Raw genomic sequence first — 142,626 nt, forward strand, 5'->3', positions numbered from 1 at the left:
TCCAGAGCTATCTAGAGTCCATAATGTGTTTCATGTGTTCATGTTACGCAAGTACAACACGAACCCCTTACACATCCTGTCCCACGAGCCCCTTTCACTCAATGAAGATCTATCCTATTATGAGGTACCAGTGGACATTGTAGACTGAAAGAGCAGAGTATCCCGCAACAGAGAAATTTTCTTTATCAAGATCCTATGACAGAATCACACACAGAAAGAGATCACATGATAGTTAGAATAAGACTTCAGGGCTCAATACACCAAACTATTTGACTAAGTGAGAGGGTGATAAATATGAGTGACCAAATTTTTTCTTAAGGGGGAGAGAGTTGTAATGCTCGGGGCTTAAATTTAGCCCGAGATCAATTTTTATATTTATAAAAATAATTAAAAATATTATTTTAATTATTTTTTATTAAATTATTTGAAAAAAATAGGTTATGAAAAAACTTGAAAGTAATTTTGGGAAATAGTGGTGAAATTTTGAGTTTGGGGGATATTTTTAAAAGAAAAATTAGAAGCAGGGGGTCAAAATATAAAAAAGAGAAATTCGGCCACGTAAGACGACCCAGTCAGTAGTCACGGTGAACTAAAGCACACTACGTGGCAAAACATGTTGACATCGGTGCCACGCGGGAGGCCACGCAAGTGATCCGCATGCCCAATAATCTGATAGCCCAAATTCAATCTCGCGCGCGTGAACGACTCAGATGCATTCCCTCCTTAGGTGCAATTGAACGGATGAGATTAATTGCGATGAATGGTCCAGATTTGCCCATGCAATCGACCTAAACAGGCAATGATCAGACGACTCTCCTCGCTCCACGTCGACGTGAATGGACGGCCTAAATCGACGTAGGATAAATATATAAACATCGCGTTGCAGGGGAACCCTAACCCTAACCGCACCTGCCCTCGCCACAGAAGAAGGACCAACCACTAGAGAAGGAGATCGACCCCCGGCCGCCGCTGCACCAGAGCCACCACCGACTATCAAAAAAGGTGAAATTCTCCCTTACCAACTCGAAACTCGATTATTAGTCTCCACGTGGCCATATCGAAGCAAAAGCGACAGCGGGTGAGCCAAAAAACACAGGTAAAGTCTGACAGAGCCGTCGCAGTCGAAACTCTAAAAACCCTCCAATGAGCCCCTTCTTGTTTCCTGTTTCATGCAATTTTCTGACCATTGTGTTCATCATCCTTTTCTGTCCAAGTTAGCCGAAGAAGAAGTCCTAGTCGCGAAGATGAACCGATGGAGTCGCCGCACTAGGAGACCCCTCCGCCAGTAGGTTCAGTTTTTTGTGATTTTCTGGCCAATCGAAGCCCCCTAACATGTTTTTCATAGTAATACGTGTAAAATCGATCAAAATCGGCTAAAATCAGCCAGATCGAGGTGAACCGCCGCTGTGGGCGGCAAAGCCAGCGCCGCGCCGCCGTGCTAGAACCCTAAAACTGGCCAGAAAAGATTTTCAACATCGATTTTAGATTTTTAAGGTATTTTTAGGAACATGGCGAGTATTTTGAATTCCTGCAAGAAAAATTCAAGAAACTCAAGATCTGTTAAGAGACGTAATAGATAGCATGACATTTCAAAAAATCGATCCGGATAAAGATCCCTTGCTCTTTTCTCATTTACGGTAAATTGAGGATTAATAATCGATAATAATGTGTTTTGTAAAAAATTAGAAAAATCCTAAAAATATTACATATCACTAGGGGAGAGGGAACCGATTAGTTCACATATTCTGATTTCCTGTTTATTTTCTTATACTGCATATTTGCTTACTATTATACTGTGCATAACTGAATTGATAGTTTTTATTATCTCTTAGATTATTTGGTTATTTGGTTCCTCCTGCATTGTTTATTTGATATTCTGATTATTTGATTATTTGGCTATACTAAACTGTATCGCTTGTTTAAGTGCTTTGAATTAATCTGTGAATATAAAATGAGATGTTGGTATACTTTAGTAGTTGTTTGGATGATGAGAATCTAAATAAATAAAAGCTCATTGGGCATCCTCAGAAATGGTGGACGGACCTAGTACATGAGCAATCCTACCGTGGATATTATCTCAGTCGAACGAGACTGAGAAGTCCCATATCGGATGAGTTTTAGAAGATATGGTTCACTTTCATATCGGACGAGTATCGAGATGATAGTGTTTTTAGTGCTCATTATCAAACGGGATATGGGAATGATCGAGTTAATTGTCAAATCTTGGTACTGGGTTCACAAGTAAAGAAATATCTCTATGGACTTTTAGGGGTCCTAATAAGTAGGGTAAAAAGGAAGGATTGCTAATCTTATGCATGAAATTAAAATGTAATTTGGTTAATTATCTTCATAGGTTAATTTTGAAAAAAATTGTACAGTAAGTATCGAATAAAAAGTCTTAAAGTTAAATGTATTTACTTGTAGTAAGGGTTCCATTAATTGTATCTGATTTTTACCAATCTTCGATTTTCCGTATCATTAATTAGTGTGATATTCTTACTAGGCTATTGTAGCTCACCATTTCATTAACCATTTCAGATCAAAAAGATCAAGATTCAAATCCCGATCAGTAAGAAAGTTGTGAGTAATTCACATCTCAGACTCTTTTCAAGGGATAGTGAAGGTTGTCATATGATAATTATTTATTCGTTTTCTTTAATTATCGTTTGTCTTTTACGAATCACGTAGAATGAATATTTTTGTAACTCTATTAGACAATTTAATTTAATGTGTAAGGAATATTAACCATAACATTATTGTTCACTTCAACATTTAAATTATAAATTCATTTCCTTTAAGGTTTCGGGCCTCTATACAATTGGTCTTTCAAAAATTCTCTCATCATTTACCTTTTAACAATTTGAAATTGAAACTTTTCATGAAGTGTTTATAAATAGAGCAAACATTATATTATGTTAATACACTTATTCATTATCAAAAAAATAATAATAATAACAATAATTTTTAAAACTATGACTAAAATCTAAAGATTGTATAAATAAAATTAAAGAGATTTAATCTCATATCTCCTTATCCAATGAAACAACAAAATAAGGAATTTGGTAAGGACTTAGATTAAAAAATGAAGGAATCCATTGCCTTTTTTTTTTCCCCCCCATAATATGTGAGCTAATAAAAAAGAAAGGTTTAAAGTAAAAGCGTTTTTCTCTAAGTTAGGATTTGGCCAAGCTAAAGAACAAGGTAAATAACATGATCCTAAACTTATCACATTAGTTTGATGTGTAAAGATTTCCATTAAATATTAAAACCTACTCTATCTTTGATAAGATCAAATTATATAATATATATATATATAGTTAAATACGAATTCATTAAATTTTAGAGTTAACTGAATAATCAAAACTTAAAAATTTTAAATTTATATGATAAACGACAGAAAAATATTAAATACAAAAGATTATGAAAATAGATATCTAAAACATTCATTGTTTGTAATAATTTTGGAGATGAAAATTTCCTTTTTTTGGGTTTAAATAATTAGTGAATAGTAGGAAGAAAATATTTTATGAGAAAAAAAAACTCATCAAAAGTGGATTTTGGTTTAGTGGGAAGGGGTATTTTAGTAATTTGACAGCGTGTCTATTAAAGCCGCTCGTGAGCTCCAGCTGTAGGCAGCATGACACAAGGTGACTTCACCCAAACGAAACCAGGCCGCAAAACTCTTAAATTACAAATTTAACCCCCGGTTCCTGCAACTACAACGAAAATGACATTTCTACAATATCAATTTAATTTATAAATCAATTTTTAATACAATATTATATGTAATTATTTATAAATCAGTTTTTACTTACAAGCTAACTATTTTCTTATAGTTGGGGAAAAGCCCCTTGGGAACGGCATCTGAGGTTATTCCCATGGAGAAAGGCGGAAGAGAACAAAGGCTTTATTTTTTTCTTTTTCCAAAAAAAAACAAAAAAAAAAAATGCCCTTTTGCATAGACCCATTATAATATATATATATTATACATAGACTGTGTGTATATGTGTGTGCGTAAGTAAAGTGGTAAAAAAGTGTGGAAGGAAAAGGAGGTTGAGTGTGGTTTACGCCAAAATGGTCGTCGTCCACATGTACCCATTACTATAAAGAAGGCAGACTTTCTCCTCTGGAACAACCCACCCAAATCCCAATTCTCCATGTTGGAATTCAGTTTCATGGAAGGTCTGTATTGAGATGGAGAAGCTTAATTTTGTTAAGAATGGAGTGGTGAGACTCCCTCCTGGTTTCCGCTTCCATCCAACTGACCAAGAGCTTCTTCTTGACTACTTGAAGCGCAAGGTGTTTTCCTGCCCTTTACCTGCCTCCATCATTCCTGAGCTTGATGTTTGCAAGGCTGATCCCTGGGATTTACCAGGTTCTTCAACTTTTCTATTTTTTGAATTTTTGAATTTTTGAAATTTTGAATTTCAAAATTGAAAATTGGTTTAATCAATCAGGTGATTGGGAAGAAGAGAGGTACTTCTTCAGCAGACGAGAGGCCAAATACCCAAATGGGAAGAGATCGAACAGAGCAACGGGGTCTGGTTATTGGAAGGCAACGGGAATTGACAAACAGATTGTGAGTGCTTCGGGAAAGCACGTTGTGGGATTGAAGAAAACCCTAGTTTTTTACAGAGGGAAACCCCCTCATGGCTCCAGAACTGATTGGATCATGCACGAGTATCGCCTTCATTCCTCTGTTTCCAACCAGGTACGGAAAAACCCTAAATTAAAATCAAACAAATCATAATCAACTTGAATTAAAATTTTCTCTTTTGGGGAGTTTGCAGATGAGAAAGGAGAAGTGGGTGGTTTGCCGCATATTTTTGAAGAAGCGAGGTACCAAAAATCAAAATCCTGTTTTCTATGATTTCTTGAGGAGTGATTCTTCGTCTTCCTCAGGCTCAAGTGGAATCACACAAGTCTCTTGTAATGAATCAGATGATCATGAAGAAAGTAGCAAAAGTAATTTTAATTCCTTCTAATTATTTATTAGTCTCTCTCACATTTCTCCCCAAACACACCCAGCTTTTACTTTTTCTGGAAGTAATACATAATGATCAAATTAAATTTTAATTGTATTTAAAATCTATTAGTTATGTCCAAGGGGGGAATTTTCGTGATATTTGGTTAGATTATCCAAAGCATCTTATACCATATCCATACAACACAAATTTAACCATATGTTTTAATTTTTATATGTAGACTTGTAAAAGTGCCTGTGTATTACTAGTCTCTCCTTTTTCGAAAACAAGAAGAAATTATATATTTATAACGGGTAAGAGATTAGCAGCTAATGAGTTGTTAAGCAAAGAAATTAGCATCTCACTGCACGAACAGTAGACGTGGGGGTCATGCAAGAGACAGGACCCATTTGTAGTTGACTAACCCAACAAGAAATTAAATAAGAAACAAAGTTATTAAAAATGATAAATGGTGATGATTTGTTAGGACTAAATTACTTATTAGTAGAAAATAGTAAAACAAAACTTGCAAGTTATTCAGGCATTGTCTCATCACATAATTTGGTGATGTGGTTTTTAAAGAGTGGATGTCAGCCTCTCACAATAGACGACGGCACGCAATTTAGTATGTCTAATCCATTCCATCAGTAGCTAATATTTTAACATTTGATTTAAAACAATATACATACATATATGCCGACCAGACCAGAGTTACTTGTGGAAGTGGTTTAGAATCGGCTAAAAAGGCTGTTTGAGTTCTTCACGTCACCACCCTCTCTCTGACATAAAAAAGGAAGGAGAAGGGTTAAAGATTGAGTTGTGGTTTGCTGACTCGGGCTTCAAATTGTCAATCACGTGGGCAGCCCGTCATGGGAGACCACAACTTTTCTACTTATTATCAAGGTCAATCAGTTTGTCCGACACCGCCAGGTGCAATATTGTCATTTCAGAAAGTAAGGACCTCGCTGACAGGAAATCGACAATTTATTTAATCAAATAGTGTTGACTACTTCCACACAAACAAAAGAAAAGCTAACCACTTTCAGTCTTTCAATATCCCTACTTGCTTCCACAAATTTAATTTTAAAGATTGCTTAGTATCTCTGCAACAAAGACATCTCCAATAATAACTCTCTAACCTCCTTATATTTGTATTTTCTCAATCTACCCTACCAAATATTTATGCTTATGGGACCACTCCCCATCCTCGACAACCCACCAAAATTCCCTCCAACAATTTCACAAGTTTAATACACAAACTCTCATCTTCAACAACATGTAAGTACATTTCCAACTAAGGGGGGTCAATGCTTTTTCCAGAGCCAGCTAGTTATATATGAATAAAAAGCATAATTATGATAGGGTGGTGAAGATTTACCTTAGTTACAGGCAAAAGACACCACAAGGCAGCAGCAGCAGCTGCTCCTCCTCCGTCATGAAGAAGTTTCTTCATTGTCAAAACCTGTCTTCTAGCCAATTGGAAGGTAGCAGGAAACAGTTCTCTACATTGATTTTAATTGCTTTTGTGCCCACAACTCAATCCAATCCCCCTCCCTTTTCTTTCTCTTCCGAATAAATCTGGACCACTTCAACTTACAACAAGATTCAATGTTATCTTTCTCCATAGGGACCATCTGAAAGTGATTTCTCCTTCCAAGAAAAACCATAAGATTCCATCAATCTTAAAAGAGACCCTAACAGTGAAAATCTTCCAATATACATAAACTAAAACTCCCAGCCAGACATCAAAACCTTTGTTCAATCAAACGCATGAAAGCATTGAAGAAAAATAAATCAATCAATCAAATATCTGAAAACAAACTTTCCGTTATTGTGGAAGTTCATGGATTTACCCCCAACTCTCAGAACAAATAAGAACTAAAACTTATGTAGCCAGAATAACATAGTGCCTTATTCCCTGTTCTTTTTTAAAGAAAAATTATAATAATAACATATACATACATATAGGCACCAAGGGGTTTAACCCGTACAACTCTTTCCCAGAACAAATAAAAACTAAAACTTATGTAGCCAGAATAACATAGTGCTTCTTTCCCTGTTCTTTTTGAAAGAAAGATTATAATAATATATATATATATATATATAGGCACCGAGCAGTATATCCCGTATGACTCTTTCCCACTTAAATCTAGATTTCCCAAAAATAAGTACTTTCAACTTTTTTCTCTCTTTTTTTTTACCTTTATCCCTTACAGGAAGTTCTGGTAAGGCTAACATTAGAAATTAGCAACATGCTTGTTTGGAGACAATTCTGGATGCTTAATAAGAAATAGAAAGATACACAGATAAATAAACCCAAGTTTTAAGAATGGTTCAAGAATCACGTAATTGGAAGAAAAACTATTAGAAGAGTCTCATCCACAAGCTAAAATTCCTATCAAAAGAACTGAACTTAAAGAATACAATAATTACAGTTCATTTGATGACGTGAATTTACTATGGAGTTCAGAGGCCCAACCATGCCAAAAATGAGAGACACTAACAATCTTAATTATGAGCATCAATGCGATAGCCATTTATCACAGCCAACATAATTCTAATATAAGGTTGCAACAAAATTTGTCTTGGCAATATTTAGCCAGATTCATCAAAATACTCCTTTCAGGCTTGTCTAATATATCCTTACTAATTTTGTTGCGTAGCTTGGCTACTCGTACTTTCTCCATCACCAACTCCACCAGGCCCAGCTCTTGATGTTTTTGAAGGTGGTGGTTCCGCACATGCCCTTAGGACAGCCTCATTCTGCAGGAAAGAGCCCAAGTCCATAACTCGAAATATTTGCAAATTAGGAGATAATTTTAAGACAGTTAGCAAATCAAAGACACAAACCCTGTAGAAGCCTACTGGCACATGAACATCCACACTCTACTATCCACACTCTACAAGTATTATGGCACAAGAACTAATGCAAACTCTAGCAATCACACAAACGAACACTAATGGTCAAGTAGAAATTGACCATGTAAATCTAATAGACATTAGCAATGAGGCAAAGCAACAGAAGCATCTTTCATTATTCACAGTGCTGCCAACTTTCATTTTGGACAAACTCTTTCCCTGTTCTTCCTGTGTTGTAGGCAGGGTAAGCATTGATATTGAAACATGGAAGGTGTAGGAAAATAAACAAAAACTGTTTTCAGAAGAAAAGCATAAAAAAGAATTTGACAGAGAATCATAGCTAATCTCATATTTCATGAAAAAAAAAATAGATGCATGTAAAGGCTATTGTTTCAGAATACAATCAGTAGAACCATAAGACTAAAGATATTATTATTCACATGGAAAATTGGAAAATAACACATCAAGAACAGAGTTAAGAGTTTGTACAAGGATAATGGTGCTGAAAGAAGCAGAAATTCATAAAAGGACCCCAAATTACACGAGAAAAATTGTATCATAAAAATTATAGCTGTCAAATGGAAAAATTAATTCAAAATTTTCATTATGAATTCCTATCAAAAGCTGAAAGCCAATGTTATATGCATTGCTACTAATGCATATATTCAAAAAAAAGTGCGCGAGCATGTCCAAATCTTATGAATGAGGCACTTGTTAAACTGTATTTCTTTTTCTAAAAGAAAAAAATATTCTTGGAGAGGAGTAGTACAAAAAGGGAGGACACAATGACATTAGTCTCCTACATATGCAAAATAGAACACAGAATCAAAGATCCTTCAATTAAAAAAGCAACTCATCTGTTTGTGAAGAAGATAAGGATCGACACACTGCTACCCCTCGACCCCATTCCCACCCCCACCCAACAAGGTAAAAATAAGAACAATACAAGTTTTGGCTCAAAATGAAGCAAAAAACAGTATTCTGCGGCAAAAAGCTGGGTTGGTTGAAAATGATCCTTGAAAATTCTAGCAGTACGCTCCAACCTGTAACCCAGAAAACAGCCCTCCTGCATAACACTTTATGCTCCTTGATCCTTCTAAAAACATGTGAATTGGTATAAACAGCTATGTCAAGATGTTCGGGAACAAATCCAACATACACCAAGAATACCAAAAGAGTTCCATTGGTAGCTTTATGCCACACCTTAGAAATGAAACAGGAGACAATTAGTCTGAGAACTCGAGTAATACACCAAATAAAGCATTTGGAGACAGAAACTCCATTAGGTATGCCGTTTGCATTCTTATAGGAAATTATTAAGGTTATTTCAGTCAAGGACAACAATCCAGTTGAACATTCTGACTTTAGAGGAGCTTCCTCCTCCAAAGGGTACTAACAGAGTCCATAACTCTTTCTCTTTCTGAGGAACAGTAGAGGACATACCTCCCCTTGGTGTTACAAGTAAAAAATTCTAAACATGATTTGGTATAGACACCTGAAGAAATCTGGCAACAACATATGAAGAAATCAAGGAGATTAAGAAAGAAACCAAATCCAAGCTTTTCGGCCATTAATGTTCCTGAAAATAAGAAAAAAAAGAACATATTTCAAGCAATTTAGCTCTCTAACTAATTCACAGATGAAAATATAGGGGCATTATGACATAGAACAAGCTTATAGATGTGAGGTAAGTGATGAGGGGGGAAGAAAAAGATTCTCCCAACAAATTCTTCCTCCAAAAAGAAAACAGGACCCATCGCTCACCTTTGGGCAAAGTAAAGGATCAAAGGAAGCATATATCTGAGAAATGGATTAACGAGGGCTTCATGGAACTTTAGCTTCGCAAGCATTCTTACGCATCATAAAAACATTTGGAGATAAAGCTCAATTAGGTTGGCATCTGCATGTTTGTAGCTTTTCATTTCTTTTTTTTTAGAGCTTCTAGCAAATTATTTAGGTTAATTCAGTTAAGGACAGCAGTCAAAATTACAATCTCACTTATAGGGGGAGCTTTGCCGTCTAAAAGAACTAGTGGAGACCGTATATCATTTTTTTTTTACAAGGAACAGAGAAGGCCATGCCCTGACTAGTGAGCATAAGGATTCCGTGGACATATAAAAAGTGGGCCTAACTCTGGGGATGTGGTAACACATCTAAGAAACTATTCCACCGAACACATTCGGGGTTACAAATAAAAGTATTCCAAACAGAATTCCAAATGTACACTACATTAAAGGAGTCCTCACCTTTGAGAAAGAACTAGTGGAGGCTGTATCTCTTTCTTTTTTCTCAAGGAACAGAATATGCCATATCTCAAATTCATAGGGTTACAAGTAAAAAATTCTCAGCAGAACTTACAACCATAGACATCTAAGGAACCTATGGTTCACATGCGACAATCCAGTCTAGAAACAACATATGAAGAGAACCAAGGAGATTAGGCAAAGAAACCAGATCTAAGGCTACTCTGTCAATTAGGTTCCCAAGAAAAACACAAACCAAGAAATATATAATTAATTAAGTAAAATATGGGGCATTATGATGTAGACAAAGTCTATAGATCAGCGGTAAATGATGAGAAAAATAAAAGATTCTTCCAACTATTTGTTCCTCCAAACAAGGAAACAGGACTCTTTAGAATCATGTTATGCTCCGGTCTAGTGTACAGCCCATTCTAGGGGACGGTTGCAATCCGGGTAACTGATCTAGTTATTGGTCTAGAGACTAGATAATCTAGGAAGGGATTAGATAGTCCAGGAGCTTTTTCCGGTCATACCTATTTTGACAAGAGGCTAAAGGCTAGTAGAGAAACCTAAAACCTCAGAGTTTAGAAAGAAACTCTTAACTTTGGATAGAAAAAATTTCTGCTTGCTTCATTTACTTCCTTAATAGTTTGTATATCAACAGTTACAACCTGAAAATGACTTGTCAAAGTGCGGACCCAACCTTTAAATAAACTGAAAAGGACTAGCACCAAAATTACACACTAAACAGAGAAATTAACTACTAATATAAGCTAAGGACAACCAGAGAACCAAAATAAAACTGAAATAAACAGATTTGATATCGATCTCTTTTGGTCCAATCAACTTCTTCCCATGAGAGTAGGATTTGTATATTTGATCAGTAAATGAGAACATTTCTGACTGTTTCTAACTTATCATTTTGAGAACCATTTTGCTATATGAGACATAACATCACCAATCCCCCTTCCCAAAACAAAAGCACTTGTTTCAAGTGCAAAAGATGGAAAGCAAGCTGCCATTAATAAGATAGGCTCCCAAGAAGCATTGCAGGTGATAGCCCTTCACAATGCTCAAGAACTTCACCTGAATTTATGAGTCCTTCAAAGTGCACTAGGACTTCTACCTGAAATTTATAAGCCCAATGCTGCCAAAGAATAAGGATAAACAGTAGGAGAGTTGGTAGGATGAGCCACAAACTTCTTCAGAAGGAAACATGAAAAACTTGCTGCAACTTACAGTTCGGAGGCAATACAAATAATAAGCAGGATACCTCACATGTCATAGCACCAAAAGATTGAAACAAAATCCTTGCAACAATCCTCATGAGTGACAAGCTCCTTACTTTTATTTCTACACGGACTAAGGTTAAAAAGATTAAAAAATGCTCCCAACCTTCCTCCACTTTAATTGTTCGGTTGTGTTTAACTAATGCCAAGAAAAAAATTGTGGAACCTATCATCTATGAACAAGAACTCATTCTCTTCAATATTCCACATATTTAAAACTTTTTCCATCAGAGGCTTATAAGTGTGAATTTGGTGAAAAGAATACACAGATAAGAAAAGCAGGTCCACAATACTTAGGAATCATTCTAATCTGTCAAAAATCAGTTTGGGAAAAGGTGAAGAGTTTAAACCCAAAATTTTAGTGGAACAAGTCAAACAAGGTTGATTTAATTAAATCTCACTCCCTGCCACGCGCGCATGAGGCTCACCATTGGCTTCCAATCACTAGAATTTGTAGCCCAGCATGGTCTATCGAAGTAGCACCAATTAATCCTCTTTACAACAAGTTATGAGTACTTTGGTGGTGAACCCTAGAGGGGGTAAAAGGTTGTTTAAATTCACATGGGTGTTCTTCAACTATGCCAATATGGTGCAGCTTGATAACTACCAAAATTGGCTGCTTTGAACAAGCCGATCAAAGCGAAGGTTATTATAGTGCTTGAAATCCTCACAAGTTAAAATAGATTGGTCTCTTTCAAGTTTCCGATACCATAATTGGGCAATGCCCTCCAAAACGAACCGAAAGGCCTCTTTTACTCCTTTAGAGTTTGTTGGTGGGGAAAGAAGCGATTACAACTACTAATGCACCCGAAGAATCATCAAATCCATCAAACAAAGGAAAATCGATTTTGGAGAATCTTGGAACGTACCAGTTTGGCATGTTTTCATCAGTCCCAATACTGTTGACATTCTTGTATCCCCGATGCTCACGAGTCACACTACCCTTAGCAAGTTCATGTTCTTCAACTCTCGGCCAAATATATTCTTGGTAAGTTCCTTCAACTGCTCTTGCCATAACTCCTTGCCTCAATCTGAAGTTGGCTTATCCTCCTAATATAACCTGATGTAAACACTAAGGGCTTGGATTATGCAAGAAACTAATCAAGCCTAGGAGGTCACAGTTTGATCTATTTAAATGAGATAAAAGATCCAATTCAAGCCAAACAAAGTCCATATAGAGACAAGTTTACGAAGAGTCCACTTCAAGGTGCACTTGGGATTTATGGACGGAGTATCACTAAATCATGGGCCAATAAATTCAAGGAAAACTTTCAAGTCTATGTTAAAGGATGAATCCATGAAGAAGAGAAGCTTGCGCCAAAGGTGGAAGCCCATAAAAGGAAAAGAAAAGAAAGCCCAATAATCCAAGGACGTAATGGTACTTACATCTCAATCCAAGTAGAAGAGAGAAATAAGCAAGAAAGGGAAATGAATTTTTCCATAAAGAAAATTTTCTCTAAGACGTAAAAAGGGAAAATTCCAATGGGATTTTCTTTCCTAATCTCGCAAGAAATCTTTCCCCTTAATAGGGAGAATCGACCAAGAGAGAAAATTGCTCATAAACTACAACCTATCTTGAAGAGAAAAACTCCTTAAAAGTTAAATCCTACCGAAAAGAAAACACTTGAGAAAGAGGAAAATATATTGCCAGAATCTCATCCCATAAATCTTCCACAATTAATTAAGATCTTCCTTATTCTAAAAGATTTGCTACAACAGGAGATTATATTTAACTTATTTGGGTTGTAATTATCTTAATCTTATTATTTTCTTATTCTACTTTACATTTAATTTCTTATGTAATTTTTACTATTAATTAGGAGATTCTTTTTCTTATAATTCACATGGTTTACAATTATAAGTAGATTTTTAATTCGTGGTTGTAATCATTCAAGTTTCAATCAATAAAATTACAAAATTTATTTTCAACTACTAAGATAACTTCAATTTTCTCGTTGAACAAAGAATTGGATCAACTTATCAAGGTATTTTTATGGTATTTTTCTAATTCTTTTATTTTTTCCTTTACCTTAATTCCTGTCTTTTAATTGAAAGTGGGTTGAGTAAGGAGGTTTTATTAGAATTTAAGTCTTTGATGCTTTATGAGTATTGTGTGAGTTCTTGATTACACTATTGATCTTGGGTTACGCATCATAACCAAGGGAAAGCCTCAAAAAGTTGCTGAAAAGTGTGGAAATCACCCATAATATCTACCTATGGTACCAATTTGTTAAGGCACCACAAAGATTATCGAGTCACGGGTCTAGATATTGGATAATCTAGGAGGTGGTTAGATAGTTTGGAGGCTTTTCTTCCTACCTATTTTGATGGTAGGTTACGGGCCCATGACGGAGAAACCCCAAGATATTAAAGTCCCAAAAGGAACTATTACTTTTGATTGATAAATTTGTGTATTTATTTCACTACTGGAAATAACTATATAAACTGAAAAGAATTAGTCCCAAACTAATAGGAAAAAAAGAAAATAGCTACTAGTCTAAAACAAGGAACTATATATACTTCTTCCAACAAAATTTGTAGAATTGACCAATACATTTTACCACGTTGACTGTTTCCAACTCATAACATTTTGCTGTTGAGACTCATAACATGCACTAATCACACTATTAAGACTTTTTTTATGAATAAAGAAATTAGAGACAGCTAGAGGAGAAAAGAAGCAAAGAATTAGAATCCCATTGCAGGTAAGTAGGAAACATCCTTTAAAACCATGAGCCTTAGTGACAGGGCAACAAAGAAGGCCAATCTATGCCACAGAAAAGATGGTTGGTCAATTCGGTCCTTGAAAATCCTCACATGCTACTCCAACAACAACATAGTTGGCCAATTCAATCCTTGAAAATCTTAGCATGCTACTCCAGAACAACATCCATAGACTAGCAAAAATAGCCCCTCCCCATAAGAAGCTTCCTTCTTCTTCCCGCCTTCCTTAAAGAGGAGTAGAAAAGAAATACTCAATGGAAGGGGGAGCACCCAAGAATAACCAAAAGTATACAAAAGGATAGAGAAAAGCCAAGCCACGTCAAAATGCAAAAGAGACGAGCATTAGGATTTTTGCCACCTTAAAGCACATCACTTACATCTGGAGAAAGGGCATGGATAGGTTGCATATTTGCAATAGAGAATTAGTGTTGGGCCTATTCAAAACAACCGTCCACATGAAAGCCTTAATCTTAGAAGGAACTTTTTCCTTCAGAAAAACATTTTTTTAAAATAAAAATGTAAGGTATATACATATATAAACCAGGTACCAAAGGAGGAGGTACCACCCACTTACAAAAAAATTTACAAACATGTTAGTATATCAATGACATTTCCAAAATTCACATAACTAATAATGTCATGATTTAATAGTATTACCCAAAATAACGTATCCACCTATCTTTTAATCTATTCATACTACTCTCAGCACTGTCAAAAACTCTGCCATTTCTCACCTTCCATATGACCCAAAAAACAGTTAATGGAATCAAGTTAGAAATTTTATTTTTTACAAATAAACCATCCATGCCCAAATTTCCTCTCTAACAGATCCAACAATTACCCACTCAATCCCCAACCATAAATCCTACACCAGATCCTGCGAGCAGTCGGACACCACAAAAGGAGATGACCAGCTTGAAGACAACATATGCAGCCATTTACCAGGATCATTCCTCTAATTTTCAGTTTATCAAGTGTCAAAATTCGCTCCCAGCAAGTTTCCCAAGCAAAGAAAGCAATACCCGGGGGGGTGGGAGCTTCTGTTTTCCAGATTTGTTTCGCCGGGAAATTAACCCTAACCTCGCCATTCTTTCCGCACAGAAATTAGTTGTATGACTGGACAGAGAAAAAAAAACCATTATTCCCAAATTTCTGCACAGAAATGGCCTTCGGAAAAACGTTAGAGGGAGTTTCATTGAGCGTGGAGGGAGTAAGTGTAAGATGAGAAGAAAGAGGGTTGCAAGAGAATAGATTAGAAGACTCCAAAGACAAAACTCTACGATCCAGATTTGAAGAGACTCAAACGGGATAGAAACTTTAACAATCGTACATTGGAAGAGATGATTTCATTGTCCATTACACTATTAATATCAACGCCTGCTAACTAATAGAGTTCTTATATTTGAGAAAGACTGGCACATGGGAAAACATTCCAGGGGCGCAGTCCTCCAAATCTGACTGAGGAGGACAAAGGATAATTTCGCCACTAAGGGGCATAGCAGAGAGAAGCTGGGAATAAATTGTCCTATAATTTCTTCCATAAATAGTTTCTTCTTAATTGCTGACTCTTAATTCTTAAAAACGAAGGCAAACAAATTATAGTAAGGTTGTAAGCATGAATGCCTGCTCTTGATGACAGCAAAGCCATTACATGAAGTGCTTGGTTTAAGCCATGTTTAGATCCTCAAATAGATTTTGCTAAATTTATGGATAGATTCCAGATACAACAAATTTCCAGGTTCTCCAAAACCTTGCAATTGTTTATCAAAAACATCTCAATTCTGAAGTTTCAACAACATTGCCCAAGCAAAGCTAGAATCAATATTAAACTGGTCAATTCTTATTCCAACCAAAAAAAAAATACACTAAACAGGTCAATTCATTTGAAGCTAAAATGAAGAAAAACAAGAAACCTTGCCAATCAAAATGTAGCAGAGCTGAATCTATGTGTTTTGGATTACTACCAGAAGAGAAAAAGAAAAAAAAAAACACCAACAACAACAGAATATCTGGAAAAAGAGGGAATAGAATATGCTGATAACTAAATCCAGCAGACAACCAGTTGATGCATACCACTATTTTTTCACATGTTAACTGAGAGTACAGTATTACTTAAGCAGATGTTCTATAAACAGAGAATTAGATGAAATAACGACTCGTTAAAATAAGGTAATAATCTTTCCATCTCAGAGAGATGATTTTTTCTTCAAGCCAGTCTGATTGAAACTATGTATGACGTTTCATTCAATATGAACTTATCTGAAACAAATTTTCAATATTGTTTTTGGGCATATAACAACTGGCTTCACATTCTTAACTAAACCTCTAAAAAGGAACAGAAAATGAGACTTGAAACCTCTACCTTATTTATAATACCTACCACTAAGTTGGCTAAAATAAAAATCATCAACAAATTATACATATCAACACGGGATATTGCACAGCATAGTTCATACGGGCAGATATATTCAGCAAGCATTTCACATAATCACGACCAGAACATTAGCATGCAATTTATATATAGTAATAAGAAGTCAAGAAGCGAAACATGGAAACTATAAAGACAACTTAACTGAAAACAATAATAAATTGTACAGTTAGAGTATCGAAGTAACACTAAGCAAGCATTATAGTTAAACACAACAGCCAAAGAATAGCTGCATACAAGAAGGAAACTAGAAATTAACCGAGGAATGCTTGTAAGAGAGAAAAAGAAACGGCGAAAATTAGGAGAAACCCTAGGGAGACAATAAGGACCTGCCAAACGCGGAGGAGACGCTTCTTGGCATTGGCTTTACGGGTTGAGGTTAGCTTTATTCTCTTCCAAACAAGACCACCGGAGTCATGCTTCTTCACTATCTCCATCACGCGCGAGCCCCAAAACGCTCCTACTCCTGCCATCTCCGGTTTCCGTCTCTCTCAAAGTTGTGTTCTTTCCCTGTAATCAGTCGAACAGAGCGTGATACTGATTTTCAGATGGCTTGAGCTTTAAGTGCAGGCCTAAACCCATTACATAATAAGACCGTTTCTGCAGTCACACCAATTTTTTCCGTTACAATTTATTTTGTAATTTTTTTGGTTATAATTTAAGTTCTATAATTTTTCATTTCTTAAAAATAAAATAAAATTAATTAAGCAATATTTACATAATTTACAAACAATTTAAAAAATAATAATTTTAATAAATAAATAAATAATAATAATAAATGTTCATTCTTTTAACTTTTTTGAAATGTTTAAACATAATTTAATCAATTTTAACTTTTTTTATTATCATGATTTCACTTAATGATAAATTATTGTGAACTATTTAAATGATGTATAACGGTAAATAATTATGATGAAAATAAGTTCAATCAAAACTCTCACCACGTTAATAAAATAATATTTTTACACATCCTTCTTAGATCCATGATAAAATTAAATTTTTTTAATTTATATTTAAATTATAATTCAATTTGTATAAAATACACTTAGAATTTGACTTTGTTATCATCTATATCATTCAATAATAATTTTTTTTGACTAAATAATATAGTATTAATTTTATTTATATTGTTGTTTATTTTTAGAGGACTAATGAAAATTAATATATTGTAATTGTGCAGTTATCATCTTATAAATATATGGTAGTTTAAAGTATAACTGTTTTATTATTTTTAAAAGAATAAACAAATTTAGACTTATTATGCTTAAAATTTCAAGAGCTTAGCCCATAAGCTACTTTCTTCTTTGTTTTCTAGTTAATATTTTCCTGTTGAAAAAACGCGCATGTATAAAAGTTGAAATTTGCAATAATAAATTGTCGGACATAATTTTTATTTAAAATAAAAAGTTAAATTGACTATTATAAAAATATTATTTTTGTATTACCATACCAGCAGTAGTATTTATACTTTTACTACTAATATTATAAAAATATTTTACCAACATTACTATTATTTTCTTTTTAATTTTTATCATTTTACATCTCTTTCCATTTTGACTTAATTAAATAACGTATATATATATATACACACACACATTATGTTCCAAGAAAGTTGCTAACTTTGTTTAATTGCAGCAATTTTGAGCGACTCTTGGACCGTCTCAAAGTGGCATCTTTCACTTTTCCCCTTCTTTGGCCCAAGTCTCTGTTGAAATGACCATCATACCCCCCCCCCCCCCTCCCAATGCCATCGCAAATCATTTTAATTATTTTAATTTATTACATAAGTTAAAAAAAAAAAAAGGAAGGTAAAAAGCATAATCAGAAGTTTTATACTTGATGAAAGTGAAAAGCTAATTGTGGGATGTAATTTTTTTTTTTTCTTGGAAATGGATATTTCAGTTTAATTTAATCTATTTAAAAATATTTTAATTGTTTTTCAATAAAACCATTTTATTTTAATAAATTTGTTTTTACAAAATTTAATCTTATTATTTTATAATTTTAATTTGTTTTATTTAAAATCTCAATCCCTATAAAATCACACCCAATAAACTTTATGGTAAAGAATTAAATTACTGATGATTTGGGTGACGTGGTATTATGCATAATAATTAAGGTGTCCTTTTAACCGTTCAAAATTCTTGAAGAAAATAATAAAAATTATTAAAAAAGGAGAAAAGATTGAAGAAGAATCGAAAAGAGCTTTTTATAATTGAAGAGTTGTCGGACCGTTCCGTTCCTCGTCGCCCAAATTCTCCGCCTACCGTCGTCGATCAGATTCCGGCTTAAAAAGCTTCTGTTAATTTCGACGAAGAAAGGTTTGTGGTTTTCTTCAGCTGGATCTATTTCACGCTTCATTCGATATTGTATTTATCGAAGCCTTAAGATTTTTTTTTTTTTTTTTTATCTCATTTCGTCAAGTTTAGCGTCATGTAACCCGTACCTAATTCCCAATTTCTGCAGTGTTTTAGAGTGTTTGGTTTTACGATAGAAGGTATAAATCTGTTATGATTACTGAGTTAACTGAATATTCGTATGCTTAATTTGTTTGCATATATTCATTTCATGTTCTATATGTTTCGTGATATTCTTAATCATCGTGGCTCTTTTGTGGTGAATTTTATCAGTTTCTCGAGTGAAGAAGAAAGGGAACGATGTTGGGAATTGTAAAGCAAAAAGTAGGTCTTGGAGTCTTTCCTCTTGTGTTATTCCTTTTCTGTTACATGTTCTTGTAAATCTGGTCGATTACGTCGTCTGCTTTGATGATTTTTGGGATTTATTATCTGAAAAAGTATTATCTATTCTTCAGATGTTGGGGCAGTCCGTAGCGAAGATTCGTCCTGCAGTATCTGCACTAAGAAGTTACTCATCTGCTGCTAAACAGGTGACTTCTGTTACTTATTGCTTTAACTTGCTGATGTCAATACCTGTCAAAAACTGCTCGCATCAGTTATTATTTCATCTCTAGTTTTGTACTCTTTCTTTTCTCCATTGTGTGGATACTTGGAATTCTTTGAAGGCCTGCAATGTCATTAGTTCCTGGTTGGTCGTAATTTGCTTTCTCCTTTTCTGTTTGCTTTTCGTGACATATGCTGAGTTTATCTTTAGAAATTTGTTTTTAAGCATTTTTCTAGTTGGAAAATTGAAATTATTTTAAATTTAAAATTTTTATTTTCTGTTTTGATTTTATGAGAAAATGGGAAGACCTCTTTTTAGACGATCCCGTAATGGAAGGTCTAGAAAAGAATTTCTGAGAAAAAAACTGTTTTTCCTTTTTATCAAACAGTGCGGTGAAACTGCCCGCACTGTACACACAGATTAAAGTAGCAATTTTAGAGAAAGAAATAACACATAATTTAACAGATTATACGTAAGAATTTTTTTGTGTGTGTGTGTGTTTTCAAGCTGTATCTGGACTCAAAATCAATATTTGCAAGGCTTGAATTGGTACTCGATTGGAGAAGGGAGAAATGCAGACCTCCTTGCTGATATTTTGGGGTGTAAAATGGCTTCTATACCCATAAAACTATTGGGTCTACTTCTTGGTGAAAAATCCAAAGATGTCTCAGTTTGGAATCTAATTATGAACAGATTTGAATCTAGCCTTGTGGGCTGGAGGAGGAGTTACCTTTCAAAAGGTGGAAGACTTACACTTACAAAAAGAACCACTGTGAATCTAACAATTTATTACTTGTCACTTTTACCGATTCTAGTGAGTGTAGTGAAGCGATTGGGTCCTATTGAGAAAGCTTTCTGTGGGGGCATCGGGTGAGGAAAAAAGATTCCACTGGTAGCATGGGAGGTCTCGAGATCAATTCATTTGATGAGTTGAAAAAAGCATTACAAGGATGATGAATGATAAATTTGAACAGAAAGTAAAGATTGATATTCTAAAAGACCAAGATACCTGTTTGGGGTGTGTTTGTGAAAGAAAATATCATGGGCAGGGAGGATTTTCAGGAGTAAGTTGGATGATTGGTTCAGGCTGAAGAGTTAGTTTTTTGTCAGAGGAATTGTGTGAGGATGGAATTCTTGAACAACATTTTCCCATAAATTTCTCCCTAGCAAGGGATAAAGAGGCAACAGTGGCAGAATCTTTCTCAAATGGGTAATGGTGCTTGGGACGTGGAATTGATCAGAAACCTTAATGATTGAGAAGTAAATAAATACATTAACTTATTCCAGTATCTGTCCGAGCAGGAAATGCCAAAGGAAGCGTTGGATGAGCCATTTTGAAAACTCAATTCGAAAGGGGCTTTTACAGTAAAATCCTACTCTGTACCTGGTGAAGAACAAAATAATGAAGGAGAATTTCCCATGGAAACTGATTTAGAAAATAAATCCTTCATCTAGAGTGGCTTTTTTTTGCATTGGGAGCAACAAGAGGTTGCATGTTAAATTTGGATAATCTCATCAGAAGAGGAATAATTTGGAAGATTTGCTATTTATATAAGAATGATGAGTAGACTGGAAACCATCTTCTTCTATGGTGCTCTTTTGCTTCTTGTCTTTAGTTTATAGCATATAGTCTCATGGGGGTTAATTGGGTAATGGCTGGTTCTATTAGAGAGAAGATTTGGGCTTGAAGAGGTATCCATGGGGATAAGTGCTTCAAGAAGAACCTAAAGTCTTATCTCTTTTTTCTACTTTATGAGTTATTTTGATGGAAAGAAATAGAAAAACTTTTGAGGGTGTAGAGTTTTCTTTTGATAGGATCAATGATGTTTGACTCCAGACTCTAGGTTTTCTGATAAAGGGTTATCCTTTTTATTCTTTTGGGAATTTGGGAAACTTGATAGATATTTTGATAGATTTATAAAGACCTGCATACGGGTTATGCCCTTGGTATTTTATATATATAATACTACTTTTTCTTTTAAAAGAAACCTGTTTCAACAATCTACCTAGACCATTCACAAAATTTTTCACTGTTGATGAGCTGCCTTTTACAACTAATATTTTTCAATTTAGAGAGTGGAAGGAAAAAATCCAATTTTATGAGAATGCTATAATAAAGAACGGCCATAAGCCGAAAAGTACTGTACTGTAATGCGAACTACTTGGGAACAGTCAATTCTTGCATACAAACTGAATATATTTTTTTTACTTCTCCAAAAAGGAGAAGAATTTCCTTCAACCAAACTGTCTGTAAGTTTGCTAACACTGTATTTTTATCTCTTTATATCATTGTAAGAAGGATAGGTACCATTTAAGGTTTAAGCTATACCATTTCTTTGTTATATGAGTATTTTACTATGCATTTCTGTTTCTCATACCTGCTTAGAGAGATGCCTTATTTTTTAGAAGCATTAACTTTGAATTTTGATCTGTTTTTGCATAGATGACTGTGAGAGAGGCATTGAACTCTGCACTTGATGAAGAAATGTCTGCTGATCCTAAAGTATTTTTGATGGGCGAAGAGGTGATGGAAGTTGAATGATAATTCTCCTTGTAACCTAGTTCTTTGGTATTTCTCTTATGTGTGTTTCATGTCTTTCTAATTGCAGGTTGGGGAATATCAAGGTGCATACAAGGTCAGATTTCTTTTTTGGTTGTGCTGGGACACAATTTTCTCAGCTCTATATTTGAAGCTACTTTTTCACATTTGTCTTAAAAATTGGTTTATTTTGTGCAGATATCCAAAGGGCTCTTGGAGAAATATGGTCCTGAAAGAGTTCTTGACACGCCTATTACTGAGGTCAATATTTGACTTGTCTATTTTTCTCTCTCTTTCTTTCTTTCTTTTTTTGTGATAATTTTCATGGGTAATTGACTTGCGCAAGTTACTAATGATTCTTTGCACCCACCATTTACTCTCGTTAGCACGTGTAAAGCTGAAATCTGACCAGAATTATATAATTATTCTTTGGCTTTTTTATGGTGATTATTTTTGTTTCACTGCCATATGCTTTTTATTTTTTCACAGGCTGGTTTTACTGGCATTGGAGTTGGCGCTGCTTATCATGGCCTCAAGCCTGTTGTAGAGTTTATGACTTTTAACTTCTCTATGCAGGTAGATAATACTTTACTGGATGTGTCTTGTTCTAATTCAAAGACTAAATCTAAATGATTTGGAATCTAATTTTCTGCTGATGTTGTTGTGATGATTGTGAAGTTGGTATTTAAATCGTAGTGAATGTATCAGCATATGGCCCAAGATGCTGAGTTGGGATAATTAATTCATTTAGTCAGCCTCTAATTTGTTGATAATGAATTTGTTGAACGAGTAGACAACTTTACATCAGCTTTATATAAATAATGTGTCCTTTTGGATTAACTCTTCATTGCTGCCAAAAACAATTACTAATAGGAGATCAATTCCCTTGAAATTTTTGCTGAAAAAAAATTTTTGATTTAGAAAATGGTTGGGAAGATTTGTAAATGCCTTATAATGCTTCTGAGGCCGATGTGAATTTCCATAGATGTTGAGTTCTTCTAACAAAGAATGCTTGTATTCATAGTCGTCACTAATTAATTGAATTTCTTGTTAAGTATTATAGAGTTTATGTTGAGTAAAATTAATGTATTATCGTAATGAGATTTTTTGTTTTCTAAAAGCATCTTATTTGGAATAAATATGTGGAGTACATCGGTATTATCTAGCTGATGTATATAGAGTAACCTTTTGCATGCAAACAGTTAGGAGGGAGTTTAGAGGATGGGTCTATTCTCTTACAGTTAGAGCTTGCAAGACCAGTATAGTCTTCTATAGATGAAGGGAGTTTACAAGGCTGATATAGTCTCCTGCGATAGGAGGGAGTTTCAAGATCATGTGGCCGGTTTTATAGGTTAGCAAACAAGCAGATTGCATTAATCTCATAGATTCCTTCGACTAGTGGGCTATGGTGGTGCAACTGCAGGGCCATGGTGTATCAAAATTGAGGGAGTTCCTTTCCTTATTAGGACTCCTCCTCATCCCTAGTGAACATACTTTTTCATAGATAAAACCTGCTGAGGATAATACCTTAGAACTGGCCAAAACTCAATACTATCAACTCACCGACTAAATGTAAATCATGACCGTTGATGGTCACCTCATATACCACTGCATGGGGAGGACATTGGTCTCTTAAGTTCCCCCAACTAGCAGTTATCTCGAGATAGAAAGGAGTCATAACATCTCCCACACTGAGCAGAGTAGAGGCTCTTACAAAGTGAAACATCTCTTTGGGAATTGGATCCTCTCAGAATTCTGCAGCGATTGATACAATTAATACGTGTTAATACAATTTAGGTTTGAAGATATATCTCATATGTATCAATTCTGGCATTTTATGCAGGCAATTGATCATATTATAAACTCTGCTGCAAAATCAAACTATATGTCTGCTGGGCAAATTTCGGTGCCTATTGTTTTCAGAGGACCTAATGGTGCTGCTGCTGGAGTTGGTGCCCAGCACTCTCAGGTATGGTTCTCATGAACCATGATATGTGTTTCTGATATCATTGTGCAGTAACCTCCTGAAATTAGTTTGATCCTGGATTCATCTTGGAGAAACCTTGTGTCTATTTGAGTTACTTCTGTTTTTTATAGTATCTAGAGGCATAGTCAGACCTTAGTAAGTGAAAATACAGATATTTAGTGAAATTCTCTGGCTCCGATATAGTGTTATGCAGCATGGTATGGCTCTTGCCCTGGGCTGAAAGTACTGGCCCCATACTCTTCTGAAGATGCTCGTGGACTGCTAAAAGCTGCTATAAGGGACCCTGATCCTGTTGTTTTTCTTGAAAATGAGTTAATGTAAGTAGTCTAGTCTGGGAGAATGCAATGTAGTAAAATATTTTGCACGATCTTTTATGCTGTAGTTCTAACGTTAACTTTTCTGCTTCAGATATGGTGAATCATTCCCTGTTTCTGCTGAGGCTCTTGATTCTAGTTTTTGCCTTCCAATAGGGAAAGCTAAGGTAATGACCCTGAATTCTTGCAAGATTAGTGTTGACACGAATGGTGATTGTTTGTGCTGATATTTCTGCCGTCCTGTTTTTTTCTTTTATTTTTATTCAACTATTTAGCATTTGCATAACATACAAGTTTGCGTTTTGGGTATGTACTTTGAACAGATTGAGAAAGAAGGAAAAGATGTGACAATAACTGCTTTCTCAAAAATGGTGGGCCTTTCTTTGAAGGTCTGTATCTTCATAGTAGTTCTTTTTAGTCTTTTATGTAACAGTAAAATTGATGTAGCATAGTGGAACTGAGTTTTGGAAGAGACAAATGAAAAGATCATCAAATCCACAATCATAGGGATTGGCGGCAGTCACAAATACAGATTGCCACAACTGAAATCATATGATTATTATATTCAATGAGTGTACCGATTGATTTTTATTAATAAGTGGTCTGTTAATAATAATGAACTACCCAATTTTATAGTGTCTTATGCAACCTAATATAACTAGAATACTTGAATAGGAAATAATAACAAGATAAGACTTCTAATCATATAAGAAATAAAATTCCTGAAATAATAACCCATATCTTTATAGTGTGTCTTGGGGTTGATTTGTCTACTTAGGGATTTGGGAATAACAATCTAGATATTACAGATAAGGTTTCTTATACATTATATTTAAGAGGAGTTTGATTGTAGCACACAACCGGAAAATCAAGAAAATCTGGAAACATTCCAAGTAGTTTATTAAATAACTGAATTCTTTTCCAAGAAATGAAATGACAAAGATAGCTCCTCCACTATCCACACATTCTCGCGTGTTCCTGGACCATTCGGAATTACTTGCAATCCTCATGGCAATCATAAAGTGGAGGCATTATCTTGCAGGGAGTGAGTTCATCATCAAGATAAAGCAGGGAGTGAGTTCATCATCAAAACCAACCAACAAAGCATTAAATACCTCTTAAGCAAGAAGTCCAAGCATTTATGTAGGTCAAGGGCATTGTAAAATTGATTGGGGCTCAATTACAAGATTGCATACAAAAAGGAAATGGAAAATGAAGTCGCAGTTGCCTTGTCCAGAAGAAATCTGCATGGAAGGGAATTGTGCATGTCTGTCTCAGCAGTTGTTCCTATTTGGATCCAGGAAATTCAACAATCCTACCAAGGGGATGAAATGGCTCAGAACATCCTATGCTGACCTGATGATGGATCCTCCTCGCAAAGTTCCTTTCAAATGCTAGCAAGGAGTACTGAGGGATAAGGGGCGCCTGTTTGTAGAGGAGAGAACACAACTGGGAGAGGAGCTACTTAAACACCACCACTACTCGCCCTTAGGAGGGGATTCGGGAGTAAGGAGCACATGCAAAAAGTTAAAACAAAGATTCTACTGGCCTAAGATGAAGCACCAGGTAGAAGAATGGATAAGAAAGTGCGAACTATGTTAAAGGTGCAAAGGGGAAATATAGCTTACGTAGGATTGCTTCAACCTCTCAATATTCCTAGCCAGGCTTGCACTGATATATCAATGGATTTCATATAGCGCTTACTAAAGTCAGAAGGCAAGGATACCATTCTAGTTATGGTATATTGATTTACCAAGTATGGCCACTTACTGGCTTTGTCACATCCCTTCACTGCTCAAAACATCACATGAATTTTTCTGGATCAGGTCTATAAGCTCCACAAGATGTCAAGGTGCATTATCGTTGACAGAGATAAGGTCTTTACAAGTCAGGTCTGGCAAGAATTGATGAAGATGATGGGAACTAGACTCCACTACAGCTTAGCGTACCACCTGGAAACTGATGGGCAAATGGAGAGGGCCAACCAATATATTGAAGGTTATCTATGATGGATGACTTCCAAGAAGCCGAAGGCATGGTCAAATGGCTAGGGTTTTTAGAGTAGTGGTATAACAACTCCTATTAATTGAGCTTAAAAATGCCACCTTTCATGGCCTTATATGGGTACCCCCCTCCACTAGTCATTGAGAGCAAAAGTAGAGGCACCAGGATGGCTAAGCTTGAGGAATGGCTAGAAGAAAGGCAAGTAATGAATCGAATGGTTAGGGAACAACTCATGGACTTGCAGAACCGCATGAAGTTCTTTAAGGATAAAAAGAGGACCGAGAGACAATTTGAGAAAGGGATTGCGTGCTATTAAAATTGCAGTCCTATCTCCAGTCCGGTATCGCAATCTGAAAATGTTTGAAACTGGCACCTAAATTTTATGGGCCTTTTCAGGTGATACAGAAAATCGGGACAGTACCTTACAAGCTGAAGCTGCCTCAAAATGCTAGGATCCACAATGCACTCCACGTGTCCCAATTAAAGAAATATGAAGGAGACGACAACCTTGAATACAGCTTCCTGCCATTCATGGATTCAGATGGACAAGTTAAGATAGAGCCAAAAAAACTCTGCAAAAACGGGTCATTACCCGCAAGAGTAATGCTGTCATGAACAGTGGTCTGTCCTGCTGCCAATGATTGGCACTACAGATATGCAAGCAGGAATTCAGGAAGAATCAAGGAAAAATCTAGTTATTTCCTCATACTTTATTATTCTTCCCCTTTTCTCTCTTCTCCCGACCTCCCTTCTCTTCCCTCTAGCTTTCTTCTGGCCCACAGCTAAACCCTAATAAGCCTAGAGCCTGACAAACTGGTCTGAAATGGTCAAGAACTGGTTTGGAGTCAACTGAACTGGGTTAAGCAAACTCGATGTGGTCAAGTCAGTTTGGATTGGTCAACTTCAGAAGGTTTACGTGCACATAAGATCCATGGGTTGTCTTGTGATGACCGTCAAATGTTGGGATTCCATCTAACAATTTGTTTGGTCATGCTGGTTTTGGTATGGGTATTGAATGTTGTGGATGTGTCATGAGAAGGCAAGTTTTTATAAGTTAATGATGATTCGAGAGTTTGGGGGTTGCGTGTGGCTGATTTTGGCAATATTTGAAGCTGCAGCTCATTGGGGCATTGGCTAACCGTCTTTAGTGGAGATGATAGTGGCAATATCATCCACCTCTTGGCTGCAGCTGGATTTAGGAAAAAGTTCAATGACGTTGGCTAGGTTTTTGTGACTTTCCTCTCTAGTACGATTTTGCTAGGGTTTTTCTTCTCAGAACGTTTATTGGGATTTTATGGTATGTAAATTGGGGAGAACAGAAAGTTTGTTATGAGGAACATTAAAGGTAGCTCTGAGGCCAACTTGATAGGTATGCGGAATAGGGGTTTGAAAGATTAAAAAAAAAAGGATAAATTGAATCCACTATCAAAGGAATTGACAGAAACTACAATTACATGGCTGTTACGTGTCTATTTACATGAATATCCCATAGTAGTAAAATACATCCACTCCAGAAAATTTCTATTCTACATAAAATATCAGTCTCTCAATCTATGATTTCATTATTTTTTACAGGCAGCTGAAATACTTGCAAAAGAAGGAATCAGTGCTGAGGTAAACTTACAAGCAGAGGTGCTGGTCCTCAAGTTCATCTTTTGGTTACAATTTCAATAATTGATTTTATAAATATAGGTTATAAATTTGCGCTCAATAAGGCCACTTGATAGGGCCACTATCAATGCCTCGGTCAGGAAAACTAACAGACTGGTAACAGTTGAAGAGGGCTTTCCGCAGCATGGTGTTGGTGCTGAAATCTGGTATATCTTCTGTCCTGCAAGATATTAATTAAGTTCTGTGTGTTTATTCTAGAAACCTTCTTTACCTGTATGTTTTGCTTCTTTCTGCGAATAGTGCATCTGTTGTTGAGGATAGCTTTGGGTATCTCGATGCGCCTGTTGAGAGGATTGCTGGAGCTGATGTTCCAATGCCATATGCAGCCAATCTTGAGAGAATGGCTGTCCCTCAGGTGTGTTATCTACCGAAGTTAATTTACATGCATGCTAATCCGCTATGTGGATGAAGAGTGCATCTAATCCATCTGGGGTTGTGCTAGTTGAGGTTTGAAATTGTTGCTGTATGCAGTTGCCTAGTTTTGGCAGGAAGCCAAAACCCAATAATTGTACACTTATTACTTGCTTCTTGGTTAACTGGTTTCCCAGATTGAAGATATTGTCCGAGCGGCAAAGAGAGCATGTTACAGATCTATGCCAATGGCTGCAGCTGCATAATTGTACTGATCATCCAGGTTGCTATGATTTCTGACTGTTTATCTTTTGCTGATTCTTTTTTTGGTTTGCACTGTCAATTTTGACTTATGTTATCTTCTATGTGAAAAAAAATAATGAAACTTTCAGGTGTCATAGACTCACTGTACAATTCTTTTCCCCTTTCAACATGTTTGGGCAATTTGCAAGAGGAGCCACTGACTAAATAATTGAGATATGGCAATGGCGGAATCTTTTTTGTGGCTGCATTTCGTTACGTGAATTTGGCGATCAAGCAAGCAATTGCCTGCTCAACTGAAAAGTTTTTTTGGATCTATTATATATTTATAATAATGTGCTATTGCCTCAAGAATTTTTCTTCTAAAAGGCATGACATGAATAATGTACCATGGATAAGGCAGGAATGGGTGTGCTGCAGTCGCTACTCTTTCTGTTTAAGTCAGTCATCCACACGTTTAAATGAAATTTGGATCAAACACATTTTTATGTCGAAAGATTTCTTCCCGCAAGATAATCATTGATTGTGTTAATGTCAATTGCCCAAGATAGTGAGATGCAAGTACTTGTCTTTGTTTATGAAATTGTTGGGATGAGAAACTCCTATTTGCTACAACCAACTAGGCTACACAACAACGCATATATATTCTCTCACTCTTTACTTATCAGTTATGGGCGTTTAGAATCTGAATTGAACTGAAAATTGGGTTGAATTAGGTCCCACTGAATAGAAGAAATTGTAGAGGATCAAGTTATGTTTGGGTTTGTGTTCGGTTTCATATGAGAATATTGAAAGTTTTAACCTTTAATCTGGTTTAGTTTCAGTAAGGACTAAATAAATTGAAATTTTATAGAAAATATAAAAAATATCAGTTGTAGTTTGGTGTTGAATGTGTTTTTAGTTTGTTTTATTAAATTACATTAATTGTAAATTGATGTTGATTGAAGTTTTAGTTTGTTTTGTTAATGTTTCTGATATGCATTTGATGGGCGAATATATTCTTGAAATACAATCCACAATGTAATTAATATTATCCATGATGTATGGTTTCCTATCAGCATCCATTCTCAACTTTGCCTCAGATCCATTTTCCTTGAACTACTCCTGTAGCCTCACCATATTGTACTTTCAATGGAATTGATCTATTGAACGAACTTCATCGACATGATGAGTCTACTATTGTCAAACCTAGAAACCAGTCTAGTCTCATCCACAACTAATATAAACTTATTGATGGCAACCTCCACCATCTTCTTTTGTAGAAAAATGCCGACATGAACCTTGATAGGGTCAAGAAAGGATCACCTTGTTGGCGCCATCAATTGCGAGGTCAACATGCGGATGTTTATCAAGGACAAAAAAAGGGATTATGAGAGTGCGAGTGTGTTTCTTAGTGTATATCAAAATAAAGATACCTAACATAAAGAAAAAAACTATTGATCTTGTCAACGAAAAAATACAACAATAGAAACAGTGTTAAAACCGAGTATCATTTCAAATTTGATAAACTCCATTGTATTATATCGGTAATAAGTCTACTGAAGTTATTTTAAGAGAGAGGAATGACCTTGATTTTGGTGAAAGAGATTTGTAAGGGTATTTGGTAGGAAAAAACTCAGAGATAATAGATTATGAGTTTAGGATAAGATGAGATGAAGATGCATTATGATGGAGGAAGGAAAGCGAAGGGAGAGAGTGGAGGGATAAAGAAGCCTACGTTGTTTATGACATACATGAGATGGAAGAAGAATAGATAAAAGAATTACGAATTGAGTTGGGTGATGTAAAAAAAAGTTAATAGGTTTGTTGAGATGGAGTCCACATGGGCATCGATGTGGACGCTATGTCAGTAAATTTGAACGAATATAATATAATTTATCCATATTTTTTGTTGAGTTAACCAATTCAAATATTTTTAGAGAAAGTTAATATATACAAAAAATTTTAAAATTTTTGTGAAAAAAATATATATACATTTTAAAAAAATTGAATTTTTTTTAATATAATTCACGGAGTATTTTAATATTTTAATCTAATTCTTGTAAAGATCTAACTTGATGTAGTTTATAATTATAATAAAATGCATAACAACTTTCATTTTTATTTTGGAATAAATTATTCACTTTGGTTTTAATTAGTCAACACTTGCCTAAAAAAGTCAACAGTCAATTATGTTGTTAACGAACAAATTATTAAAAGGTTTGTACCCATTCAACGAGAATTCATTTGCTTACATATACTTTTTCTATTTTTTTTAAATATTAAAATTATAAATTTTTAAGACTTATTTTGGATTAATAATTGTACGGAAATACAAAAAATTATGATAAGTACAGTTTGGTAATTGTATTTATTTATATATATATATATGTATATATATTTTCAGTTTTAATATTCATGTACTAGCAATTAATTAAATTATATTTAATTTTTTATTTTTATCATTACAAAGAATAATATTATATAGGCACACACAAATCTATTTACAAAAGATACAGGGAAGCCACTGGTTTCTTAGTTCATCCATACAATCTGATTTATTTTTCGTTAATGGATGATTGAAATTGTAGTTTTATGTTGTTATATAAACATTAATTATAATAATATGAAATAACTTTTAAATGAGTAGAATATAAACATTATAGATACAATTTGATAGTGAATAAAGTATTAAATAGTAATGGGAAGAAGAGAAGGGCAGAGCCCAGGAACCCAAGAAGAGACATTTTAACAATTTTCTTATTCTCTCCCTAAATGGTTAATTTCTCTTTGCTGCTGTCTCTCGCCTCTCCTCTCCTCTCCTCACGTAACAGCACAGATTTATTGTTGCAGAAGAAGAAGAAGAAGAAGAAGAAGACGACGACGACCATGACGATAAACAGATCATTATTTCGTTGATTAGTTTCAGCTTTCTCCCTTATTATTCGAATTCAATTGAATCGGCACGGTTCCAACTCGCATGAATACAGGCGGTTTTCTTTGATTTATTTCACTCTTTTTATATCTCTCCTTCTCCTTTGTTCCAAACCTACGAGAAAGCAAGAGTACATAACCATGAAGACTTCTCTGAGAAGATTGCGAGGTGCAATTCACAGGCATGGTGGTGGTGATGCTAAAAGCCGAAGGGATCTTCGACCTCTCGCTCAATTAGACGAGCTTGCTAAGGCCTCTCAGGTACTTCTCTTTATTTCTATCTCAAATAAAAGGGAATTTTTTTTTTTACTTCTTTCCATTTCCTGTTATTTTTGTCGAGTAAACATTTTCTGATGATTTTCATTTCCTTACGAGGCGTCAATGGTGAATTATTTGTGAATTTTTGGATTTTAACTCCGGGGAAAAAAAAATTCTTTTTATACTTAAAAGAACTTTAACTTTAGATGCTGAAACTTTTTTGGAGTTTGTTGTGGATCTGGAACTTATGCCGTTTGTGATAATTACTTATTTGATTACTTAAACTTTTTCGGACGAATGCTCGATTATTTATTAACTTGTTAAATTGGATGCCTTTTTTGGGTTATATAGAATAAAGCTTATTTGGCAATATTTTTAATTAGTTATATATATCAGTAGAGAAATAGTTTAAATGATGCCTTGATTTGAGTCATTTCCATTCAGAATTATTTGGCATTGATTCTAGTTCGTGTTAACAACTTGGCATCCATGCTTTGTGTATTCTTTCTAGAGATTATAGTGACATTAACCAGAGCTTACTACACACTTATATGCATGCTTTGATACCATACTTGTCTTTTTCGTTTCGCAGGATATGCAGGATATGAGGGACTGTTATGATAGTCTACTTTCTGCAGCCGCAGCTACTGCAAACAGTGCCTATGGTAGACTTGTTTTTTTTTTTTTCCTAAAGTTTCCTTTTAGATTCAGTTTTTATAATCTCTAAACAATACTTGCAGAGGAAAATGACTGAATTGGATTCTTAAGCCATGATTTGAAGAGCATGGTTATTTTGTCAATTTCCCTTATTAATGTCTAGAAATGAAGCCTGTTTGTCTCGTGTCTTTTACTACAAAAGTACATATTTACCTGCAGAATTCTCAGAGTCATTGCGGGAAATGGGTGCTTGTCTTCTTGAGAAAACTGCATTGAATGATGATGAGGAAAGTGGTGAGTACATGAGAATTTTTATGATGCTTTTAGAGAGTATTTGTAATTGCTGAAAGAAACATGCTTAAAGCAGTATAAAATTTTAAGTTACTTAAAGCAAGTAAATTCTTATTTAAGAAAAGGTACTTGTTTCATAAAATGTTCATCGCCAAAAGTTAGTAATTATTTTTTATGATAACTAATAAAAATAAATATTTATCACAAATATATGTATAGATATATACTGTTAATTTTAAAATGAAATAGAGAAAGTAATTTAGTAAATTAGTTACATTAAAAAAATAAAAACCTAATAAGCAGTCTGTTTATCAAGTAACTTGTTACTTCCGAAAAGAAAAACACCAAATAAGTATTCTCAAGCTCTCTAAAATCACCACCAAGCTTGAGTAGCAGGTAAGTTTTTTTTTTTGGAGCTTATAGGAATGAGATTTCTTTTTTGAAATATTACAAAAATGAGATTCTGTTATCAAATTGTGGATGAAATTATGTTTCTGTCTCTACGTGTCTTGTCAATAAATTTTTCTCTTGCCATGTAAGTTGTGTATTGATTTCAATACAGCATTCTTTACGGATTTCAATTAAAAGTTATTTTTTGTCAACTTGTTCAATCTTTAACAACTATTTGAGTCTACCAACTAAAGAATTGACTTTTTTATGTTTCCATTTTTGGCCTTTTCCGCATGCACTTAAGCTGTTCCACAGGACTCCTATATTTCAGCCATCTTTTGACTCGTTTATTTAGCATATAGTTTAGATGGTTCTGGAAAGATCCCTTTATCCATTACTGATGGTGATACAAACTGCCAGTTCACACTTTTAGCCAGTAGTCTTTAAAGTGCTATGTAACTATATTCTAATGGATACAAGGATCATCGGCATGCACCAATTCTAAAAGAGTTAGTTGATCCATGCGTACATTCTGTAGGAATATGTTACACTTTTACGTTATTCTATTCCATGATAAGTTTCAGGAATGGTCCAATAATTTTATTGCTTTGCAGGTAAAGTTTTACTAATGTTGGGAAAAGCACAGTTTGAACTCCAGAAATTTGTTGACAGCTACGTGAGTTACTATTCTATTGTGCAAATGGAAATGGGATTTTGTATCATGTTTTTGTTTTGCTTTAGTAATACATGGTTATAAATTTTTCAGCGCTCTCACATATTCCAGACAATCACAAGTCCCTCAGAGTCTCTTCTTAATGAACTTCGAACAGTTGAGGTCTGTTCATGTCAGCTCTTTATTAATTAGCTATTTAGCTTTTAGCAATTGCTATTGCTTCATTGATTATTTAGAACACTTGTGCCTTTCAGATTATTATTTGTTTATGCTTGCTTTGGTTAATCGTACAAACGTGCTGCAATTCAATTTGTTTGTTTGAACCAAACTGTTATGCACCTTTTTGCTGTTTACTAGATAGGGGTCGTAATTGTGCATTTTACTATTGCAAAATGCCTTAGTGACACTTGAGCTTAAACAGTAATGACGGGAAAGATAGCTTGTGCTTTCTGCAAGAATAGGCATGCAGAATAAAAGAAGAATTATCGAGGAATTGAAATACAGAAGATAAGAAATAGAGATAGCATGATACAAGTGATTCATAGTATGAGGTAATATTTATAAAATATTCAATGATCCTTCTAGAAATTTATTCACTAGATCATACATGAGGTTATTTGAATCCATAACAGAAGCAGTTTGTAGTGGTTTCAGGTATCTTAGGTTTTACTAGTCAAGGAAATTGTGGAGATTTCTTCACTAGACCAATGATAAAACACAAGAGGAATTTGTAACCTTTCATTGCATTTTGAAGCCTCCTGCATTTTCAAGTCTCCCGCAGACATCTTATTGATCTGCAATGTAGGATCTTATCTCCAAGATCCTATGTAAAATAATACTTAGCACCAAGATCTAAGTGGAATAAACATGGATCATGTCAGTATGATTCAGACTTTCACGCTAGGGTGACTTCTTCGAGAAAATTATAGATCTATGAGAATAAAATCTCTTAAAGGTTACATATACATGCTTTAATACTAGTTTCTACATTTCTTCCCCTTCCCCTCCTTCGCCCCCGAGCCCCAAATATATTTACATAGTAGCCCATTGTAGAAATTAAAAAACAGCTCAAATATTTTCTCATGAATGATGTGATCTACGAATTTCTCTTCTTCAAAAAGGAAATGTTCTTTTCCACTAGAAATGATCGTTCCTTTTTACTGAGCAATCAACTTTTCATTTGAGAGAGGAATTCAGTAGATCAATTGGCTTTCAAGTGGCTTTGGGGGAGTTTGCTCCCCTTTCTATAAGATTAGAGATCATTAATTCCAAAGCCTCTTATTTTTTTATTTAAGGGATACCTTCTTTTTATAACTTTAGGGGCCTTACGGATATTTTGACTATCATATAACCCACTTTTTTAATATATGGGTCTTCTAAAAGAAGAAAAATCTTTTTCATTTAATAAAAAAGGAAGAAAAATCTTTTGTATGCAGGTGGCACATGCTTGGTGCCTTATTTATAATATTCTAGTCTTTCTTCTCCAGAAAAAGAGAAGAAAAATCCACTAGATTAATGGCTATATTACTGCTGTTTTTCATGTTTGTTGTCTCCATTCTCATCCATAGTTTTGTCATTGAATATGACAACCATCTAGAGGAACATCCAAATTTTGGACATTGGCATTTTTTGTTTTTTTGTTCTTGAACTAAAAATAATATCAATTCACAGGCACCAGGAGAGTGCAAACCCATGTACAAAATCTTTACATGTCAAACAAAATATTGATAAGGTCCCCAAGATCCTCAAAAGAATAATGAAGATGACCTAATAAAAAAGTCCTAAAGTCTGGAACCAAGTTTCTTGAGTCTATCGAAATTAATTTCTAAATTCTCAAAAATTCTCATATTTCTTTCCTTCAAAATTACTCAGAAGTTTGCCAAAAGGAATAAGGCTTACGAAGTTCTTGTCACTATGAATCTCCCTCCATGCCCATATCTCATCCCTCAGAGATCCAGCCATCATCCAATATATTCGCAAACGATTGTAAGCTAGAGTCCACAATCTGTAAGCAAACGGACACCACAAAAGGATGTGGCAGCATTATTCTACATCCCTTTTGCACAAAATAACAACCATTAATTAGAATTATGCCCTCCTAACTAATTCATCCAAAGTTAAAATGCATTCTCTTGCTGTGTCCCAGGCAAAGAAAGCCACTATAGGCAGAGCTTTAACCTTCCAGGTTTGTTTCAAGGGAAAATGCATGCACATCTCATCTCTCTTGGCCTAGTGTAATAGAAGGATTTTAACAGAGAATATCCCACTAGCATTGAGTCTCCAACTAGGGTAATCCTTGGCCCCTAGGAAATTCACTTGGAGAGTGCAAAAAGAAGAGCCTCATACTCGTTGATCTCCGAATTATGAAGGTTTTTGTGATCTCCACCAGCGACAATCCGTTACTTGGCAAATCATTAAAGGACTCTTGGACCATGGCCACTTTGTGACGACCTATAGCAATGTACTTGGGGAAATTTTAACTTGAGCATTCCACCATCTAACCACATATCATGCCACAAAGTCACTCTCTTACTAAACCACTTGAGCCATCTAAGCCACGTAATACAGTTTTAGAACTCCTCATCAAACAAATTTTCTTCCACAATCCTATACCAAGAGGCCAAATAGGAGACCTTGACCAGCCTTTCCCCTCTGTGCCAAAATTAGCTCTTACCGTTCTCGTCCAAAAGCTGTCTTGCTCTTTTATAAATATCTACAGCCATTTCTTTTGAAGAGCCTCGTTAGCATAAACCAAATACCTCAACCCTAGGCCATCATATTGAATTGGATGTTTAACCACATTCGAAGCCACAAGATGGTATCTCATTCTCACTTTAGAGTCGCCCCATAAGAACCTGCATTGGATTGTTTTTAGCTTTTTGGACATGCTCACATACGTTGTCATCAAAGGCATATGGTAAATTAAGATGTTGACCGTGCTGCTTTTAATAAGAATTAGACTTCCACCTTTGGAGAGCAAATTAGTCTTCCATCTATAGGCAGTTAAGATTCAACCCTGCAACTATGGAATCCCAAATTATGACATCCTTATACTTCATCCCCATAGGCAAACCCAGAATGTTAGCTAGTATTTGGGAAAGGGATCTTTAACAAATGTGATCGTCAAACAAATAAGGTTGAATAAGTGTATAGAGAACTACTTGCGGTGCATGACTTCTAAGAAGCCAAGCACTTAAGTCAAAATGGATGTCTCTTGCAGAATGGTGGTATAACACCTATCATTCAAGTCTCAGATGCCACCCTTCATAGCCCTTCATGGGTACCCACATCCACTGTTTATGGAGAAAAGGGATTGAACTGCACCCCTTTTCAAGTATGGAAGACTGGCTAAAGGAGAAAAAAATGTATGAATAGAATCCTAAGGGAGCAATTACTTGAGTCTCAAAATAGAATGTGGCAATTTGCAGATGCTAAAAGAACAGAGAGGATATTTGCAGAAATAGATAGGGTGTTATTAAAACTACAGCCCTACCATCAATCTTCCATAGGTGCCTTAAAATTGGCACCCAAGTACTACGGTCCCTTTAAGGTGGAAAAGAAGGTGGAGGCGGTAGCCTACCTATTGAAGTTACCCCCAGATTCAAGGGTACATCCAGTTTTCCATGTATGTAAGCTCAAGAAATATGAAGGGAACTCAATCACCATCAATATCAAGTTACCTACTAGCCTCATAAAGAGCCATCCAAAGAACATTAGAGACTTTCGACTTATTAACCTCATTGGGTGCATTTACAAATTACTCTCAAAGGTTCTGGCCAAAAGATTATCTACAGTCATTCATAAGATAGTTGGTGACTCACAGAATGCCTTTGTTTATGGTTGACAAATTACATATGTTATTCTTATCGTCAATGAAACGGTGGATGATGTCATCAGGAACAACAAACAAGGTACTTTGTGTAAACTTGATATTGAGAAAGCTTTTGATCATGTAAGTTGGGACTTCATTGATTATATGTTTGAAAGATGTGGTTTCGGTACAAAATGGAAAGGTTGGATTAGAACATGTATTACCACCACTAGCTTTGCAATCATTGTGAATTGGGGCCCTTCAAATTTCTTCACTGCCTCGAGAGGTCTAAGACAAGATGACGCTCTATCTCCTCTCCTTTTCATTATTGTTATGGAGACTTTGAACAAATTACTGGAAAGGGCCAAAGAGCTTAAACTACTACAAAGGATCTCTATGGGACACAGGGGTAATAACACAGAATTAACACATCTATTTTTTGCGGATGACGCTCTTATTTTCTGTCAACTCGACATCTGACATCTGCTCCCTGATTTTCTTGAAATTCACTTTATTATGTTTTCAAACGATTTTAGGTCTCAAAATCAATCTTCACGAATCTAAATTGGTGGCGATGAGATCGCAATCTGGTGAATCCCTGGAATAGGTTGTAAGTTGTAAAGTTTCTCAATTACCCATCACGTATCTAGGCACTCTACTTGGGGCCAAATATAAGGACAAAAAATACGGGGATTCGATCATAGATATGTTTCAAAGTCGACTTGTCAACTGGAAGAGGAAATTCTCATTGAAGGGAGGACATCTAATTCTCATTAAAAGCACCCACCCTATCTTATCTCCCTATATATCTCTTTTCGGTGTTCAACATTCCAACTAGCATTGCTAACATTCTAGAATCCATTCAGTACAACTTTCTCTGGGGAGTTGATGATAATAACAATAGGAAAATCCACCTTATTAATTGGAAAGAAATAAAGAAACCTATTAAAGAGGATGGTTTGGGTTTGAGATCTATAACTACACTCAACAAGACCCTTCTTGGGAAATAGATTTGGTGATTTTGGAACGAAAGTAGCAGCCTCTAGAAATCAATCATATTTTGCAAATGGTTCAATGATGACTATCACGATCAATGTAGAATTAAAAACAGCACATTTGGCTCATGTTGGAAGAATATTTGAAAGCTAAACAATATCATTCTACATAATTCTATTTGGATTATTGGGAAGGGCAACAAAATCAGATTTTGGTCAGATGTATGGCACGACGATGCTGCTTTCCAAATAAGATTCCCTCTTATTTATGCTATTGTCAAGGACAAAAACATTTTGGTTAAGGATGTTATGGTTCTTGACAGTCCGGGCCTTTGGCAGGCATCTGTTTCCAGAAACTTACAAGATTGGGAGTTAGAGAAATATTTATCTTTGTCACAAGAGAAATATTTATCTTTGTCACAAACTTTGTCTTCTACTCAAGTTTATGACAAGGAGGACAATCTAAAATGGCTACTCTCTAAAAATGGTACTGTTACTATCAGATCTCTCTACAACCTTTTGGCGGGGAATCTTAATTAGAACATTAGCTTTCCCTCCAAATTAATATGGAAATTGGGTGCAACTCCAAGAATTTCGTTTTTTACTTGGGAAGCCGTAAAAAGTCGCATTCGTACCCTTGATAACTTAATGAAAAGAGGTTTTATGATTGCAAATAGATGTTTCCTTTGTAAAAACAATTTTGAAACCTGCAATCACCTGCTTTTAGGCTGTTCGGTTTCACAGCACCTATGGAACACTATTATTATCTTATGGGACTATCTTGGGTCATGAACAACAACATTTATGCAGAACTCCTAGCATGGGAAGGCATCAGCAGCAAGAAGAAAATGTTAAGATTAATCCCACTCACCATTATGTGGGTCCTTTGGAAGGGAAAAAACAATTGTGCTTTTGAAGAAATAGAACAAGATTTTAACAAAATCATTGATTGTTGGTTTCACTATTTTGGTTCCATTATTTTGGGATATAATATCGATTGTTTCGATGATCTTGGGTTTGTTATCAATAGTTTAATCTATTTGTAAATACATTTTAAATGGGTTGTGTCCCCTTAGCACTCTTACATCAATACGATTCTGTGCTTTTATTTCAAAAAAAAAATATCAAATTACCTACTAGGGATTCTCAAGGTCATATTATAATTTGAGCCTGAGCAAATATTATATAAGAGAAGCATAATTTGCATAGATAAGACTGTTGAACAAGCCTTAGCCCAGTGGAAGAATATGGGACCAGAAGAGACAACATGCAAGGACTGGGAATTTCTGAAAGGTCAGTTTCCACATTTGAACTTAGAGGACAAGGTTATTGGGAAGGGAGAGTTGTCAAGAACCGAGCCTTGCACAGGTGAAATTGTAATGTTTACCATTATATGCATTATGTAATTTTTTCCCTTTTGCTAGTTTCGGTTAGAAATAACTGTTTTTGAAATTATTAGATAGGACAGACTAGAATACCAGCTGTCAATATACTCCTGACCGTACCATGCTGGTACTAGTATAAATATTGTACCCAATGATGGAATGAGTATATCAGAAAAATCTAGAAAACTTTATTTTTTTCCCCTCTATTCTTCTATTCTCTCTTCTTTTCACCCTACCTTCTACTTTCTGCTAAACAATAGCTACAGAGGGCCTCTTTTAGCCACCTCATGAGTCATGGTCTGACAAATTCTCGATGTATTGAGCAGGATATTGTTTAAGGTGGCGGATAGGGACATGGTGAGAGGCATAGGGGCAAGGAAAGAAAGGGTAGACGTTTCACATTTACAATTTGCTAATAATACAATCTTGCTCCTATGACTTGATAACAAGTCCCTTGGAAATGAGCTCATACTCTTCCAAGTGTTTGAAAACATTTTCAGGCACGAGTAAATTTGTATAAGAGTGGGCTTATTGGTGTTAATGTCAATAGGATACTCTAAGTTAGCGTGGCATACTGTCTACTTCGGTGTGGCTTCATGGGGAAACCCAAGAGGAGGAGAAGCCTTTTGGGAAGGGGTGGAGGAAAGGTGACTAGATGAATGGAAAGTTGAAAAGAAGGATTGTTTCTCATTAGGTGGGAGGATTACTTTCATTCATGCTTGTTTATTTAGCATTTCATTTACCATTTTGTTTTTGTCCAGAATCCCTTGTGGGTTGCTAACAGCTTAAAGGGTCATATGTGTAGATTTTTACAGTTGGTGAGTGAGGAAAACAGTGACCATCTTGTTAGTTGGGAGGTAAATCCAAGAGTTAAGGGGATTAGGTACTGAGAATTCCATCTCTTTATACACAGTCTCATCTGCTCGTATATTGTGACACAGCTTGGAAGTTTTGGACTAAATTGGTCAATTTATTCGGTCTGCAACGGGCTACTCCACCAAATGTGGACTGTCTCCTCTGTTATTCTGTTTGGCGTGATAACATGTGGAAGGATGCAAAGCCTCTCTAGCAAGGGGCTCTATTTGCTGGCTTATGGGTTTTTATGGATATCTAGGAACCACTGGATTTTTAATGAATACTGCACATCATTTCAGGAGCTGTGGTAAAGGGCACATCATTTCAGGAGCTGTAGTAACCGCACGGAAACTTTTGGAGCACTAGTATCTCTTCACTTCAAAATTGGGAAGCTATTTTAAATATCTCATATGTTGGAATCAATTTGTATTGATTTTTATTTTGGATTTCATGATTATTTGAGGATGATCCCTTATCCTCCTGTTTTGCAGTGTATTATTTATCTTTCTTTCTAATTAATCTTCTCCTATTATCCAAAAAAATATTTCATGGATTTTCATTTTGTCCTTGGATTAAATTTATTTTAGTGGTGTTCTGCTCAAAAGATGATGCACCCAAATTTCTAGGTCTAAGGATTCCTTAGGATAATGTTAAATAAGCTATTGTTCGTAATAATTAAAATAGTTACTCTATTCCTCTCAAACTGTAGATTCTTTATCATTGTTCTGATCTTTGCAAGCATAATTCATCAATGATTTTTTCTCTGCATGATAGATGAGCGTCCTGGACAGTTTATTTTTCCTGTGATGTCCCTATTAGCGTTTTAAGTTTTCAAGTAGTAAAACTGTGATTTCAGCAATTCTCCCAAGTGACTGTCTTATTGCATTTAATTGTTGATGCAGGAGATGAAGCGACAATGTGATGAGAAAAGGTTCAGTTTTTATTTTCTTTTGTGCAATCCCCTCCTACCTCCAAACCTCAAAGAATAAAAAATAATTGCAAAATTTAACTTTTCGTGTTTCTTGAAGAAGAAAATTACTAGATATAGTTTTTCTCATTTTTGTACATAATACAGAGATGTGTACGAGTACATGGTAATGAGACAGAGAGAAAAAGGGAGGTCAAAAGACGGGAAAGGAGAGAGCTTTTCTATCCAGCAGTTACAAGAAGCTCATAATGAGTATGATGAAGAGGCAACTTTATTTGTTTTTCGTCTGAAATCTCTGAAGCAAGGACAGTCCCGAAGTCTTCTGACACAGGCAGCTCGGCACCATGCAGCTCAGGTTCTTTATCGTTGCGCTTACTTTTATGATTTTCCTTCCTGTTGTATAATTTTTAGTTTACCTTCTTCACATGTATAAGCAGTTGTGCTTCTTCAAGAAGGCTCTTAAATCTCTTGAAGCAATAGAGCCGCATGTGAAGTTCGTCACTGAACAGCAGCATATAGATTACCAATTCAGTGGACTTGAGGATGAGGATGGGGATGATGGCAATGAAAATGATGATGATGATGATGAATTATCTGATGTATTTGATGATGGGGAACTAAGTTTTGACTATGGGCAGAATGACCATGAACAAGATGGTTTTTCTACAGCACGGAATTCTATGGAGGTGATGATTTAGAGAATTTCACTTTTGGTTTACAAAAAGTTGATTACTGATTCTTTTCCTTGTAATTCTTTGATGTTAAGATGCTCTTTTGTTATCTTTTTTGTTTGGAGTAAATTTTGCTTAAGGAAGCATTGGATAAGCAGAACTGGACAAAACAAAATTCTTTAATTTTCTTAAGTTAACCTATTTCTAGAACTGAACTGTATAATTTGCTTCTAGAATGGAGCAACTTTTATTCCCTTGGACACTTTACTTTGTCACACAGTATAACTTTGGTCCTGTTCCACCTATCCACTTCCATCTGCAACTTCTTTGCTACTTAACTCTCATCTCCAATAGCTTACAAGGAAGAAGTCTATCAACAAAAAATTTTTGGTAAAGAAGAATTAGAAATCTAACAGCAAATGAAGAATAGCTGAATGCAAGTTGGATATGGAACCTCATTGAGAAACAACTCTTTTTTGTTGATCAATTTCTAATTATCTGACTAAATGCTTGGAACAAATCTAGGCTTTTTGTAGTATTTCCAGATTTACATTTAGTTAAACTAGAATACAATCGAAATCCTCCTTAAAATAATAAAAATTAATGATATCACCTAGCAAAGTGGGAGGATGTAAAGTTACCAGTTGAACAAGGGGGTTTGGGCTTAAAATCTCTTGTTGAGATGAACGTGGCTTTGCAAGGTAAATGGATATAGAGGTATATGAAGGAGGAGAACAGATTATGAAAGAGTGTTATTGAACCCGTTGGCGGAGGATTGATGATGGAGGGGCTAGGAAAGACCACGTTGCATGAGGATTATGGAGGAAAATTCAGATGGATCGGCCAAAATTTCTGGATTGCGTTAGCTGGAAGTTAGGTAGGGATTGGATGAGTGGGTGGATGGGGAAAGTCTTAAGAGGCAGTTCCTGAGGATCTTTGACATTGCACAATTGAAAAGTATCGTTATTGAGAACGCATACAGAGAAGGTAATGGTAAGAGGGAGTGGATTGTGAATGTGAATAGGAATCTGAATGACTGGAAAATTGAAGAATATGAAGCACTTCTACTGCTATTATCTACAATGCATGTTAATTAAAACAGGGACCAGATTGTGTGGAAGCTGAAACAAAATAGGGAGTTCATTGTTAAGTCTTATTATTATTATATGGTGGGAAGAGAGTCAAACAGGGTTGCCAATTTCTCGGCTTATCAGATTTGGAAAGGGAATACGCCTCCAATTGTTGCTTTCTTTGCCTGGGAGGCAGGTCGAGAACGCATATTGGCGATTGACAAGCTGATAACGAGAGGCAAAATTATGGTGAATGTGTGTTACTTGAGCAAAAAAGCTGCAGAATCTTATAATCATGTTCTTCTTTGGTGCCTAATAGCATATGAACTGTGGTCAATGATCTACAGCCTGTTAGGGATTAATTGGATTATAGCGGGAACGGTGGAAGATGAGATTTGGGCTTGGGAAGGATTATGTAAAAAGAGGAAATTTGTAAAGCTTATTCTGCTAACTATTTTTTGGGTTTTATGGAAAGAAGGAATAGTGGGGTTTTTTTAGGGTATTGAGGATAAGATGTTTAAGATTAGGAATAGATGGTTTCATTATTTTGACTCATTAATGTTAGATCATGACAATTATAGGGTGGAGGATTTTGAGAACATCATTGATATAATGACACAATTTTAAATTTTTTTGTAAATGAGTGGTACCTCTTTAATACCTTATGAATATACAATTTAAACTTTTTATTTCAAAAAAAGATAATAATAATAAAAATTAATATCTTATGGAATTCTACATGAAGTCAATTTTTATCATCTTCTAATTAAATTTACATTTTGTTCTAGTTAAACTAAGTTAGGATTTGTAAATGAGTTCCACAGAATTTCTCGGGTCATTCCAAACATAGTGTAATTTCTCTGTTAGATGTGCAAGGGATCAGATACTGAAAGAAGCAGATACTGACTGCTGAATATTTCTTGCAGAATATTATTTTGTCTGCCATGACATAGTGAGCATATTGTTGTTCATATTTAACTTATTCAAGTATCGTATGTGACATGATGTTGATGCAGTTGGATCAATCAGACCTTACATTCCCAGTAATTGCAAAAGCAGAGGCTCCGAAGGTGAATAACCTGCCTTCTCAACAATTTATTTTTTGACAGTTATAATCTACAGATTACAAATTTTTCTAATATGCACACATGTATACATGGGCGTGCACACACAAATGGATTTAATGTTTTAGACTATTAACCTGATCAGCTCCATTTTTCCATGTTTCTGGATAAGTTACAGTACATTTCATTAACAATCCCCATATGCTTGATGTAATAACCAGCAAAATAGTTTCAAAATTATGATACAGGTTAATCAGGTTTTTCAGAATCAGATTCAAATATATTGTTTATTCATGGATTTTAATGGTACAATATGCATTGAATCCCCTATTAAATGCCTGACTGAACTCAAATACAGGATGTTTTTTGTTCCCAATTGGTTATTGGATTGAATTCCTTTGGAAAGGCATTCATCTCCCCATATATAGAACATGATATATGTACCTGAATGCAGTTTTCAAACTTGAAGGCTTTACAGTATTCTTTTCTTCTTTTAAAGGTTATTTGAACACCAGTTATTTCCTGCGTAGTTTAATTCTTGAGGTAATGAAAATATTCAATGATCTTTTGTTTGTTTTTGAGCTTTATTTTCACATGTTTGCAGGAAATTCTAGATAGAAGATGCAGGAAATCCTTTTCATGTAAGGGGGAAATTAGGGCAAGCAGCCAATCAGCTCCTCTTTTTGTTGAAAGCAAAGATGATCCTGCTGGAAAACTTATGCAGACACGGTCATCATTGACACGAAGGTTCAACACCTATGTATTGCCAACACCTGTTGATACAAAGAGTTCAAATGCTACAGTATCCAGTAGCATGGAGCCTAATGCTACAAAGACAAGTTTAGGGTTAGGTGGGGTTACACACAATTTGTGGCATTCATTGCCATTGACACCAAAGAAATATGAACAGACACTGGGAGATGAAAAGATATCAAGATCTGGTGGGATAAATACACTGTCGGTGCTGAGAGAGAGTAACAATAATGCTGCTTCTGCTCAATTCCCTCCTCCTTTGGCTGATGGGCTTTTATATTCACAGGTTGATCCACTTGCTGCTTCTGATTCCAAGAAGATCAAAAGACAATCCTTCTCTGGTCCATTGAGTAATCAATGGTCTAACAAACCTGTTTCATTGGAACCTCCATTGCTGTACTCTGGACCTATTTTGAGAAGTCCGATGCCTCAAATGATATCATCATCTCTGAAACTATCATCATCTCCAAAACTCTTATCGTCTCCAAAAGTATCTCCAAGTGCCTCCCCTACATTTTTGTCCTCACCGAAAATAAGTGAACTTCATGAACTTCCTAGACCACCAGCCAGTTCTGTCTATAAATCTTCGAGGGTTTTAGGTTTGATGGGTCATTCAGGGCCCCTTCTGTCCAGAAGTAAAGTGATTTCTGCTACTAGTAAATCAGTAGTTTCAAACTCAGCCTCCCCACTGCCAAAACCTCCTCAGGCAATTACTCGTAGCTTCTCCATACCCTCAAGCAGTCATAAAGTAACAGCGATAACCGTGACCAAGCCAGTTGACTCTTGTCGGAACTCAGAGATTGCTGAAGATGTAGCCTCACCTCCTCTAACACCAATTTCTTTATCTAACCAATCATCATCAACTGGCCCTGATCCTATTCAGGCTGTTGAAATGAAAGGTAATTCAGGCAAGATGACTGACTAAATTTTGAGTTGTTTTCTCTTGAAAATTGAATGTGTTACTGTTGCTTATTATACCCAAGGCATATATAGTCACTATCATATCTTAAGTAAATGCAGTATTACACCTTAATAAATGCTTAGTTTTTTTGTTAGGTTCAATATACATGTAAAAAACATAAGAAACTCATAGTTCCTCTCATCTATGGTAGTTATGATTTCATTTTGGCGATATCGTATTCTTCTGTTTCTAATTAATGATGCATTTGATGAACACAGGTGTGGACTAAATTTTTTCTTTGTCATGATAATTCTTTTCTAACTTAGCCATCAAAGCTCGTGGGTTGAATCTCTCAACATTTCTGACAGGTGCATGTGTAAATATCCTGTTTATTTTTGTTTATGAGTGTCTGTGTTAATCAACTCGTTGTTCTGATGGGGCACTCAAGGTAAATCAAATAGTGATTTGTACATGTGCTTCATTTATTTGGGGAGTTTTGTTTGTTATGCAAGAAATTAATAGCCAGTTCCATATTTCCTCATGAGAAATGCTTTCTCTTCCAGAAGTAGGTGTATTAGGATTAATTTATCGTTAGTATATTTATACATTTAATTCAAAATGCAAACCCAAGTAGGAACGAGAATTGATAGAATTAAGATAATAGTTGTGATTTATAATAGTATTCTAGTCCATCATTCAATTCATAATTTGATTTGTTAAGAAAAAAATCCATCATCGCAGAATTTAATATAATGAGAAGAATTGTGAGTTTATGATAAATGATGATCTATTCCTGCATATTAAGTGATTGAAGTCAAGGATTAGAACGAGAATAGAATAGGATTTGAATAATACCAACTGTTGAACTGCTTCTGGTTCAATTTGCATTTTGTTCTAGTTAAATTTGCATCATTCTTATATGTCAAAACTAATATGAAGAGTAGAAGTAAAATTAGGTGGGAATGAAATTAAATTAAAGGAGAGATCCGTAACATGTTGAATTGGAACATGTTATATGTCTGGTGGCCTCAGTTTCATCCATTAGCCCCCCTTGAATCCTCAAAGGTGGGACTGTAGTTCCTACTTTAATTCATAGGTATTGAATCTCCATCTACATGTCCAAACTAATGTAGGGGTTAGAGGTAGGAATTACATGGGAATTTTTAAGAATTGAATCAAAAGGAAACTTACTGTTTTACTTACAATATATTAGTTTGATTTATCTTGCGGCTCCCAAATGCAGATACAAGTCTGCGTCATGTATTAGGTGCTCGAATGACCTGTGAGCAGCGGCCAGTGGAAATCACATAACCTTGTGCTCTGGTTTGGATTTTTGGTTTGAGTTTTCAATAGATTTTTAATCCTATCTTTTCTTAACCATCTGATCTCGGTACAAATGAAGATCATATTTCAAATTTGATGTTATCAACTGAAGTACAAGTTGTTACCATGTTGGATAGAACTTACCTTTTAAACTGGATCCTAAAATCTTAAGTTCCCATCAAATAATTTTAGTTGTAGGAAAGAGAATCATTTCTAAAAGTTCTCTAATGAACACCAACGGTAATTGGTAAGAGATGTGTGGCTGTAATACTGTGCTGAGCAACATTGGCAGAGATCTATTAGGATTCAAGACCCTTGTTGCTTGATATTAGGTGCAAGTATCCATTATGGTTGGTAGAATTAGATGTCTCTAACTCGAGAAATATTTATCGTTAAAGATACGAGGATTGGGTCAATAAGAGTCCAAATTGGTTTTGGATACTTAATGTATATTTGAAAAAGAAATAACACGACTAATATAAGCCCACAGGAAATAAAGAGGATATAACAAAGTACGGTCTGGAAGACATGGATTCACATTGCAGTGAAAATGAAATATGTGTTTTGAGTATTCACTATTAAAAAAATGAAATTTAGACATTTAAAAACCAGTTCTTTAAAAAAAAAAAAAATTCTTTTTAACTCCTTAACTATATAATTGTCTTCATGTTATAATAGATGCTACCTTTTAGTTCTAGACCATCAAGTGTCAAACATGCATGTCATGTGTTGGACACAGATACCACGTACACCAATATTATGTCGCATCTAATGCAAGAATGACACTAAAATTAGTGAGCGTAAGCAAAATGGTCCAGAATGGAAACCCAATACATATTGAGCTCAATTTGTTCAATGGTTTCTGTCAACGTTTCTTCTCTGGATTGTGGTGTTTGTAATATAGGCAATAAGCCAAGGAATTATCGGCTTAGTGCTTTAATTTTAGTGACCATGCAGTTTGGTTCAAGATCCATGATTTGGGCACGTACCTTGTGTATATCTGGGAATTAACTTTTTCCATCAGGAGGCAACTTAGAAGCTAAGAGCTAAGGAATCAATACATGCTTTAACCGTGTCGTCTGAAGAGTATTTCGGTCTGTTATTAGAAGGTTCGGCCACTTCCAGAGAGGTGGTTATCTTTCCTTCAATCTGACTGTCTTTCCTCTCTAGGTTCAGTATTAATCACCTTCAGTTCCCAAACTGCCAGGTTCATCATTATTTGGTAAATCACCATTACTTGATATTTCAGTCTCCTTTTAATTGAGCATCAGCAACCGAGTCTTTATTCTCTCCCAATTTTTGTAGGACTAGTCTTTACTCTCCTTGAGTGACGAGTTGTAAGATTCGTTACTTCTGTGGAAGGACTAGTTTTTGCTTTTCTGAGATTTACGACATTTTTGGTCCTGACATTCATTTAGTAACAAGCTCTAAATTATACTATTGCTGTTGTTATTACTACGTCAAAAGAGTAGACGTCTTATCCTACGACAAGAATAGGGGAGTTATGTATAGAAACTATGAGGGAAAAGAGAAATATTCCATTATCTGACATGGTGTCCCTGTAAATAAGTACTTTTCTTCAATATTTGCTTCTTACGGATGTAAGTACAACCATCCCTACTGTGGATAGGAATTGAATGAAGCAAATGATTCTGCTTCTGGTTCAAAATTATCTAAAGCCAACAGCCATAAATCGGTGTTGTAATTATCTTTTCACTTTTGATGTATAATTGAATCAATTTATTTGATGTATAATCTAATAAATTTGTGTTATATTTGAATTTCTATTTGACAATAAAAAAAAAAAAAATTGTAAAATTACTTTAAATAAATGTGAAACTAACTTAGAATTAAAATAATATGTTCATTCAAAATTTCATGCATTTATATTTTTGTTCTATAGATTTAAACTTACGTATTTCTACATTCCATGCAAAGAGATTGAAGAGGAGCCTCTGGAATTTGATATATTAACTTTCAGTGAAATTCGTCATCAGGCAACGAGCACGTGAACCCATGAAAAGCTTTTCTCCTTCCAGATATCAGCGCAACAGTGGACATCCTGAACTTCCGATGGTTTTCATATGTACATCGGAAATGTTACCTATCCATTTTTACTACCGCCATGAAAGCATGAAGCAGAAGAGATTTATTAGCTGTATGTTACATTAAAAAAAAAAAAAAAAGATTCAGATGGCTGAATTATACAACATTGTGATAATAATTTGTCCACTCAAATGGGAACATTCGTTCTAGTTGCTAAGCACTTCTATAACAATATTAGTAAACTTTAGTTGTAAACCCCTCTATCCCTTATCCCTTAGCCCTTACCCCTTATCCCGTAACCCTTATCTTTCCCCCTCCACATAAAGAGTCGATATATGGATTCTTTTGGCATCTGTTCGTGCTTTGTTTCATTTACAGTCTCCTCCTATGTCGTACCTCACAAATCCCATCAGCTCCGGTCCTTCCAGTCTCAGGTTATTCATGAAACTGTACCAAACACAACCAGCAAACAAAACAAAATGAAAAACCAACTTAAACGCTTTCTTGTTGCATAGAGCCTTTTTTACTCAGCCTCTCACCTTTCTTCTGTAAACTTAGACAGAGCACCCGAGGTGGGAATTGTGCCACACAAATCGTTGTTCGACACATCACTGTACATACCCAGATATTCACATTAAAAAATATGAAGAAAAATAAAATATTACAATGACAAAATCTATATTATTAGTTATAAGTACCAACTTAGAGGTTAAAAAGAATTTTTAAGTACTAATTTTTTACTTCAAATTATAACCCAACACTTTCTGACACTAGGGCTTATTTGGTGTTAGTTCCAGTTTATTGTAACCCCATCCAAAATATAATTATAGAAGGAGGAAGGATGGTTTAATATAGGGAAATCGTACTTACAGGATCTTGAGATTCTCAAGTTTGGTAAGTTCTCTTGGTATTCTTCCTGTCAGCTTGTTACCATTCAGCCTTCTGCATACAAAGTAAAGTGAGCAACCAAGTAAAACAAACTTGTCAACTTCAATTTGCTTCCTCACGTAAGATGACATAATTGACAGAGTGGTTTTGCAGAATCCAAAATGCTTAAAACAACATGCTCACAGGAATTTTAGGTTGGAGAGTCTGGCGAGTGAGGAAGGTATAGGACCAGTTAGGTTATTATGATAAAGATCCAAGCTCACAAGACTTTTCAGTCCTCCAAGTTCCTCTGGTATGCCACCCACCAAGTTGTTCATGTAGAGTTCCCTGCAATCACAGTAAACACTGACTAGTTAAATGTTTATGTCTTATCCCACGAAAAAGATAAAAACAAATGCTTATGTCTCATCAAATCATACACATCTTTTACACCAAGACCAACGTACTCCACAATGTCATGGCTTGACTGGTAAGGTAGATGCCCACTGAATTTTAATGACTGCATGTAGTATATGGTAATTTCAAATTTTGTTGACGAGCGATGCTGGTATTCCCTATGCAATTTACAGTGCTGCTACCTTTTTCTTTGTACTACTTATTTTAGGACAAGAAAGATTATTTCCTCAATCATCTATCTCCTTCAAATTATAAAAAACCTTGTAGTTATTCCCTTTGTTAGTCAATGCTTATATTAAGGAATGAAATATCAAAGAATGAAATTTTACAGTGAACAAATAGTGAAATATCTATAGTAGTTTATATACTTATTAAACAATTTCTCCAAACATTATATATCTTGAGTTAAAGTCTAACATATATGAAAGTCAATTTTATAAACAAACTGTTCTTGACCGTGCCAATTGAACCATTGACTAATACTTGACTTTTTCCCTGCCCATCTATTATATATAATCACTGCTTAGTTCAATGATTGGTAGGTACTTTCTTTTACAAGAACTTGGGAATTCATATTGGACTATATTCTTGTTTTGATGTACTTTCCTTATGTTACTATTGATGTATATATAATATCAAATGTAAAAATTTATTAAAAAATAAAAAATATCTTCAATGCTATTTTAAAAAATCTCATTTATTCTCCTTATTTATACTTGTATTATTACTACTTTTATAATCCAGATATGCTGTTTATTTTTTTAACTTAATGTTATTGAGCTAATTGATAAAACTTAGTAAAGAAACATAAAATTTAATTTTATTTATTAAGTTCTATTTAGATCTTTATAATTTATAAAAATTAATGTCAAACAATAAATTTAATTAAAAAAAATTAACGTTCTTATGTTCATAAACGGTCTAAATTTGTTTTTGCTTGCTATTATAGCATAAAAAATATACCATATGAGTTACTTCATGTCAATAGTAGATACAGATATACATATGCATACATTTATGTTCATATTATTTTTAATAGTACCATAAGTAATTCAAAAATGATTGATTTTTTTTTTTTTTTAATTTTTGAAAAGTGGAAATTTTGTTTTTCAAATATACATGTTCCAAGGAGTCTCTACCCTTATCTTAAGTATTAGAAGAAGGAAAATGGCAATAAATTAATTTAAATAAATCAAAACTTACATATACTGAAGACGCTCAAGCTTCCCCAACTCGGGAACCAAACTGCCCGACAGATTTGCGTTTCCAAGGTCTCTGTACGTATAAACCTCAGTAATTATCAATTCCTTCAATAAAATAGCTGTTAATTTCCCCAAAATAAAAACAAAAAATAATCAAGATTTTCCCAATTTCAATTTCGAAAACATAATTCGTCTGGTTATTTATTACTTGATGTTCAAAGAGAAAGTTGAGCGAAAGAAAAGGTTAAACGAACATTTCGAAGATCAAGGAGAAACAAATTCCTCATTCCCCTTCACCTTATAATTTCTATGGAATTAATTCAAAAATCCGCTCATTTCAATTCAAAATATTGAAAATTTGATCTGAAATAAGAAAAATTAAATTTGAGCTCAGGAAATAAGTAAAAAAATTGAAACAGTGCGCTCAAACTCCATCCATCATTCCAAACTAGCTAACTCTTTCTAGGACGAATATTCACTTAAAGAGTGAAGTTAGAATTCGATATTGCAAATTTAAAAAATGGAAAACAGAGATTGTTCCCAATATAGAAGCAAGCATCATTTCGGTTTGTTGTATTCGGATCGAAGGATTCGAGAGATGCAAAGCGCACAACAGTGGAGGAATTAAAAAAGTTGCAATTAATTTTTTGCTGGAAAGAAAGCGCATAATGAAGCCGACACCCGCGAATTCGTTTATTGTTGTTCGGGTCAAGTAAAATAAAATTTTAAGAGCGAGAGTGGATTTCGTTTTACAGAAAATGGATTTTCATCAAACAAGAAACAAGAGGGATTCCAAGGAAAAGGATCCGGATCCAGAAAGGAAGAGGAGGAAGACTTACAATCTAGTAACGCGATTATCATTGTCGCATGTAACGTGAAACCAAGTGCAAGGATCCACCAAGGTCGGATCCCAGCTCACCAGCACATTCTCCGGGTCCTTCATGGCTCTTCTCAGTGCATACAAAGCAGCTCCTGTTCATTCGCCGCCAGTCACAAAAACAACGCTTATACGAAACGAAAAGTAGATTGAATAGGACATGAATCAAAATCTGTACCTTCGGTATTAGCATATGAAGGAGGTAATAAATCAGTTGAAAGAAGAAGAGCGAGAAGAAGAAGAAGAAGAAGAGGAGGAGGATGGATCATGTTGATTACTAACCCAAGCCCTCGAGAAGGATGGATCATGTCGATTATAGAGCCCTTGAGGGAGAAGAAGGAAGGTGTGGTGAAGGAATCAAATTTTTTGGTGCGGGAATTTATAGAGCCCATAAACGCAATATATATATATATATATATATTATAAAAGCATGAGGGGGGAGGGGGGACGGGGCAGGTGGAGTGAATGGTTTAGTTGTTTTCAATGGAAGAAGTGAATTTCCAAATATACCCTCGTTCATTTATTTTATTTTATTTTTACTGTCTTCCATTTTCTTATTGTGGTCCATGCCAATATTATTCCCTTCATCCACTGCACGATGACAAACACCAATACCAAGGATTTTTTTTTTTTTTTTTTTTTTTTATAATTTTAAGCATATTCTGTAAAAATAATAATTAAAAGTATAAAATAATAAATTTTTACGATAAATATTAGAATCTAAGTTTTAATTAATTAATTAATTAATTATATATATATAAGGTGACAAAAATTCATATTGTTTTGACCCACTAATTAAGATATATATATTTTCATTAGTATGGGATCAAATTAGCATCAATTTACATAATGTAAATAATGTTAACCATTCATCCGAGTATTAAATAATTAAATTTAAGCAATATTTTAACATTAATTTGAATTCTGATCTAACCTAGCCGAACTTCATCTTTAATCAGATAGACACATTTTAAATTTAATTAATCATTTTAATTAGACTTTAAGATTACACCAAACACAACACACACAGCTCTTAATCTCTCAGCCTAGAAGAAAAATCCATAGGAAAAAAAATATGAGACATTATAAATCAGTGATATTTTTCATAATAAATGTTAGATTAAATCCATCTCTCATGGTGAGAGTAATGAATCTTTAACCATAACTTATATAAAATGTACAGTACAGTAATGTTAGAAGATGGAAAATAAATAAATAAATAAATAAAGATGTTCAATGAAATGACAATGCTTTTATCACGATAATAAAACAAAAGGTGTGTTTTGAGTAGTGAAATTTTATTTTTATTTTTTAAAATTAAAAAATAAAAAAGTCAAAAAGTCGTTTTCAGTTTTGAATAAATTGAAATTGAAATTGACCAACGATAATCCTAACGATGCTTTTGATTTTAATTTTAAAGAAAAGGTTTCAAGTATGAATAGGAACCCCACTTTTAGTTGTAATTATTGGTGGGTCGGTCCATCCCCCAAGTCGTCAACATCTTGAAAGAATTCCAAATGCAGAGGGTAGCATCTTGAATATTTTATTAAACTAATAATTAATAATTTGATAATTACTCAAACTTTTCAATTTTAAATTTACATATTTTCAACACATCACAATTATGAATGGCTCGAATAAAAAGTTATAAAAGGCATTTCAGATTTAAATAATTTTTTTAAAATATGTTGGTTCTTTGACAACCCCCCCCCCCCCCCCCCCCCCCCTCTCTTTTATAATTTTCATCTCACATTTCTCATGCTTTAATTCAATTCATAACCAAAAACTCTACTCGTGATGTAAAACCGTTTAAATGTTGGTTTCTTCACAACCCGTATATAATTATTTTAAACACGCCTAGATCATCCTTCTCTCCTTCAAGCTTTCTCTACCGCACCGAAAAATAATAAGGTTTAGGGAAGGCAAGAGAAAGAGCCTACTAGTAAAATCTAAATTAATCACCGGAAGAAATATTTACAACACAAGAAACAATCTCCCCGAGAAAATGACAAACTACCTTAATCATTGGGAGCAGCTTCACTAGCCTTCACAAATCGACCCTTCACTCGTTTCCTGGTCTCAGCCCTCGCCTTCCTCGACTCATATCTGATGTGTTTATCATATCTGTTCACACCACCATTTCATAAAAACGTAATAAGTAACATTATTTTACGAAAGACCAAGCTTGCAGATACATTGATAGTAAACTGAAGACCTTCGTGTTTTCTTCTTCTCCTTGTATCGTTGCATTGCGTTGCCTCTGTTTTGTGCAAGCAACTCTAGATCAGCCATGGTTGCTGAAACTCTAGTTCCGTTACCTTTCACAAAACTAGATCCTTCTGCAAAGTGGATTTCTTTAGAGCAACTAGGGGTTTTATTTTTACCAATAGCTGAACCATTTGCCACTGGAAGGTTATTGCTCTCAGATGTTGCTGGCCCCTGACTGGTAGTTTGCTGAGTTGTCTTATTCTGCATGCCCAAACTAAACTGATCAATCATTCAGTAAGCCCTCTGGTATCAAGGCTTATGAAGAAAAGGCCAAACATACTCCACATGTTACGGTTTATATAAAACATATTAATTAACTATTTCAGTTACAGACTAAAACACAGTCCCAAAGTATGAGAACATTCAGATACAAGTTTACCACATCATCTTGTAGCTCAAAATGTTATTTTGTTTCTACAATCAATGAATGGTTTGGATCCAGCAGCTCCTGCATCTAAATAGTAGACTACATCTCTTTCAACACATCTAGATCAGGAAGTGATTTCACATTACTGAAAACTTGAATCAACAAAGTAAAACAGAAGCAATCCTTGAACTTCCCTCAACCCCAACAACCCTTCCCCACCCCCACAAAAAAAAAAAAAAAAAAGGCACAGGCAGAAATAAATGATAAATAGATGCATCTGTCACGAAGTAAACATTACACTTAAAAAAAGAAATGTATCACATCAAATAAATGAGATCAATAAGCACTAAAACTATCTTCACTCAGTGTTACCATAAAATTCATAACCTTTTCATTTCAGATGAAATTTTCTTTAATACATAATAATGATAATTATAACTAACCAATAATGACAACTTACACTAAATGATGCCATGTCTTCATGTGTGATAGAGCAGTTCATCTGGTAGATATCTCCCAACATTTTTGCACTTGTTAAAGACGTTTGTGTCAAAAGTTCACTGAAGTTCTTGATCATAAATCCTGCATCAGTTGTTCCATATGCATCTTCTAATTGGTTAGAATTGTGATCTCTTGATTGCCCCAAATGGAAATCCCATATCTGCAGGAGGAAGTTTTAATTACCAAAGCTACATTACATCAATTGTCTGAAGCATTTTAGCATTAGATAGATAAACACAGCCATAAAATGCATTGGTTATCATTTTGAAATTCCTGATTTATGCTTTGAATAGCAAAGCTAACTGAAATCCAAATTAAAGACAGTAGTCACCTACAAGGTTAAAGGGCCTTGATAAACGAAATACTGTTAACCTTGGAGAAATTACAACATGTGATCATGTATCCCTAATCTACACTTCCTATTTTCAGATACTACACTTCAAACTAGGCTTTCTGCACTACTAGATAGATATTTTCTTTATTCTTTTTGGGTGTATTTCTAGGTCCCTAGGGAGGTAGTAAACTGGGTGAGAACCCAGGATCGGTATGTCAACCGTTTACAAGGACTAGGTGAAGTTACCACTGAAGCAATTTCTCATGGTTGTTCCAAAGATAATTTAGAAAATAGGAAATGAAAATGTCGTGAGATTGCAGAGAAATCATGTATACCTTCCAGGAATTACAAAGGAAAAATAGCACTGAGAAAAAAAGTTTAGTTCATCAATAGGGGATGGGAAAACTTTGTCAACTTCCACATTCACACGATAAAATCCATTAAAAGATTCTATAGTCAATCACTCAGTTTAGCGGCAGTCACTTTTCTTCACACACAATACCAGACACTCGTTAAGATAGAGATTGGTGTTTGGCATTCTTTCATCATCAAAGGAATGACTTTATTCGCAAAATTCATTCAATTCAAAGCATTATTAGACAATTTTCTTAAAGAAAATTCCTAAAGCAGTCAAGAGCAGTTCAAAAAGAAAAAACTACCTGAGTGTTCTGTCCGCTAACATTAGTATTCCACACCATATCCCCGCCGACAAGAAGTTCATCCTCCCTCAAACCAACCTGCGTCGGTAATGTAATCAAGGGCATAATCGGCGTTGTCTGATGCTCCATTGATTGTTGCTGTTGACCGCCAACACCGGCATCACCACCTGCATTTTCCACACCAATGTCCTCCGCGTTCGTCGCCCAATTACTCCTCTTAGGGGTGGATGGCACCGTACTTTCTCCTCCTCCTCCACCACCACCATCATCAGCACCGCCACCTCCGTCATGGCCCATCAATTCCCTCTTTAGCAGCTCCATCAGCTGCTTGTGTATCACCTGCTTATGTTTCCCACAATTCGGGCTCTGTTTCTTCGACACTGTATACTCCACCAATCCAGATTTCACACCCTGACAAACCATGCCCCTCTCATTAGGCACCACCAACTCTTGAAAACTCAGTCCATCTCCTCCACCGTCAGATTTGTATCCCCACCAGTCGATCGGCATAACCGAATCCTGGCACCCAGTCCAGTTGTCAATCAACGGGGGCAATTCATGGGGTTTCTTGCTTCCGAGATCGAGCCCCCAGAGAGACGCGAGCTCAAGTGCGGAAGGACAGCCCGAGAAACCTTCAATTTGGGTGCGATGATGCGTAGCCGAGACAGAGCAGGTACCATGTGCGTCCCAGTCGCACTCTTGACAGAGAACTAAGTTGTCGGTGGCACACCGTACGGAAACCGGCTCGGTGCCGCAGTTATCGCAGATCTGCGAACGAAGGTGCTTGCGCGAGAGCAGGTTGGCGGAGTGCACATGTTGGTCGCAGAACAAGCAGAGCTTGGCGGAATCAGCTCGACAGTAGAGCACCGGAGAGTGTTGATTGCAGTAATCACAAGGCACGGTCCGTTTGACATCAGATTTAAGCCACGACATTTTTTTTTCCCCAGAAACCCTAAAATTGCGAAGAAGAAACAATAGAGAGAGGAGATATTTTTTGAGCTTTTACTGTTAAAATGATTTTATGGAGTAATGAGCAGATGGATGTAAGTAAGTAAAGAGGTAACAGAAGAGAGGAGAGGTTAGAGAATCACTTCATTTAAAACGTGTTTTTTTTTTTTGTGTTAAAGAAAATGGAGCTCCATTTTACTACAATTAATAGCCTAATAAATATATGTATAATATATATAATAATTTAAAACAATAACTGGTTTGTTGTGGAGAAGTAGTATACCATCACATCACAACTCACGGGTAAGATGACACGTGTTAGGCAATAATACCTTTTTTTTTTTTTTTTTTCCTATTTTTATAACTCTTCAATATTCACAATTCTATCTCATTGTTTTATAATAGAAAAATAAATAAATAAATTCTAATTTTGTACAAAAATGTTAAATAATATTTAGTCCAAACCTGTTTCCTTTTGTTTATTGGGTCCAAGCCCATATATATAATAAGATAAAATAATTACATCCAACAGAGTTATTTATTTAAACATTTAAATTAACTGTAAGTACATATAATAATTTATTACAAACTCTAATATTATACGCACAATAAATTTTTTATTCGTTACACATTATTTATCAAAAAGTAAGTTATTACAATCTTTTACTTTTATAAAACTTGTGTGCATCTAAATTAAGATTGATACTACTTTTTTTATACATATATAATTGTATAATATTATATAAATTCTCAATCATTTATTAATTTTGCACACCTCATTTATCATGAGATCTTTCACGAAATAATAATAATAATAAGACATGATTTTTTTTTTTTGTGTTTTTATTAACATTTATAAATTATTATTTTTAATCTAAATAAATATCATATCTAATAATTTAAACAAGCATGGTATGCATCTAAGCAGTGTTATTAATTAAAATTAAAATTTATATATTTTTATATTTACTTACATGTTTAAATACATAATTTACCACCTATATACTATTTTATTTAATTCAAATTTGCAACTATAGATTCTTTTATTCAATTAGAATTTGAACTTGAAATTTCATCCAAATAAACCTCATTTAATATAAGTACTAACTTTCTTTCTTTAGTTAACTATTGCGTAAGATTAATAAATAAAAAAAGAAATACATAAAAATATGTAACATGCCATATTATAGCACCATATAAACATGTCAACAATCTTTAGTAGCTCTTAGCTTCATTCATCTCTTCCCCCAATAACCAAATCCTCAACACTAACTCCTCTCCTAAGTCGAATCCTCCACCTCTTTCATTTTCTCCATTATCTCAGTTTGTCACTATATTTGTTCTTAAGACCAAGATATCATTAGTTAGCACTCTCTCTTTGTTATTATATCGACTAACATAGAGACATTTTTTTAAAAAATATTTTTATCTTAAATTTGATCTAAATTGTATCAAATCGTTAAATTAAATGAATGATAAACACGTCGAACACAATAAAAATTATTTTTATTCAGTTCAAAACGATAATTACTCTTAAATTAAATTTAACTTATTTTAAGATATTAAGAATAATTATATTGATTAATAAAAGAGAGATAGACATGTTAATAAGCAACCACGTGGAAAAGAAGCAGAGGGTCTGGCTTTAGGAGAGGAGCCGAGCATCGAGGATCTAGTTGTTGGGGCAAGAGATTAGCTACGAGCTCATAGAGAAAAGAGAATAGATTATTGACGTGTTTATAAGTTAATAAAAATGGCATATTGACTAACAAAAATTTGTATTATTTATGCTAAATGAGGGGTTTATTTGAATAAATTTTGAAAACTTAAGATTTTATTTGAAGAAGAAAAAAAAAAATTATACGAGAATGAAATACCCTACGTATTTGTTTCCTCAATGCCTACACTGACTCTGTAGGATACGGGACCATCCCCTACCTAATATCTCTGAAACCACCCATTTATACGTATGCCCACATATAGATATACATAAATATATACATACATAACATATATGCACAAAAACAAAAAAAAAACACAGTAGAGAAAATATACAGGTGTGTGGTGGCGCGTATGTATGAGAATCGAATCTTTTATAGAACTGGAAGCGAGCGACTGCCCTCGTGTCATACCTTTTTGCATGCACACTTTTCTGAGTATTGTAGTTCGAGCTCCTCCATATTCACATTTTTATTCTTTTGGAACTACTCGTAAACCAATAATTATATATTTATATGTATATATATATATATATATACCCTTTTCACCTTTTAAACAGTGTGTATTTGTGTGTGTGTGTGTGTATGTATATATATATATATATATGAGATAAAAGTAAGTAGAATGTTGATTCCCAAGTTGTGCTTTTCTTTTCTTTTTTTTTTTTTTTTTTTTTTTTATGTATGTTAATATTTGAAAAACTTGTATGTCATCGGAGTATAAATTAATATTCCAATTTAGAAGAAAACTAATTGTTAATCTATTTCATATTTATTTTTATTCTAAAAATATACCCTTTTTATTTTTATTAACTATTAAAATTTTTACAAGTTAAATATATATTGAATTTTGCAAATGAGATTAATTAACATAAAATGAATTTTTGTATCTTTCACCAAGTATATATTAATGATAGAATAATAAATTAAGGAAAATATATTTTTCAATTTTTTATTTTGAAATGTTTTATAAATTAAAGAAAAGTAAGTTTAGATTGTAAAGATAATAAAACATCATAAATAGAGGGACAGTACGGAAATATAAAATATATGTATTTTTTTAATAATAAAAAAGAGTTTTTAAAAATTATCAATCATTGGTTAAGGGGGTAGTAATTATAAGATTTTCTAACGTTGAGAATATGGAAATTAAATTATATATATATATATATATATATTAAAGTAGAAAAGAGTGTAAAGTAGGCAAAAATTACAGTGTGGTTAATGTAATCTACCTATATATATATATGTGTGTGTGTGTGTATACGGATAACAATAATTTATATATATATTATTACCAAATGTAGGTAAATAGTGAGAGTTAAATGGTATAGTTGGTGACCACACACCAAACATGTCCTTGCCAGAGCTAAAGCACTGAAAAGGCTGCTAAAAATATTCCCGCTGCTCTTGCTCTTATTCCACTACATACATACATACATATATGTTACCATTATTTATTCCCATCACGTATACATATATATAATATATAATGGAATTCCTTGACTTTTTAATTCCCCATTTTTCAGTTATACATACTCCCTTCTCTCAACTATATACATACATATATATATATATGCTTTTTGAATATCAAAGCCAGAAGAACCATGCAAAGTAAATATTCTTCACCCATATGCTCTTTCTTTTTTTTTTTTTTTAACTTGAGTTGTAGTATACATTTTAATAATTAGTTTGGGTTGTTTCTTTTAGCTTTTCCCGCCACCTTTTGGTTAGTTTTTGTAATAACCGAACTCAAAATTTAATTCAGAATTAATTTTAACATTCTAAAATATATAAAAAAATTTATTTTTGAAATTAATAAATTTTAATTTAATGTGAAATTATAAAAAAAAATAGGTTATTGATGAAATTAAAAATAATTTTGAAAAAAAGTGATAAAAATTTATATTCAAATAGTATTTTTGAAATAAAAATCGAAAACTGAATGTCAAAATGCAAATAAGAAAAATTTGGCCACAGTCAGCAATCTCAACGAATCAGAGCACGCCGCGTGGTAAGACATGTTGATTTGGTGCCACCCAGGAGGTTACGCTGACGATCCGCGTGCCTCACGATCGGACGACCCATAAGCGATCCCGCACGCGTGGACGGTCTAGATCTATTTTCTCCTTAGGCGCGATCGAATAATCAAGATCAAACGTGATGAATAGTCCAAATACATTTTCTCCTGAACGGTCGAAAATCAAACGCGATGAACGGTCGAGATTAATGCGAAATGGGTATAAATATTTTGCATCACATTGAACCCGAACCCTAAACACCAGCCTCCAACCAAACCAGTCGCCGGAGAAGGAAACCGACCGCCGACCACCACCGCACCGGACCCACCTCTGATCACCAAAAAATGTAAAAATTCTCTTACCTACTCGGAATTCGATTCCGAGCACTCCTGTGGCCATATCGGAGCAAAACAAATGGTAAGTGAGCTGAAAATCGTGGGCAAAACTCGCAACCTTCTCCAATGAGCCCCTTCCTGGTTTTCATTTCATGCAATTTTTCCACCGTTCAGTTTTTTACATGTTGATTGAAGGAAAAACCTCAGCCGCGAAGGTGAGTTGGCGAAACCGTCGCGCTCGAAAAACTCCACCACCGATAGATTTTTATTTTCTGATTTTTTTGACCACCCTCTAACGTATTTTTCTACAAGGATGTGTATAAAGTCGACCGAAACCGGCCAAAATGGGCCAAAAACGGCTAGGTCGAGGTAAATCGCTGCTGCGAGCATTGATGCCAATTTTAGATTTTTGGGGTATTTTTAGATACATGAAATATGTTTTAATCTCCGTAAGAAAATTTAGAAACTCAAGAATCGTTAGTAGGCGTAATAGAAAATTCAGTGTTTTGGACATCGATTCGGGTAAGAATCCCTCACCCTATTCCCTATTATAGAATTGAAGCTTAAAAATCAATAATATGATATTTTGTGAAATTTAAAAAAAAATTGAGAATAATTACAGGTCACTAATGGAGGCGGAACTGATTAGTTATTTGTTTGTCATATTTAACTGATTATTTAATTTTACAGTTTTAAATACATGATAATATATTGAAATGGTTAAATGATTCAGTTTTGCTTCCTTAATGCATATATCGTTTTGTCTTGCATGATTTACAGTTGATTTGTGAAATTTAAAATTAATATGCAAATGGGAATATGCGTAGTTATTTGAATTAATGAATGATTGTCTTACTGGATATCCTAAGAGATGATGGACGGACCGGGTACATAGGGAACCCTACCATAAACGTTACCTCATACCGGACGAGATATCAAGGGATGATATTTTTTGCGTTGATACCAGACGGTGTATGAGGACGACCCCATTTACCCTTATTTTTGGTGCTCATACCAGATGGGGTATGAGGATGGCCGGTTAGTTGACAAGTTTAGATAAGAAGTTCACGTATAGTGAGACACCCCTATGAACCATTAGAGATACCAGTAAGTAAAAAAAAAAAAAAGTTGTTGTTCTTGCTCATTTGAATATGAGATTACAATATTATTTAAGTTATTATCTTTATAGGTCGATTTTGAAAATCTCACAACAGTAAATATGTAATAAATAGTTTTTCTTATGATAAATAAATTTACTTAAATTAAGAGCTCAATTGGTTGTTTTTATAATTTTTACCAATATTTGGTTCCTATATCACTGAGTAAGGTGATATTCTTATTGGGTTAGTGTAGCTCACTCTATCCTGATCAGTAGCAGGATTGCGAGTAGGTGTCCCTCCGAATCCTATCAAGAGTTAGTGGAGGTTAATCTCTCCACAATATTTATTTACTATTTTCATATGTTATTACGTTTTTTATTTTATGAACCGCTGTAAAATTGACATTTCTGTATCCTTATTGGGCATGCTAATTTATGTGTAAGGAATATAAATGCTAACGTTATTATACACTTTCACATTTAAATTATGATTTTATTTTATCTAAGGTAACGAGTCTTTACAATTTTTAGTTATGTCAGGAATTCAAATAATACATAAGGCAAGGCATATACATACATATATATATATATATAACACTACATCTTTAGATTTTATACAATAAGGGACTATTAAGACAACATATCCAACTTGACTTTTTGAAATGCTCTTTTATATTAATTAGAGTAGTTATTTTTTAAGTATTGAAACATAATGTAACTATTTTAATTTTCTCTATCAAGAAACGAAATAAAGTTAAGCATTTAAAATAAATAGAAAATATTAGAAATTAAATTGTTGTGACCAAATATATTAAAGATCGATTTTAACAAGTACGAAATAAAATTAAGTATTTAAAATAAATAGAAAATATTAGAAATTAAATTATTGTGACTAAATATATTAAAGATCAATTTTAACAAGTATCAAATTCCAGACAAATTTTTGTAATTTGCTTTAATTTTAAGTATCTTATCAAGTCATCTGTGATAGAAAATCATGAACTCATATTAAACCATATATAATAGAAAAGGAAACAAATGCAAGAAATTCAATTTATGAATAAGATTTAAAACATTGAGTAAATGGATTAATGTTGATCAATAAGAATATTATTTTTTTTCCCCTTCTATTTGTGCAGCTCAATGTGAGTTCCATAACTTTTTATTGCACATTGCTTAATAACAAAAATTTAATAGCATGTAAATATCTTAAGCTTACAAAGATTATATAATTTACTGATATCGAATATGATATCAACTTGGGAGCTAAATGGGTTTAGATACCCAAGATCTTTTCCATACAGTAAGGTTACCTAGCATATTGGTATTAAGAAGTTCATTGTCAAGGTGGACTAACTTCATGTTAAATTCCTCCTCCTATAGTTAGCCTATATGACTTTTTTTAATATAAGATCACTAAATATACTAGATAGATGTTTAATGTAGATTGCGAGATCTAGTTGTTCTATGGTCACTGTGAAGGCAATGACTGTGTTGATCTGTTGGCCTGTTGTGCCCATCATATCCCAATTGACAACTCTACTTTTTTTAAACTACTACTGATTTCTACATTTACCTTCGTATTGACTCCTATAATATTGCTTGAGTCTGCTTTGTAGTTGCTTCTTATTGTGTTTTTCTATTTTAGTTTTTTAAAAAAAGAAAAAAATTCGATAAAAGCATTAAAGAATTTAGCTTAAAACCTAGTTTTAATATTTTACTGAAATTGGATCTTGAGTGCTATCACCTTTCTTATTGACATTCTTGTTGAACTCTACTCCATAGAAAGATACTTTTACTCTAACGACCATCTAGCACATTAACTCATGAAGGTGTTGATTGATTGGGTTAAGTTGCTAGAGTTGAATCATTCTCATGAATAGTTGGATGATTGGTTGAGTTTTTTAATGAAGTATATTGATTTCTTTTGTGTGTCAGTTCACCAGATAATGACTTCATTGTCCTAGTTTAGAATTGTATATTGATGTAAGGATAAGTGATTATCTCTCAAACAAGTAAGAGTATAGTTTATATAAAATATTTTTTATTTAATGTTTCAAAGTCTTAAATTTCTAGAAGTTATGTATTAGTTGTTGATTGTTTTAGCTTCTTGGTTTATTTTGGGAGGGCTTTCGTGATGCATGGTATCCTATTTTTTCTTGGATTACTATATTGCCTTCTTTGGCTTCAAGAAGTGGTGTTTATTTTGATTTTCTTTATTAACTAGAATTTTGTTGTTTTCTATAATATTCTTTGAGCATGGAGAACTATATATAATGAGACGAGTCTCATCCTTTTTATTTTTAAGAAGCTCGGCTTTTTGTCTTTAGTTTATAAGTTTTTGGTTGATTTGTCTTTTTTGTTATTGTAAAAGTTTTGCCATAAACACTACATAGTAGTGCCTGAGTTATTAACAAAGCTCATTTGTCAAAATTTTCCTGTTTCAACTCTTCTTCAAGGGTCTTTGTAATATGATTCCATTTGTTAGTTTGGCATTTGTTTTTCAAGTTTTTTCTTGCTTAGGTTTTAGAATATTCATAATCTCATCCAAATTGAAATATCGAATCGAATTGAACTGAATATACTAGGTCAATCAAATTAAGTTATATTTAGCTTAGTTTTAGATCTAAATATGAGAAAAGACCAAAAATTTCAATTTAGTTAGTGTTTGATTTGAACGAAATTTCATAAAAATATTAAAAGAAATTTTAATTATGGATTAATGTTGATATATCATTTTTTATTTTATTAATTTTATTAACCATTTGATGCGGAACCCGAGGATCAAAGATTACATTCAGAACCCCGCATATATATTTAGTACAGATAACTTAGAACCCTAAACAGATTCTCCCTACCAAACCCACAACTAACTTGTAATTGAAAACTTGAGTGATTAGGATGAAAGAAGCAAAAATGAATAAACGACGTAAGATAACTTGATAAGTTAATTCAATTCTAGATGTAACAAGAAGAATAAGAATTCTCACTTTTTAAAATTCTACCAAAAGCAATGAAATTCATTCAATAATCGAAATGTGTCATATTATATTGTAAATGAGATATTTATAGGATAAAACACTTAAATTTTGCAAAATGATCATAATTAGATGATCTAAAAAAATATGAACATAAATTTAAATGTCTTAAAAAAAAATATGGTATTAAATGACATAAGAAAACATAATATTAAATGATCTATAGGAATATGATATTAAATGACTTAAAAAAAATATAGTATTAAATGACATAGTGAAACATAATAATAAATAATATAGAGAAACATAATATTAAATTACCTAGAGAAATATTAATATAATTTAATTATTTAAGAAATAACCAAAATGGTTCTAAACATTCATTCTAAATTTTGCCCACATATTTGAAGGAAATTAATGATCTTCTTTGTTTTCTTTGATTCTTCAAATAGTTCACATGTGCTAAGTTCTTGTTGTATTTATTTTTGTACAAAGTTTTCAAATGTATGTTTTAATTTTTTAACTTAAAATCTAGTGATTGGAAGAGCTACGGTTGTAATATCTTTTTCATGCTTTTCTTTAAATGCCTTTTGAATTTATTATTCCCTTTAAATTTTATTAACCTCATTATTTATTTTCAATTAAAAAGAAAAAAAAAAAAAGTCACTTTGGAGCCATACCAAACTTGACCAATTCAAATAAGTTTGATTTGAATATTATATGTATACTCACACACACACACACACAAGGCATATAAAAATATTAATTATTTTCATTATTAATCAAATGCATGCATAATATGTGTCAAAAATTAATTAACTTTTTAATATTTAACATGACTTAATAAATATTATGTTTTATATACTGTACATAAATATATTTAAATAGGTTTAAATAGTTACTATACAATTCAAAATTTTATGTTTAAAACTCTTTATATATATATATATATATCTTTTAATTCTAAACTATTAAATTATTTTTAAATAAACCCTACTATTTTTCCCCAGATCGTCCAGATCACTATAATAGATTGAGGAGAGATACATCACCAGTATAAAGGAGAGAGAGAAGAGACCAGAGAGGAAGAATATAGCAGAGCAACTGAGGGGAATGGAGAAATACCACATAAGATCCGCAATCATCTCTTCTAAGCCGTCAAACAAAACCATAAAAAAAAAAGCAAAAAAGCCCTGCAATTTTACTGAGATTCGCGCGCGCCCGAAAGCCTCTCTGCGCAGCTCGACTCTCTCTCTCTCTCTCTCTCTCTACTCCTCGCCTCTCTAGCAGAGTTTCCAACGTTCCATTTTGAAGTTTCTTCGTGAATCAAATAAAAAGGTGTAAAAGGCAGATCTCGATGCGAGAGAAGCTTGAGGAGCAGAGAAAGAGATCGTCCCAGTTGACTCACGGCGAGTTTCTCAACTCACGATTCTCCACTCTTTACGACATTAATCTGAAGTTTTCCTTCGTTGGCCTGTTTCTTCTCAGCTACCCAGTGAGTAAAGAAGATTGTGAGGCGGTAAGGAACATAAGAAAGAAGATTGAACGGAGGAGATTTGTAGATCTGTGAAAGGTAGAGATGATCTGCACCGTTGGATTGTAGGAGCAAGGGGAATATCAGGTGCTGACGTGGAGAATGAGGTAAAAACAATTTCACGTATTTTAACTATTTACTCAAATAATTTTTAACTGAGTAAAAATTCTTTTTTGGACATAATAATCGATTTCAGTAAATTTAGAATAACTATAATTTAATTCAGTTATATTAATTGTATGAAATTGACTTTTAATTATTTCAGGCACATTCTTAATATGCAAAAATATATTATTAAATTATAAGATCACCACCAAATTCTGAAGATCATGGAAGTATTTTTACATATGATTTAGATTTTTTTTTAATACATATATATATATATATATATTGTGGGAGTTGGTCAAAGTAAATGAAGGTGACTATTTATTGGGGAATCAAAAGACAATGAAATACAAGAATGGAGTGTCAGAGAATAATAAGTTGGTTTTTCATCTCCAAGATGATAACTGCAGTGGATTGGGTGGGTCCCCACGTTTTACGACATATCCGGTGTCGTTTTATGTCTTCATATTCTAATTTTTTCTATACTTTGCAATCCTATATGTCTCAATTTTTTCAAATTATGTAGTTTTCTATTGTTAATTTAAAATTTTCAACTTAGTAGTATTAGCATATATATATATATATGTATATATTTATGTATATGCGATGATGAAAAATATCAGATGATGGTTTATTATTTTTTGAAATTAAAAAAAAATTATGATATATGTATTATGTAAAGATAAAATTTTGATATTATCCACTTAAATTTTAAAATATAAAAGTAAAACCAATCTGATAATTATTATATATATTATAGAGATAAAGTTTTAAATATGATAATGTACATATTATCTATTTAAAATTTTAAAATATATAACTAGAATTTAATTTTTAATTAATTACAAATTTACAGACTGGATAATTCTTAAATATAAAAATTATTTTGATAATATATATAATATTTATTTATTTAAAATTTCCAAATACAAAGAATAATTCAAATTTTAGTCAACTAAATATATTTATTTAAAAATTTTAAGTATTAAAAAATTAACTTATAATTAACTTAACTGATATATTGTACAATTAATTTTTAAAATTATAACTCCCATATAACAAATTTCTATAATGTTCAACTTTAACAGTAAAATAAATTTTATAGTTTATTTAGAAATTATTAATATAATTTGCTCTGATATTTGACAAAAGATAACTTTACAGTTTATGTTAAAATTGTATATTATAAACATATGTAATTCCAATATGGAATATTTAAACATAAATTAATACTGAAAAATATAATTATAGAACCAATTGTAATGATCCAGAAACTTAAAAGGAGATAAAAACATAAATTAAATGCAAAAGCGAAATAATAGACTTTAAGTTTTACATTCTTTACACAATAATTTAGAATGCTCAATAAGGTTACGATAATATCTATTCTAAAAGAACAAACGAAAAAAAAAGTAAACAATTGAGCATCTTATGATGACTTTCACTAACTTTTGAAGAAGTCTGAGTAGTGAATTTACAACCCTCTTGTTAATCGAAATCTGGGACTTGGTCTTCTTGATTTGAAATAATTAATGAAGGGGTGAGATACACTAGCCCAATAAGAATATCATACTACTCACCGATACAGAAAATGAAAGTTGGTAAAAATTATAAAAACAACCAATAGACCTCTTAATTTAAGTAAATTCATTTATTATAAGTAAAATAATTTATTGCATACTTACCGTTGCGAGATTTTCAAAACCGACCTATAGAGACAATAGCTCAATAACATTAAAATCTCATATTCAATTAAGTAAGAATAAAAACTTTTCCTTTTTATTTGCCTACTGGTATCCATAGGGGATTCATAAAGATGTCCCACTATACGTGAACCAACATCCAACCTTGGCAACTAACCAGCCGTCCCTATACCCTGTTCGGTATGAGCACCAAACATATCATCCCTCAATACCTCGTCCGGTATGAGGGTGAAACGAGCCGTCCCCATACCCCGTTCAGTATGAGCAACAAAAATATCAATCCTCGATACCCTGTCCGATATGAGGCGACATTCACAATAGGGTTCCCTATGTATTCGATCCGTCCATCATCTCCCAAGATATTCAGTAAGGCTACCATTCATTCATTCACTTAACTAATCAATTTTCTGTTTACATTTAATTTTCAGTTTCATAATTTAACCGTAAATCAACCCAAGACAAACAATACATGCATCAAAGAAATACAACTGAATCATTTTATTAATTTCAGTATATTATCATGCATTTAAAGCTGTAAAATAAAACAATTAGTTAAATAAGACAACAATAATAAATAATCGGTTCTGGCTCCATTTGTAACCTGTAATTAATTTATGAAATTTTTTAAATTACGCAAAATACCGTATTATTGATAATTAAACTTCAATTCCATAATAAAGAAAAAGGTGATGGATTCTTACCTGAATCGGTGTTTGAAACAACGAACTTTAGCTGCGCATACTGGCGATCCATGGGTTTTCTAAATTTTCATGCGGAGATTAAAACATGCTTTACGTACTTAAAAATATCTCAAAAAATCATAAATTTGTGTTAAAACCTTTTTCGACCAATCTCGAAATTTCAGCACAGCGGCAATACCGCTCGTAGTGGCGGTTTGTCTCAACCTTGCCATTTTTTGCCAGTTTTGGCCGGTTTTGGTTGGTTTTATATCTATCCTTGTGAAAAAACACGTTAGGGGGTCTCGGTTGGCCGAAAAAAATCAAAAAACAAAAACTTACCGACGATAGGATTTTCCGGTGTGGCGGCTTCGCCAGCTCACCTTCACGGCCAGACATTTTTCTTCGGTCAACCTGTAGAAAACAGAATGGTGAACACAATGGTAGAAAAATAGAATGAAACAGAATTGGGAATGGGCTCATCGGAGGCAATTTTTAGTTTTTTTTTTTTGTGGCAGCACTGCCGGGCTTTACCCACAGTTTTTGGCTCATCCGTAATTTTGTTTGTTTCGATTTGGCCATGGGGTGTTTAAAATTAAATTTCGAGCGAATAAAAGAATTTTTATCTTTTTTGACGGTCGGAGGTGGCTATGGCGCAGCGGCGAGCGGCGGTTGGCTTCTTTCTCCAGCGACTAGTTCTTCTTCTTTGGCTGGGGACTGGGGGCTGGTGGCTAGGATTTAGGTTCGGTGTGAAGTGAGATATTTATACCTGTCTCCCTTAAATCTGGATCGTTCATCGCATTTAATCTTGATTGTCCGATACGTTTAAAGAGGAAATAAATATGAACCGTTCATCACGATTTGATCCGAACCATACGATCGTATTTAAAGAAGGAACAAATTTAGATTGTTCATCGCAGTTAATCGCGACCGTCTGATCGTGCCTGAGGAGGGAATGGATCCAGACTATTCACGCGCACAGAAATGCATCTAGGTTGTCCGATCGCTGGCACGCGGATTGCCAGCGTGGCCTCCCACGTGGCACTGAGTCAGCGTATCATACCACGCAGCGTGTTCCAGTTCGTCGGGACTGCAGACTGGATGGTCCTACATGGCATATTTTTTTTAATTGTGTTTTGACCCTAAATTTTTTATTTTTCTTTCAAAAATACTCCCCGAACCTAAATTTTTACATTTTTTCCTAAAATTATTTTCAATTTCATCATCACTTTTTTTTAATTTTACATTAAATAAAAATTTATAAATTTAAAAATTATATTTTTATATATATTTTTTAATTTTAAAATTAATCCCGGGCTAAATTTTCGGTTACAATTCTTCCCCCCCTTAAAAGAAATTTGGTTCTTTAAATTTGTTCCTCTCTTACTCAATTAAACAGGTGAGGATACCGGGCTCTGAAGTATGATTCTAGCTCCCATGTGGCCTCTCTGTGTGTGTGATTCTGTCATTGGACCTTAACGAAAGGAATTTTTCGGTTGGGGAGTACTATGCTCTTTCGGTCGACAATACCCACAAATATCTCTTCGTAAAACAGATCCTACTGGAGTGAAAGGGGCTCGTGGTGAAAGGGGTTCGGGTTGTACTTGCGTAACATGGACACATGAAACACATTATGCACTATAGATAGTTATAGAGGTAGTGCCAGTCTGTAGGCAGCAGTGCCAATTCTGTCTTAAATTTTAAATGACCCAATAAATCGAGGATTTAGTTTTTCCCTCTTGCCAAATCTACTGATTTCTTTGAAATGAGTGGCCTTAAGGAACACCCGATCACTTTTCTCAAATTCTAAATTCCTCCTCCGAGTATCCGCATAACTCTTTTGCCTGCTTTGAGCCATCTAGATGTTCTTCTTAATCTTAACTATTTTGGCTGTAATCTCCTCTATAAGATCTGGACTGAACGATTTTTTATCACCCACCTCTTCCCAACAGATTAGCGATCTGCATGAGCGGCCATACAATGTCTCGTACGGAGCCATGCCAATACTTGTTTGGTAGTTGTTATTGTAGGCAAACTCTATTAAGGGTAAATGATCATCTTAATGACCCCCAAAATCAAGAACACAATCTCAGAGCATATCTTTCAGTGTGCAGATCGTTTTTTCTGATTGTCCATCAGTTTGAGGGTGGAATGCGGTACTAAGAGACAGTTTCGTTCCCATGGCTTGCTAAAAACTAGACCAGAACTGAAAAGTAAACTTGGGGTCTCTATCGGATACTATTGTCGCTAACACTCCATGTAACCTGACTATCTCATGGATATATATTATTGCTAACTTGTCCAATGGGTCGGTCATCTTGATGGCCAAGAAGTTGGAAGACTTAGTGAATCGATCAATAATTAACTAAATGATATCATGTCCCGAGCGTGCCCTAGGCAATCCTGTCATGAAATCCATTATGATGTGTTCCCACTTCCACTCCGAAATTGGTAATGGCTGAAGTAACCCGCCTGAGCATTGATGCTCTGCTTTAATTTACTGACATACCAACACTTGAAAACAAAGTCGGTCACCTCTCTTTTCATCATGTTCTACCAAAATTGAGGTCGCATACTTTGATGCATTTTAGTGCTTCAGGATGCATGGCAAACTTTGAGTTATGAGCATTTGTCATGATGTCCCCTTTCAGCTCACTGTCACATGGAACATACATCATATCCTGAAATCTAAGCAACCCATTGGTAGAGACTCAAAATTCTATATTTACTCATTGTTCTGCATCTTTCTTGAGGGCTGCTAGGGTGAAATCGACGGATTGGGCTTCATTTATTCTCTGGATCAACTCAGGTTGAACAGCCAGGTGGGCCAAACATGTAACTATCTTCAGGTTCTGAAGTTGTACATGTTGTGCGGCCCTTATTACCTTGCATTATGAAACCATTAAGTGAGCTAATATAGCTGCACTTTTTCTGCTGAGTGCGTCGATTACCACATTGCCCTTGCTCGGATGATACAAGATGTTGCAATCATAGCCCTTGAGGAGTTTTATCCATCGTCTCTGACGCGTGCTGAGATGCTTTTGAGTGAATATGTATTTCAAACTCTTATAGTCGGTATAGATTTGAAAAGTCTCCCCATACGGGTATTAGTATTAAGTCTTCAAAACATGGATAATCGCGACAAGTTCTAAGTTATGGGTGAGATAGTTTTTCTCATTACTCTTCAACTACCTGTACCCATAGGATATGAACTTCTCATGCTGCATCAGAACACAACCCAACCCCAGGTAGGAGACATCTTTTTCAGGATTCACTAATACTCTATCCTTTGATATAATGTGTCATAAGAAGGTAGTCTGCTCGAGACAGAACTCACACTTACTCAACTTTGCATACAACTTTTTTTCTTTGAGAACCTGCAAAACTTGAGTCAGATAGTGAGTGTGTTCCTCTCTGCTTTTTGAATAGAGCAGGATATCATTGATAAATACAATAACGAACTGATCCAGAAATTGTCTGAAAACCCTGTTCATCATATCCATGAAGATTGTTGGTGCGTTAGTTAGTCCAAACGGCATGACCAAGAACTCATAGTGTCTGTACCTGGTTCGGAAAGCCGTTTTGAGAATGTCTTGTGCTTAGATCTTTATCTGATGGTAACCTAAACGCAAGTCTATTTTGGAGAAGACTTGGGCACTCTGCAACTGAACAAAAAGGTCATCGATCCTGAGGAGGGGGTATTTGTTATTGGTCGTGACCCTATTTTATCTCCTATAGTCAATGCATAACTTTAACGTCTCATCTCCTTTCTTTACAAATATGACTCCAACACCCCAAAGAGAAATACTGTGTCAGATGAACCCACTGTCTTGTAATTTCTTGATCTATCTTCTCAACTATTCTATCTTAACATGACTCATGCAGTAAGGAAAAACTAAGGTAGGTTGCGTGTCAAGTTGAAGGTGTATGGTGAACTCAACTTTCTTGTCTACTGGTAGTGTAAAAAGTTCATCATGAAACACATTCGGAAAATCTCGGACTACCGGGATCTCTTAAATGTAAATTTCTTTCTTATGTTTGTCTAATTAGAGAAAACAACCGAGTTAAAGCGTTAAGTAATAAAGAAATTACTATGAGGGAATAATGTTCAAAACTTTTATTAGTTTGTAAATGACTATTCGTTAGGAGGCTTAAATATAAATTTTCTCGTGAAAATAATTCACGGTGGCGTAATTTGCCGTTAACCAGTTCATTCTTGAAAATACATCAGGGTCTCCCGTGTCAATCTCTACCAGGTCCATCATGGGTGAAACCGAGTCCTGTGAAAGAGGGGCTAGATGTTACTGGGGAGGGACTAGGTGGCCCTGTAACAGTGTCGGATGATATGGTGGGGGCTCCGAATTATATTGTGACGGTGTCGAATGATACGATGGAGGAGCAGGGTTGCATCGAGTTGGCGTTAGATCCTCTCGTTGTAGGGGTGACTCGTATTGTGGGAGTTGTGGAGGGTCAGATAGTTCCCTCCTCTCTTCCCTGGTCTACTAGGCAGAGATGAATCTCTCTAAAATCTCAAAGAGCCGATCACATCCTCTTAAAGCGACCCGTCTTGGGCTGTCCTGTTCAGTAAGGGACCTCATCTCCTTGTGTCCTTGTACTTATTTTTTCGTAAAGAAGAGTTAGGTGATAGTTCGTATTTGGTGTTTTTAAGTCTTTGTATAAGAAAATGTTCTGAGGAACATAGCTTTGATACCAACTGTAACGACCCGAAAACTTAAAAGGAGATTAAGACATAAATTGAATCCGGAAGTGAAATAATAGAGTTTAGAGTTTACATTCCTTACACAATAATTTAGAATGCCCAATAGGAATATGAAAATGTCACTTCTAAAAGAACAAACGAAAGTTAAAGAAATAAATAAAAAGTAAACAACTGAGCATCTGATGACGACCTTCACTAGCTTTTAAAGGAGTTCGGATGGTGAACTATTCACAACCCTCTTGTTGATCGGAATCTGGATCTTGGTCTTCTTGATCTGAAATAGTTAATGAAGGAATGAACTACACTAGTCTAGTAAGAATATTACACTACTCATCGATACAGAAAATGAAGGTTGGTAAAAATCATAAAAACAACCAATGAAGCTCTTAATTTAAGTAAATTCATTTATCATAAGTAAAACCATTTATTGCATACTTACCGTTGCAAGATTTTCAAAACTGACTTATAGAGATAATAGCTCAACAACATCATAATCTCATATTCAAGTAGCAAAAATAATAGCTTTCTTTTTTTATTTGCTTATTAGTATCCATGGGGGTCCATAGGGATGTCCCATTACGCGTGAGCCAACATCCAACCTTATCAACAACCGGCCGTCTCCATACCACGTCTGATACGAGCGTCAAAAATATTATCTCTCAATATCCCATCGGGTATGAGAGTGAAATGGGTTGTCCCCATACCCCGTTCGGTATGAACGCCAAAAATACCAATCCTTGATATCCCGTCCGGTATGAGGTGATGTTCATGGTAGGGTCTCCTATGTATCTGATCCGTCCACCATCTCCCAAGATATATAATAACGCTAACATTCATTCATTCACTTAATCAATCAATTTTCTATTTACATTTAATTTTCAGCTTCATAAATTAACCGTAAATCAACGCAAGACAACAATACTTGCATCAAGGAACCACAACAGAATCATTTTACTAATTCTAATATATTATCATGCATTTAAAGTTATAAAATCAGACAATCGGTTAAACAGGATAAAAATAATAAATATCCAGTTCTGACTCGATTAGTAACCTGTAATGAATTCTCGAAACTTTCTAAATTATACAAAATACTGTATTATTGATAATTAAACTTCAATTCCATAATAGAGAATAAGGTGAGAAATTCTTATCTGGATCGGTGTTCGAAATACTAAACTTTCAGTTGTGACTACTGACGATCCTGGAGTTTCTTGAATTTTTTTACTGAAATTAAAACACGCTTTATGTACATAAAAATACCCCAAAAAACCTAAAATTAGTGTTAAAAATATTTTTCAGCTAATTTCAGAATTCTAGCACCGCCATGCTCGGCGACGGCACTGTCGCCCTAGGGGCAGTTTGCCTCGACCTTGTTATTTTCTGCCAGTTTTGGCAAGTTTTGATCAGTTTTATACCCATCCCTGCGAGAGAATATGTTAGGGGGCCTCGGTTGACCGAAAATAATTAAAAAATAAAAACTTACCAACAGTAGAATTTTTTGGTACGGTGGCTCCACCGGCTCACATCGGGGTTGAGTGTTTTTCTTCGGTCAACCTATAGAAAATAGAATGGTGAACACAATGGTAAAAAAATCGTACGAAATGAGAACCGGGAGTGGGCTCATCGGAGGTAATTTTTAGTTTTACTCTCGGCGGCGTTGCCGGGCTTTACCCACATTTTTTTGCTCATCCGCCGTTGTTTTTGCTCTTATTTGGCCATGGAGGTGTTCAAAATCAAATTTCGAGCGAATTGGAGAATTTTTACCTTTTTTGGCAGTCAGAAGTGGCTCTGACGCGACGGGGGGCGGCGGTCGGCTCCTTTCTCCGGCGATTGGCTGTTATTCTTCGGTTGAGGGCTAGCGGTTAGGGTTTAGGTTCGGTGTAAAGTGAGATATTTATACCCGCATTCCTTAAATCTGGACTATTCATCGCATTTGATCTCGACCGTCTGATCGCGTTTAAAGAGAAAATGAATATGGACCATTCATCGCGATTTGATCTTGATCGTACGATTGCATTTAAAGAGGGAATGAATCTGAATCGTTCATCGCATTTAATCGTGACCGTCTGATCGCGCCTGAGGAGGGAGCGGATCCGGATCGTCTACGCACGCGGGAACACATCTGGGCCGTCTGATTGCGAGCACGCAGATTGCTACCGTGGTCTCTTGCATGGTGCTGAGTCAGCGTACCTAACCACGCAGCGCGCTCCGGTTCATTGGAGCTACTAGCTGAGCGGTCCTACGTAGGACGTTTTTTATTAATTGCATTTTGACTCTAATTTTCTAATTTTTCTTTTCAAAAATATATTTCGAAGCCAAATTTTCACGTTTTTTTTTTCAAAATTATTTTCAATTTCAATCTCCACTTATTTTTTTAAATTTTACATTAAATAAAAATTTATAAATTTAGAAATTATATATATATTTTAATTTTAAAATTAATCACAGACCAAATTTCGAGTCCGGGTCTTACACCAATAATGTAAATTAGATTTCACATTTATTAATTTTTTTAATAATATTTGACAAAAATATTGAGAAATAAGTACTCTTACATATATTAATATCTACGAATGTATTTATTTCGTTTAATATATATTAAGATCATAATTTTATTTTAAAATAAACTAATTAAAGTAAAGTTTAGATAATGGCATTGTCTCTCTCCACGTATTATAGCTAATTTAGTAGTAAGAATTTTATCTTAAGACTGTGACCAGAACTCATTAATTATTGTAAAACCAGAATGATTAAAGAATGTGTATTAGTGCAGGGATTCAACGATAATGGCCGAGATACATCATTAGTACAGATGGCCTAATTAATAAAATAAATGCAACTAGATTGAGATTACTTAATGTATGTGTGTATATATTAAGGACTTAATTACAGATTTGGCCCACAATTTTTAGTTTTATTTTCAAACAAGCCCTTCGATTGATATTTTCGGTTAAACATAGAAGGATATGTCATGTGCCTTTTAATGAAATTTTCACATTATTAAAATAGAGATGATAAATGAAAAAGATAAATTGAATATGCGTATATAAACAATTCTTCTTACTTCAATGAAAGGCTTTTAAATCGAGTTTTAATTTTTTTAAACTAAATTCAGGTCGAATTGATTTATGTCAAAAAAAAAAAAATGTCTAAACTCAACTTGGTTATATATATAACATAATTTTTAAGTTCAATTAGTTATGTAATATTTTTTTTCAGTTTTGCACATATATAATATATTATATGTATATCTTATATCAGGTCATATTGAGTTTTATTGAAAATTCGGTCACGCTAAAATAAATAAACCTACCCTAAAATTGGGGCCTATTCGAGTTTAAAATATTTAAATGGGATCAAGTTCAAGTTATATAATGCAATTTTTTTCTTTGAAATTTGATGGATTTGGAGAGTGCATTTAATTGAGTAAAAACATGTTCAAGTTGGGGGTGAAAAAAAATAGTATATTCTAACATGCCAATACTATAACATATTACATTTATTTTTTATTTTTTTCCGCACCCACTCAATGCCTCCTTCAATTGTTTTTATCACACATCTTTCCCTAGCCATGTTACTTATTCTTGTCAAGTTATTTTTCCTCGTCATCTTGCTCTCGTTGCCTGTTTTTGTCATTGTGTCTCATCCAGTGCTGTCATCAACTCCCAAACTCATCTTTAACTATAATTTTCATCGAATGTTTGATGTTTTTAACAATAAGATATTTCAAAAACGAAATATAATACTTTAAAAAGCTAACGGAAAGAGAAACTCATATTCAAATAGATCACCTTTCTCATTTTTTTTTAATTTCTATTCATTAATTTCAATTCTTTTATATATGTTAAGCAATTTTTTAATAAATTTCAGTGTAAGTTTAAAAAACCTACTCCGAACTTAATCCTTTCTTGGAAAGTAAATTTGATAAGCCTCCTATAATGGTAACCAACCATAAAGCTTGGTCATTAAACCCTTGGATGTTGCTCCAATACCCTAGCACTTATTATTCAATGTAAGGGCATTTACTCAAGTTTTACCTATGAAAATTATAAGGTCATGTCATATAAAAATATGTTAATGTAAATGACAAATAAGACTCTTTAACCATTTATTTACATATACTTCACTTTCCCTTTTCAATAGAACTTATTGAGCTTCTATTTTTTCTTTTTTCTTTTTTCTTTTTTAATAAATTTGATCGTTAAAGTGTTACCATATGATGAAACTTTAAGGTCATCATTTTTCATATTAGTAGGTTTCAAGCACATAATCTATTTTGTTATTAACCCTAATTACTCAAGCTTGAAAGAAGATTCATGGGCTAACCAAGCTTAAGCTTATCTTTTAACCTTGGACCTAATCAAGCCTAGGTAAGACTCGTAGGATCAACCTAGAATAAGCTTAACACTTATCATGCTAGTTTTAACATAGTCAATCTATCAAAACTCATGGCACTAATCCAACCTAAGTTTAGCACTTATCAAGTCTAGTCTTAGTTAAGCTTATATATAGGACTCATGGGACTAACTTATCATGAGCCTAACACATTAAAAGCCTAACCCTATCCAAGTCTAAGTTAAGACTAAGCCAATTATTGACGAACTGCTTTAGCCCCTTCAAGCTTTTAGCATTATTTTTATCATGAATTACGTCTTTTTTAGCAAGTAATGAGAAATCATGGTATTAAGAGAAGTACAATACAACATATGAAGTGAATTTCTATACTATAAGAGGGAAGAACTAAACTCCCTATAAATTTATTCCTAATAATAGTATCATGATCTTTCTCAAATGGCAGAGGAAAAGGAATTGAAACATCAACTCTTTAGAATATCAACTACAACCTCTCATTATGCAATAATTATAACCCTCATTAAGAAACATTAGTTAGACTTTAATGCAAGGATGAACAACCAAATACAGGACGAATTCAATGAAGATCAGAGTAATTTAGACAAATAACTTCTCCTTTAGTTCATGAGATAGATACACTATGTCAATTTCTAAATATCTAAAAAGCACTAAGAAGGAGACTGAAGAAGTAGAGAGCAAATTTGTAAACTCTAATAAAACTCAAAACTAAAGTAACAACTAGCATGAATACCCATACTTAAAAATTAAACTTATCAAGAATGAAGCCTTATGGCTTCACCTTAACCATTATAATAATGAAGTTGAGTGTTGAAAGTCAAGAACTAAGCATCTCAATAATTTTTATAACTTCCTCTAACTTCTTCATGTTAGTCTCATCCTTCCACTGTTTCACACTCATGAAATTATAAGATTTCTCATTCTCTTTGCTCATTTTTTAAAAATCCTTTTTAGTTATTTCCATCTCTTTGTTGGTTTTTTCCTTCTATCTCATCATCTAAGATATCAAGATTGCATTATCATCTATAATTAAGGTCTTTTTAGTAAGTATGAAAGCTTTATAGCAAGTAACCTCCCAGTGAAGCTTGAGTGAGATGTGGGGACACAAGCTCTTATCACTTGCTAGCATTAGTGAAAAAATACATGTTTTTTTTCTCTATATCACGCACCTATAACCTCCCCAGTGAAGCTTGAGCGAGACGTGGACACAAGCTCACACCACTTACTAGCATTAATAAAAGAATACAGGTCTTTTTTAAAATGTAAACCTTATATTATTCTCTCATATTTGGTTAACTATCTTGATATGTGGTTTGAATATAAGAATACTAATAATGAATCTTTCTTTTAAGATCCATTATCTGATATATACTTGATTTTAAATAAAAAAACTATATATTGAAATTTTTTGATAGGTAAATGAATGGTTAATGAACTAATAAAAATTTATAAAAATATAATAACTTGCAAAGCATAATATCATAGTATCTAAATTGATATATAAATTCAAAGTCTAAAAGCCTAGGATGGAGGTTTGTTTTTCTTCAATGACACCAATTATGTCAATCCTACATCCATGGTGCGCAATCTATCTTGCATTAAAATTATCATCATCTCTAAACTTTCCTTTAACGTCCCCTCGAATGGCTTAACTCTTCAAAATTCAATTTTCACAATGATGTTCGCCAAATTTATCTAGGCCATCATGTTTCAAAAACTTGGTAACTTTACCAAAGGAGTACAAATGAGTAAGAAACTAAGATTCTACTCTTTCTCCCTTGCCATGTCCACCAACACCATACATGCTTTTTCTTGATGTTGATGTTTGTTGAAAAAAAAGCTAGAGCTTCGATTAAAAAAAAAAAGTTCAATTAGAAGAATATATATGCAAGGAAGTGAATGAAAGCTCGAGAAGAGGAGAAACTACTACCCAAAATAAAATAACCTGAAGAGACAAAAAGAGAGGGTTAATTGATTTGCTAAATTTTATTTGAATGAATTAGCGAGCTATCAAAAGTAATATATCAAACCCATTTGATTGGTATAATTATCATGTCATCATGTTTGTTAACATGGAAATTATGTGGAAGACACATGGCATATCCACTATGTTTAACATTATTTTGTTTACTGAAGGACTTCATTGGAAATAAGACTAGAGGTTGAGTTCTTTAATTTTAATATTTCAAAGATTAAGGACTAAGATAAAAATAAATAAATAAATACAAAGTTAGAGAATATAAATATATATATATAATTAAGGGGTATATTTTTTTAAGAAGATGAGCTACACGTCTCAATCATTACCAAATATTATTCTCTATTGTATCATTGACCTCGCTGCTGCTTCCTGCGACTAAAAATGGCGTCCAGAAAGAAAAAAAGAAAAAAGAAATTGAAGAGGAACAGAAGGAGGTAGTCAATATAATGATTCATTTGCCTCACATTTCATCATTCCACACTGAAATCTTTCAAAATCACGGAAAAGAAAATGGAAAAAACAAAAATCCAAATTTGAAGAAGAAGAAAACAAAAGATTAATTAGTTTTCAGATCGATCGAAATGGAGAAGCTGAGCATTACATTTAGGGCAATCTTCAACCTGTTTAGGAACCATGAAATACATGAGGCAGCCTTTGCAGCCAGCCACAACCAACACGCTGTCTTCTCTCTCGACTCGGTAATGCTGTTGTTGTTGCAGATGGTCTCTTGATGAACACGGTGAAGACTCTGAAGATGATTCTTCTGCGCTGTCATATGAACTATCATCCTCTGAATAGAAGAATTCTCCATTAAAAACGCCTCCATTTATTCTTGGATCTTCTTTAGCTTTCATCCCATTTCTCCAGTTTATGTAGTAAATTTCCCCTGTCTGCAAAAATCCATCAAACCAAAATTACTATGCATAACAGAAACAGAAAAGAAAAATCTTTCCTTTCTTATTTCTATGCCAATTACAAATATGGATTCTTTTTCTTTTTACCGTCTAAAACCTAGAAAGCTAATCACTTTGAAAGGGAAAAGGGGTAAGAAAGGAGATTAATCAAATGGGTCTATATATAATCAAAAAGGGAAAGAGAGAGGAATTTTTTTTCCTCAAAGTTGAATACCTTTTAGGGTTTTTTTTTTTTTTTCTTTGGGTTATGCGCAACTCTTAGCATGGCAAAAGGAGAGATGAACAGAAGAGACAAAGGGAAGCATTAAATAAAAGATCCCCTTAATATATTTTCACATAATAACAAAGAAAAGCACAAGATCTGCTATGTTTTTTTGCATTTATTACATCTGCAAACGATGAAAGGGACTAGAACAGCCAACAGCTTGTTTTCTCATTCACCAAACAGGAAAAAGAAAATATTAAAGAGAGAAAATAAATAAGAACCTTTAAATCTAGGCATTGCTCCCAATGATAAGGAAGAGAGAGATGAGAGTTAAGCTCCAAGGTGGTATCAGAGTTTCGATGGTGAAGAATTTGTTGTGTTGCGGCATCATCTGATGTTGACGACCTCCCTAATATCCCTCCACCACCGCCTGCAACTCCGCTACTTCGATCATCATCTTCTTCTTCTTCTTCTTCTTGCTCATCATTAGCGTTGTTGTTGGTATTGAGAGAAAAGTTCTGTAAAGACCTCTCTAAAGATGCAGTAATGGCCGCCATGTTGGGTGCTGTCATCACTTAAAAACCAACAGAATAAGTCAAGAAATGAGGAAGAGAGGAGAGAGAGAGGGAGAAAAGAGATCAGATGGGTGATTTTTGGGGAGAAGGGAGGAGGAGGAGGACGAGGAGGAGGAAGAGGAAGATGAAGAAGAAGATTATTAGTGGGTAGAAAGTGGAAAAATCACGCGCTTTAGATCTGCGACTGAGATTCGCAACGGAACCCTTGCGTGGGCCCAAAGCTGTCAGCGCCAGGGAACCACTGTGGGAGACATTTTATCTCGCACCCGTTTGTTGGACCCTCAGACCACACACGCAACCAAGGCGCGTGACGAAACTATTCTTCTTTTAGCGGAGTGATTTTATTTCGTTAAATTACAAAAAGGTACTTGTATTTGGATTTAATTACTAAAATGTCTATTATTTAAAAGACTTCTATTTTTAAACAAAACAAATATTTTTAATATAAAATTTGTGGATGAGTGGTTTAATTTTAGTCAAAATCTATATATAGATATATATTTAGATTAATTTTATATATAACTTAATAAAAGGGAAGACCAATATTAACCCAGATACATAAATTATATAATTTAATTGACTAAATTACAATAAAAGTAAGTGTAAAAATTTGAAAATATTATTGTATTTTTAATTTTAGCGAAATAATTTTAAAAAATAAAAATTATCGATGTTGTAAAAATAATAATAATAATAATAAAAAAGCGAATATATCAAAAAACGCAATTACCAAAAAGAATGCCGGAACTTTCTTTTAACTGTTTCTGGTTTTTTGAAAAAGTTGGTGGATTGGCGGGACGCTACCCACTTCTTTTCTCATCATCAAACAAATAAATAAATAAATAAAAATAGTGAATTTCCTTTATTACCCTTCATGTGGGTACCACGTGTCATAAATTGGTTTATTCTCCAATTTCCCACCCTAAATATTTTAAAATAACATAATTCCTTCCTTTATTTTTCTACCTTTATCAATTTTTAAAATAAAATTATGCATTTTAATTAATTTTGAAGTCAATGAAGTTATCAAGAACTCCATAAAATTAATTTTTTGAAATTTTGATCAATCACTTAATCTAGAGCCATTTATGAAGAAACCAGAATGAGTATAAACAGACTATAATAAAACGAGAAGTGGAATCAGAAAATACGTTCATTCTATAAAGAGAAAGTTTCACATTCTTGTTGTATCCATCACTAGGTTTGACAAGATTTTTCTTTTTTTTTGCCTTAAATAATCATCCTTTATTCTCATATGTTAAAAGAGTTTCTCATTTGCTCTTCACTCTATACCCTCCTTGACTGCCTATAAATAGAGTATTAAGATTTTTATTAATATTATTTTCAAACAAAAGAACTTTTAAAATTCGAGTTATAAATCTTGTTAAATTGTGTGAGATAATTCAAAAAGATTAGTCATTAATCTTTTGAATAAGTTTTTGCTTTTCAACACATCCTCAAAGAACTTCTAAAATCTAACCAAGAAGTAAGGAAAAAAAATAATTAGAAACCGAGATAATACATCCTAGTGAAACTCATAGCCAAGTATGTATTGTTAAAGTTTTAGTTTTTAATATTCCATCATTAATATTGAAACATGTCAATATGAATCTTTTAATATGTTAAAAAGGAAAATTATGTTAATATGATATTATATGTGTAACACCCCAACCCTTTTCTTTATTATTATTATTATTTTATTTTAATTTTTATAATTATTATATTGATATAATGATTTATTATGTAATAATATATGGTTTTAATTTAATCTTATTTATTTAAATAGAAATAATAATAATAATAATAATAATGGGTAAAAATTATTTAGGGATTTAATTGAAAACAATTTTGGAAAAAAAATGTGAAAATTTGGGTTATGGGGGTATTTTTGAAAAGAAAATTGAAAACCGGCAAAATGCAATTTAGAAAAATTACGCCACGTCAGCATCCCGGTCAGCAGTCCCGGCTAACCAGGACACGCCGCGTGGTAGAGACGCTAACGCGGGAGGCCACACGGAAAGGAGCCACGTGGGCTATCCGCGTGCGCGCGATCGAACGGCTGAGATCCGTTCCCTCGCGCACGGACAGCTCAGATAAAAAACGCACACGGACAGCCCATATTGCATGCGCACGGATGACTCAGATTGAATCGCGATGGACAGCTCATATTAAAAGCGGATGGTTATAAATAATCTCATCCGCACCAAAACCTTAACCCTAGTCGCTAGAGCCCCTCACCGGAGAAGACAGCCCAGCCGCCACCCGCCGCCACACCGGAGTAATTTTCGGCCGCCAAACAAAGTAAAAATTCTTCCATTGGCTCAAAATTCGATGCTAATCACACCTATAGTCAAATTAGAGCAAAAACACCAGCCAATTGGCCAGAAAACGCCACCAAAGTCCAGCGGTGCCGCCATGGGTTTTCTTAATTTTTACCTCCAATGAGGTCCTTCCTGATTCCCGTTCGATATAATTTTTTCACCATTGTGACTACCGTTCCCTCATCTACAGGTTGACCGGAGCAAAACACCAAATCGCGACTCGAGTCGGAGGAGCCGCCGCATCGGAGAGTCCCGCCGCCGGTAAGTTTTGGTTTTCGGTAGTTTTTCAGCCCACTGAGGGCCCTAGGGGTGTTTTCTCACAGGAACTAATACAAGTTTGGCTGAATTCGGCCGGAAACAGCCAACCCGAGGTAGATCGCCGGAGCACGGCAGAGCTGCTGTGCCGGAATTCTGAAATTGGCCGAGTAAGCCCTTGGTCTGATTTTTGAGTTGTTTGGGACATGTGTAGGTACCGTAAGTACGTTTCAATTCTCGAAAAAAAATTCAGGGAATCCAGAGACTGCCCGTAGGCATAGTGAAAATTCGATTTTTGACGTCGAATCAAGTAAGGACCTCTCACTCTATTTCCTATCACAGGATTAAAGTCTAATCAATGATAAAACTGTATCTGTATAAATTAAATAGATATGTATAATTTATTACGGTTGCTAATGGAGCCCGAACCGGACATATTTCTGTGTCAGTTCTTATTTGATTTATTTTATAGTTTAAATGCATTATAGTATCTGGTTTATTTATTCTATGGTTTTGAATGCATGAATCACTGTTTACTTCACTACTGCTTGATTTTGTGAATCTAAAATATGCTTGCCTTGTTGGATGCACGTTACTTGTTTAAGCATTCATCTTTGAATGAGTAACAGAGACTGAGAAAAAAATAGAAAAGGGGTGTGAATTGATAATTGGATAAGATGACAGTCACACTAGATATCCTGGGAGATGGTGGACGGACCGGGTCCATAGGGAACCCTACCGGGAACGTTGTCTCATACTAGACGGGGTATGGAGACTTTAAATATTTTGGCGCTCATACCGGATGGGGTATGGGGACGGCCCACTTCTCCCTCATACTGGACGAGGTATTGAGGTTTATTATTTGGCGCCCATAACGGACGGGGTATGGGGACGGCCCTGGAAATTAAGTTTGTTAAGAGAAGGGTTTACGTGTAGCGGGGACTCCTATGGATCCCCATGGATATTATTAGGCTGATAAAAAGGGGGCAACTGTTGTTTGATGATTGAAATATAAAAGTATGGCATGTACTATGTTACAGATTATGTATGAATTCATGATATCTATGATGTTGTTGTTTCCATGGGTTATTTTTATAAATTCCACTGAAGTAAGTGGACGGTAAATGGTTTGATTACTGATAAATAAATCTATTCAAAATTTGTGCTCCATTGGTTATTTTTAGTTTTTTTACCAATCTTTACTTTTGTGACGGTGATATAGTGTGATGTCTTTACTAGGGTAGTGTAGCTCATTCTTTACTTAACCATTTCAGATCAGGAAGACTTGGTTCCCAAGCTCGATCCGTAAGAAGACGGCGAGTAGATGCCGAGATGTTTATTAGTTTTCTTATAGTCTTTCATTTCTACTATTTCCTTTAGAGAACTTATTTTTTTAATATTGTTAGTACGTTTAAGTCATTGTATAAGGGATATTAATCAGAACCTTTTATTTCGCTTCCACACTCATATTATTTATATACATTTCCTTTTAAATTTTTCGGGGTCGTTACAATATGTCTAGGCACATTAATATAATATACCTAGAGTTTTTTAATTTTATATCAATTGAGTGATGTCATGAAATATTCGTACATTTATGTGAGATATGAAACATTTGTTAATCTCATTGCATATATCTTATGCTTTTTTACCACATATTCTTATAATGGTACCGAGTCACTTGTTTTTTGGAATCTAGATCATACATAGGGATAATATTTTATACCTTAACTTGATAAATGTGACTCGTCTAAATTCGACTTAGCACTATTTTTTTTTTGTCAAAGTACATATTTGGGTTAGGTTTAGTTCGAGTTGGTGGAAAAAGATGCATAAATTAAAGTCAGTTTCATATTTGATTTTCTAAAATGTGTTTTAATCTAACTTGCTCTCTCTCTCTCTCTCTCTATATATATATATATATTTCAGTTCTTTATTATTATAAATATAGGGCTATATTCTAGGACAAACCAAGACGATGAGTGAATTGGGTTCTGAAAATTTCAATTTTTCAAGTAATTACGTAACTTTCTTTCTATAACATTTATCCTAAAGTAAAAGAAATTGTTATGTAAATATTTTTACTAATTAATACACATGAAATGCATGAATAATAGTACAATCACGTTCTTAAAGATAATAACAATGATATGAATGAATAATAATAAAAAACATAGCTCTGTGAACAAATTCTCAAATATATATGTAGAATATAAACTAGAACGAAATATTAAGCAATATTGAGCAACGTATAAATAATAGGTTTAAATAGAGAAGAGAAGAGACTGCAAACTCAGTTAATAGATGTTCAATGCACCACTTGTGCTAATGTTCTCATTCACAAGTCAAAAACTTGAAATTTCACTACTTTTGTCGACCTCCTACATTACGCTAGTTGTTGTTGATATCTAACTCATTAAATATTTATATATCTTCAGCATAAGAATTTTCTAAAGTTTCTTCAAACCTTTCCTACAATAAAGTAGTTGCTCTTAGTGTCTAGGTCACCATACACTTGTATATCCTCAACACAAGAACTTTTTAAAATTTTTTTCAAATCTTTCTTACAACACACTAGTTATTCTAGGTGTTTACTTCACCATAAACTTGTGATTCTCAACATAAGAATTCTCTAAACTTTTTTCTCAAATATTTTTTATTATATTAAAAAATATATAGCAGAATATTACAACTTTATTCTCTCATGTAGTTGATTTACAAGTAAAAAACATACTTAGGACTCAATGGATGATCAATAGAATAAAACAATTTTCTTTTTTATTTTCAAAATTAATTTTTATGAAGGTTATAAAATTTATAAGAATGAAATATTCAAATGCATAGAAGCAAAAGATAATCACTTCAGGCTTTTTAGAAATTAAATCTATCATTTAGAAGATTAAAATTACATAATTTAAGAATGTAAGATTTTCTTGTATAGTCTGATCCTACATATAATATTTACTTTAAGAATCAATATATTTTAGTTTATGTGCAATCTTTGATTAGATTCATGAGAATAACACCTTCTAAAGTATCCAACATCAATAAAAGTTGTCTCATATAAAACAATATGATTTATGACATAGATTTACGAAAATTATATTCTTTGACACATCCAATGTTAATAAAGGTCATCATCTATCTTAAATTGGGTGTTCTATAACGTGATTTATGGAAACATATATTAAGACACGTCAAACATTGAAGTCTCATTTATGTGTCAACTAGGAAGTGATTCATTGAATTATATCTCATTACACACCCGTCACTTAAGGCAATATTTTATTTGTTTAAATATGTATTTCTATAAATCAACTTAATTAACACACCAATTATTATTATTATTATTTTTTAATATTTTACTTTGAAATTCCTTCCACATAAGATTTTCATTTTAACACATAGGCAAAATAAATTAACAAAAAATATTTTTAATAAATTTTTTTCTTTGAAAAATAATGATAAAGTATTTTCAAAAAAGGTAGAAGAACTTTTATTAGTGAAAAAATTAAAAGGTGAGTAATCAAATATGAGTTATCTAATTTATATAGAAATTAAATAAATTTAAAATAAAATTTACTCTTGATCTACAATTTGTTTCTCATCATGTTGATGTTCTTACGGTCTTTCATAAGTTATTCTGCTTTCTTGAGTCAAACAATGCTTTTTAGTTTAAGATTTTAATTGGTATTATTAGCACACAAAAAATAAGTTTAAGTCATTTATCCGGATCAATTATCCAAGTACAACAACCTTACCCCTTTTTTTTATGAATGACAAAACTAAATTTTTAAAACACATATACTTAGTAGAAAGCATTCAAGATGTATCTCCCTTTCACTAAGTACTTCATATTTATTTTGTTTCAATACACAAAATAAGCAATATTACACTTTATTCTTAAATGTTAATTAAATATGAAATTTTGCAATGAAACTTGATTAATTTGACAGTTTGGACTTAATTTGATACAATTTTTTTTTTTTTTTTTTAAAGTGTGGATCTGAACTGAGTTGAGTTCGAGTTGGTAGAAAAGATGTGTGATCAGTCTGATTTTAATTTTAGTTTAAACACTCATTTGAGTTTGATCTACTAGCGTATATATATATATATATATTTAATTATTATTATTATAATAAATATATTTATATTTATATTAAATTTTTTTCTTAATATAATATTATTAAATTTATATTAATATAGTAAAAAATTATGTGAGACTTGAGTTGAATAATTCATAAATCTAACATGGTTGAAAATAATTAAAAAAAATTAGAACATGCCTTGAATTTGGGACATATTTAAGCTTACTCTTTATAGTTTTGAGTTGGATTCGAGTCTAGTAAGATCGTCGTAACGAGCTATGTTATTGTTCTTAATATCAATGATAGTATAATTTTGTAATTTGTTATCTTTTAATGTATGTAACATTATTTATTTATTTTTATAAAAAATACTTTTTTCGGACTTGTAATAATTAATATATATATTATATAATACTATTTAATAATAAAATTTTCAATAATTAAAAAAGATAGATTGGATTGTTATATTATCGATCACTAGTTATGTGTATAAATGATCAATACAATTATATTAACTAATAGTTAGAATATACCCTTGGGATGATCATACCTTTATGTATGTTTGACATATGGTATGAGTTTATTCGTAACATATTATAAAGAATATACACTATGCCTACCGGCTACCGGCTACCGGCATGTGTTAGAAAAAAAAAAAGAAGGAAATTACTGTGTCTTCGTGTTACAGGCTACCGGCTACCGGCAACACCAACTCCATCTTCGTCGTTCCGACTGCGTACAGATGAAGAAAATCCAAATCCAATTTTCTTCTTCATTTCCTTTTATTCTTAACTCGTTTTATTAATTTCTTTTCCTATTATACTTAATTTTACGCGCATACACCTCCTTCAAAACTCACCACATCGTCGCCCTTTTCATCCCCTCATCTTCTGTCCAAGCAATCTACACGCGGTTGCATCTCAGAATCCGTGCTCGAACTCAACTGGAGAGACGTCAACGATGTCTAAACCGGGACAAACAGTGATCGGAGTTCCCTACTATGTCGGCCAGAATCCATATCAAGCCGGAATGATCCCACCCAACGCCATCTATGGCGATCCCATGACCATTCCTATCCAACAAACGATCTTTCGCGACACTCCTGCTCCCTTTTCCTGCCCTTACTGCGGTAACTCCGGTCTTACCACTGTCAGGTATTTTCAATCATTCAAGTCTTGGATTTCTATTCGCTTTGTATGTGATTTTCATGCTGTTAGGTTATGTTGCTGATGATTGTGATATTCTTGATTATGATGATTCATATCTGGGTTATTCGGATTATACGTTTGGATGGCCGAATTTTCTAGTTTGATTCAGCGCTTAAACTCGGTTAATGGTTTTTAATTTGTTCTTTAAAGTTTATTCGTTAGCGAATTATAAGGTATTATCATTATTATTATTGTTATTATTATTATTTGTTGTTTGGATAAGAGTTGACATGTGACAACTGTATGCACTACTACTATTAAACTGATAACCAAGTGAGCATTTGCATATGTTTGCTTTTGTTCATTGGTTTTTGGAATATATTCTTTTCCTTCGCCAAGGAATCGAATAATTAGTCATGTCTTTAGATTGCATTTTTCCAGAATATAAATTGGAATACAATTGAAATAAAATTTTGAATGGAAATTAGTAGTCTAAATCCGGGTGAGGATTTCGATTGTTTTCTGGGAGGATTATGTTCATTATCTTCAGAAATGAAGCTAGAAACTCTGTTCCTGTAGAATTTAATACCAAAATGGGGTTGGATTAATTGATGACAATAATAATCACAAGGTTATAACAAAGACAATCACAAGAATGTTATGCACTCATGTCAATGAGAGTATCGTAAGCCATAAGCCATTTTGTTTAACAATGATGAACAGCCCACATATTTATAGGGTGTCTACTAATATGACTAGAATGCTAAAATAAGAAAATAATAATAAAATAAGTTACTAATTAAATAAAAAAGAAAACCATAGAAAATATAATAACTATAACACTCTTGCTAACATATAATAGTTACAGTAATAATCCTATATTAGTGAAAATGACTGATGGTTCAGCATCATTTTCACCTACCCAAAAGAATCTTACTTTGACCAGGAATCACAAATAATAGTCATCAAGTAAATGTGGATCCGTAAGGAATTTCTTTTCAAGTGCCAATGATCTTTCCACTTCAAAAGGAGTATATGGAGGCCTTGTCGGTAGAATAATGTATTCATTAACCAAAATATCTCCAACAGTGCCTGTTGACAGTAATAGGTACCTTAGAGCATTGAAGCCAAGTATTTTCCAAGTCATTGATAGAAAATCAGTAGGCCCAAAGCTGCCTCTGATTAGGACACTAATCTGAAATAGTGAGGACTGTACTAATATTCACATGATTGGGTAATCAAGTAATAGGTCCAAGACTTTCTTTAAATGAAAGAAGAGTCAACGGCTTGAGGATGTCAAATCTAACTAGGAGAAGATAACACTTATATTACTGTAAATCATGAAACTTACACTAGGATAGTGAGAAAGATGTCAGAACATTGCCGATGAGCCTTGGCCCAAAGGGAACCAGAAAGGGCATTTTCTCCCAAATAAATTGACCTGTAACGATCGGTTGTCGAAAATCTGCCAATTCCTTTCTATCCAGATAGTCCAGAGACTAGCAAACAGAGTTCCTGCCACAGTTGTCTGGCCTTTGTCTTGACCCCGGAATCACCAATATCGTTGTTGATGAAACAATCCAAAAAAAGGGCGGGGTAACACATACTAGGATAAAAGTGTCAATGAGCTTGATCTGTAGCTTCGACATCATTTCTCAATGTAAAAAGAGACGAGTATGTGCTTTCCCTTCCTTGTGGCACATAATATACATGTAAGGGGACAAAGCTCGGTTAGGCCTACGAATTTATAGCTGGTGTTTAGCGTGTTTAAAATTGCAGTCCACACGAAAACCTTCATTTTGAGGGAACCTTGACTTGCTAGAAAGTCTTGGTAAAAGTGCTTTGGTAAAAATCAGGGGTCTCTATTATATGACTATAAAAAAGTGCTCTGTTATCTGCATCATAGTTTTTTTAGTTAATTAAATATATTCTCAACTAAAATTTTTGGGTAGAAGTCTGTTTCTGTTTGGAGCAGTTGGTAATTCATTTTCAAGATAAAAGCAGATATCATTTAAACATAAAATTTGTGATTCCGTTCTACCTTTTAAAAGTAGTACTATAATTAAGCGAAGAATAAGCTAAAAATCGAAATGAGAATTGAACTGCAAAATTCTTGATTATGTAAAAAACGCCTGGTGCCTTAGCACCTAAGGATTCCATTTTAAACCGTGCATCATAAATGTTGATTGTGGAAGCATTGAAATGCCTAAGTGAAGTTCCCACATTTGCTTTCATTTGTTAGTGGTTCTAACTGGTTTCGACCTTAGTACCTATGTTTCATTGTGCCTATATATTTACTCTATGCATTGGGGAAGTTTTCTATGTCATTATAGTTATTCTAGGTTGCTCAATCCCATTCCCCAATATGCATTGGAATTTTCAAACTTGCTCATGGTATAATCCATTTTGGTTCTCGGATGGGATCCTTAAAATTAGGAAATCAGATTTAAGGAGAATTAGGATAGAGTGGGATTTCAGAGATTGGGAGAGAAAATAGGATGGAGATACTGAAAAATTTATTTCTTTACAAACTTCATTCAAAATTGAGGTAGTTTAAGTACTTCAAAAAAAATGAGATGGTTTAAGAGTCAGATCTCAAAGTAAGGAGTAGTAGCCAATAAACAATATGTTCTCCGTTGGAACTTATACATTAATTATTTTCTAAGAAAGAACTTGTAATATATTATTTCTTTGTTATCCCAGAAATTATAATATAATTTTCCAAAATGCCATTTGGTAGTTTGTCTTACCTTTTAGTTCAAAACTAAAGCTTGTATTGGTATTTCATTCTTGCCATGGAAAGGCTTCAATCCTAGATCTCTTCAGATAGAAAGTGAAGAACTAATAGAGCATAAACATGTTACTGAACTTAATGTAATAAGTTGTTAAATAGAACTTGGAATCGAAGTAGCTCACCAACTGTCTCCCCTCGAGACCTAAATTTAATTTGATTTCTATTGTATCTTGTACCCATAACCTATATTAAAATCCATATTGACCTGGTTTCAAGTAACTACAGTGCCAAAATTTCATGGGATGTAATTGAGAACTTACATGAGGAGAATTATATTATTCGCACTGATACCTAACGTTGCCTACAATGATCGCTCTAGCAGGTTGAAGTAATGAGAAAGCCAAAATTCTTGTAGTCCATTGTCATTGTAAACTACTCCTGTGCTTGTGGTTCTCTGTCTTCTCTTCAGATATCGGTTAATAATTTTTCCTGCGTGAAAGAATTATGATTTTTTTCTAGGAACACATGCTTGTTCAGATAATACTTGTGAAACTTGAAGGTGGTGGCATCTTTTCAGTCTGTAGTCAATACTTAAAAGCTATTTTGCTCCGGCTCTTTCATTTTTAGTGTCATGCCAGTGTCGGATACAGCACAATGCTGATGTGTGTATCAGATTTGTATCCGAGACCTGAATTGCTTTTTGTTCAACTCTATTTTATCCTCATTCGACGTATTCATTTTAATTATTTGATATATAGAACTTAGTTATAATTTATATCTTTGATGCATCATTAAACTGACGCAACTCGTAAGTTTAATTTAACAGTAATGTGTTTGTATTCGCATTTATCAAGCAAGGACTTACAAAAGCACCTAACTTGAATTGGACAAGAAATGAACTTAGTATCGGAATGTTATTTGATTCAAACTTTATGTCATGTGTATTACAGTTTCATAAGTATGTCATAGAATTGAGTTTTGAATCAAATTCATCGTCCATGTAGGATAAAGGTTATATCGTATATGATGATATGAAGACAATGATTAAGACTCCCAGTTTAGCCTGTTTAAGAGTTGAAAAATAACACAAAAATGAATTCAGTTCCTTAATATCTAAATTTTGAACATAAGCTTAGGAAGGACTTTCCATATATTCAAGTTGAAGTATGTGTGGATTTCAAAATGAATTTTACAAATTTCTAGATTTGTTCCGAGATAGTCTTAGGGCACAGAAATAGCGGTGCTCAACTTTTTTTTTTTTTTTTTTGAGTTCTCAAAATCATTTTATTCTTTTTCCCTGGATAATGACTTTTGATGAGTAACCCAGATCAAGGCAAGTATAGCTGCTGTTGTTGGATGTATGATGCCTATGATGCTTGGGATATGCTTTCTTTGCCCTTCAATGGACTGTATAGCTTTTTTTTGAGTTCTCAAAATCATTTTCTTCTTTTTCACTGGATAATGACTTCTGATGAGTAACCCAGATCAAAGCCAAGTATAGCTGCTGTTGTTGGATGTATGATGCCTATGATGCTTGGGATATGCTTTCTTTGCCCTTCAATGGACTGTCTTTGGCACAAGTATCATTATTGCCCAAGCTGCGCACAAAAGGTGAGTACTTCTGTGTGTTTTGTAAATGTATACATGTTAACTATACCATCCTATTCCAGCCTATTCATTTTGGACCTTTCCGAGGTAGCTAAAGGGTTTAGTTGTTTGTCTTCCTTATCGTGGAAGTCTAATTGTGGTATGCTGGTTTTGATTCAGGTTGCTGATTTTGAGAAATCTGATCCATGTCTAGTAGTAGATCCTCCCCAGTGGTCTCAGAAGAGCTTTGCCGTGCCTGCATAAGTAGTGTTATTTGCATTGTACAGATGCTCTTTTTCTATACCTTGTGTATGGAAACTATTTTGCATTTATAGATTTATAAAGATGGATTTCAATAAGGTTAAAATTACAATTTGATGCTTTCCATAGCTTGTATTCGGGAACTACTTACATTTATTGATCTATAAATATGGATTTCGGGAAAATAAAATTACAATTTGGCCCTAGTGGTTGGTTTAGTATGATTTCAATTCACAATCAATGGTTTGGTTTGTGGCATTGCAGTACCCTTAAAATTGGACATTAATCAGTTGAATTAACCCCAGATTAGTTTTTAGTTAGAACATGCAGGTTAGTTTTTAGTTTGATAATTCATTTATTCAAAGAAAAAAATAAAAATTTAGTCTTAAATTTGTGTTAAAGAATGAAATTTAAGTGAAAGCTGTTCTTGGTATTTTTACTTATACCAGCCTGCTCAATTGGAGAAAGAAAAAGAACAGTTAGTGGAGCATAAGGTGAAGGTTAGAGAAGCTTGCATCATAAATTTTCTGAATGTAAATATTTTCAAATAAACTTGGTCTTTTTTTACTATATTATTTCATTTCTATTTTGTTTTTAATTAAAAACATAATTTATATTATTGAACGATTATTCACCACATTTAGCAAAATTAATCCCAAAAAATTTAGAAATTAAATCGCACAAAAATTATTAAAAATTGAAACAAATTTGTTAATACAAAATAGCAGAATAAACTTGTTCTTACTTGTTAGGAAAATCATTAATGTTGAAATTAACTAAGAAATCAAAATTGGGTTCAGCTACTAATCATTCCAATGTTTCATCAAAATTTGGTTCAAATGATTTTAGCATCACCAGCTAGAAATCAAAAAGCTTCTATTGTTACTTTTAAAATCTGTAAGCTTACATTTGCTACTAGGCAGTTTCCTTCTCATTTGCTTTCTTTATCATTGCTTCCTACATTGGTCCTCAATAAACCTCCAAAAAATAAAAAAAGAAATTAAATTCATTTTAAAATTACATGTACATATGCATTATACAAAATTCTCTTTGTGTAACTGATAAAACCAGAAGTATCCCTCTTTCAGAGAGAAATAAAGAGAGTTATTATTAACATTTCATTCGGTAGTAACGAGAAATTGAAAACTAAATAGTAATGGTTCTAAAGATTCTCCCAAAAAAAAAATAAAAAAAAATTTCTCTGTGTGTTACCTATAATATTCGAAAGTATCGACATAATTTTATAATCTTTTGTAAAAGCTGATGAACACATTTCATCGCTGGATTAAGAAACTGTTAGTTTGTTGTATCGATAAGAGCAGCACTTGATTTTGGTGCTGGTGCTGGTGCTGGTGTTGGTGTTGGTGTTGGTGTTGGTGTAGGGACTGGGGCTGCCGCCACCTCCTCCATGGCCCTCCTAAAATATACTGTTTTTCTAATATGCTTCTCTACATATCCCATTATTCTCCTTGCATTTACTATGCTGCTTTTCTCCCCTGTAAAATTAAAGTTTTTGGAAAAAAAAATCTCAATGATTAATCGAAAAGAAAACAGATTAATTTTCATTTCATCTCTTAAAGTCTTACCATTTACCTCCAAGCTAGGATTGGACTCTGACCAGAGAAGAAGTGTAGGGGTGATGACGGTGAGGATAGCCCAAAAGAAAAATATCATAACAAAGACTCTGCCTCTCATTTGCTTGGAAGAAAATCTGAAAGTTCCACAAAATGCTTTTGGGGAATTTAGATGGCTGGAGAAAGAAGCAAACGGGGATTAGAGATAAACCCTGAGAGATTCAACGGCTTAGCTGGCCATGTTTAAGGGCATTTTCATTATCAAAAATAAAAAACAAACAAGCCAAATTCCCAATTGGGATTATTTTTTACTTATCTAAACCAAGTCAAGAATCAAAAACAAACGTTGGAGAATTTTGTTTTCAGTTGTTGGTGAGTTGTTGTACTGGGTAGGTGTATGATTAGATAGATACATCTGGCATCTCATATCCAAGTCAATTGCCTATGTTTGATATAGGCTGCAGCAGGCCATCAATGATATTTCTAATTCCATTTTCAGTTTAAAACTGCAGCAAGGCAAAATTAATATATACTTAATGGAGTTAAAAGACTTTATCTGCAGCCTTTGTCATCCACTGATCCAACGGCCAAGCAGGACAGTTCCCACAGTTTCTCAAACTCTACTGTGACATCATCCCACCCTTCTCAGAATCTTCTTCACTCAGGAAAAATTAAAAAAAAAAAAAAGTAATAGGAGATATTGTATGCTAAGTGGTAAGCAACTCACTATCAAGAGCATTTAAAAAGAAAAAAAAATGTGGCACTCCGATAAAGCAGATCCCAGGAGTGATTGGGTAGGTAGAAAGATGTGAGTCCGACCAGAAACTGATAGTAGGACTAAAAATTATTAGGAAGAGATTGCTCCTTTAATTCAGACACATTAACAGCTCAAAACACAAGTTACAGGAATTGTAAAGGCAACAGACCTGTAACAATGCAAATTCACACAGTTAAAACAGTTTTTAACGAAACTAAGACAGAATGGTATCTCCAACATATGTGAATTCTGCACTTGTGTGTTGCATATAACGTGTCTTCCACATGAAGAAATTTTGAGCAGAAGGGTTGGAACCATGATTTGTCCACCCACCTCTTCCTGGAGAGGGATGTGAACCACCTTCAGTCTCTGGAGCCACTGGTACTGGTGGCAGGTCTCTTCCCCGTGTACTTCTGTCAACATAAAAAGAGGGAAATACATTTCAAAGACCAAAACTAAAAAAGATGGAAGGTCCTTGAGCTACTTATTGCTTAGAGACACACACATGCACGTATATGTGATTATGGATGATGTGTGTGTGTGTGTGTGTGTCTGTGATGGTACCAGAAAGGGTTTCTGGGTTCTCACCTGCTTTCCAATGCTGAGTGGAACATATTTGTACTTAATCATGTGCATAATTTGGCGCTTCATTGTGAGGACAAACAGAACAATCCAATAACACAGTAATATAGGCCAGAAAACAGGTACATCAAACACTGAAAAGAAGGTCATCAAGAATGCCACACAGAAAGCCTTGGTGATGGAGTACCTAAATCACAAATGGAATAAAACATAAATTCTTTAAGAACCAGCAAGAATCTGTTATAGAAATTAGCAAATGATTCATCCAACTGCTCATAGCTCTCAATGTATGGTATATTAAAATTCTTCCCAACATCATTCCTCATGGAATTTATAAGTCATGACATAACTAAGTTATTTTCAGTTTTCTACATCTTCTAGAGTGGATAATCAGATATTGGTTCAGTGATTGCACCAATGATGCAATCATCTTTTTCTCGACCAGAAATGAAAATCGTAATTGAAATTGCATTGGAAATAGTTATGACTGTTCAATTTCTGTCCAGTAATGATAAGGCACTGGACTCAGATTCTCCATTAGAGGTGGTAACAGATGGGGACAAAATAATATAGATGATTGACACCATTGAACAAGGAGGAAAAAGTTTTTGGTTTTTAAGAATTGCTATGGTACCATGAAGAATGAAAATTCTCTATTTTTATTGTCTTTGATAATAATGCAAGGATTATATTTATAATACAAAAGTAATCATATCTACACAAAAAAAAATCCTAATTAGTGAGAGGATTTTCCAAAACAAATAGCAAACCAAATCAAAGAGATTTGGTGAGAATTTTCCTAATTAATAAGAGGATTTCAAGAATGAATAGCAGACCAAATTAAAGAGATTTTTGTAAAAATCTTCCTAATAAGTGAAAGAATTTTTTAGAATAAATGGCAAACCAAACCAAAAAGATTTAGTCAACCTTGGTGCCATATCTTCTAATTAGGAAGCAAATATTTCTGATATAACAATATAACTATAATCACTCAATTTTCAACAGAAAAAATGAAAGGAGGGTAAGGTATTCTGGAGTAAGAAAAAAGAAAGAGGACAAAATGCAGTAAAACAAATATGTTTGAGTTAGTACAAAATCACGATACCTTCGAAAGGTCTCCTTAGAGTTTGAAATGACTCATTTATAGCCATATTCTTTCCTGGATCCAATTCCAAACCACTCTTTATCATTTATATCTATTATGTACAATCTTTTTGAAATATATATCTCTTCTGTATTATTATTTTTACTTCTTTTTCTTTATCAGATTTGTTATTTCAATTAAGCTATTCTATCCTTATAATTTTTGTGATTATTATTATTCTTTATTGTTTCCTTTAACAGGCTCTTTATTTTACTTTACTCCAACCACTAAATAGCATCTTAATTTTAGGATATAATTATCATTGTAATTTTTTTTTTTTGCAAATATATTGTTGTATGCCTTTTTCCTGCTCTAAACTATTTGATAAAGGTATAAAATAGAAAGATCAAGTCTAACAGACTTAACATAATTAAACCAAAACTCTAAGTAGGAGCCTGACCATAATATCCAGCACCTTCCTCAGTTCTTACAAACTGCCGACCTCATCATCGGGGATGATAGTTGGGTTCCTTCCAAAGGACTGAGTTGAACCCTCATCTTTTTGTCCCGGCTACTATCCAGATGGCAACTCTATCTTAATCCTCTGGATAGTGCTATGGCTTGTCTCCTAATTTCTTGGGCTTCAAGCCCAAAGGTATCCTTGTAGCATCACTTGGGTACATGCTACTTCCAACTAATCACAAGCAAACTTTTATTACGAATATCACAGTTGCTAAATTATCGTCATCAGTTTTGTTTTTGTTGACATACACCACCTTATGCCACAAAGTCTGTAATAGTTAATAGACATTGCACAGGCTTCATCAACATAGGTTGTAATGGCTTTTTCTCAAGCCAACAACAGAGGTTATCTCAAGCTGACCACAACAGCTTTGTTAACATGGTGTATTCATCTGACGGTATGAAATTATTGTTTTCACAGAAAGGGTTTGGTCCATGGGAGTACTTCTCAAGTTTCACTTCCCAAAATCAAACAAGTTTCTAGATAAAAACATAGGTGGTAATTGAAAATAAAATTATCATTTGGAACTGATATGAAAATATGGCATGAATTTGAAAAGAGCAAAAAAAATGTTGTATTCTTTATTTAGAAAATAATATGAAAATACTGCCTGAACTTGAAAAGAATTAAAAAAATGTTGTGGTTTTCCAGAAAACTGTTTTTATTTACAATTGATACCACCATAAACAAACTATAACGATTATTTTATGTTCAAATACATATGAATTTTAGAAATAAAAACTAGAAAACATTTCCATGCACCATATCAAGCCTAATGTTTCCAATGAATTAGAAAGACAACAACTGCTTTAGAATATACCCCTAAGTCAGATTATGAAGATCCCTCTACTTGGTAGTTATAAGAACCTCAAAAACTACTAATGGAGGTATTGATTTCAGAATGGTTCTATAACCTACAGTGAAAATTTCCACAAGAAGCCAACTAGGAGAGAAGATTATAATACAATTTCCCATTATAAAAAGCTAATCCTAACTCAATTTTCAATGAGATAAAAATTGTGGAGTAACTAGAGAACTTCTAACCAAGACATAGTCAGAGGTCAAGGACATACAACGTCTGTGTAGAATAAATAGTTAGCAAGCCTATATTTTTAATTTTGAGAAACACAGTTCAAGGTAACATATCTATCTACCAACTACATGAACAAAGAAATCACTGGATATTACATGATTGCCTTGTTCTATGAAAACCTAGCTGCAGCTTATTACCAAGACTGAGGCCCTCAGCACATCCATCAGACAGCAGTTCCTCAATGCAGCATTCACAAATTTTAATGAATAGTAAATAAATTTGTCTTAGTCATGATGATTCAATTCAAAATTTTATTTCATGAAATCCTTGTGGCTTGCTCTTTAATTTTTAAGTAGAGGCCCTCTTAACAGGAAGTTCATTAGTCCAGCAGCCAGCCTCAGTACTAAAAGTTCAAACAGACAAGGATTGTTAAGGAGCAAAGTAAATAAGGAGATGTTACAGATAGAAACCAGATTAGATATAATATCTAAGAATTAAAGCTTCTGCAATATCTAAATGGGAAACAGCCTTCTTTATAACAAGAAAACACGTATTATTCCGAGGGATAAAAAAATCAATAACTGGATTAAGCCGGTTAGATAATACTAAAACCGGTTCAAGCAGAAATAAGTTCCTCCTTTGGTTTTATAGCGTGACGATTACATCTGAACTCAACTAATTTTATAATCATTAAACAACTAGCCAGACAACTAAAAATAAACCATGAGAAGGGAACCTTCAATGCGATAAAAGAAGCAAAAATGACTGATAGAATTATATTAAAAAAAAAATGACTAATAGAAATTCATATTACCAGAATTTGAACTCAGGAAGTCTGCGAATGAACGGCTTAAACTCATCCGAGCCTTTAGTTGGCAATGAAGCCCCATCCAATAATTCAAGCTCTGGATCAACCTTTGGTGACAGAAACCCAATCAAGAGATTCAAGATGTAAATTCCTAGGCCATATGTCACAACATAGAACCCTTGAACGCAGTAAACCCGCAGCACATAAATTGCAGCAGCAGCAAGTGTCCCTAACCACCTCCTCATAGGGTGAGGGGTTGATCGATCCAAATAGTACTGGAATGTCCTGGAGCAATCATTTTTCCATTGGGCAAAAGGTGCCACTGTGGAGGTATCATCATCCCCTACTCCTGCCATTGGATATCAAAATTTATATTCCCTGCAAATCAAAAGGTACAAAACCCAACTCAATTACCAAAACAATCATGTTCAAACCAAAATCATGCAGATAAAACCATCATTAGGTCCAGTTAAGCGTGTGATTTTAAATCTTTCTTGAACCTTTGCTAGAGAATAAATTTTTCCAAAAAAAAGAAGACTAGAAAGAATACCGATAATTCAATCTCCCTGGACTGTTTCCTCCCTTTCCTAGCAACCAAAAAGAGAGAATATAGGGTATCCGTTTTTGCTAATTTCTTTTCGGGCGCAGAGAGTCCTTTCTCTCTTTCTTGGTCGTTTTCCCAGCAACCAAATAGAAATTTACCCAAAAAAAGCATAATTACCAATGTTTTACAACTCAAACAACACCGAGAAGACGAATAATTTACCCATCAAACATTTCTACGCCTCGGATAGAGACCATTCCAAGAAAAAAAAATCGACAAACATCTTCCAGACATGGATTGGACTAAAATAAAGCTTCAAAAAGATCAGATTTTAAAAAGAGGGTGAAATAACTGTTCTCAATTATAAGTTCTACACAGTGATTATACCAAAAAAGTAAAGTTTTATACAGCGATTAAGCGATGTGATAAAAGTAAATGAATGAATTCCTAAAGAAGCTTACCTTCAATGAACGAAGAGGTAAAAGGTGAAGACTGTAGATCCGAATCAGGTAGGAAAAGTTTAAGAGTAAATGGTGAAGACTGAAGATAACTAATTCCCTGTTTATCACGGGAGGTGGTTAGAAATCGGACCTTTTACGGGTACTGACCCGATCCGACTGTCATTTCCTTTTTGTCAATAACTAAACTGAAGGATAAGTATATTTATTTAAATTACTCTCTATAATATTTGTTTCTTCATTTCCGTATTTTGAAGACTACCCATAGAAGTTCCTCTTTTTTAGTATCATATGGTTTAATTTTTTACTTCTCATACATTGATGTAGGCTTTACATATAATAATAGAATATGATTTTTATTTTTAAAAATTAATTATTTTTTATTTTTTTCTTCTCTTTATTTAAAATTTTTATTGGTCCGACGTTTAGGATAATTTAAAAAAAAATAATATACTTTCCAACTTTCTCTCTTATATGATGCTTGAATTATGATAAACAAATTTACTTATATGATCGTCTTTATTCTTTAATGTGTATAAGATTCTTTGAATGTTACTAAATTCTATATTTATTAATTAAATTATCATAAATAATAATCATGATATGCACAAATTACGAGAATTGAAAGTGTTTGAGATTAGTTTTTTAAGTTTAAATATGTGATTGAGTAGAAGCGTGATATTGAATAATGATAAACAACAACTGAAGTAAAAAAAGAGCAGAGTGTAATTTTTTTTGTAGAGATTCAATCACTCTATTTATGCATCGGCTCTCATTTTGAAGTCAACTATTTAAGTTTCTGCTAAGTTTTTCAAAATATTATAACAAACTAGTTGTTCATGGTATATAACTCATTAATTACTTATGTTTTTTCGTATACTACAGTCTCTTTATCAATATGACCAACTCACTTATTACTCATGTTCCCTCGAATGGTACAACTTATTTATCAATGTGTCAACACCTTTAACTTGTATTCCACCAAACATTATGACTTCTATATCAAGATGTCAAACTCATCTTTTACCCATGTTTCATCAAATATTATAGATTATATATCAAGGTGTCAAGCTCATCTTTTACTTATGTTCGTTTGACATGAAACTTTTCAAATATTTTCACAAATCTTTCTTACAATATTTTAGAAAAGAAAGATGAAGAATTTATAAATTTATCTCTTAAAGAGTAGATTTACAAACGAAAAACTTATTTTGTGACTCAATAAAGGCTTAAGAGGATGATTTTTTTAAAAAAAAAATTTTATGTTTTTGTCCAAAGTTTTTTTACTTCGAAATCTGTTGAAGGTATATAGTTATATGTAGGAATGTCGAAATAATTATTTCGTAATTTAAAATCGATTTGACATCCAAAAAGCTGTTGTTGAATTTTATTCATAATGTACAGAAAATTCTACATGATATATCCTAAAATATTGACAGTTTAACCCTAAAATGACAATCAACTTTAAGAAGCTCTTTTATCTAATACTATTTTTATGATAGAACACACTATTTTGATTGAAAATTATGAAAATAATTTTTTTAAAAAATATATTTAACATTTTTTTAAAATATTTTAATTTAAAAAATCTGCGTGATTCATATTAAAATATAAAATAAACCCATGAAAAATCACACGTAAAGTTAAAAGTGTACTTTTTTGTACACTATGAATAATGTTCTATTGAATCAATTGTCAGGTTAAATTAACTACTTAAGATAATATTTTTTGAATATACAGAAGTAATTTTCGAATAACATCTACTAACATATAAATAAATTTTGTATGAAACTTTTTACTTTTAAAATTTTTCCGATTTATAAATCTCATTTTAAAAATAATTTTAAGAATTACATTTACAAACCTAATATTTTTATTTAAAAATATTGAAAAGTTAACTTTAAAATTAATATTACTTTTAAATTTTTTTAAAAAAATAAACTCTTCTTTAACTTTTAATCATGAGTTCTCTTATTACATAGAAATAAACAAATCTAAAATGATCTTATTCTTGGTCTTCATATATTTCTCTTCTTGTTGGTGCCCTTATAATATTTCTTGTTTTGTTCTTTTTTCTTGAATCATATCTTTCATTCTAACTCAAAAATTCAAATGCACTATTAATAGGAAAATAAGTTTATGTTATTCATGAAAATCAGTAGGTTATTACATTTCGTTCAACTACTTTCTCTCATTTTTTGTAACACCCAAAAATTTTTATTTATTTATTATTATTATTATTTTACTGAATTATTTTTAATTAATTTTAAATAAATATAATTAAGTGTTAATCGAATTTAATTTATTTTAAATTATTTTAATTTATATTAAATAGAAATAATAATAATAAATATAATAAAAAGTGGGTAAAATTATTTTAGGGATTTAATTGAAAGAAATTTTGGAAAAAAGAGGTGAAAATTTGGGTTCTGGGGGTATTTTTGAAAGAAAATTTGAAAACTAGGGGGTCAAAACGCAATTTGAAAAACTTGCGCCACGTTAGCAGTCCGGTCAGCAGCCCCAGCCAACCAGGACACGCCGCGTGGCAGAGACGCTGACGCAGGAGGCCACGCGGAAGGGAGCCACGTGGGCAATCCGCGTGTGCGCGATCGAACGGCTGAGATCCGTTCCTGCATGCACGGACGACCCAGATCAAAAACGCGTACGGATAGCCCAGATTGCACGCGTACGGACGGTCCAGATTGAATCGCGCACAGACGGTCGAGATTGCATCGCGATGAACAACCCAGATTCATCTCTTATTTAATCGCGATCAGACGGTCCAGATTAAATCGCGATGGACGGTTCAGATTAAAAGCGGAATGTTATAAATAATCTCATCCACACCCAAACCCTAACCCTAGCCACCAGAGCCCTCGCCAGAGAAGACAACCCAGCCACCGGAGGATCGACCGCCGCCACTCGCTGCCACACCGGAGCACCTTCCGGCCGCCAAACGAGATAAATATTCTTCCATTGGCTCGAATTTTGATTCTAAACCCACCTGTGACCAAATCGGAGCCAAAATACCAGTCAATTGACCGAAAAACACCATCGAAGCCCAACGGCGCCGCCCTGGGTTTTTTCAGTTTTTGCCTCCGATGAGCCCCTTCTTGATTCCCATTTGATGTAATTTTTACATCATTGTGACCACCGCTCCTTTCTCTACAGGTTGACCAGAGCAAAACACCAAATCGCGACTCAAGCCGGAGGAGCCACCGCACTAGAGAACCCCGCCGCCAGTAAGTTTTGGTTTTTGGTATTTTTTCGGCTCACCAAGGGTCCTAGGGGTGTTTTATCACAGGAACCAATGTAAGTTTGGCCGAATTCGGCCGAAAACGGCCAACCTGATGCGGATCACCGTCGCCAGAGAACGGCGGAGCCGCCATGCCAAAATTTCGAAATTGGCCAAGTAGGCCCTAGGTCTGATTTTGAGTTATTTGGGGATATGTGCAGGTACTGTAAGTATGTTTCAGTTCCCGGAAAAAAAAAAAAATTTAAGGAATCTAGGAACTGCCCGTAGGGGCAGTGAAAAACTGGTTTTAGACTTCGAATCAGGTAAGGACCCCTCACTCTATTTTCTATCACGGGATTAAAGTCTAATAAGTGATAAAACTGTATTTTATGAATTATATAGATACACGTAATTTATTACGGTTGCTAATGGAGTCCGAACCAGACATATTTTCCTATCAGTTCCTATTTGGTTTATTTTACAATTTTAAATGCAGTATGGTATCTGTTTTATTCATTCTAGGGTTTTGAATGCATAAATCACTGCTTACTTTATTTCGGCTTGATTTTGTGAATCTAATAATATGTTTGCCTTGTTGGGTGCTCGTTAATTGTTGAAGTATTTATGTGAGAAACGAAAAATTAAGAAAAAAATAGAAAAGGTATGTGAATTGATAAATGGATAAGTTGACAGCCTCACTAGATATCTTGGGAGATGATGGACGGACCGGGTCCATAGGGAACCCTACCGAAAATGTTGTCTCATACCTGATGGGGTATGGAGATTTTAAATATTTTGGCAGTCATAACGGACGGGGTATGGGAACGGCCCGCTTCACCTTCATACTAGATGGGGTATTGAGGTTTATTGTTTGGCGCCCATACCGGACGGGGTATGGGAACGGCCCTGAAAATTAAGTTTGTTAAAGGAATAATTCACGGGTAGCGGGGACTCCTATGGATCTCCACGGATACTAATAGGCTTATAAAAAGGGATAACTGTTATTTGATGATTGAAATATAAAAGTATGACATGTACTATGTTACACATTGTATATGAACTTATTATATCTATAATGTTATTGTTTCTATATGTCGTTTTTATAAATCCCACTGAGGTAAGTGGACAGTAAATGGTTTGATTATTAATAAATAAATTTTCTTGAAATTTGTGCTCCATTGGTTGTTTTTGGTTGTCTACCAATATTTATTTATGTGACAGTGATATAGTGAAATGTCTTTACTGGGCTAGTGTAACTCACTCCTTACTTAACCATTTCAGATCCGGATGACTTAGTTCCCGAGCTCGATCTACAGGAAGACGGCGAGTAGTTACCTAGATGTCTATTAATTTCTCTTATAGTCTTTCATTTTTAGTATTTTTCTTTAGATGACTTATTTTCGATATTGTTAATACATTTAAGTTATTGTGTAAGGAATATGAACCAGAACCTTTTATTTCGCTTCCGCACTTATATTCTTTATATACATTTTCCTTTTAAATTTCTGGGATCGTTACATTTTCTCTTACCTTTTTCATTTCATACATTAAAATAATAGCATAACTTACAAATGAAAAAAAAAAATTCAATTAGATATTATTTTAAAATCAATAGCTATTCTACTTGGTTCAACAAGAAAGGAAGTGATTCTAACGTATTCAATAATCCATGTAGAAAAATTTAGAGTCGTGAAGTAGATGACTAAGTAAATGAAGAGTTTTGAATATACTGCGTCAAAAGCAAGAGAACAAAGTTGGATGATAAGACTCTCGTTTTTAACCATTAAGAACAATCAATTTTACCACGGATTAAGGTATGTTTCTGCTAATTTTTTTTTTTTATCTTATTGAATTAACATAGATAGAGATTTTGTGTTCTAAATATTTATTTAAAATACAATATAAAAGACTGCTGAGAAGATATAATTGAAAGATTGAATACAATATATGCTATTGAGAGCACAAGCGTAATGAAATATTTGGGATTTAAGAACTTTAGGGTGTAAAAAAATGAATTAAAAAGGATTTTTTTATAAAATATTCATTCTCAAATTTTTTTTTTCTCCAAAAATGGGTTTCATAAAGGCCTGAATCCTTATCCTCTTTATAAAGAAGAGAGACGGTAACCATTTGATTAAGTAAAGTTGGTTATTGTATAATATAGTTAAATATAAAGTTTTTACTAATTCTCAAATTTGTAGAAAAAGAAAGTTTCTTTTTTGGTTTCTTACTTTTAGGTTTTGAGTTGAACTAAATCTTTATTTTTATTCATTTTGAGTTCGCGAAGGAGGTCCGATCATATACGTTAGGAACACAATACTCTCCACATGTTAATTTTTGGGTTTTTTATTTTTGATTTTTTAATTTATACATTTTAAATTAAAATGTATTTTTTAATTTTTTAATATACTAAATATTTTTTAATATACTAAAATATTATATGTTCAGAAAAATTAATATCGATAGTTGTATTAACAAAATGAGCATTTTTATGTAGAATCAAAATATATTATGCATATTAATATAACTATAGATATAAAATGTAACAATGTAAAACTATTGTTGGATGTAACCCTTATTTCATATTTTTATTTTTAAATAATTAAATCATAGTTATATTTGTAATAAGTACAAATTTTGTATGAAATTTATTTGTAAAATCACACATATTTGAACTATAAGATAATTAATGTGCTATTTAAAAATTATAAAAGATAAACTTATATGAGATTAGAATAATATAATTTAAATTTCATCACAAAATTCATATGACTTAAAACTTTATTAAAAAAATAATAAAATATATTTGCAAATACTCACTTAATTCTACCAAAAATGATGAACTATATTATATTTGAAATTATAAAAATGACCTTATATAAAAGTTCATGAGAAATTAGAAGAATAATTTCTAAATTTTATCAAATCAAGAAAAATTTAAAATGTATTGTTAAAATTTTATAGGAGATCAAATTTTTTTATTATTCTAATTAAATTTACGTATTTTTTTAGTTAAATTAAGTGTAAATTTATAAATAAATTTATTCAAAGCATAATCTAATAATATTTATATTTTTGTATCAAATAAATATGTACTTACAATTAAATTCGAAAAATAGCCTGTTCCAATATTTTGCTATGGTATATTCCATCTCCACTGTGCTGCTCGTAACCCTCATTCTCTTCTCCAACGAATTTGCCAACTTGCCCATCGCACTCACGCAGACACAGAGCTGAAATCGTAGTGAGAGTTTGAGATTTTGTTCCTCACTGACCGAGAGGGAGAGAGAGATGGGAACCCTTGGGAAAGCCATATACACTGTTGGATTCTGGATTCGCGAGACTGGTCAAGCTCTTGATCGTCTTGGCTGCCGGCTCCAAGGCAACTACTACTTCCAAGAACAACGTAATCACTGTCTCGAACTATTTATTACCTTATATCCATTTCGGTTGAATTTTATGTCCTAATTTTTAATTTTGCAAGTTAGATCATTTTTCCTTGCAAAATGCGTTTGAAGAAATGGCACATTTATGTGTATTCCGTTTATTTGGATCAACACGGATGATTGTGGTTGAGCTTGCTTTTATTTACTCCGGCTACTTTCCTATGTGTATTCCAATTCCGAGAAAGTGGCACTGTCTTCTATCTCGAAGACATAGTGAATCTGGGGATTTTTTTTTTAGATTTGTTAGATTATCTGTTCACAGGATGTATCCATGCAGGAATTTTTTTTTTTTTTTTCATGTTGTAACTTCAAGTTGTTGAGGTGACATTTGCTTCAGCTTTTTTGTTTTTACTTTTGGCATCTGAGCATGCTATAATATCTGGTATCTCTTTGAAGTGTCTCGGCATCGAACTCTGATGAACATATTTGACAAAGCTCCTCTGGTGGAGAAGGATGCATTTGTGGCGCCGAGTGCCTCTGTCATTGGGGATGTTCAAATTGGAGGAGGATCATCCATTTGGTATGGATGTGTTTTACGAGGTATGGTCCACTTTTATGTGTCATGTAGTATTTATTTGTCTGTTTTTTCGGAAGGTTTGATAGATTGTGTATGATGATTTCACTTTCTAAATAATTTTGTAACTAGAGGCGTAAATGCCTAACTTTACTAAAGAAACATGTCTTGCACCTGCTTTTTTTTCCCGCCTTTGTTTAAGGGTCATTCTCTTACTTTGGAAGGAAATTTGGGACCTTTAGATGTTTTGATTGGCATAGGACAGATTATAATAAGTTTTATATTTAAGGATTAGGAGATAGGAATCTAGATTTCACAGTTGGGATTTAGAATGAGTAGTGATGGAAGCAAAAAGCGATGGTGGTTCTGAAAAGTCAGAGGAGGTGGGGTGGAGGACGTTATGACTCTGGTTGGTGTCATTGATGGAGGAGCTTGAGAGGGGTCATAGGAGGGGAGAGGAACGAGGCTGAAGTGGAAAAGGAGGGGTTTTGGCAGATAATAGTGTTTGAAGGTGAGAATCAGGATGGATTTGGTGAAGATAAAAATTTCGAATGGGTCCCCAATAATATTCTGAAGATCAGTAAATCTCTTGGAGTGAGTTTTGAGGGGCTGCATGACAATAAATGATTTTGTTTAGGGAGATTGTGAGGAGGAGAAGGAATGAGTAAAACGCAAAGAAACCAGAGTTGACTTTAAAGAAAAGGCAAGAAGTAGATAAGGAATGGGAGTTGAAGAGAAGAGGCTACAGTTAACGTGAGAGGCTTTAATGTTGGCCTTATGTTAGGTTGCATAGTTTCTGGAACGTGAGCGGCTTTTAGTGATTCCATGAAGAGGGTAGTTATTAGAGGTTATATGTCAGGATGGAAAGTAAAGGTGTTTTGTCTACAGGAAAAAAAAGAGGATTTTTTTGGACGACTTGGCTGCACAGTAATTTGTAAGGTAAGGGAGGTGGGTTGGAAGGAATTCCCGGCTGTAGGGGGCAATGTGTGCGGTAGTATGTTGTAGAATGAGAATAATTTGAAATGCGAAGATGTTTTCATTGGATATTTCTCCATTTCTTGTTTATTTGAATAAAGGGTCAATGGCTGGTGCTGGGTATGGCAGAGGTGATGGGAGAAAGAGGGAGATATCATGGGGTGATCTGGAAGAGTATAGGAGATGGGACTATCAGTGGTTTGTTATAAGGGACTTAAATATGGTTCTTAGGAGGCATGAATCTTGTAGGGAGATTTTCTCCAGGGTATGTGTTGAGGAATTATGGCGCTTATATGATAGGTTGAATCTTATGGATTTGCCTCTTCCAGGTGGCAAATGGACTAGTAAAATTATAGAATCAATCTCAACTTCTCTTGGATTGATTGCTTTTTAGTACTCGTTTCTTTTCAATCTCAAATGACAAGGTTAGTTCATAAACTCCAACGTATAGTTTCTAATCATTGCCCCATTTGTTTGGATTCTAATGGCATTAACCGGGGGCATGCCTATTTAGATTTGAGGATAAATGGTTGAAGGTGCTGAGTTTTCATGAAAAACAAATCACGGAATTGTAGTGGCCAGCTACGGAGGCTGGCCCCCTTTACGGTTTTTTTTTTCCTGGCAATGAGGATCAAATGGGGCTAGTAAAAGAGTTTATAGTTTTCAAACTTAGGGCTTTGATACTATGTTAAAAATAATTATGTTATATTCTCATTGAATAAGAGGACTCCGCCACGGTGATCCACTTCCCCCTCTTTTGTTTATTATTGTAATGGAAGCTCTAAATGACTTACTGGTGAAGGCTAGGATTTAGACATGGTGAGAGGTGTGACAGTGGGAAGGGGTGATAACAGGGTTGAGATTTCACATCTTTTTTTTTTCCAGATGATACCTTGATTTTTTGTCAACCTGAGGAGAAGATTTTGCTACATTTAAGGTGTGTTTTCCTATGTTTTCAAGCTGTCACGGGACTCATTATCAACTTGAAAAAGTGAGAACTGGTTAAAATTGGTGATAGGAGCAACGATACTCAACTTGCTAGGGTGTTGGGGTATAAGGCAATCAATCTTCCGATCAAGTACTTTGGGTCCTTTTGGGGGTGAGAACTTGGGAACCTATGGTTGAAATGTTTCAAAAGCGTTTGGCTGGTTGGAAGAGGAGTTTTCTGTCTAAGGGTGGGAGACTCACTCTAATGAAAAGCAGTTTAAACAATGTCCCTTTTTATTATCTTTCCACTCTTAACAATTCCAACAAAAGTGGCAAGGAGATTGGAAGTTGATGTAATTGAATAGGAAACAGATTGTAACTCATCTACTACTCCCTCTCCCCACCATATCCCCCCACCTCGCCCCAATCACCCTACACCACAACATCCCCTCCTCTGAATGACATCTCCACAACCACTTCCCCAGTAAAGCTTTGTTCAAATCCACCAAAGACCGGAGCCCCAGACCCCTCCTCCCCTTAGGCTGTTTCTCGTCATCCCACCTAATTAATATTCTAGGATATTAACCAGTTCTTACAGTTTCACCTCGCCTTAGGTTGTTTCACCGTAAGTAATATTCTGGTTAATATTACCCCTAGAATATAAACCCTAATTGTAAGAAAGACATTGTGCCAAGAAATATTCCCCTCGGGAGTCTCAAAGTAGTCTGCTAAGTCTTGTGTTTTCCCAAATCTTGCTAGTCTATAGATGGTAAGAAACTGGAGTGTTAGGTTGCTTAGTGCACCACCTATTATCCCAAAACCTCATCCTTGAACCATTGCCAACTTGGACCTGAATAAAATTAGTCAGATTGCTCCATCCTTTTTTAATTTCCTTTACCAAAGATGAGAATGATAATCCTCACAGTTTCTAGCCAATAGACAGTGCACCTCTAAAATAGCTTTAGGCTAAAATTAAGTAAACAAATTTTAACTTACCAACAGAAATTTGACTAATGCTCTTCAATTTAGTCCTTGTTTATGTAAGTATGTTATGCAGAGATTTTATTTTGACCTCACTTCTTTAACTAACCAATTGAATATCATTAAATATATGATGACAATGGCATTTATTTAAAAGTTCTAAAGATATATAAATGGTTCACACTATATATATATATTAATTTTTAAAAAATAGAGTGGGATAAACTGGACCCATCTATCATTCTTCTCCAAAAGAAAAAGAAAAGATCCAACTCTGTATAATGAAACCCCATCCGTTGCTTTAGGAACCTGTCTGAAAATATATTTTCTGTGTTTCCTCATTTTTTTTAAGAATGTTATGCAGATTTTGCTTTGATCCCATTTCTTTTAACTGACCAATTCAACAAAAAAAAATGTGGTGTAAATATAACATTGATTAAAAAGTTTAAATACATATAAATAATTCATAAATAATATACATATATATTAATTTTACTTTCTATTCTTCCTAAAAAGAGACCCCAGTGTTTACAATGAAGCCCTGCCTTTGGGTATAGGACTGTTTTTGTGATTTGTGAAGATCAAGAAATGAGGAATTGTTGCTTTAGAAACCTTGTCTGAGATGATGTTTTCCTTTTTTTTCCTCTTCTAAACAAGTATATGTATTTGAAAATTCACATCTACATTCTGTCTGGACTATCCGGTCATGTTTGTATGATGCAATCAAAACCCTCATCTTATGGGTGATGTTTAAGGGACCATTGATGTGACTCCTAGCTATTTTCTTAGGTATTTTTTCCCTCAAAATTCTAACTCCTAAGTTCTTGGATGTGATATAGGTATGACCCAAATTTCCTCGTAAATGAATTAGTTCCTAGTTTGTCCTGCACCTATGATTCTACTTGTCCATTCAGTCTGTATTTTAATTTTCAGGCATTCAAATCTTAGTTATTACTGGTGCACCATAAACAAAATTCGCTTGCTGGGGATATGAAAACTTGACATAATGACATGGTAGGGTATAGACTGGGGAGAGACAAGCATGATAAATTATAGCTTTTATGTTAGAACAAGCTTATCATTGATTAAAGAATCAGTGCTAGGCAGATAGTTATTCTGTCAGAATTAGCAATAATGACCTTTTCTATTGACATTCTGTTTCATCTATCTCCCTTTGGTTCTTAAAAGGTCTGAAGTATATTTAATCCTTATTGAATAATCTGTTATAGTTATTGGTGCCATGGTTACTTTCTTTTCTAGACTAGTGAGTTTGATGATGGCATGGAATGCTATGGTTTATATTTCCAAAAAAAAAAAAAAAAAATGGAATGCTATGGTTTACCATATTGAATGGAAAACTTTAGTTCTAATAGCTATAGCAGATACAGCTAGATAGGTGGCATTTTGCATGCCTACACGTGCAAGGCAATATATTGCTGGGTGACTACTTGTGGAAAAGATGCGAAATAATTCTTCATATCGCGAAAACACGTACTTCTTTCTTATATATTTGGTTTGATTCCCCTTTATGATTTCAGTACTTATTTTTACCATATAGGAGTCTGTTTCTGAAGATGATAGATTTTCAAAATTAATCTTCTTTCTTTGATACATGTGTAGAATTGTTAGTTGGTTGAATTTCTTGAGTTGATCTTTTATTGATTTGCGAGTAATCATTCAGACACTTTCTACGCACAGGGGATGTTAACAGTATTACAGTTGGATCCAGAACTAATATACAGGATAATTCCCTCGTGCACGTGGCAAAGTCTAACCTAAGTGGAAAGGTGCTTCCAACCATAATTGGTGACAATGTTACAGTAGGTTAGTTATATAAGGCTTTCTATCTTGGTTTTTGAATTGAATTTATTCATCTTTCTACTCATTTTCTGGATTGTGATTCGGAAGTTGGATTGAGCAGGTCATAGTGCTGTTCTGCATGGCTGTACTGTTGAGGATGAGGCATTCGTTGGCATGGGAGCAACGCTTCTTGATGGTGTTGTAATTGAGAAGCATGCCATGGTTGCTGCTGGGGCTCTTGTGAGACAGAATACGAGGATCCCTTCTGGAGAGGTATATTTTTAATTAGCATTTTTATAAGTATGTCTGTGCATGCAGATGCGAGTTTACGGCTGTATGACTTGTAATACCAGCACTGTTAAAGAAAAGTGAGGGTGTTGACTCTTTCATTACACTATATGCGGATAAGTAATCCACACAAAATATAAGTGGAATTCATTTGCAAATTAATATTTTTATATTTGTGTCCATTCCAAACAAAAAAATTAATTTTGAAGTGAATAGCATATGAAATTGAACAAATAGATTTAGATATGATATAATTTGCTGGAATATAGAAATGAAATTTTGATTTGTAAAAAGTAAAACAAGAATTTTTTTTTGAGAAATTTGGAAAAAACTCAGAAATATCTTTAATATTGTTGTTATAGTTCGCTCAAATGGTCATCTAAATAGAATAAAGATTATATTTTACAATATAGTACTTTTCTGGATAGGTTTTCTCATAAACAGTAGTTTCCTATTTATGCCTGTTTATAGCTATTTCCTTACGGTAGCAAAAAGACACTATAAATGCCCTTCAGTCCAACAAATAAGAAAGTTATATTATTTTCATCAAGATGGTATCAGAGTAAGGTTTTAGAAAAAAAAATCAGAGACAATTCTGTTTCAGAAAATGAACATTGTGTTAAAAAACCGTAGATGATGTTGGAAAAACAGAGTTTGAACACAATACTTCTAAGTATATTAACTATTTTATTTCAGAAAAGAAACATCATGTTCCAAAATCCTAGATGATGCAAGCAAAAGAGAGGTTGAACATAATACTTAGAGAACATTAACGAAGAATCAAACTTAGAAATCTCAGATCTAAAGAATAATTTCTTTATCTAAAAAAAAACAAGAAATCTCAGATCTTAAGAATCATTCAACATCTGGATAATTTTTGTATAATAACACAAAGAAAAATCCAACTACCAAGCTAGTGTAGCTTATTTGTAGTTACTGAACATAATCAAAATATGAGAACTTAGGTCTACCTTGGAAATCAACTGAGTTGAAAAAACGAATTATCAACATCTGTATAATGTTTGTATATAACCAAACAAAAAAAATCCAATACCAACTAAGCTAGTGTAGCTTATGTGTAGGTACTGGAGATAATAAAAATAAGAGAACTTAGGTCTACCTAGGAAACCAACTAAGTAGAAAAAGCTAATTAAACAATACACTACAGTAGAAACTAACTAGAAAGGGAACATCAAAACTTCTTCTCCTGTGAATATGCAATTTCCAATGATACTTCTTTTCCTTTATTGGTTTTGCATCATTCTCCGCCACGACTTGACTTGGCAAAGTAGATTGAAGATGTCATTTCAAGAAATTTATTTTCAGAAATCCAAGAAGTACATAATCTTGGAGTTCATGCCATTTAACTAGATAGTGACAAGTGCCATGGTTGGAAGAAGTAACAATTGGTTCACTGATGATAACTTCAAATCTCCTCTGCTGGTTGTGATATTGAAGGAACCTTAGGCAACTATTTTCCTGTGGGAATAGTTGAAGACCAGAGAGGCTCCAAAGTGTCTCAGTAAAGTGTTAAATCTCGATTAAAAACACAATTAATATTCAAATGGGTGTAAGCAAGTTAAGCAATTATGCATTGGACCAACAGATTGAATAATGGGAAAGGGAAGCGCTTAAGAATGTGATCTTTTTTTCCAACATTCATAAGATATGATAAAAAAATCATGCCATTGCTACCAAATGAAATTGTGTAATTTTGCAATGCAAATTTGCAGCAAGTTTATAGTCGATATTCTTTAAGGCGGTATGTCACTTGATTTTAAATATGCAAATCATAATATGTTTGGCAAATGATTCTACTGGCTTAGACATTCAGCTACAGGAGGTAGTGGGAGAAGGGGAACAACCATGAACAATCTTTAAAGGATTCTTACTGGTTGACCTATTACTAGAATCTTTTGCAGACAATTCCAACAGCTGAAAAAATTAGATTCCATTTGTGTTGTTTCTCTCTAACGAGATGCATGAGTTAGTTTCTGTTAGGGTCCCTGCTAGTGGATCTCGTTACGGGTATTTGGACATAGAAAGCAATAGGTATTCAAGAATGTTTTTGCATTTTTCTAGAATGTTTTTGAGTTTTTCTTCCTTTGCCTATGTTGACTTCTGAGTTTTAGTACTTTTCAAGAGAAACCTTATGATCTCTTGAGTAAAAAGTATTCGAACCTTTTTATAAATTTTCCAACATGCATCTGTCTGCAAGAGACAGGTCTTCTCATAACAAGGGAGGTTAGTTATCTGGAGAAATTATTTCCAGATTTGAATCTTATCTTCCCTTTTGTCCTTATGCTAATATCCTTAGTCATTGGAACCATTTCTGACTGCACCTCCGCTGTGGGTAGAAAGCAAAGGAGAACCGGCACCTTCTATTGTGCAACTAGGCCCCTGTTTCTCCACAAACATGGGAACCCACTTCTCTTCCTCAGCGGCTTGTTCTTTGCTTTTTTAATTTTCATACCTTGTGAGATTTTGCTCATCATCCTTACCGGACAGCAATAGTTTTGCCACCACATCTGCCATCCTCTTCCACCCTGAACCATCTTTTTCGTTCTTGTATACACTCCCTGTTTCTGCCTTATACCCCCACAAACCTCGAAAGAGACAAAAATCGACCTCTCCTGTTTGTACAGTTCTGCTAGCAGGTAGCCGCTTGCCATTGGACACACCAGAGCATAAAAGATGCCTTCATTCAGAGTTGTATCCAGACAATTGTGTGCCCATTTCGTTTCCAGTGCTTCAAGAGAGAGCTCATATAATTGCACCTCCCTCTTTTCTTCTATCCTTGTCCCTTCTCTCTCCACATCTTCTGCTCATGTTGAACACTTTCCAATCCAATGGAAATTCTGACTTTGGTTTGCAGTTGAATCCCATAATAATTACATGAAGGTTAGTCGAATTAATTTAATTGAATCAACATGTCATCTGATTCAGTTTAGCATACTCAAGGATTCAACGAAGAGTTTGTATATCAAACTGCAAAATTCTTAACTTGTGATAATCTTGCCTTCTTCTTTAGTGTCTTCTGGAAAGTTCCTTGTTGTAGTGTCCCTAAAATTTCCATGGTTTAATGATGATCGTGTGATGTAGAATTGTATGAAAAATTAAAAAGGTTCTCTTCCCCCTTTCTGTTGATGTGGTACACTGTCCCAGTGGGAAGTTCTGGTGTTCGTTGATTTGATTTGATGAAGCCATTTGTAATATCAGCAGGGATTTTTAGTGTTTTGATGTTTGATGAAGCTCGTAGTAGACATTGAATTCTTAATAAATTCTATGTTCATGTCCAATGAATATTTTTTTGGGAGATTCCAAGAATTTCTTATTTTCCCAGTGGATTTTAGTGAAATCCTAATGAATTCTAGGTTATTTGTCTAGCTTGGATCTTATCAAAGCACCCTCATAGGCTTAAACAAGATCAAGGAAACCTATCCCACTTCTCTCTTGCATCACAAAGTGTTTTACTCGAATAACCAAAAAAATGACATCTATATTAGACAGTGGAAGAAGGTAAACCATGTAGCTTGGCAACCTCAAGAACAATTAGCGATACGGGAAGCATTACTTACTTTATTGCATGGAACAAAATGCACCTTCTCCAAAAAAAAGGAACAAACTGTCATTTTTAGGACCTATTGACCACAATCAGAATAGAATCATTTTCGCAGAATGTCTCTTGAGGGTTCATAGAGCTTTGGATAGTTAACTAGTATGAGACTGAGAAACTCTTGTAATATCTCATTTCAACGAGAGCTAGTAAAACCTATACTTGGCAAGAGTAATGTTGTCTTTCTTCATGGAAGTATGTGGGGTCTCAATGACCAGAGTCAGAGACCAATAATGGCTTTTCCTTATGGAGTGGGGGAGGAGAGTTGGTTTCCTTATGGAGACCAATATTGAAGTGATTGATTATGGGTTGGTAAAAAGCATATGGGACCATCGGAAAGTGGTTGATACTTTGTGTGGGATTTTGATTTTATGGGACTATAGGAAAGTTGATTTGATTAAGAGCTTAAGGGGGATTTTTTATATCTGAATGTTTTCTTTTAAGGTCTTTCTTCTTCTTGGATTTTTTTACTGAAGTCTGTGAAAGGGGGGACGTTTAATTAGGCATTTGATATAGAACGATATAGGTGCTTGCCACTCAGTCTTGGAACCGCCCTTGGGTTGTTGGTAGGGAGTTCAACTTAGACCATGAAAGAGTCCTCTATGGAGCCCTGCTCTTCTTGTTCCATGGGGTTTAGAGATTGGGTAAACATAGTGAATCTCAAAATCTTCCCTTTCAGGGAGGACATTGGACTTCGTCAAACTTAAAAGAAAGAGGTTCTTGATTTTCTCGAGCTTTTAGGCTCTGGTTCCAAACCTCATCCAGAAGATTCTCCCTTGTGTCACCTTATCATCCCATTTTTCTGGAGTTAATCTTCTCCAATTGTGCTGCCATTCCCTTCCTCTTCAAGAATAGATAATTCAGAGTAGGGCTTAAATGATTTCTTTCGCTTGTGGAGTCGGACTTGGAGAATTTTGCTAGTTTTAGAATTGCAAAGAAAATGGGCCCATGGTAAGAAAATAATTAAATCTTGTATAATCAACTTTCTTGCAAAAAATCTGCTTTGTAAAAAAAATTATCCAGCGGAATTGATGATTAACAAAAGATTCCCCAATGGGGTTTTTATGAGAGAAAAGTGAGACAATTGGCTAAAGTGGAGCTTGCTAATGTAATGCTTATTGATGAGATTGCTTGGCAGCAAAAATGTGTGGTTTTCTGGTTTATGAAAGGGGACAAACACCAAGGTTTTTCACAAGATGTGTGATTTCTGATAGTAAAAATAAGTTCTTGTCTAATGTTAATGTGGAAGGGAAGGCTTTTGAGATAGAACATGATATAGCCGATGCTATTAAGGGTCTACCCAAATATATATACTGAAGAGGAATCTTGGTGGCCTAATTTGGATGGTTTAGAGTTTAACAAGATCGAAGCTCAGGATGTTGCTTGGCATGAGAGACCATCTTTAAAAATGAGTTCATGGTGCTTTAATTTGTTGCAATGCTGAGGAAGTCCTGGGTCAGATGGCTTCTCTCTGTACTTCTTGCAGAAAATCTGGGATGTTACTTGCGAGAGTGTCATGCTGCTTTTTAATGATTTCAATTAGATGGGCAAATTTTTTGCTTCCTTGAACACTACTTCACTTATTTTGGTTCTTTAGATTGAAGGTGCGGTAGATGTTAAACTGTTTCAACCTATCAGTTCAGGAGGCAGTATCTATAAACTCATTGCTAAGGTTCTCTCGCCTATCGCTTGAGCGAAGCCATTGATTCAGTGGTAGGGGCAACCGACACACCTTGGAAGAGCATAAAATCCTACATGCTATTTTGATTGCTGACAAGCTTATTGATTCCATTCTCAAATCTCGCGAGGCAGTATTTTGTTCAATTACATATTAAGCAAGCCTAGGGTAATGTTTGTTCTTCTTTCTTTGATTTATTTGTTGAATCAGATAGGTTTTGGCAGTTGGTTGTGTAAGTGGATGAAAAGATGCATCATTGTCTCGCTTGCTATTCTAATCAGTTTGCTATTCTAAAATCAATGGGGCTGTAAGAACTTCTTTCCTCCTCTAGATGTCTCAGGCAAGGGGATCTCCTCTTCCCTTTCTTCTTAATTGTTATTATGGAGGTCCTCTATGGAATGGCTCTAAATAGCTAGGTGATTTCTAATAGAATTTTAAAAATTTGCGTAACTACTTAATGTACTTATTCTGATATTTGTCTTTGTATTCTAAATGTGTTGCATGTGAATTGGTGAGTTTCTAAATATTTTTATGTATCTTTTTGTTTTCACAAATATATCCCTTGATTAATAACTATAAATCTTAATTTTTTTTGAAATAAAAAAGTGTTAACTATATAACTATATATCTTATTTTAGTAATTAAATTCTCTCTCTCTCTCTCTCTCTATCACACAAGTAAATATTTGGATAAATTATATATTGGTCCTTAGCGTGTGTGCTGCATAAATTATTTGTCAATAACGACAACTTGATCATTCCATAAGCTAAATGTATGTTTTTAATTATTTATTTACACAATATAATCATGTGTACACTTTTAATTCTTTATTTTTCTAGGTCTTGTACTTTTGTTGTATATTTTTACTGTATAAAATTAAATTACTTATTTTTTCTGTATTTTAAAGCAGAATCACTTGTTACGTTTTTTTTATATTTAATAATCTTGTGATTCTCACATGACACACATTTAACTATAATGTAACTGAATGTTAAAGGAATTAGACAATAACTCAAGTAGCTACGTGTACCTTGCTTTTAATGGAAACCTGAAGTAAGTGTTAGTTTGTAATTTTTCTAAAATAGTTGATGAAATATAATTGAACTCAAAAACCAATAAGCTCATGTAATTTCCTATTTGTCTCTGTAGAATGGATAAACTTTACGGTCCGATCTGAAGTTCCCATAAAACACTATGGTGAATAGGTGCTGATAATTTAATTTCTCTCTTACAGGTCTGGGGAGGCAATCCTGCTAAATTCTTGAGGAAGCTAACTGATGAGGAGATTGTTTTTATTTCTCAGTCGGCCATCAATTATTCCAACCTTGCGCAGGTTCATGCAGCTGAGAATGCAAAGTCATTTGATGAGATTGAGTTTGAGAAGGTTCTTCGCAAGAAGTTTGCTCATAAGGATGAGGAGTATGACTCGATGCTGGGTGTTGTCCGTGAAACTCCTCCGGAACTAATTCTCCCAGATAATATTTTACCAGATAAGGCATCGAAGTCTTCTTAAAAATGGTACTTTGCAATGTTTTGTTTTTTGTTTTTTTGTTTTTTTTTTCCAATTTAATGTTGAGGGTTAAAAGCAAAAAACATTTTGTTTTATGTCAAATACATGAGAAGGGATAATTTTCTTTCCCAATAATACCAGACGTGTATGATAGAATTAACTCTTTGGTCCAATCTTCCCATGGTTCAGGAACTCCGGCTTGTGAGAAAACAATGCTGTAAAGCAGTATGAACTGGCTATATTTGTCCGTTCTACCTAGAAGTATTCCTGTTTAGCCTACTATTTTTCTGGATATTCATGTTTTTGAGTTGCTTTCTTGTTAAATTCTAATTATGGCAGAAATTATAATTTCAGTATGAGTTTCTAATAGTTGATTGACCAATTCAATAAATTTTATTTGAGATTTTCAGGTAATTTTGTACTTCATATAATTGAAATCTCATTTGGATGATTACTTGGACCATTCATATTTCTGTAACACTGTGGTTACAAGTGTGCTCAAATGCATTTATAGTTTGAACTGAATATAAATATTCAGGGAAGGACTGTAAAGACTTAAAATCTTAAAGAAAAAAAAATATATATTGTAATGGTAGAAATAAATAATAATTAAGGGTTTATATTATTTATATAGTAAATTAAGAAGTCTAATAGTTCTACATAAATATATTTTTTACAGTACTTTATGGTAATGGGATAAATGATTAAAAATAAAAGAAAAATAAAAATTTTATGGGGTTAACCTTCATTGGCAATTTTGATGGGGTCCGAGAGGTTACCTTTATTCGTAATTCTTATGCTGTTTTGGTTTTTTTAATCTAAAATTGTTAAATAGAATGATGAATTACATTATCTCAGTAAGAATATCATACTAATTATTGATAGGAAAAAACGAAGGTTGGTAAAAATTATAAAACAACTAATGAAACTATTTATTTAGATAAATTCATTTAACATAAAACCGTTTATTCCATACTTACCGTTTTGAGTTTTCAAAATCGACCTATGAAAATAATAACTCGAATAACATTAATTTCATATCCAAATGAGAAAGAATAACAACTTATATTTTTACCTATTTACCAGTACATCTGGGAGTCCATAGGGGTCCCCTCCTTACGCGTGAGCCCAATATCCAAATTATTGATTAATTGGTCGTCCTCATACCCCGTCCGATAATGGGCACTAAAACATACCACTGCCTCAATACTCTATCCGGTATGAGGGTAAATTATACTCTCATCCATTCCGTATGAGACTTCTCAGCCTCGTTCGACTGAGATAATGCCCACAGTAGAGTTTTTCCTATGCACCGGGTTCGTACACCATTCCCCAAGGTATCCGATAAACCTTTCATACATGTCTTTCACATCATCTACCAACCACCAATTATATACCAATATCTCATATTTGCAAATCAACAGTAAGCGATGCAAATAAACAATACGTAAATCAAGAAAATATAATTAGGTCATTTATTGCAAACGAATTAACAGATGATGAGAACGTAGTTACGTAAGCTAGATAATCGAGAGAACAATTAAAACTAGTAAATTAAAACACACAATATAATAGTAAGTATTTTAGACAGTATAAGAGAAAATAAACAATAAACTAGGGCAAATATACTCTGACCAGTTCTGTCTCCACTAGTGGTCTGTAATTAATTTTAGGGTTTTTTAATTTTCACAAAATACAGCGTTATTGATTATTAAGTTTCAGTTTATCGTAATAGAAAAATGGTAAGAGATTCTTATCCCGGATCGGTGTCTGAAATACTGTACTTTTTACTGCTTCTCCTGGTAGTCCCCAGGTTTCTTAGCTCTTTTATGTGAAAATTAAAAATACTCCAAAAGGCTAAAATATACATTTTAAAACTTTTTTGGTCAATTTCAGGGTTCCAGCACGGCAACGCCGCCGTGCTCCGGCGCCGGCTCTGCCACCCACGGCGGTGGTTCTCCTTGGTTTGGCTGTTTTAGTCGATTTTACACGTAAACCTGCAAAAAATAAAGTTTGGAGGCCTCAGTTGGCTATAAAAGACAATAAATCAAAACTCTACCGGTGGAAGGTCTCCGGGTGCGGCGACTCCATCGTTCCTCCTTTGCAGTCAAGGTTCTCCTTTGACTAACCTGCACCAGAAAATAACGAGGAACACGATGGTCAGAAAGCCGAGAGAAACAGGAAACGGGAAGGGGGTTATTGGAGAGGTTTTTAGATTGTGGCTGCGGTGCCTCGGCCGAGCTTCGCTCGTATTTTTCGGCTCACCCGTCGACCTTTTGACTCTGATATGGGCGTAGGGAGATTCGAGATTGAAATTTTGAACGGGAATGAGAAAAAATACGTGTTTCGACATTGGTGGTGGCTCTGATACGACGGAAACGGTGGTCGGTCTCCTTCTCCGGCGTTTGGTCCTTTCCCTGGCCGCCTTTCTTCTTCTTCTCCAGTTACTCCTTTGTTGGATAGGGTTTCGGTTCCCTGTGAAGAGGAGTTTAAATACTCATCTCCTTTTAATCCAGGTCACCTGTTCGAGCCGACATGGTGCAAGGAGAATCGTCCGACGATTGCTTGTTTAGGCCGATTGCGTGTGCGAATTAGGACCATCCATAACGATCAATGTCATCTATCCGATCATGTCTGAAGGAAAAATATATCTGGGTCGTTCGTGCACGTGGGATGTGATCTGGACCGTCGAATCACCTGGACAAACGGATCACCCGCGTGGCCTCCTACGTGGAGCCGATGTCAACGTGTCTGCCACGTGGCGGGTCTTGAGCTTGTGTGGCTGCTGACATGGCCATATTTTTTCTTTCTACGATTTTACCATATGTTTTTAAATTTTCTTTAAAAAATACCATATCTTATTCACAGTTTCGCCCATTTTTTTAGAATTGTTTTAATTTCGTCCATAATTCTATTTTTTTTAAAAAAATTTCATAAAATTAATTAAATTATTTATATATGTATATATTATTAATTGAAAAATTACTCCGAACAATTTTTCAGACTCGGATATTACAACTCTCTCATCTTTAGGAAAAAATTTGGTTCATCAAATTTTTGGCCCTCTCACTAGTCAAATAGTTAGGGATACTGAGTTCTGAATTCGATTCTAGCTCTCAAGTGGCTTCTTCCTTTGCATGATTCTGTCATAAGACCTTAACGAAGGAAATTTCTCTGTTGTGAAGTACTTTGCTCTTCCGATCCAAACTGTCTACCGGTACCTCCTCATATCACCCATCTCTTCCTAACAGATCAGCAACTTACAGGGTCAGTCATACAATGCCTCATACAAGGTCATGTCGATACTTGCTTGGTAACTGTTATTGTAGGTGAACTCTATTAGGGGAAGGTGATCATCCCAATGGTCTCCGAAGTCCAAAACACAAGTTCTGAGCATATACTCCAGTGTGCGAATTGTTCGTTCTGATTGTCCATCGATTTGATGGTAGAATGTGATGCTGAATGACAGTTTCATTCCTATTGCTTGCTGAAAACTAGACCAAAACTGAGATGTGAACCTGGGGTCTCTATTGGATATAACTGTCATAGAAACTCTATATAGTCTGACTATCTCCCGGATATAAATTTTTACTAACTTGTCTAAGAGGTCGGTCATTTTGATAGCCAAGAAATGAGACGAGTTGGTGAGCCGGTTAATAATTACGTAAATAGCATCATGTCCTGAGTGTGCCTTAGGCAATCTTGTTACAAAATTCATGGTTATATATTCTCATTTCCACTATGGGATCGGTAATGATTGAAGTAGCCCCCCCTTGGGCGTTGATGCTCTATCTTAACCTGTTGATATATAAGACACTTGGAGACTAAATCAACGATTTTTCTTTTCATATCGCTTCACCAAAATTGAGATTGCATACTTTAATACATCTTAGTAGTTCCGGGATGCATGGTGAACTTTGAGCTCTGGGCCTCTGTCATGATGTCTTTTTTTAGTTAACTGTCGTCTAGGACACGTACCCTGTCTTAGAACCTGAGCAACCATTCGGCAGAGACTCACAATTTTGAATTTACTCCCTGTTCTGTATCATTCATAAGAGCTGCTAGGGTGGAATCGGTCAATTGGACTTCATTTATTCTCTGAATTAGCTCATGTTGGACAATTAGATGAAGTTGACATGTAACCCTCTTCAAGTCCTGAAGCTGTATTCGTTGCACAACCCCTATTACCCTACATTCAGAAATAATTAAATGAGCCAACATACTTGTACTTTTTCTGCTGAGCGCGTTGGCTATCACATTGCCTTTGCTTGGGTGATATAAATTCTTACAATCGTAGTTCTTGAGGAGCTCTATCCAATGCCTTTGACGCATGTTGAGATCATTCTGGGTGAATATATGCTTTAAGCTTTTATGATCTATATAGATCTAAAAAATCTCCTCATACAAGTAGTGACGTCAGGTCTTCAAGACATGGATAATGACGGTAAGTTCTAAGTCGTGAGTGGGATAATTTTTTTCATGACTTTTCAACTGTCTAGACATATAGGCTATAACATTTCCATGCTGCATCAGAACATATCCCAACTCTAGGTAGGAGACATCAGTATATACTGTGTATCCACCTGTTCCACTTGACAGAGCCAAAACTGATGCGGTAGTCAATCGCTTTTTGAGTTCCTTAAAGCTCCTTTCGCAATCTTCATTCTACTCAAACTTGATATTATTTTTTGTAAGTCGGATCAATAGAGTGGCTAGGCTAGAAAATTCTTCTACAAACCTGCGGTAATAACTTGTTATTCCTAAAAAATTACGAATCTCCTTAAATGAAGTCACTTTTTTCCAACCGAGTACTATCTCAACCTTTACAGGATTCACTGATACCTCATCCTAAGATATTTTGTGCCCTAAGAAGGTAATATGCTCGAGTCAGAACCCACACTTACTTAATTTTGCATATAATTTCTTTTCTCTGAGAACCTGTAAAACCTAAATCAGGTGCTGAGTGTGTTTCTCTCTGCTCTTTAAATAGATCATGATATCATCAATAAATACGATGATAAATTAATCGAGGAACTACCTGAAAACCTTGTTTATAACGTCCATAAAAATATTTGGCGCATTTGTTAACCCAAATGATATGACTAGGAACTCATAGGGTCCGTACCTAGTTTTGAAGGTCGTATTGGAAATATCCTCTACCCTGATTTTTACCTGATGGTAACCCGAACACAAGTCTATATTGGAGAAAACTTGAACACCCTTTAACTGATCGAAAAGTTCATCGATCCTGGGGAAGGGGTACTTGTTCTTAATTGTGACTCTGTTTAATCTCCTGTAGTCAATACACAACCTTAGGAACCCATCCTCTTTCATTGCAAACGTGACTTCAGCACCCTAAGGAGATACATTATGTCGGATGAATTCACTATCCTGCAATTCTTCAATCTGTTTCCTGAGTTCTTCCATCTCTACAAGACTCATACAATAATAGGCAATCGAAATTGGTTGGGTATCAAGCTGAAGATTTATGGTAAACTCAACTTTTCTATCCACCAGTAGTCCGGGTAGTTCATCGTGAAATACATATGAGAATTCTTGGACCACGAGGATATCTTATATGCAAATTTCTTTCTTAAGCTTGCCTAATGTAGAAAAGAACATTAAGTTCAGACATCATATAAATAATGCAGTTACAATGAAGGAATAATATCTGAAACTTCTATTAATTGGTGAATGACTCTTTGTTAGGAAGATTAAATACAAGCATTTTATGAAAGCAATATACGGTAGCGTGATACGCCGCTGACTAATTCATCCCTAGAATTACATCAAAATCCTCCGTGTCTATTGTTATAAGGTCTACACTCAAATTCTTACCTATTATTTCTACGATGCAAGCTTTGTATATGGCATCCTTTAGTAGTGTTGCATTCCCAATAATAGACATAAATAGTACATAATCGAGATTTTCAGGTAACACATTCAAATTTTTTTACAAAAGTATGTGAGGCAAAAAGAATGAAAAATACTAGTATCAATCAAAATATGTGTAAGGTAATTATAGATAGTGTACATACTCTGTATCACGTTCGGATTGGCTTCAGCATCCTGCTGAATGAGGGTGTAAGCTCTGCCCTAAATGGGAGGTCTAACTTGATTCTGATTTCACGAGCATTCTCTCGCATAGTGTTGGGTACTTCCACATATGCGATAGATATTATTGATGCGATAGTAGGGTCGGTCCCCATTATCCTTGGCGCAGTGTTGGCAAGCCCTGCTGCGCCCTGTTGCTGAAGCCTGAGTAGGAGCTTGAGTTACAAACCTAGGTTTCTTGTTCTACTGAGTCGGTGCAGTAGGTGTTAGCCTGCAGGGTGGAATCGGGGGTCTAGAATTTCCTACTATTGGAGAAAAAGTGCAAAGGTTCATCTCTATTAACTGTGTCTTAGCGAGAACTACTGAGTAGGTGCTAAGCTCGAATACGTACAGCTATTGCCTGATCTCAGGACGGAAGCCTCACTCAAACTTGCTTGCCTTTCTGCCTTTATCCAACATACTTTGAGGAGAATATTGACAAAATTCTAGGAACTTCCAGGCATACTCAAACATTGTCATCTCACCTTAGACCAAGTGTGCAAACTCTATTTTCTTAAAATGTCGAAGATGCTCTAGGAGGTACACTACATTGAAGGCTACCAGGAACTGTCCTCAAGTGACTTGAATGGGCAGGGTGGCATGGTTCAGCTGCCACTAGCAACTTGCCTCACCTCGAGCATGTAGGTGGCAAACACAACTTTATTTTTTCCAGAACCACCCCAAGAGTTGCGAAGACTTTCTTTATTTTAACTAACCAATACTCGGCATTTTTGAATGATGATGCCCTTATAAAAGTAGATGAGTTTAATCTCTTGTACCTCTCAGTGTAGTCTAGGTCCATCATGGGTGGAATTGGGTCCCATGGAAGAGGGACTGGGTTATGTTAGGGAAGGACCAGGTGACCCTGTGGCAGCACCTGATTGTATGGTGGGGGCATTAAATCATACTGTGGCGGTGCTGGATGATATGGTGGAGGAGCAAGACTGTATTGGGGTGGCACTGCATCTTCTCGTTGCAGGGGCGGCTCATACTGTGCCAGTGGGGGAGGGTCAAGTAACTCCCTCCTCTCTTCCCGGGCCTACTAGGCGGAGATAAGTCTCTCCAACATCTCAAAGAGTCGAACGACATCCTCTTGAAACTTCTCAGGCTGCTCGATTTTGTGGTGGTCTTCTTCTCCTCAAATCCTTGTACCTGCATTTCACAAGAGAAGGTTGTGTGTCGGGTTGTATTTTAGTGTTTTAAATCTCTGTATAAAGAATGGTTCCAATAAACGCGACTCTGATACCAATTATAAAGGCCCAAAATCTTAAGGAAAAGAATATATATTGTAATGGCGAAAACAAACAATAATTAAAGGTTTACATTCTTTACACAGTAAATTAGGATACTCAATAAGGTTATGAGAATGTCCATTTTACAGCAATTTATGGTAATGGGATAAATGGTTAAAAGCAAAAAAAAAATAATAATCTTATGGGGTTAACCTCCACTGACAACTTTGATGGGGTTTGAGAGGTCACCTTCACTCGTAGCCCTCATGCTGTTTAGGATCCGAATTCGGATCTTATTCTTCTTGATCTGAAATTGTTAAATATAGGGATAAACTACATTAGTTCAATGAGAATATCACACTAATCTTTGATACGAAAAATCAAAAGTTGAAAAATATTATAAAACATCTAATGGAGCCATTTGTTTAGATAAATTTATTTAACATATAACTGTTTATTCCAAATTTACCATTATGAGTTTCTAAAATCAATAAATAAAGACAATAACTCGAATCACATTGATTTCATATCCAAATGAACAAGAAGAGCAACTTACCTTTTTACTTGTTTATCAGTATCTCTGGGAGTCCATAAGGGCCACCCCCCTTATGCATGAGCCCAATATAACCGGCCGTCCCCATACCCTGTCTGGTAATGGGCACCAAAACATACCATTATCTCAACACCTCATCTGGTATGAGGGTGAATTATACTCCCAACCTCTTATGGTATAGGACTTCTCAACCTCATTCGACTGAGATAATACCCACGATAGGATTTTTTCTATGCACCGGGTTCGTACACCCTTTTTCAGGGTATCTGATAAACCTTTCATACATATCTTCCACATCATCTACCAACCACCAATTGCATACCAACATCTCATATTTACAAATCAACAGTAAGTCATGCAAATGGACAATACGTAAATCAAGAAAACATAATTATGTCATTTATTATAAACGAATCAACAGATGATGATAACACAGTTAGGTAAACTAAATAACCAAGAAAGTAATTAAAACTAGTAAATTAAAGCACACAATATAACAGTAAGTATTTTAGACAGTATATAAGAAAATAAACAATAAACCAGGGCAAATAAATACTGGTCGGTTTCGGCTCCACTAGTAATCTATAATTAATTTTAAGATTTTCTAATTTTCATAAAACACAGCGTTATTGATTATTAAGCTTCAATTTACCGTAACAACAAAAAGGATGAGAGATTCTTATCTCGAATCAGTGTCCAAAATACCGTACTTTTCACTGCGCCTCCTAATGGTCCTTGGGTTTTTTAGATTTTTCTTCTAAAAATTAAAAATATTAGTCACATATCCAAAAATACCCTCAAAAAGTCAAAACAGACGTCTTAAAACTTTTTCGACAAATTTTAGGATTTCATCGCGGCTGGTGATAGCGTGTTCCTACATCGGCTCTGTCGGCCACGGCGGCAGTTCCCCTCAATCTGGTTGTTTTTGACCAATTTAGGCTGATTTTGACCGGTTTTGCACGTAAACCTGCAAAAAACTAAGTTAGGAGGCCTTGGTTGGCCGGAAAAGGAAAAAAATTGAAACCCTACTGGTAGAAGGTCTCTGAGTGCAGCGACTCTGTCGTTCCTTCTTCGCGGTCGGGGTTCTCCTTTAGCTAACTTGTATCAGAAAAGGACGGGGGACACGATGGTTAGAAAACTGAGAGAAATACGAAATGAGAAGGGGGTTATCGGAGAGGTTTTCGGGTTGTAGCTCTGGTGACTTGACCGGGCTTTGTTCGTGTTTTCTGACTCAACTGTCGGCCTTTTGACTCCGATATGGGCATAGGGAGATTTGGGATTAAATTCCGAGCGGGAAGGGAAAGAAATACTTGTTTCAATGTTGAGGGTGGCTCCGGTGCGGCAACAACGGTGGCCGGTCTCCTTCTCCAGCGTCTAGTTCTTTACTCGACCACCCTTTTTTCTTCTTCTCCGGTCACTCCTCTATCAGCCAGGGTTTCGGTTCTCTGCGAAGAGGAGTTTAAATACTCATCTTCATTCGATCCAGGTCGCCTGTTCGAGCCGACGTGGAGTGAGTAGAGTTGTCTGACGATTGCCTGTTTAGGTTGATCGCATGTGCGAATAAGGACCGTCCATCACGATCAATATCATTTGTCCGATCACGTTTGAAAAAAAATAAATCTGGATCGTTCGTGCGAGCAGGATGCGATTTGGACCGTGGATCGTCCAAGCACGGGGATCACCCACGTGGCCTCCTGCGTGGAGTCGATGTCAGCGTATCCACCACGTGGCGTGTCCTGATTCGCCATGGCTGCTGACATAGCTGTCCCACGTTGTCATTTTTTTTTGCAATTTTACCCCATGTTTTTAATTTTTTTAAAAAGAATACCCTCTTTTATTCATAGTTACGCCCCATTTTTCAGAATTATTCTCAATTTCATCCCTAGTTCTATTTTTCTAAAAAATTCCACAAAATTAAATTAAATTAAGATTAAATTATTTATATATATTATTATAAATTGAAAAATATCTCAAAAAGCTAAAATAGATGTCTTAAACCTTTTTTGACATATTTTAGGGTTTCGGCATGGCCGACGTCGCCGTGTTCCTGCGTCCACTCCGTCAGCCACGGCGGTAGTTCCCCTTGGTTTGGCCATTTTCGACTGGTTTAGATTGATTTTGGCCGATTTTGTACGTAAACCTGCAAAAAACCAAGCTAAGAGGCCTGGGTTGGCAGAAAATGGCAAAAAATTTAAACCCTACCGGCAAAAAGTCTCTGGGTACAATGGCTCTGCCATTTTTTCTTCGCAGCCGGGGTTCTCCTTTAGCTAACCTATACTAGAAAAAGATGAAGAACATGATGGTCAAAAAATTGAGAGAAACAAGAAACGTGAAGGGGGTTATCAGAGAGGTTTTCGGGTTGCTGCTGCGGCGGCTTGACCAAACTTCGCTCATGTTTTCCAGCTCAAGTGTCGGCCTTTTGGCTCTAATATGGGCATAAGAAGATTTGTGATTGAATTCTGAGCGGAAAGGGAAAAAAATACTTGTTTCGGTGTCGGTGGTGGCTTCGGTGCGAGAGCAACAGTGGCTAGTCTCCTTCTCCAGTGTTTAGTTCTTTACCCGACCGCCCTTCTTATTCTTCTTCTCCATTCACTCCTTTGTCGACTAGGGTTTCGGTTCCCTACGAAGAGTAGTTTAAATACTCCAAGCCAACGTGGAGTGAGGAGAGCCGTCCGATGATTGCCTATTTAGGTCAATCGCATGTGCGAATCAGGACCGTCCATCATGATCAATCTCATTCGTCCGATCGCGTCTGAAGGAGAAATAGATCTAGATTGTTTGTGCAGACGGGATGCGATTTGGACCGTCGGATCGTCCAAGCACGCGAATCGCCCACATGGCCTCCTGTATGGAGTTGATGTCAGCGTGTCTGCCACGTGGTGTGTCCTGATTCGTCGTGGCTGCTGGCATGGCCGTCCCACGTTGCCATTTTTGTTTACAATTTTACCTCCTGTTTTTAAATTTTTTAATAAAAACACCATCTCTTATTCACAATTACGTCCCATTTTCCAGAATTATTCTCAATTTCATCCCTAATTCTATTTTTCTACAAAATTAAATTAAAATAAGATTAAATTATTTATATATTATTATTAATTGAAAAATTATCCTGAGCTAATTTTTCGGACCCGGTTGTTACAAGAACATTTTAAAAGGATGGTTATTTTGAAGTAACATCTATTAGTAGTTAATCATAGTGGTGTTCAAAATGATTGTTATAAATAGATAGTGATATTAGTGTTCAAAACTTAGTATAAACCAAGCAAATCGAAAATATTATTTGGTTCAACTTAGTTTTTTGACTCAAACTACAAAATGATAATACTAAAAAAAAGTTATTTAAAAAACCCATAACAAGTGCCCCAATGTCTAACCTAGTGATGCGGAATCCCAAGACCCATGCTTGAACCTTAGAACTTTTCAATCGGTTTAGAACGAAATTTAGATCACAAGTAAAAAAGGAATCAAATTTCTTCAATCACCCAAATGGTAAAAGTTAAAGAGAACCCAAATCAAATTTGTGTTTACATCATTTGAAATTTGCTTCAAATCACCTTCTGATGCTCTTTGAGTATCTTGAGTGTTTTTAGCATTGTTTGCATCATTCCCCCTCCCCTTAAAAGGATTCGTCCTCGAATCAATTCCTGCATCAATTTCAAAAGGGGATAAATCAGATATGTTAAATATACCCGAAATACTATACTCACCTAGTAGGTCCACTTTGTAGGCATTTTCATTGATTTTCGCTATGATTTGAAATGGACCATCCCTACGAGCATCCAACTTAGATTTTCGTTTTGATGGAAATCGTTCCTTGCGCATATGAACCCACACCCAATCTCCAGGTTCAAATGAAATCTTGCGCCTTCCTTTATTGACATGGGATGCTACTTGTTCATTTTTCTTTTCAATGTTCTGCCTTGCTTTTTCATGAATTGCTTTAACCATTTTTGCTTTCTTATGTCCATCCAAATTAGAAATGTCACTTATAGAAATATGCAACAAATCAAGTGGAGTTAAGGGATTAAAACCATACACAATTTCAAAAGGAGAAAACCCAGTAGAAGAATGTATACTCCGATTATTAGCAAATTCAACAAATGGTAACATATCTTCCCAAGTTTTAACATTCCTTCCAATTAAAGCACGTAATAATGTACTAAGTGTTCTATTTACTACTTCAGTTTGACCATCCGTTTGTGGGGTGTGAAGTAGTAGAAAATAAAAGCTTGGTCCCAAGTTTGGACCACGAAACTCGCCAAAAGTGGCTTAAAAACTTAACATCCCTATCGGACACAATGGTTTTAGGAATGCCATGTATTCTAACAACTCCGCGAAAAAAAAAATCTGCTATGTGTGTGGCATCATCTGTTTTGTAACATGGTATAAAGTGTGCCATTTTGAAAAAACAATCAACAACAACAAATATTGAGTCTTGGCTTTTTTTAGTCCTAGGCAAACCCAACAAAAAGTCCATAGAAATATCAACCCAAGGATATGCAGGAATAGGTAATGGCATATATAATCCATGTGGTTGAACTCTAGACTTAGCTTGCCTACATGAGATGCACTACGCACAAATTTTCTCAACATGTTTGCGCATATTAGGCCAAAAGAAATGTTCATGTAAAATGCTCAAAGTTTTGCCAATCCCAAAATATCCCATTAAACCACCAGTATGTGCTTCACGAACAAGCAACTCCCTAATAGAACTATTAGACACACATAATTTTTCATTTTTAAATAGAAAACCATCATGCCTATAAAAGTCTTGAAATATTGCATATTCAGAAGCCATATAAACATTTGAAAAATCACTATCATGCACATACAATTCTTTGAAATGCTCAAATCCTAATAATTTTGTAGAAATAGTAGAGATAAGACTGTACCTTCTTGAAAGCACATCAGCTATCACATTTTCTTTTCCTTGCTTATATTGGATCACATATGGGAAGGACTCTATGAATTCTACCCATTTTGCATGTCGTTTATTAAGCTTGTCTTACCCTTTCAAATGCCTCAAAGATTCATGATCGGTGTGAATCACAAATTCTTTTGGTAACAAATAATGTTGTCATGTCTCTAATGCTTTTACCAAAGCATAAAACTCTTTGTCATAGGTGGAATAATTCAATTGTGCACCATTGAGCTTCTCACTGAAGTAAGCAATGGGTCTTTTATCCTGCATAAGAACAACACCTATCCCAAGCCCAGAGGCATCACATTCAATTTGAAAAGTTGAATCAAAATTAGACAATCTTAATAAAGGCGCATTACATAACTTTTTTTTTCAATAAGGAAAACGCATGTCCTTGTTCTTTTCCCCAAACAAACTCCTTATCTTTTTTTCATGATTTCAGTTAAAGGGGCAACAACGACACTAAATTTTTTTACAAATCTCCTATAGAAACTTGTCAAACCATGAAAACTATGCACCTCACTTACACTTTTAGGTGTCGGCCACTCTTGAATAGCCTTTACTTTTTCACTACCTACCTTGATTCCTTTTGCACTCACAACATATCCTAAGAAAATGATGCGATCAATGCAAAATGTACATTTCTTCATGTTAGTATATAGTTGAAATTTGCGCAATGTGTCAAACACTTGCCTCAAATGCATGACATGCTCATCAATAGATTTGCTATACACAAGAATGTCATCGAAGTAGACAACAAAAAATTTTCCAATAAATTCACGTAAAACATGGTTCATTAAACGCATGAAAGTACTTGGCGCATTAGTTAAGCCAAATGGCATAACCAACCACTCATATAACCTTTGTTTTGTTTTAAAAGCAGTTTTCCATTCATCTCATAGTTTCATTCTTATTTGGTGATAACCACTTTTAAGATCAATTTTAGAAAATACACAAGAACCACGCAACTCATTTAACATATCATCAAGTCGAGGTATTAGGTGTCGATATTTTACTGTTATTTTATTGACGGCTCTACAATCAACACACATACGCCAACTACCATCTTTTTTGGTACTAATAAGACGGGCACTGCGCATGGACTTAAGTTTTCTCGAATGTGCCCCTTTTGTAAGAGCTCCTCTACTTGCCTTTGAAGTTCTTTTGTCTCCTAGGGATTGTTCCTATAGGCTGGTCTATTTGGTATGGCAGCCCCGAGAATGAAGTCAATTTGATGCTCAATCTCTCTTAAAGGTGGTAAACCTTGAAGTAGATCATCGGAAAAAACATCGCTAAATTCCTGCAAAACTTCAACCACAACACTTGGCAAAGAAGGATCAAGTTTGTTAGTTGAGAAACAAGCTTCCTTGTACACGAGTACAATAATTGGCTTGTTAGAAAATAAAGCTTTCCTCACATCTCTCATTTTAGCATAAAAGCTCATTTTCTTTCCCTCATTCTTTTCTATGGTCGAATGCATCTCTCTTTCTTTTTCCTTTTGATCTTCATTTTTTCACTCTAATTTTCTCTCACTCTCTTTTCTTTTTTCTTTTTCTTTTTCTTTTCTTTTCTTTTTTTTCTCTCGGTCTCTCTTTGTGCGAATTCATCATGGGACTTTTCAAGTTGCATTTGGTCTTCAAAAACTTATTTAGGGGTTAAAGGAAGAAGAGTATACTTTTTGCCCTCTTTTCCTACCATGTACCTATTGAGATACCCATCATGCATCACTCTCCTATCCCATTGCCATGGTTTACCATCAAAATATGACTAGCTTGCATAGGAACTACATCATATATCACCTCATCACTATACTTCCCAATAGTAAAAGGCACCCTCACTTGCTTATTAACTCTCACCTCCCCACTATTGTTAAGCCATTGCAGCTTATAAGGTTTAGGATGTTTTGTAGTTTCCAAACCCAGTTTATCAACAAATAAGGTACTAGCCACATTTACACAACTACCCTCATCAGTAATCATGCTACACAATTTTCCATTCACTAGACATCTAGAATGAAAAATGTTATCTTTGCAACTTAACCCCCTCATCATCATTCCTTACTTGCGTATTCAAAGCACGCATAGAAACCAACAATCTACCTTCCATAGGCGTTTCCCCATCACTACAATCCTCCAAATGAGGCATTTCATCCTCCACATCATTCTCATCATCCGTTTCAACACCATCACCACGCATCACCATTACCCTTTTATTTGGGCATTGAGATGCAATGTGACCAAAACCCAAGCATCTGAAACACTTGATATCTCTATTCCTAGGAGTTTGGGAGTTAAAAATACCTTTGTTTTTATTATCATTAGCATCTTTTGACTTGGTTTTATCATCTCTTTTGAATTATACAGTCTTGTTATCTCTCCTCAAATTCGGTCTCTAATTGGAATTTTGGTCTAGTAAGTGTTGGCTTGCCTTGTGTTCCCCTTTCTCTTTAATTGTCTTTCAATCTTTATAGTCATGTGCACCATATCATCAATCTCCACATAATGTTGAAGCTTTACAATGTTGGCTATGTCTTTGTTAAGCCCATTTAAGAACCTTGCCATAGTAGCTTCCCTATGCTCTTCAATATTAGCCCTTATCATGGCTATCTCCATCTATTTGTAGTAGTCTTCTACACTCTTGTTCCCTTGTATAAGGCCTTGCAATTTTTGATGTAAGTCCCTATAGTAGTGAGTAGGAACAAAACGCCTTCTCATGATAGCTTTCATTTTGGCCCAAGTGGAAATAGATCTCTCTCCATTTCTCATTTTACTTGTGATGAGTTGATCCCACCACACAATGGCATACTCTCCAAACTCCACGACCGCAAGCTTTATCTTTTTCTCCTCCGAACAATTGTGACACTAAAAAATAAGCTCCACTTTGCGCTCCCATTCAAGATAAGCATTCGGATCATTCTTGTCTAGAAACGATGGGATTTTCATTTTGATGATCCCAATGTTTTTATCAAGATCGTTTCGACCCGTACCATAATTTCGACCTTCATTGACCAAAGTAGCTTGGTCATCAAATTCTTCCTCCAGTTCCTCATCAAAAGGTGGTTTTGAAAGTCTTCTTGCCCCTGGATTGGTTTGGGAAGCTTCCTCTCTCATGGAATTTAACTCGCGTTGTTGTTTCTCTAGTTTCTCATTCATGTTGCCAATAGCTAGTTGAATCCTCTCAAATTGTTGTTACATTACTTTGAGGATGAATTCTTGATCTTTTGATGTTCTTTCACTCCCTTGTGGCTCCGTCTTCAAATTTGAAATTTTAATGACAAACAAAATAGATTGCAACATCACAAATCACTCATTCACGTGTTTACTCTCGTAGTATGGGCACTCGTGTTTCACTCAATTTTAGCTTTTACCCTCTTTTGAGCTCACACTCTCTTGCTTTTTAACACTCAAGCAATCTTTTATAACTTTATACAGAATGACCAATTCAAACAACAATTAATTATCACTATGTACTCAATTTTAATTAGAGATAACAAAAAATTTCTAAAGAAACAAGATACACGAATTCAACTCTAAAAGCAAAATAGAACAATCTAAACAATGAAGAGTACACACTTGATATAGAAATAAGTGTATGATGATTTTTATGTTAATTAGGCAACAATGAATCAATATTATTACCTCAAGATGTAATAAGAAGCAAATGGGCAGAAATATTAAATGAAAACTAAAGATGCAAGAAAAAAAATGGTGAATATGGAATTTAATGCACGAAACTTGTAATTCTCTAATATAACCACAAATTATCACCCAAAATACTCAAATTAAGTGAAACAAACAGTTTTAGATGAAAACAAACTCAATTGAGGTGAGTTGTTTCCAAACAGCCCCATAAATTACACAAACAATCTCAACCAAACAAACAGCCTTGAAACGAGTTTCTCTTTTAAATTTTAAATGTACTTGAATGTTATATGAGATAAATAAAAGGGAAATAACAGCAGCTGTGTCAATTGCACAAGGTAGAATACGTGGAAATGTATTTTGCACAATTAAGCAAATTAAGCTAATCTGATTTTTTTTTTGCTGAATGCAAATTTGTCTTTTTTGTGTGTAAGAAATAATGAAAATAAAGACAACAAAATAAAGATAGACTAATTTTCTTGGTGAACCTAGCTCTGATACAAATGATGCGAAACCCCAAGACCCTTGCTTGAACCTTAGAACTCTTCAATCGGTTTAGAACGAAATTTAGATTACAAGTAAAAAAGGAATCAAATTTGTTCAATCACCCAAATGGTAAAAGTTAAAGAGAACCCAAGAAAGATAAATGATATCCCTTAAACCCAATCCAAACAAGCATCAAGAACAATTGAAATAGGAAATCAAAATTAAAATACAAGTGATAACAATTGTATTCCAAATCAACACCTTGTGCATAAAGTGAAAAGAAAGTCAAAACTCTCTCAACTCAATTCTGAAAAGTTTGATTACAACTCTTGATGTCCACAAAGAAGAGTTCCTTTGGTATTTATAGCCAAAGAAATCAATGATAAGTTACAATACAATAACTACAATTGTAACTCCCACAATAATTAGGTTAAATATGTGGTAATTATAATTGTAACTCCAACAATAACTACGCTAATTATAGGCATGTAATTGTTATGTAACTTCTTGTAACTCCAATCTTCTTAACCAATACCATTAATTATTTGTGCCACCATATAGTTATGGGCTTATTTTTGTAATAACACTAACACAAGACTTAAGCCCAAAATGAATTATATTTAACTATATGGGCTTAATTAACTCAAACTAAAATAAAATAATCCAAAATACTTAAAATAACTCAACTAATCTAGTCCATACACAAGGCTTATTCATCCATTATCAATAAGACTCAAATAAGCCCAAATTATCCCAAATCACTTAAATCCAATTAAAGTTACGAATTTGGGCTGTTCAAAAAGCTCATATTTGAACTTTTCACAATTGGCCAGCCCATCATCCACATGTTTTTGAGTAAAAACTTGGAGCAACTCTTTAAGCTTCTTTGCCTTTGATCTTGTTACTGGTCCGCTGAAACTTTCCAGGATTAGAACTGTATTTGTGTTTGCATCATTTGAAATTTGTTCCAAGTCACCTTTTGATGCTCTTTGAGTATCTTGAGTGTTTTTAGCCTTGTTTGCATCACCTAGCCCCAACCTCTCAGATTACCTAATCCAATCCAAAATCGTAAATCTTAAGTGACTAACCAAGTCCTTTAGTTAGCCTTTAACCATATGATGCCTTCGTTTTTAACTATAAGAGTTAGAGCCACTGTTTGTAGAGTTGAATGGACTATTCATTTGTCCCTCTTTGATAGTTCATCATCTTCGATTTTTCAGTGCCTCAAGCTTTAACTAATAAGTAAAATTGATAGTCAAACCCAAGTTTGCATATACCCTCTCGAAACTTGAAAGTAGTTGTTGAAAGTGAGAGATAAAAGAGATATTAAGGTTTAATTTTGAAGGTGTTTTCATTGAGAGAGCAAATATGAGCAATCAACAATGATGGTTGATGTTAGTGTCTTCATATATAACAAAGTTGAATTGAAAGTTTAGAAGAAAAAGGTAGAGAGGAAGGGGGAAGTGAAGGAGAGATTTTACAAATTTTAGAAAGGATTGTAGTTAAGAACATAAGGAAACAAGAGAAAGAAGGGCAATCTGAAATCCCACCATCCCTAGGGGTTTGATTATGGGAGCTCAATTCTTCTTCTCTTCTTTTGTTCTAGAATCGAAAATCAGTGAGAAATCAATAACTATTTTATTTTTCAGAGATGAGTGAGATAATTTATTTATTATCGTAAATTTGTGATTGTCCTTTTAGGATTAAAATTTGGAAAAGAGTTATGGAGTAATTAAGTGTATCATCTCATAATGTAAATAGTTACATTTATATAAATTTTTATATCTTTTCTTGTTACATCAATTATTTACATTTTGATAAATATATTAAATTTTTTATTGTTTCTAACTAAGAGTTAAGTTATTTCAATCATTTTTATTTGCACAATATATATATACTTAGTTCAATTGAAAATAATTCAATGTTGAACCCATCCATATCTCCAATTCTAACACCAAGTCAACCAATAACAGATGATACTACTAGTAACATTCTTAGTAAGTGCTACTGAAATTTAAGAGTATGATCAACCTTATTTTCATGTATCGAGAAGAAAAGCACATACCAAGTCAGAAGTGTGATTGACATTTTAAATATCGAGCTAATTATGGTACAGTTAAATGCAAATCATGTGGTGTTGCCTATGCTGCTAACTATAATAAGAGTGAAATAAAAAGTTTGTTAAGTAACAAGAGAAAATGAAAATTAAACTCGAATAATAAAAAAGAACCAATGTAATTGAATTATATTCCTTCATGAATCATTATTTCACGCTATTATTTTATGATATATACTTATAGAATATCAAAGATGAAGGAATGTTTCTATTAACTTTTGTTGAGGGTTTGTCTTACGATTGACATTTGGACACCAAATCAAAAAATAAATTTATTGCACATTTTTATTGATAAGTACTGGACTTTGCCAAGAAAATATATATTTTTCTCCAATAAATAGTCATAAGAATGATAATACTGGGAAAGTTATTGATCAAGCTTTGAGAATTACAATTAATGATGTATCATCCAGTAACAATATTTGTCAATACTCAAAGAGAAAACTTAGAATAAGAAGTAGTTTTGTTGATGAAGGAAAATGTATTTACATGATGTATTTGTTCACATAATTAATTTGATTTTATATGATGATTATAAAGAAAGCAATTTGACCATTAAGCACATGTGTACATCAGTTAAATATGATAGACGTAATATTTTATATGTTAAGAAAATTTAAGGAGTGTGTAACCACATAAAAACATATAGTAAGACTCTTTTACCTTTTGATATTAAGATAAAGTATAATTCAACATAGATCATGTCAAATATAACTTACAAATTTGAGAGAGTAGTTAAGAGGTTTTCAAAGTTTAATCTTGTGTTTAGATATGAACTTGATGGCAATGACATCAATTTATTCGTTTTGTTTGAATTTTGAAGAATAGAAGATTGGAAATGTGGATGAATGATCTTCATTCATGGAGTAACATTTTTCTATTTGATGGATTTTGAACCAAAATTAAATAATAAAATGTATAGATTGGACGAATAATTATAAATTTATGAATTCAATTAGATTATATCATTAATTATTCAATGATTAAACTAATATTATGGATTCGATTTGGATGAATGATTTTGGATTAATATTAAATTAATGATAATTTGTTTTATTAATTTTATTAATTATCGGATGAATAATTTATGAATTCAGTGTTAATTTTAACTTTTATTGCTTTTATTGACTGCATTTGAACAATTAGCACAAATTATTTAGAAAAAAGAAAAAGGAAATGAATCCAATTTAATCCAATCTTCGATTGGTATATCCATAGTTTTCTTGTTGTTGGTTTGGTCTGATACAGTTCTGAATTAATAAACATCCTTATTGGTTGCATGTAGTATTTGATGCTTCTTGCAATACCTCCTTACCATGACTTAAATTTTTGGCAAATGAATGTTAAGGTGAGTTTTCTTAATGGAAACATGGAAAAAGAGTTGCATACAATATAACTTGAAAGTTTTGCCACAAAGAAGAAGGAAATAAGGTTTGTAAACTATAATGATCATTCATGAAGAAAAACATGCCTCTAGTAGGTGCAATATTTGATTGATGAAACTATATGGCGTTTCAATTTCATCAAGAGAGAAGATGAATCATGCATTTAAGACAAGGTGAATGGGAGCCATATAATAGTCTTTTTAGCTTATGTAGATTACATCTTAATCATTATAAATAATATAATTACGTTGTATATTACTAGTAAAAGTTTGATTGTCAACTTTTCTGTGAAAGATATGAGATAAATAACATATATATTAGGGATAAAGATCCATAGAGATACAATAAAGATGTTGTTTAACTTAGGATATATATATATATATATATGTATATAACACACTATACTAAAGCATGCTAGCATAGAAAACTCCAAAAAGGACGCTTACCATTATATCATAGGCAAATCTCTTTATAAGATGAACTCATAATTTTCTAAGAAGATGAAGCATGAGTAAAGTACCTTATGCTTCAAAAACAAGGTATATCATATAAGCTACATTATATATGAGGTAGA

The 142,626-nt window shown here is 34.2% G+C and overlaps 9 protein-coding genes and 1 long non-coding RNA gene across 19 annotated transcripts; 6 read left to right on the plus strand and 4 right to left on the minus strand.

Moving 5' to 3' along the window:
• The first annotated feature begins 3,843 nt into the window (after window positions 1-3,843).
• Window positions 3,844-5,076, plus strand: NAC083 (NAC domain containing protein 83). The gene is made up of 3 exons (XM_022037132.2): window positions 3,844-4,375; window positions 4,458-4,711; window positions 4,791-5,076. The coding sequence occupies exons 1-3, from the start codon at window positions 4,195-4,197 to the stop codon at window positions 4,983-4,985; spliced, it is 630 nt and encodes a 209-aa protein (XP_021892824.1). The 5' UTR covers window positions 3,844-4,194; the 3' UTR covers window positions 4,986-5,076.
• A 2,218-nt stretch (window positions 5,077-7,294) lies between these two features.
• Window positions 7,295-17,099, minus strand: LOC110810827 (uncharacterized). The gene is made up of 2 exons (XM_022037122.2): window positions 16,837-17,099; window positions 7,295-7,727 (listed from the first exon to the last, which is right to left on the minus strand). Exons 1-2 carry the CDS (start codon window positions 16,978-16,980, stop codon window positions 7,611-7,613), a joined length of 261 nt encoding a protein of 86 aa, XP_021892814.1. The 5' UTR covers window positions 16,981-17,099; the 3' UTR covers window positions 7,295-7,610.
• Window positions 17,100-18,686: 1,587 nt separating this feature from the next.
• LOC110810820 (pyruvate dehydrogenase E1 component subunit beta-1, mitochondrial) lies at window positions 18,687-29,031 on the plus strand. Of its 2 annotated transcripts, XM_088219026.1 has the most exons (17): window positions 18,688-18,828; window positions 18,974-19,004; window positions 19,138-19,188; window positions 19,320-19,394; window positions 21,852-21,932; window positions 22,018-22,044; window positions 22,146-22,208; window positions 22,437-22,523; window positions 23,791-23,916; window positions 24,118-24,251; window positions 24,343-24,415; window positions 24,572-24,637; window positions 27,828-27,866; window positions 27,945-28,069; window positions 28,164-28,278; window positions 28,472-28,557; window positions 28,667-29,031. In XM_088219026.1, the coding sequence occupies exons 3-16, from the start codon at window positions 19,165-19,167 to the stop codon at window positions 28,538-28,540; spliced, it is 1,104 nt and encodes a 367-aa protein (XP_088075152.1). In that variant the 5' UTR covers window positions 18,688-18,828; window positions 18,974-19,004; window positions 19,138-19,164; the 3' UTR covers window positions 28,541-28,557; window positions 28,667-29,031. The 2 variants fall into 2 exon arrangements, with proteins under 2 accessions (XP_088075146.1, XP_088075152.1); XM_088219020.1 differs by lacking the exon at window positions 18,974-19,004 and having other exon boundaries at window positions 18,687-18,828.
• Window positions 29,032-31,193: 2,162 nt separating this feature from the next.
• On the plus strand, window positions 31,194-49,736 carry LOC110809383 (hydroxyproline-rich glycoprotein family protein). Of its 6 annotated transcripts, none has more exons than XR_002538816.2 (12): window positions 31,198-31,709; window positions 32,299-32,371; window positions 32,583-32,657; window positions 33,659-33,720; window positions 33,811-33,879; window positions 41,666-41,694; window positions 41,839-42,046; window positions 42,129-42,377; window positions 44,449-44,502; window positions 45,101-46,148; window positions 46,429-46,518; window positions 49,471-49,608. XR_002538816.2 is itself a non-coding variant. In XM_088219031.1 (11 exons), the coding sequence occupies exons 1-11, from the start codon at window positions 31,590-31,592 to the stop codon at window positions 49,643-49,645; spliced, it is 2,178 nt and encodes a 725-aa protein (XP_088075157.1). In that variant the 5' UTR covers window positions 31,194-31,589; the 3' UTR covers window positions 49,646-49,736. The 6 variants fall into 6 exon arrangements, 4 of the variants coding, with proteins under 4 accessions (XP_088075157.1, XP_088075166.1, XP_021890889.1 ...); XR_015818740.1 differs by having other exon boundaries at window positions 49,455-49,592; XM_088219031.1 differs by lacking the exon at window positions 46,429-46,518 and having other exon boundaries at window positions 31,194-31,709; window positions 49,455-49,736.
• Window positions 49,676-58,103, minus strand: LOC110809384 (zinc finger protein CONSTANS-LIKE 15-like). Its single transcript, XM_022035198.2, has 11 exons — window positions 57,012-58,103; window positions 55,978-56,178; window positions 55,098-55,369; window positions 54,907-55,006; window positions 53,061-53,352; window positions 52,845-52,977; window positions 52,007-52,078; window positions 50,591-50,734; window positions 50,390-50,461; window positions 50,059-50,130; window positions 49,676-49,966 (listed from the first exon to the last, which is right to left on the minus strand). The coding sequence occupies exons 1-11, from the start codon at window positions 57,942-57,944 to the stop codon at window positions 49,888-49,890; spliced, it is 2,370 nt and encodes a 789-aa protein (XP_021890890.2). The 5' UTR covers window positions 57,945-58,103; the 3' UTR covers window positions 49,676-49,887.
• Window positions 58,104-66,560: 8,457 nt separating this feature from the next.
• On the plus strand, window positions 66,561-68,307 carry LOC148269205 (uncharacterized). The gene is made up of 2 exons (XR_015818741.1): window positions 66,561-67,751; window positions 67,910-68,307. It is a non-coding gene; the product is annotated as an uncharacterized LOC148269205 (long non-coding RNA).
• A 13,332-nt stretch (window positions 68,308-81,639) lies between these two features.
• On the minus strand, window positions 81,640-83,026 carry LOC110809401 (ATP-dependent RNA helicase). The gene is made up of 2 exons (XM_022035221.2): window positions 82,605-83,026; window positions 81,640-82,094 (listed from the first exon to the last, which is right to left on the minus strand). The coding sequence occupies exons 1-2, from the start codon at window positions 82,893-82,895 to the stop codon at window positions 81,765-81,767; spliced, it is 621 nt and encodes a 206-aa protein (XP_021890913.1). The 5' UTR covers window positions 82,896-83,026; the 3' UTR covers window positions 81,640-81,764.
• Window positions 83,027-90,380: 7,354 nt separating this feature from the next.
• GILP (GSH-induced LITAF domain protein) lies at window positions 90,381-95,498 on the plus strand. Its single transcript, XM_022035236.2, has 3 exons — window positions 90,381-90,716; window positions 94,929-95,055; window positions 95,212-95,498. The coding sequence occupies exons 1-3, from the start codon at window positions 90,523-90,525 to the stop codon at window positions 95,293-95,295; spliced, it is 405 nt and encodes a 134-aa protein (XP_021890928.1). The 5' UTR covers window positions 90,381-90,522; the 3' UTR covers window positions 95,296-95,498.
• Window positions 95,499-97,687: 2,189 nt separating this feature from the next.
• Window positions 97,688-102,814, minus strand: LOC110809415 (protein RER1B-like). 2 transcript variants are annotated; one of them, XM_022035237.2, is made up of 4 exons: window positions 102,659-102,814; window positions 101,660-102,031; window positions 98,212-98,392; window positions 97,688-98,036 (listed from the first exon to the last, which is right to left on the minus strand). In XM_022035237.2, the coding sequence occupies exons 2-4, from the start codon at window positions 102,007-102,009 to the stop codon at window positions 97,986-97,988; spliced, it is 582 nt and encodes a 193-aa protein (XP_021890929.1). In that variant the 5' UTR covers window positions 102,010-102,031; window positions 102,659-102,814; the 3' UTR covers window positions 97,688-97,985. The 2 variants fall into 2 exon arrangements, with proteins under 2 accessions (XP_021890929.1, XP_021890930.1); XM_022035238.2 differs by lacking the exon at window positions 102,659-102,814 and adding an exon at window positions 102,204-102,518.
• Window positions 102,815-109,004: 6,190 nt separating this feature from the next.
• LOC110809403 (gamma carbonic anhydrase 1) lies at window positions 109,005-122,039 on the plus strand. 3 transcript variants are annotated; one of them, XR_015818750.1, is made up of 6 exons: window positions 109,005-109,296; window positions 109,733-109,876; window positions 114,432-114,557; window positions 114,655-114,806; window positions 120,035-120,283; window positions 121,350-121,487. XR_015818750.1 is itself a non-coding variant. In XM_088219066.1 (6 exons), the coding sequence occupies exons 1-5, from the start codon at window positions 109,182-109,184 to the stop codon at window positions 121,626-121,628; spliced, it is 816 nt and encodes a 271-aa protein (XP_088075192.1). In that variant the 5' UTR covers window positions 109,005-109,181; the 3' UTR covers window positions 121,629-121,633; window positions 121,815-122,039. The 3 variants fall into 3 exon arrangements, 2 of the variants coding, with proteins under 2 accessions (XP_088075192.1, XP_088075190.1); XM_088219066.1 differs by lacking the exon at window positions 120,035-120,283 and adding an exon at window positions 121,815-122,039 and having other exon boundaries at window positions 121,350-121,633; XM_088219064.1 differs by lacking the exon at window positions 120,035-120,283 and having other exon boundaries at window positions 121,350-122,039.
• Window positions 122,040-142,626: the final 20,587 nt, after the last annotated feature.

This window comes from Carica papaya, chromosome 1 (genome assembly GCF_054855325.1).
Source record: "Carica papaya isolate Zhongbai chromosome 1, ASM5485532v1, whole genome shotgun sequence".
Taxonomy (NCBI): domain Eukaryota; kingdom Viridiplantae; phylum Streptophyta; class Magnoliopsida; order Brassicales; family Caricaceae; genus Carica; species Carica papaya.

Bases quoted from the DNA above. Each gene is read 5' to 3' on its own strand.
- LOC110810827 (XM_022037122.2), bottom strand. From the start codon at position 16,980: ATGGCAGGAGTAGGAGCGTTTTGGGGCTCGCGCGTGATGGAGATAGTG. The intron at 7,728-16,836 runs GTCCTTATTGTC...TCTTTCCTGCAG, and splicing joins GTCTCCTCCGCGTTTGGCAG to AATGAGGCTGTCCTAAGGGC.
- LOC110809403 (XM_088219064.1), top strand. From the start codon at position 109,182: ATGGGAACCCTTGGGAAAGCCATATACACTGTTGGATTCTGGATTCGC. The intron at 109,297-109,732 runs GTAATCACTGTC...ATCTCTTTGAAG, and splicing joins CTACTACTTCCAAGAACAAC to TGTCTCGGCATCGAACTCTG. The intron at 114,807-121,349 runs GTATATTTTTAA...TCTCTCTTACAG, and splicing joins CGAGGATCCCTTCTGGAGAG to GTCTGGGGAGGCAATCCTGC.
- GILP (XM_022035236.2), top strand. From the start codon at position 90,523: ATGTCTAAACCGGGACAAACAGTGATCGGAGTTCCCTACTATGTCGGC. The intron at 90,717-94,928 runs GTATTTTCAATC...TGAGTAACCCAG, and splicing joins TCCGGTCTTACCACTGTCAG to ATCAAAGCCAAGTATAGCTG. The intron at 95,056-95,211 runs GTGAGTACTTCT...GTTTTGATTCAG, and splicing joins GCCCAAGCTGCGCACAAAAG to GTTGCTGATTTTGAGAAATC.
- LOC110810820 (XM_088219020.1), top strand. From the start codon at position 19,165: ATGTTGGGAATTGTAAAGCAAAAA. The intron at 22,045-22,145 runs GTCAGATTTCTT...TATTTTGTGCAG, and splicing joins AATATCAAGGTGCATACAAG to ATATCCAAAGGGCTCTTGGA. The intron at 22,524-23,790 runs GTAGATAATACT...CATTTTATGCAG, and splicing joins CTTTTAACTTCTCTATGCAG to GCAATTGATCATATTATAAA.
- NAC083 (XM_022037132.2), top strand. From the start codon at position 4,195: ATGGAGAAGCTTAATTTTGTTAAGAATGGAGTGGTGAGACTCCCTCCT. The intron at 4,376-4,457 runs GTTCTTCAACTT...TTAATCAATCAG, and splicing joins TGATCCCTGGGATTTACCAG to GTGATTGGGAAGAAGAGAGG. The intron at 4,712-4,790 runs GTACGGAAAAAC...GGGAGTTTGCAG, and splicing joins ATTCCTCTGTTTCCAACCAG to ATGAGAAAGGAGAAGTGGGT.
- LOC110809383 (XM_088219031.1), top strand. From the start codon at position 31,590: ATGAAGACTTCTCTGAGAAGATTGCGAGGTGCAATTCACAGGCATGGT. The intron at 32,658-33,658 runs GTGAGTACATGA...ATTGCTTTGCAG, and splicing joins GAATGATGATGAGGAAAGTG to GTAAAGTTTTACTAATGTTG. The intron at 33,721-33,810 runs GTGAGTTACTAT...TAAATTTTTCAG, and splicing joins AGAAATTTGTTGACAGCTAC to CGCTCTCACATATTCCAGAC.
- LOC110809401 (XM_022035221.2), bottom strand. From the start codon at position 82,895: ATGACAGCACCCAACATGGCGGCCATTACTGCATCTTTAGAGAGGTCT. The intron at 82,095-82,604 runs GTTCTTATTTAT...GGATTTTTGCAG, and splicing joins AGCAATGCCTAGATTTAAAG to ACAGGGGAAATTTACTACAT.
- LOC110809384 (XM_022035198.2), bottom strand. From the start codon at position 57,944: ATGTCGTGGCTTAAATCTGATGTCAAACGGACCGTGCCTTGTGATTAC. The intron at 56,179-57,011 runs GTAGTTTTTTCT...TTCCTCCTGCAG, and splicing joins TTAGCGGACAGAACACTCAG to ATATGGGATTTCCATTTGGG. The intron at 53,353-54,906 runs GATTAAGGTAGT...GAAAACAACTAA, and splicing joins CTAGTGAAGCTGCTCCCAAT to ACCATTCACTCCACCTGCCC.
- LOC110809415 (XM_022035237.2), bottom strand. From the start codon at position 102,009: ATGGCAGGAGTAGGGGATGATGATACCTCCACAGTGGCACCTTTTGCC. The intron at 98,393-101,659 runs GTAATATGAATT...TTTGTGATTTAG, and splicing joins CTTCCTGAGTTCAAATTCTG to GTACTCCATCACCAAGGCTT. The intron at 98,037-98,211 runs GTGAGAACCCAG...TTATGTTGACAG, and splicing joins CACTCAGCATTGGAAAGCAG to AAGTACACGGGGAAGAGACC.